The following is a 144,179-nucleotide window of genomic DNA, read 5'->3' on the forward strand; positions in this document are numbered from 1 at the left end:
ACATGGTCTGATTCACACAATTCTATTTGTGCAACTTTCACTCAAAATTCTTTATCTAAAGTTAAAAACGTATTTTATAATGTTTTTGCCAAATATGGTATTCAATTAAATAATGTTAATAATGAAAGTAAAATGATTACATCATATACCATTTTAAAGGTTGTCTTCCAGTGGATGATTTGCCATTTAAATGTAACTCTTTTGTGGCTCCCTATGTGTCTTCTTTACCAACTGTGGCTTAACATCTTGCTTTGAAGGAACTTTAAGGAACAAGGTAATTGAGGAGTCCAAAGTCATATCCATTAACTATTATTTGGGTTTGCTTGGCTGAGCAATCCAGAAGAAGTGAGGAAGCCATGTGGGAGCTCAACAGTATGCTCAACAGATGATCTCCCCAACTAGTCCATGATCATCACTGTAAAAGCGTGACATTGGGGCAGTGCCCCAAAATCTGGTCTGTCCTATGAAAACCAAGACTGTTGGGATGTATGTTTTCATTTAGTAAAACAGTAACAAGCTCCCAAGCGTATAAACATTTGAAGTTCATGGTTATATTTGTTTAGCTTTATAATATCACATTTTAAAGGGTCTGCATCAATGACAGAAACATAACTTCTAACATGAATCGTGTCTTGTATGTCATACTGTTTTAGTGCGCTATATCACTTACTAAAACTGGTTAAGTGTTGTTTGATGCACTTTGGTCGCTCACATAACCTCCCCCCCCTTTTATCTCCTGTTTGAAGACACTAGCAATAAAACCATAAGAAACATAGAATTTGACACAGATAAGAACCATTTGGCCCATCTAGTCTGCCCATATTTCCCTGCTGTTCTGTCCCATGCATATAAATTCTGTTACTGTATTACCTCTACCCCTTCTGCTTGGAGACCGTTCCACTTACCTACCACCTTCTCAATAAAGTGAAATTTAATTGCATTACATCTAAGAATCTCTCTAGTTTTAAAATATAACCTCTTATTTATGATCATGTCATCTTCTTAGGACAACCGATCAGTGTCCTCACTAATTTCAGTAGGTACGCAACTTGTATCTACACATTTTCTTGGGGTAAGCATATATCTAAAACACCTTGATGACATATATATATATATATATATATATATACACATATATTAGCATGTACAATTTAAGTGCATTCTGTGCATTGGACTATCCCTTTAAGGCAATTTGACTTGAATTCTACATAAGGTTGTGGTAGAACATCGAGCAAACCCTTTTTTCCGAAACCTGTAAATCCCCTAAATATTAATATAATTAAATATTGACTCAGACCAGCTGAACTGAATGCCAAAGGCAACGTTGGCTTTATGGGTCTTTTTATTTTTACGTTGTGGATAACAGTAGTCTTATTCATGTATTGTCTAGACAACTTCAAACAAAAAGGGCATTTCTATAGGCAAACAGCTGCAAATCCTTGACAGTGCTTTGTGGCTTTGTCTGTTTTATATTGATGCGCTGTGCTACTCACTGCATGAACACATACTAACAGTCATGTAAACTCTTCAGATGGAGTCTTTCATTAAAGGTAATACCTTTTATTGGGCCAACCCAGATATTGCTGTAAAGTAACATAGGCTTTTGAGACCTCAGAAGTCCCTTCTTCAGATCAGATGAAAAATATAGAAAATTTAGAATTTGAAGACAGATAAAACCATTCAGCCCATTACTCCTGTTGTGAAGACTCAATCCTCAATCAGTCCTTGGTCTCGTCCTAGATTAGGAATAGCCATATCCTTATCCCATGCAAGTTTAAATTCCCTCACTGTATTAGCCTCGACCACTACCGCTGGGAGGTTGTTCCATTAACCTACCACTAACCTATCACACTGTCATAATAGGAAAACTTTCTTCAATTACATCTAAGCTTCTGACCTACTACTTTAAGATTATGACCTCTTGTTCTCACACATACAAGACACATGCATTCCATCAGAAGAAGAGACATCTGAGATCTTAAAAGCTTATGTAGCTGTACATATTTGTCTATGGTTATGCAGTTGTACTGCTCCATATCCACATTTTTTTTTTCATATTAAAGCCTACAGAATATGTTTGTGGGATAACCCTAAAGGAAATTGTACTAAATACTGTAAATAGTCCATTGAGTGGAATCTCTTAATTCCTGCTGGTACATCAAACTTAAGCTTTTCATAATAATATTTACTTTAAAACATAGCCAGATGTAAAATAATAGAGCCTTTTGCTTTAAAAAGCTGCCAATTCGTACAAACGAACAGCTCCCAACTGTTGTCCCCTTACAATAAAGTAATCCATGTGTCTGGCTTTTGGCTGCTTATCTCTGCATACATCCTCTATAGGTCTTTATCTATAATCACTTTGCTGTGATTGGAGACAATGGAGAAGCCAGTGATCTCATTCCAGTGTTATGAACGCTTTCATCTACTGATCATCCGTGATCAGATAATGACCCTTCGGCTGAAATTAGCTAGGTATGCAGTGTCAAAGGATTTATGTGTGCAGCTCACATGAAGAAGCGGTAACCTGATTTTTAATAATAAGACTCTACATGCATCTACCGAGCAGTTAACCTGTCTAGTGCCAGAGCAGGTGTGCAATACATTCAAAGGGTTAACAGGTACACCTTTTGAGTCTGTAAACATATATCCGTATGTAAAATATAAAATAAAGCTGCAGTTCCATTTCATACCGTAATATAATCTCATCGTAATTTAGTTTAGAATGACTATTGGCTACCATCCGAAAAAAAAATAGCTTCTTTGCGATACGCTACAGAATTTGATGTCGCTATATAAGTTAATAATAATAATAATAATACAATCAGAGTTATGCACCAAACTATCACTGTAACACCGTCACCAATGGCAATAGTGCAGGCATAGAAGCGTGATCCTTTACATACTATCTCAGTATTGGGTTTTTTCATCGTGAGGCTTTCCTAAAAGACAATGACGATGAGGTTTTCCATTAGACTAAAGACGCAGTGCATTGTTGCCTGTCTGATGGTATCACAGTATGGCGGCAGGAATGCCAAAAAGAAAAGCAGCTGTTTAGCCCTGGTAAACAAAAAAACCCTAAACCAGAGCCTGAACAAAGATGTGCTCCACACGGGAAAACCAAACACAAGCAGAACGTTTCTCCGGTTATCTCATTCACTCGCTAGCATTCGTGTTGAATAAGGCGCTTTATAGTTTGCCAACGGATGTGAAGACATGACGCAAACATAGTAAATACGAAAAGAAAGAACCAGAGGATGTTGTTGCTGGAGAAATGATATAGTTAGCATATTCTTATTCTTGTCATGTTAGATCTGGGCTAGCTAGCTGGATTTGGCAATATAAGAAAAATCTTTTGTACGGAAAGTCGCAGGGACCAAAATTCTTTACAAACAGAAATGTTTTAGCTGACTTGTACCCCTCTGCTTTCGATAAGCTAGGCCCAGCCAAGAGCTCAAGCACAGCTTAAGCCAATACCAACTTGACGTCATATGATGGCACAGCATGGAGTAGGTATACTGTCAAGGCTCAGCTTGCTCTGTGAGTAGTTTAATATTAATTCTTTAAAAAAAACCTGACCTAGAAGTTGTACCTATGTTGCTGTAGGCGCCCTCTTCATCTGTCGTCCAACATTATTTTTTGGAACTGATTGGCTGCTTAAAGCAACTTATGAGTGGCAAGAAAGTGTTGCAACTGAAATTAATGGGAATTACATGCGCATGGGGGTCTGAACGTACCACCATGGGGGTGGTTGAAGCATTCACTAAACCACCACTGGAGCTGAATGGAGGTACGTATATCACATGCATGGAAATGTTTAAAGCCAGACACAGCTCTTCCCTGGGGGAAAGGTGCAAATGCATATAGAGGGTGTCTATTTTTGCAAACGCAACACAAGGAAAATGTAAAGGGACCACGCAGCTAACATATGCATTAATGTGCGTATGATGTCCATAGTTCTCTTTCGTTTCACCACATAAAGTGTATACGTTCTGCTCCATTGACTAAAACCTGTTGGGATGATATAAAAAGAGCATTTCATTTTTAAAGAGATACACATTATTTTCTAGAGCTGGCCAGCTGATGAGCTACAGATGCTCACTGAGGATGCAAGCTGAGAGTGATGCCAACAGAGCAATATTGTATGACTGCTCCTGCAATCAGGAATGCTTATTTTGGCTCCCGTAAGGTAGAGGGGATCTAGATAAGATCTCCTTTACTGATCTTGGTAAAAATGGCATTTCTCATTGCAGAAGCATTGAGTAGCTGCTGGTCACCCAGAGAAAGCAGTGTTACGAAGCTCAAAATAAAACATATTGTTAAGCACTACATGTTATGTCTTATCTGCCTGTTATACAAGCAGGGCCGGCCCGACAATGGAGCCGAGTGGGGCAACCGCTCCAGGCGGCACTTTTGAAGGGGCGGCACTTTGCCGCCCCAAGCCCTTTTTTTAAATCGAAAGAGAGAGAGAGGGGCGCCGAGTGGTTTTCGCTTACCAAGCTGTCAGTACCCGCTCGGCGCCCCTCTCTCTCTCTCCTCTGCGGCGAGTCTCCCTGTTCGGTCTCGGTGCCGGCTTGTAATGCTGAGTGCCGGAAGATTTCCGGCGCCCAGCATTACAAGCCGGCACCGAGACCGAACAGGGAGACTCGCCGCAGGACTGCTGAAAGGTAAGTACAAGGGGGGGGGGGGCGGGGGAGAGGAAGGGTAGATAATGGGGGGGGGGCGGCAGGGACGGAGGGAGAGGAAGGGTAGATAAGGGGGGGGGGCGGCATTTTAAAATTCGCCCCAGGCGGCATTTTGCCTTGGGCCGGCCCTGTATACAAGGCTGGTGAATATGATGGCGCTATAAAAGTCACTAAGTATTAATAATAGCATGGTATTTTGAACTCGACTAGATGTTAATACAGTGAAGGCGTTTAAGCAAGCATGGGATAGGCATAAGGCTAAGCTAGATATAGGATAAGGAAAGTATTCTGAGGTTGTGCAGACTGGATGGGCCGAATGGTTCTTATCTGCCGTCACTTTGTATGTTACTCCCAGGTACATCAGAGTACGTCTGAGCTTCTCTGTAAAATTAGATGCATATAACTCCCCATCTTCCACACACTTGAAGTGGCAGAAGCAGTGTTTTTGTCTAGTAAAGATACAGTTTAAAATAAGAGTTTACATTGTTTATATGTCCTATGTGATATATTGTTTATAGTAAACAATATATTGTGAATAGTAAACTGTTTAACCTTATGTAGTTTATATGATATCAAGGTGATCTTTAGAAGTGCATGCCATAGGGGGTAATGTTCAACATTCTTCTATTCTAAAACCAAGAAAAAAGTTTATAAGTTACACGCAGCCAGGGACTTTATGGAAAAGTCTAAAAAGCAACACAACATTATCAACGGATGAGTGCTTTTATTACACCACCAGTCTTACAAGGTTTTTCCAAGTGTGACTGAGGTTGTTACAGTATATTGCTAGGGAACATGGAAATTAGGAACCAACAGGTTTGAAGAGTCATTCATTAAAGGCAAACACCTCCCCCGGCCCCGAATGCTGTTTGAGGTATTTCTTACAAGGGTCATCTCCAATGGAGAACAAAGACCTAATCCACAGCTGGCTTCCGTTAGTATTAACAAAAAACACAGTATAGCTTTTTGATTTAGAACCCTCCTTTCATCTCTAAAATAAATAACTGATGAATAACAAGTCTTCATGCTGAACTAGTTAGAAACAGTTTGCACCAAATGGAGAAATACAAATCCCCAAGTTATTTCAAACAAAATATTGTTTCTTTTTCTGGATCAGCTGCTCAGATATATAATAAAAACCATATGTCTATAAACCAGATACATAGTTACATAGTACATAAGGTTGAAAAAAGACCTAAGTCCATCAAGTTCAACCCTTCTACCTCACCTTCCTACTCTTGATCCAAAAAAGGCAAAAAAACCCTAATTAAGCTACTTCGAATTCTGTCATTAGGGGAAAACATTTCTTCTTGACTCCAAAAGGCCATCAGATTTCTTCTTGGATCAAGAAGCTCTAAAATATTAATTCTATTTATAGCCCTATGAGGAAGTTTGTAAGCCAGGTAAATTAATGTCACCTGTACGGTTGACATTGTAAAGCAGCCACATAGTCAATGGTAATATGCAGTGGAAGAAGTTGGGTTTTCAAAATAGTCTGCAGGTAATGATCTTTGTCTGAGGTTCAGTCATGCAGCTTTTCCAGGGTCACTCAACTCTCTTTAAATTCACATTGAAACTGTGACAAAGGCATGTTTTACACAGTGTATAATATTAAGTCTGTTTCTTCATCTGATCTAAGCCCCTCACCCCTATACCTAATTTGGGTTCTTCATCTGAAGCACCTACCAAGCCCCTCACCCCTATGCCCCTAAGACTGTTTCTTCATCCAAGGCACTCATCAAACTCCTCGCCCATAAGTCTGCTTCTTCATTTGAGGCAACCCCCAAGCCCCTCACCCCTATACCCCAAAGACTGTTTCTTTATCCAAGGCACCCACCAAACCCTTCACCCATAAGTTTGCTTCATCATCTGAGGTAACCACTAAGCCCCTCACCCCTATACCCATAAGTCTGCTTCTTCATCTGAAGCAACCACTAAGCCTCTCAAACCCTAAATAGTTTTGTTTAAGTTCTAGTCCCTCTTTTGACAACATAACTGGAGTTTGAGCAGAATATCATTCATGTTGAAGGCTGAAAGTTTCGTTATAAAGCTACGTACTTTCTGTCCATACACCATAAAGTGGATGCTGTTTTAAAAAGTAGTAAATATCTTAAAGTCACATATCTCACTAACTAAATTTTCATGTTTCCTTGTGCAATAACTCAAGAAGGAAACCACTAGCTGCCTATCTAGATGTATCAGTCCATAGCAAAAGTGACCTGAAGACTTCATTCTATGTTCACACTATGTTCACATGAGCTCGCTTACCCATAATGCATTCAACACAATTGCATCATTACCATTAAAACTGGAATTTTCCACATGCCTGCTTAAACTCATGGTGATAAGATCTATTCTAGAGCTTTCATTAATTGTTGAAATGTCCAGCTGCTTTTTCTGTATGGTATATCGCGTATCTCCTGGATATTTTCTACAGTAGATTCTTAAACCATTGGTCCACCCATCTTTGAAAGAAATTGTGTTATACAAAGCTTTCAGGAAATGATAGTATTATCTAAACCGTCCTTGGAGCACTATGAAAATTGTTACGATTTACAAGAGGCTTTAAAGCCAACAATATAAAATGGCTAAGAAAGCATGGAATGTGCTGTCTATGGCAGGGTCACTATTCTTCTGTTATATATTAACAGAAACAACTACACAACTGTCACAAACTACTAGAACTTTAAGGTAAAATGCTGTCAATATTTAATGTATATGTAGTCATTACAAATTAAGGACTTGATGTATTCTAGGTGTAGTGTGCTTCATGCAACCACAATATACAATACTTTTGGCCACACGACATACCTAATTCTGTTTGGAATGTTAACCTATAATTATGCATTAGATGAGTGACTAGTGAGTATTATTTGATTAGAAAATCTTAAAAGTTTCTAATTATGGCCTTCGGGATAAGGTGTATAACATAAATCATGATCATAAAGAGAATGGATTCCCGGACAGGTAAAAGACATTTAGCAGTAGTAGCTACACAATGTATGATGAAGATATCAGTTGTGACACAACACTCCTTTTGTTTGGGTTATGCTCTCTCACTTCCCACACACGCAGGACTTGGAAATCACTATCCTGTTCAGCTCATAGAGATAAAGAGGAACATGCTCTGGCGAGAAGGACCCTCCTTTCTCTCTCTTTGTCTGTTAAATATGTTCCTGTGGAGATCTACTACCAGATATCCTTGTGGGCTATAATGAATGTTAGTGATAATGAAACCCATCCATGATGAAGCCATACTAATTTCGATGCAAGAGCTGGTCCATCCATTAAAAGTTCAGAGAAAATTCACATTTAAGGAGTCTTATGACAAAATGGTGAAAAATGTACATTTAACTTTAAAGTTTTACTCTTTCTAACTCTTCATTTCTCCTTTTGATGTGTTAACTGGTCTGTACAACCTCTGGGTTTACTGAGTTTATTTGACATTCTCACCCCATCATAGCATACTATCAGTGGTGTATTTAACACATTTGCTTTCACAATTTAGCCATGTCAAAGACCTATTTCAGCAAATAAGGTAGCTTTGCACAGTTGTTCCCACTAGCCCAGGTGGCCAAATACTTAAAGGCTTAGAATGGCATCTGCAAGGAAGAGCCTCATTACCATATTTAAAATTAAACTTCCTACACACGATAAAGTAAACTGTACTCCGTCATAGCGTGGGATGGCGCCTGATGGTAGTTTGGAAGCATTCACAAGTTACTTACATAAAATATTTACATATTATACATATTACACATATTTTAAGAACCACATATCGCTGATTTAAGTGTTGTGCTAGAGACAAAAATATTTGGCTGAAAAACACACAAACATATAACATCATATAATATAAAACAATGGACAGAGTCCAGCATTATTATTATTATTTATTGTTTTATATAGCGCCATCAAACTCCGTAGCGCTGTATGTGACCGACCACCTTTTTTTTGGTAATTTATAATAGGCTATATTTTCATAAAAACTGTACTTTAAATTTGATTGGTTCCAAAAAAATTCAGAAACAAATTTTATCGCACAGAACCCCCTAAAGCTACTATTATTATTTTTTTTTAAAGTTTGAGAACATTATAAGTTATATTATAAATCATTAACGTTGCCATAATTTGCCATTCAGTACGCGAGGATAAGTCTTATAGTAAGGGAAATAGTAACGTTTATTATTCTCAGTTATTTTTTTAGTTAAGAATACCTCCAATAATGGGAGATTTGGGGAGAAATGCTAAAAAAAATTTTTTTACACTTTCTGCATGATACCATGTTTTGAATAAATAATAATTAAAAAACAATGCTTTTCTTTTAAAGACAAAATTTAAAAAAAAAACAAAACAATTCAGAACTGACCAAATATATAGATTTCGTGAATCCAAAGTTAAAATGCAGTTTTAGAAGTAATAAGTGTGGGTAGTGAAGTGTGATCTGTTGCAGAACGCCCATTGTAGTGCAGAATATGTAAAGGGAATGTGTTCAGCTGATTGAAGAGTTAATGAAGATAAACTTTTCATTTAAGAGTAATCATCAACCATGCTAACAAGAGTCTTATAGGAAAAAAGAGCTATTCTAAAATGATTTCCCCCAGTAAGTTGACTAAAGAAGCCTAAAGTATGTCAGTGGCAAAACACTTGGTGTGATGTGTGTTGGAATGCTTTGTGTGGCATCCCATCACACAATAAATGGCATTCCTACACAATGCATCTCTGTCTAGACAGTCGAATTACATGATACTGTATGCGTCCCTCAACTCATAGCATCCTGATCTTGGACAGCCCGCTGGCTGAGGCTGATGAGCGGTGCAGTCCTGCCACAAACTGGACACGCCGGCTGCCCAGCCCTTGCATTATTACAGGGTCCGGTAAGATCTCACCTCTGAGCTGGCACCGTACGGCAGCGCACAGCAGCAAAAGCAACAGCACCCTGAGGGATGGCATCTTTCATTCACAATACACTCCGAATGGGATCTGGCAGCTTGCGGGGCGAATCGCCGCGGACAGGATGCCTGGGAACCACCGAAACGGATTTATTTGTTCATCAGCGTTAGGGATCTCCGTATCCTCCCTGCCAGCAGTCGCTCTCTCCCAGCAGATCCTTTCTGATCCTCATCCACTATCTTCACCCATTCAAAGTCCTTTGGGGAGAGGGACTGGTGCCGGGGAGTGTGGGGGGGGTGAGGCGGGGGAAGAAACCATTGATTTAAAAGGGGTGGAAGCTTACTAATGCGCGGTCAAATTACAATATATTTGCACGGACGTCCGTTTTACCGGATGGTCTCCGGTGTGGGGAATGAAGTGATTTATATGGGGAATTGTAGTGGTGCGAACTGAAACTTTTAATGGCTGAAAACATGTTGTGTTCTGAGAGGTTTAACCCACAAAGTGTGTGTGGGATAGAGGCAGTGAACTTTTATGTGAGAGCTGGTCCTGGGGGGATCAGGGAGGACAGCGGAGAGGGATTAAGTGTTGTTGGGGGGCTAAGTGGGTCAGAAGGGTCTTAGCTGACGACGTATGAGCAATTCACAAGTTACAAGAGATGCAGAAATGGGGAGGTGACTGGGACTCATAACACATAATAGGGATTATGTAAGTAAAGTGATTGAGGGGCAGAATTTCAAAGTGGTCTTATCACCATAGCAACCAATAAAATGGGGCTGTTGGGTAGGCCATTGTTTGGTGCTAGTACCTAAACAATTTGCTCCACTTCTTAGTTGGGTCAGAACTGTTGGGTAAGTATTCTTTCCAAGAGGTTCTGAAGCGGCTGATGCCGCCATTGGCAGTGCTACGCCATGTTTGCCTCTTTTAAAAGGTATAATATGCCTGAATGAGAGACCTAAAGCCTCAAAAGCTTGCAATCTATTATACTTTCTGTTAGCCAATAATGGTGTCATCTTTACCAAACTTGCTCTTTTTCTACGGCTACAACTCTATGCTTTTATTTAGCACTTTTCTTCTTTAGCTGATCCTTAAAGTTCATCTGGCCGATGGAGATTTGTGAAGTCTTTATCAGCACAGATATTCCCTTTTGAATTAATATATAGCGCTTCTTAATGTGTGTTCATATCATTTTTTGCATTTTCTGTTTTACTGTTATTGGTCATTTCTTATTCTCCTCTTTTGCAGGAGCTTGACGGAGTCTGCTGACACTAGATGGAGAAAAAGTAATTTAGAGTGGGTTGTATATAAGTGGAACAGAAGTGGTGGAATCAAATACATTGAGGGGATTTAAACCTGTATGGGATTGTCATAAAGCTATCCTGAATCTCAGCCAAAGCTGATGGTTTAAGTCTTTACATCAGGAAAAATGGGCTGTCTAGATGAGCCAAATTGTACTTATCTGCCATCAAATTCTATGTTTCTCTTTATCTTTTAAGTCTGAGACTTGTTGCAGCAGATAAAACGTCAGAACATGAAGGCCGCAGATGTTATTTCCTACAAACACCCAATGCAATTACCTATAACATGCTCATCACAGAGGTATTTAGTGCATGAACTGCCTTAGTAACTATCAACTGAACATGCAGTGCATATAAAGCAGAAATCACTCTGGTCAATCATCCCCACTGAGAGCTTAATTGATGTGCGACGGGTTATCTGCTGAACAAGTTCACATTGGGGTCTAATAAGTCCAGAGAATGGGGTGAATATGTAGATTTGTCAGAACAATGACACAGAGCAAGAAATTCACTTTTCACAGTAGTTTTTTTATTATTTATTGATTTATATAGCGCCATCAAATTCCGTAGCGCTGTACAATAGATAGACAGGACATATCAAGTAGTATATAACATAAAAATTTGACTTACAGAAACAACAGTTTTATATTAATTACTAATTAATTAGTGCCTTTCACCCCATATTCTACTTTATTTTTGTGTGTCAGGAAGCATATAGATTGAAATTCATGGAAATTTCGTAATTGACTAATGTGATGTTACTGGCCCTTTTGTTGTCCCTTTGTTCCTGAATTCAGACACTCGACAAATGACCCATAATGACCTCAAACAATTTGCCACCCCTCTTTTTCATTGGAACCACACGGATTTTATTCTTTACACCAATCACTTACGTTGCTTCCACATCCTTGCGTCTTAGCTATGCTGGGAGATTTTAAATATATAATTTAAAAGAAAATGTTTTAATTATATAAGTACTGCGTGAAGAGATCACTTCTCATGAAGCAGACACTTCTTCCTTTCAGCCTTATCTCTGAAACAGATAAGTAGATCCTCCTTTTCTGGCGCAAAGTGATCTTTTTGAAGGTCAGCCTCCTCCCAGTTGCATTCTCATTGATTCCATCTGTGAATATTTCACAATTTTCTCAAAGTATGTAGTTAAAAAGATGTACATTATTGAAATATTTTTTTCCCTTTTTTAAATGAATTGACTTAAATGTTCAAAGAAAAAAAGATAACAAAAGACAGCGCTAAGGCATATATATGCTGTAAGTCGCAACAAAAATAAATACAAATAAACACCACATATTGTTCCAGATGTCCATTCCCTATAAGGTTTCCTTTATTTCAACCAATCACGTCTTATAATTAAACTTATTCTTGTCAACTTAATTCATATAAGACCATCCGTCCAATATCTTTAATTTGCCCTCTAGGTTCATGGGCAAAATTCTTGGCGTGGGTGTCCCTTCTTGCCCTTGTTAGTATAACGTATAAGCGATAATGTAGCTCTTCCACTTATTTCTTTCTAGATTTATAATCCGCCATCATATTCCGTACCACTATACAATGGCCAAACAGGACCTAACAAATAGTGCATAACATAACAATTCTATAGTACTAGATCTTCTCCAATACCAAGATGACAAGATATGTGTTCTTTGTTATGATAACCAGGACATAGGCATATATACATATTGCCATGCGGCCAAGTTTCTGGGAACTAAGCAGGATCCGTGCCAAATATATGTCCACATCACAGCCTTTCCAAACATCTGAGTTTTTTAAGACTTATCATGAGTAGTTAGTAGTAGCCTCCTATAGATTTAGCAAATCCCCCTATACGTTCTAGTATGCACAGCCATTGCAAAGGGTCACATGTTGGCCGTAGCCATGTGTTGTGAATAGACTGTTAAAACACTTCCTGATGAAAGATCTTTGTTATCCCAACTTTCTGGCAGTGTGATTACTGTGCGGAGTCAGAACTAGTACTGGAGACGAATTACCTTAAACCAGATGTTTAAAAGCTCACTGTAATCTGTTATATTGTTGCTGTGTTCACAGCGAGATACAATAAAACCATTGCTAATCATTCATTTGCAAACATTTAAGGAGTGGGTGTTTATTATACCTATGTTAAAAATTACACTATGAGTACTGCGATTGTTTCAGCCACTTTGGGACTATATATATGTATATATCTTACAGTAGGATAAATTAGCTAAAAACAAGTTTTTGCAAACAAGTCAGATCATTCATTGAACTATGCATTATATGGGGCCAGCTAAGCCTTTCTTGCAGAAAAATGTTGAAATGATGGTCCTTTATAATGCCCAGTGAATACACATCCTGCATTAATGGAAAAAAAACCAATGCTTTGGGGGTATTGACTTTTGTTGCCCATTTTATATGTTAAATACTAGAAATAGAGCTATTTAATCATTGTTGATTTTCCGCAGAATTAGCTTTGCTTTGTGATGTAGACAGGGAAAATTACTAGACAAAATTTTAGAAAAGGAAGCAAACATTCTGGCTGTTTACATTCTAAGATCCAGACATGTAAGGAGACATAAACTAAAGTCTCTGGATTTAAAATCAACAATGCTTGTTTTATTCAAATTTAACCCAGTCTGCTAAAGATACTCCATTATTTGCACTGTGCCTAACCGGCACAGCCTCCATAGTGTCCTATGTGCAGTGCGCCAAGATATGATGCCATATCCCAGCGGTAGATGGTAGATGGCAGCAGGGGCAGATATGTCTCTGTCTAAAGTCAAGATCATAGTATAAGGTCTATTCACAAAGGTATGTACTATACAACTGTCAAAGCTACACAAAGTTACTAGTAACATTGACAGTTGAGTCAAGTTGCTCATGTAAACTTACTTGAGTTGGCCAAAATTGGACATCTTGTATACTCACTAGTCGACTGAACTGCACTAGTTCTATTAACAGCAAATCAACTTGTCTATTCGCATGAATTCAGCTTGATTGTGTAAAACTTCTCAGGGGGAGGCAATTTGATCTATAACCATAACCATTAACAAACTTAAATTCAATTTAAATGCAATCCCGTATATCCTGTTAATATCGTGTTAACTGCCAACATAGATGGTTTTTTTGATACCTGTCATATCAAACAGGATAAATTCACTACAAATGTCTGTAATAATTTATTATTAATTATTATTATATTATTATTATAAAGTGTTCTTAAATTGCACACTTTAATATTTACAGGATAAGGTACTCCACGATAAAATACACAAACCGGACACCACGTTTTAATTACTGCTTTAGAAATAGGATAGACATTCTTTTGGATAAAAGAGTTGCCCTAGGGCCGAATTTACTTTGGGATGCCTGTCCATTCATGCAGGCAGATGACAGCCGGAGAGTTTAGCTTTGCACATTTAATCAGTACATCTGGAATGTGACCGTAATTAAATTCGGAGTAGATTTGGGATAATAATTTTAGTAAATGTTACCAATGTTTTTGTAATTGTACCCTTATAAATAAAAGTATACAATTGTAAACTATGTGCAATAAAGATAATAAGTAAAAATAAGCAAAACAGAATGGGAATGAGACCCCACAATTATGGGACAGGAAGTTCTTGCTTCTATGCTCCTAATCCAAAATCAGTAGCCAGAGGGAAAACTGAATGTTTAACAGCTGTGCCGCAGTGGTCACTTTAAAAGAAGAAGGAGTTGGACAGGGGTCCAAAGATGTGCAGTTGACCCTTTAGCCCTTTGCTTTTGAAAGAGAGAGGAATTTAATTTCAATCCATGGAAAATGTACGAGAAACTATTGAGAAATGGAAATACAATCCAACTGGGGTTTAATCATTAAAACCAGATTTTTTAGATGAGTTTGCATACGAGTTGCAATTTCAACTCAACTTATCAAGAGGCAAAAGTGGCGGGTTCTTCACGCGAGAATGATGTGCTGGTCCTGCATAATGGATGGTCTAATGGGGGGACATGACATTTCTTGTCATTTTAAGTTGCATTTCCATTTGAATTTGAGGAAACCGCTTGAAGCATTCGTTGGCTTGAGATTTTTTTCCAATATTTGTGTTTGATTTGTTCATTGCAAACAGTGGAAAGTCTGTACATTTTGTCAATAAACCCGATTTGCAATGGGGGATGAATAATTTTGACTGCAACGGTACTAACTGTGAAAGTAATAACCAAAACTTTAAAAAAGCAATATATGCCATTATAAGACACTTGCATACTCAAGACACTTCAAATAATTTATTTTGGGGTATTGGGTAACTCATCGACTTTAGTGACAATTATAGAGAAATCATATATATATAACGGGCCACTTTTTATTTTTTGATATATTATTCATGCTAAATGTTGGACTATACATCTAAAAGTGGCATCAAAGGAAAGCCCTAGCTGCCCTTGAAAAAATAATGTATAATATGTATGAGTACAGTAAAAATGAAAAGGGGAAATCATAGATAAACAAGCATTTCGTAAAAACACAAAAAATCTGTAAGTGTTTGGGTACAAAGTACCTTAAGTAAAGAAGGAGTTAAAAAAAAAATGTTTACTTTTTTTGTGGTTAATGCACCTACACACATCTGGCAGGCCACTGGCCAAAAGAGGGCCTTACTTACCCGATCTTCCGCTCTGCAGTGTGCGACCACTGGCTGGATATGCCCAGCTGCACGCTACAGAACCATAAAAACATAATTGCCTGTTCTGTCAGATGCAGCTGTTGTTGGCCACCAGGGCCGGCCCTACCATGGAGCAGAGTGGGGGAATTGCTCCAGGCGGCACTTTTGAAGGGCCGGAACTTTGCCGCCCCACGCCCTTTTTTGGGGGCCGTCATTTCCGGCGCTCAGCATTACAAGCCGGCATCGAGACCGAGCAGGGAGACTCGCCGCAGGACTGCTGAAAGGTAAGTACAAAGGGGGGGGGGGGATAGGGTAGATAATTGGGAGGGAGAGGAAGGGTAGATAATGGGGGGGGCAGAGGAAGGGTAGATAATGGGGGGGGGCAGCATTTTAAACTTCGCCCCAGGCTGCATTATGTCTTGGGCCGGCCCTGTCGGCCACACGTTATTTGATTTTTGTATGTATAGTCCATCACTTAGTACAATAATAATATATTAAAAATAGTGATTTTTTTAAAACAAATCGCTTTTATATTTGATTTTATTTATAGGTTAAGTGCCACTACTGAAAAAAAAACCCTTCATTTTTCTTTCAGTAACATCCCCCAAGTAAACTCATACCCGCCATATCTATTTTTTTTTGTAGGGTGAATCGTTCATAGTTGTTTATTTTTGATTTTTACATTTTCTAACTCCAAATGATGCGTCAGGATGCAACAAAAATACATTACAGTCAATTCAAATTGGACGACAACATGCATTATTAAATAAAAATAAAATTTGGGGGACTATACTGCTCCTTTACGTAGCTATGCATGCCCATTTTGCTAGATACGAGCCTATTTTTATAAGGCAAACATCAAGTGTAAAAAAAAGCTGTACAACAGGGACAGTTGGAATCATATGGCAAACTGTCACGAACCGAGGACACAGGTTGATAAGGAGCCCAGGTGCAGGGGATACGAGGGGCTCTGTCTGTACCCCACGATGATGTATGGTCTGGGGTTGTTACAGACAGGCGCAGGAATAAACCACAGACAACAGAAGATCAGGATTTAGAGTTGTATTGAATGAGGTGATACAACAATATATATAAAGAGTCACGCGACTTGGCAGGAAGCCCACTTGCGGGGCACACGGCAGATAAGCCCACTTGCGGGGCACACGGCAGATAAGCCCACTTGCGGGGCACACGGCAGATAAGCCCACTTGCGGGGCACACGGCAGATAAGCCCACTTGCGGGGCACACGGCAGATAAGCCCACGGCAGATAAGCCCACTTGCGGGGCACACGGCAGATAAGCCCACTTGCGGGGCACACGGCAGATAAGCCCACTTGCGGGGCACACGGCAGATAAGCCCACTTGCGGGGCACACGGCAGATAAGCCCACTTGCGGGGCACACGGCAGATAAGCCCACTTGCGGGGCACACGGCAGATAAGCCCACGGCAGATAAGCCCACTTGCGGGGCACACGGCAGATAAGCCCACTTGCGGGGCACTCAACCAGGGTAGTCCGCTAGTGGGCAGTCATCCTGGGAGTCGCGATGCAGGGCACTCCTCTTGGGAGTCCACTTAGTGGGGCGCAGGCCGCAACTCAGGAACACGGCAGGTAATGGAACAAGGCAGGTACTGGAACAAGGCACATGGCAGAGAAGCCCACTTGCGGGGCACACGGCTTGTAGCCCTCTTCCAGGGCACACGGCAGGTTGCCCACTTGCAGGGCACACGGCAGGTTGCCCACTTGCAGGGCACTCAACCAGGGTAGTCCGCTAGTGGGCAGTCATCCTGGGAGTCGCGATGCAGGGCACTCCTATTGGGAGTCCACTTAGTGGGGCGCAGGCCGCAACTCAGGAACACGGCAGGTACTGGAACACGGCAGGTACTGGAACACGGCAGGTACTGGAACACGGCAGGTACTGGAACACGGCAGGTACTGGAACAAGGCAGGTACTGGAACAAGGCAGGTACTGGAACAAGGCAGGTACTGGAACAAGGCAGGTACTGGAACAAGGCAGGAACCAAACAGGTAGTCCTCAAACATTAGGTACAGGAACAAATCAGGAACCAAACAGGTAGTCCTCCAACTTCAATGTCAAGGCCCAGACTGCAGGGCTGGGCAGGTTTATCAAGGCTAACTTGATCAGGTAAGCCACTGCAGCTGGACCTGATAATTAGTCTGAGATGTCCTGATTGGCTAGGGCGGCCACTAGTGGCAGGAAACATGAAATGAATAAGGTAAAGTATAAACAAGTCCAGCTAGCGCATGGTGAAACGTGACACAAACTAAATGTTCCACATATAACAACCATTTGATCTGTAAAACATGTTTCCTGGGAAGCAAGAAATCTGTATATCAAACTTCAGAATGGGGTAAAAAGTTCAAGAACATTTCCTCTAAATCCCATTTAGAGGAAAAAACGATTCAGGTTGGCTAGATACTCCTACACCCTTAGCATATGCCAGAAACACTTCTGAATATCTTAAACAAAATAGAACATTTAATTAAATATTAACAATAGCTCTTTAGTTCTATGTATAGTCCATTAGAAAATATACAGGATATACTTTACATATGGTGGAAATTAGCTAGCAACAGGAGGTTGCATACATTAAAGAGACATTGAACATGGAGAATAACTGGCTCTGGGGGACAGCAAATGTATTTTTAAGTTAGAAATAGATATTTTTTAAAATGTGGTTTATCTATTGAGATGCACTGTTTTCGCTACAGACTCTTATGAGATAGGCCAATATCATATTTAAAGCTTAGTGAAACTTCAGTATCACTGGTATTATTTTACCCAATGATATAAAACCCATGAATGTGATGCTTACTCAAATGAAACACATGCAAACAATATTGAAGAAATGATTAACAATATAATAAGTCTAGGAAAGTCTGGAGATTGCTTACTAGTATGATAAAACTAGTATGGTAAAGGTGTGGTGCTTAATGGCACCGTTGTTGGTCTGCAAACACCCCATGCAAGAAAAAGAGAATCGATAATAAATTATGCTCAAAACACTCTATATGTTCCTTAACATATTTAATACATTTATCCTTTAGCATTCGACAGGCTCACTCTTTCTGGAGTGCTACCTGCTAGCTGTGCAACAGTTATTTTGAGAATAAAACAGGTTTGCCAAAAAGTGTTGTGTGGTTTGGTAAAGCATTTAGTACAACGTGTGTGTGTTTGAATGAAGTACATGCGACACTGCAAATGGTTTTCGTTGGTCTGACATATCAGCGATGAAGGTTTTTAATGCTGGCAGTCTACAATGTATTCCCTACACTTCCAATTGAAAGTAAACTAATTCTGGCATCAGTCCGTACTGAGATTGTTCCTACGTCTGCCTCTATCACACATTCTGGAATTCTATTTAAATGCCTTATGTGATGTCTATCTCAACAGTAAATGTTGTCTGGTATGTAGCTTTTCTATTATGTTGGCTGGCGTGTTGCTGTCTGTTAGTACATCAGATATTGCCCCTATGATCTTAAGAATTGTGCATATTCCTCTGCAATTTGATTTGCGCACAAAACAGCTCTGTCGTCACATTAAAGGCGTAGTATCGTTACACAGGAAAATATATTTATTGATATCAATTTAGTGTCATTCATATTTTGTCAGGAATGCCTAATTGTCATGTGGCACATAATTAGATTGTTGCCAAAGAAATTGAAAACTGAAAAAATATATATTTTTAAAGTTTGTGTTGTGATTGAAGGGTCCAAGAAAAGCATACAGAGAGGGGTCTGCTAAGGGTTACTTGATAAACAACTAATGTTTTGTGTAAGTTACTCTGTAACAGCGCTACACAATGTTAATTTGAAAGCTAATTTTTATTGATTGGAATAACAAATGCGTCACACAAATGAAAAATAAGAAAACCTTTCGAAATCAGGTTACTTGAATGCTAGGACATGTTGAATAGGGACATCTGCACCCAGGTTATTTAAGGTCACATCGTCTTTTGTCTGCCTTGAGGAACTGTAATCATTTCAGAATGTTTTGGCATTTTGTTCTTATTTTCTTACTTTCTGAACTCTATGATTTGTTTTCTCTCTGTGTCTGTGTATGTGGTTTTCACATTATATCAAGTATTGTATGGTGAACCAAAGCTCTATTGGTTAATAAACTAAACAGCTACAGACTTGTAATGGTCTAGCATCGCAGTAGGATATATTAAGCTGTAGTCCAGAATACTAAACTAAAATCTGTAAATCTAAAGGGCAATGCTGACCACCAGGTCTGGACCAGACATTTGGCAAATGGCCACTGGGCCAGTGGCTGAATGAAATGCACAATTACTACCCCTCCAGTGGCAGTCCTTCAGTGTGTGTCCACTCACTGGATACAATCCGCCACAGCTTGTGAAGGTGTAATGTACAGTGATGTATCCTGGCGGCAGGTCCAGGGAGGGCAGCTACAAAACAGGGGGGGTATATTCAGGGCCGGACTGGGACTGAAAAGCAGCCCTGGAAAAATTTGGAGACCAGCCCCATATAGTTTATCTCACGGTGAAGCTCTTATACCCACACGCACCCCTTATACACACCTGAGTCACACTATGTGCAATTCTTTTTATCTCATTATTTGTATTAAAATGCCAGAAAGCAAAAGTGTTAAAAGGCCCTAATAAATTAAACACATTACACATAATGGGATCAAAACATTTACTACTGCGAACATTGTTAGATGAAAGAGTTCCATTTTATTTAGTGGAACAAAACACTGATCACATTATTCTTCACGATATTCTGGTAAGAAACTTTTATTTCTTTATTAATTCATGTAGACTATTTTTTTCCATATTTAATAAAAGCTATGATTGAGACATGTTTGGTTTTTATTTCCTTTCATTTGACAACCTACCCCCGAGTTATGCACCTCTGCCCCCAGGCTTGCCACTCTGCCCCCCTGATATGCCTTCTAACCCCCTATATGCCACTCTGTCCCATGATATGCCTTCTAACCCCCTATATGCCACTCTGCCATATAGGGGGTTAAAAGGCATATCATGGGACAGAGTGGCATATAGGGGGGGTATAAGGCATTTCTGGAGGCAGAGTGGCATAAAGGGGGTTAAAAGGCATATCATGGGGCACTCTGCCTACAGAAAAGCCTTATGCCCCCTATATGCCACTCTGCCTCCCCAATATGCTTTATACCCTCCTATATGCCCCTCTGCCCCATGACATCCCTTTTAACTCCCTTTATGCCACTCTGCCTCCAGATATGCCGTTGACCCCCTATATGTCACTCTGCATCCAAAAATGCCTTATACCCCTATATGCCACTCTGGCATATAGTGGGTTAAAAGGCATATCATGGGACAGAGTGGCATATAGGGGGGTATAAGGCATTTCTGGAGGCAGAGTTGCATAAAGGGGGTTAAAAGGCATATCATGGGGCACTCTGCCTCCAGAAAAGCCTTATACCCCCTATATGCCACTCTGCCTCCCTGATATGCCTCAACCCTCCTATATGCCACTCTGTCCCATGATATGCCTTCTAACCCCCTATATGCCACTCTGCCATATAGGAGGTTAAAAGGCATATCATGGGACATTTTTGTTTACTTTATATGGCAAGCCGATCCAGCTTGCCATATTAAATAAAAAATAATATATGCCACTCTGTCCCATGATATGCCTTCTAACCCCCTATATGCCACTCTGCCATATAGGGGGTTAAAAGGCATATCATGGGACAGAGTGGCATATAGGGGGTATAAGGCATTTCTGGAGGCAGAGTGGCATGAAGGGGGTTAAAAGGCATATCATGGGGCACTCTGCCTCCAGAAAAGCCTTATGCCCCCTATATGCCACTCTGCCTCCCCGATATGCTTTATACCCTCCTATATGCTCCTCTGCCCCATGATATACCTTTTAACCCCCTTTATGCCACTCTGCCTCCAGATATGCCTTTTGACCCCCTATATGACACTCTGCATCCAGAAATGCCTTATACCCCTATATGCAACTCTGGCATATAGGGGGTTAAAAGGCATATCATGGGACAGAGTGGCATATAGGGGGGTATAAGGCATTTCTGGAGGCAGAGTGGCATATAGGGGGACACACTTACATACACACACATGCCGATTTTTTTTGTTTTTAACAAATACAAAAAACATTATACAGTACAAAAAATACATTATTTTACTCACCTTCTACTTCTCCTGACTTCCTGGTAGCTGCACACTGTTCTCCTCTATGCTGACAGGATGCCACTGACCTGACATCCGGTGCTGCAGCAGTCTGAGTGCGAGGGGCGGAGCTTCCACCTCACGCTGCTCCCATCACCATGCAGCCATCAGACTGCTGGGAATGTAATCTAAACGGCCGGTGCGTGCTGATGCCGCCGGCCGGAGCTACTTTAACACTTTTTTTTTAATTTATATGGTAAGCTGGATCGGCTTGCCATATAAAGTAAAAAATAAGTATTAAAGCAGAGGCGGCCGGCGGCATCAGCACGCACCGGCCGTTCAGATTACTTTCCCAGCAATCTGATGGCCGCATAGTGATGGGAGCAGCGTGAGGGGTGAAAGGTCAGTGCGAGGGGGCGGAGCTTTCACCCCTCACACTGCTCCCATCACTAGACGGCCATCGCACACGGTTGCTGGGTGCTGATGCCGCCCGGCCGCATCAGCACCCAGCGGCCGCTTTGATTAGATTTCGGGAAGCCTGGGGGGCAATTGCCCCCCTGCCACCGAGGGAGGCGTTCATTGCCATTTGCAGCCGCTCAGCGGCTGTCTTCATGGTAAGTCTGCCGGCCGCCCAGCCCACGGACCTTCCGGCCCACCGGGAAATTTCCCGGTATCCCGGTGGGCCAGTCCGGCCCTGGGTATATTGCCTAAGGTGATGAAGCACACAGGTGTCTCGCTGCACAGTGGAGAACTTTGACCTAGGGCAGCCCCAAAGATAAATACATCACAGGTAATGTATATTATTTACCAGCCACTGGCCTTAAATTGCCAGAGTTGTTTTTCTTCCTAAAATCTTTTGGACTCACCCTGCATCACCCTGTTCTACAACAATTTCTTGATACAATAGCATGCGTGACTCTCGTCGCTCTATGTTGCATCTCTTTCATATGTTTCTTAAGATTTTAGTGGAAACAATGTGGCAACGGGCCATTGCCATCTGTGTTGCCCAAGCCTTCTCTGTATTAAACATTGTAAGCAAATAATAGATTTTTTTTATCTGCTAATCATGCCTAGGACTTTTACAACATAACTGGATCCATATAATTCCTATGCAGCTTTTATTTGTGAATGTGTGATGAGTGAGTTTTGGGTCGCTATATTCTTTTAGCCATTTGTCTGAGGCCTTCCCTGGGTCAGCTCAGTACAACCTGTATGCTCACAATAAAATATACTTCTGTTTTTGTAACTTTGAACCAACTTTAATACAAGATTGCATCCATTTATTACTCTTTTAGGGTCATCCAGGACTTAGTCCTGAGGCACCCAAGTTGACCTCAATTGTGTTTGTGTCCTACTTGCGTGGTTCCTGATACCTACGATCCTGCTTCTGTGTTGTGTCCATGTTGTTCCTGATTTACTGGAATCCTGACTATTGCCAGGGATTTAAATCAGCTAAGACTAGCAGACTAGCATTAAGTATATGCTGCTCATTTAGCCTAGAGTGAGTTTATATACTTACCTTAGTGCATGAAATTTTAGGTTAAATAAGGGTATATTTTCTTCATCCATTTTTAATACAGATAAACAAACAAAAAGGCCATGCATGAATATGAAGCTATCTCTGGCAATGAATACCCCATGCTAATGACAAACGCAAGAATTATTTTATTGAGTCTCCTGAAATACTATATAGAAAAAATATATATAGGGTTTACCGAAATGTCTGTATTGAAAGATTTGCCTAACAAATTATACCTGCATTAATAATACATGGGTTTTTTTGGGCAATTAAAATATACCAGACTGGGGTTAAAATTTGCCCTTTAAGGTCAGTGGCTGACTTTAACATTCCCATGCTACTCTCTTACAGCGTACAGCCATGTGTATCCAGAAGACAACCAAATGCTAAAGGCCTACACCGGCTGCCACAGCAAGTTTACCAAAGGGTGCATGACGCTATGAGGCACTGACCCGTTATGTCCAATGCCTAAGACGTCCTTTGAAGGACCTTCAGAAATAATATTTGCTAGAAAATCTTCATGTAGTAGTTTTCCAGATGTGTTCTTTTTATAGGAAAGCAGGACAAATGCAGCAGTATGTATTGAACAGAAGATGGCACTGTGACATTTCATTTATAAACATGTTTGTTGCTAATGTTATCTATACCATGTTGAGGATTATGTGGCCTTTAACAATACAAGGTAGAAAATGTCATATATTTAATGTAAAATGCCATAAAAGAAACAGTGCATTTAACTATGTATATGACATTCTGTGTGATTATAAAAAACTTAGTTCATGAGCTCATAACTGTGGCACCATAAAATAAAACCTTTTGTTTTGTGATCATTTGTAAAAAGACCCATAGTGCTAGAATATGTTTTATTCCATATTTGTATGTATTTTTAAACTACAGGAAGAGAGACATTATTCTGTATACGTACAAGTCTGTACATTATAGATTTTAGAGTGTACACTCGTTTGAGCAGGACCCTCTTTTCTCTAATAGTTATGTTATGCATTACTTGTTCTGTTTACCTATTGTACAACACTGCAGAATATGATGGCACTATATAAAAACAATAAATAATAATATTATTTAAATAATTAGATTTATTTTTACAAATCAAAGTTGTCACTAGTCTTAATACAAAAATTTGTCAGGCAACAAATTTCCCACAGGTAATAGAATCCTGTCCTAAATGTGGCTAACGGATGCTTAGTAGGTAATTGAGACACAATGTGACAGCAAATGAAGAGCCTGTCCGATCAACACTTTCATGGGTTTCTGCAGCTAGTTCAGAGAAACAACTTATATCTATCTTAAAATGACTCTGGAAAAACATGGAAACAACTGAAGAACTAAAACTGACTCCTGATTAGTTTGTATGATTCTACAGTTCAGTGGATCAGCCAAGTTTGGAAATCCAAAACCACACAACCATGAAGATTGTATGACGGAGCAAGCATTTCTTTGGCTTAGCAATGGGAGTGACGTTTTCAAGTCAATCTGACAAGACCAAAAGGACAAAAGGTCAGAAAATCTCCGAAAAAAAGATTGCTCTCAAACCATTATACAATAATGAAGCGCCAGAGACAAATCAATCTACCTGTGTCAATTTCAACTTTGTTCTGAAGGAGATAGCAGAAATACCAAGCTTCATTTGGCACATGACAGAGGTTCAAAAACTCAATCTATCACAGAACAAGCTAGTCAGACTTCCTCCAGCGCTGGGAAAGCTTGAACAAATAGTGGTGTTAAACTTATGTGGCAATAACATTGTTTACTTACCTAGAGAAATTGGACTCTTGAAGAATCTCAAGGTCTTATTTGTTAATTCAAATTACTTGTGTGATCTCCCAGAGGAGCTGAGTTCATGCAGAAAGCTGGAAGTTCTTAGTTTGTCACATAATTGCATTTCAGGACTTCCCTGGTCCTACTGTGACTTAACGAACCTTAGAAAATTAAATCTGAGTAATAACTGGATAGTGAACATCCCTGCATGTATATTTCAAATTAATAATCTGGATTTTCTGCATTTGGGATCCAACAAGATTGAAAATATTGCGGAGAGCATAAAACATTTGGAAGGTTTGAAGATATTCATTGTTGAGAATAACAATATACGCGTGTTACCTAAATCCATTTGCTCATTGACTTCTCTTGAGCTACTGAATGCTGACTTTAATTCCATACAGACGCTTCCGGACGATCTGTTTAAATTAAGAAAGTTGACAAGAATTGCATGGAATCCAATGGACAAAGGTTTTCATATTATCAATAATCCCTTAAGTAACCCACTATCTGAGATTGCAGAAAGTGGGCTAGGTATGCTATTTAACTACCTAAAAGATAACAAATAGGATGGCATGATTAATAGATTTTCTGAGATCTATGGTTTATTTCCAAATTACTAAAATTGGTTATGTTACATGGATTTGCATGATACAAGCCTTTAAGACTATTTTAATTTTATCTTCTGTTTCCTGGATATAGTTTCAAGAATGTACTTTCTATATGTACTGTATTTGGAAATGCTCTGAAAAATACCCTCAAACAAAGGTCTGACGATAAGACTAAGATCCACATCCTTAGTCTGGGGATGCATTGGTAATTCTGGGGGGCAGAGTGGCATATAGGGGGTATAAGGCATATCTGGGGGCAAAGTAACAAGCCGGGGGGCAGATGTGCAAATAAAAGGAAATAAAAAACAAGAAATGCATTTTTCTCGATCATAGTTTTAATTAAATATGAAAAAATAGTTTACATGTGAATTAATATTTACTAGTAAAACATTTTTTCTTATAGGGTAGTCTTATATTCAGCCTTTTTTCCCCCTAAATTAATATTCAAAGTTAGGGGAGTTGTCTTCTAATCAAGGATATGTCTTATAATCAAGCAAATACGGTATTTTCTATTTCCCATGATGTTTCTTTAGTTGATGGACGTTCATTTATTGCCAGTGTTTAAAATAAAGCTATTTAATATTTATTTATATGCATTCTGACTGATATGTTCATAAATCAACTGTGCACTCTGCTCATAAGGAGCCACATGTGTTTAATATAATAAACACTGATTAGCATTTGTATATTTTTTGAGTAGAAAGTACCAAGGTCAGGGGTGGCTAAAACTTAATGCGACCTACAGGGAAAATATTGTGGCCCATCGTTAACAGTATTTAAGAGAATAATTAGGAAAACTTTATATAATCACAAATTTGAAGAGAATTAAAGTGATATGACCTTATGAGGATTTGATATCATGTGTATCTGTCTCTAACCTTCATCTTCTAAGGGTTCCATTAAGACCCCTCTGACTAAGGCATGTTTGGGGCTTAACTGTTTTACTTAGTAAGATGTCACACATTGAAATGAAAATTAAGGGCTATTTATAGATTGTAAGCTTTTGAGCACAGTCTTCCTCACCTGTTGTTTCCATAAATCTAAAAATTATGAGATCTCCGCACCACTGACTTCTCCACATCACCTTAGCTACAATTAGAGCAATCCATTTCCTTCTCATTCCTCCTCAATCTCCCAATAGACTGGAAGCTCCCAAGAGGATGGCGCTCTTTTCCTTTTCGAATCTTATTCTCAAATTGTATTTTCTTCATTTTTATTGCCTCTCTATATAAAAATGTTATGTAAAGTATATGTACCATAATATAAAATTGGAACTAGAGAGGTTTCTTTCAGTGGAGTGGAAGTTATGTTACGTATTAAATTCAGGACATTCTGAAGTCTCTGCAACTAAATGAAAAATCACCCCATGCTGAAAGAACTTGGAGGCCCCCTTGACCACTCGCTCTTCCACTCCTTCTATGAGGCTGGGGGCAGTGTTAGTCACACATAGGGGTGAGGCTTGCCCCAAATTACCTTAAAAACCCTAGCAGGGTGTTAACATGACCAATGGTAGATCTTGGCTGGGTGATGCCTCTCCTCACTATTTACCTCCACGGTTGCCTTCTGTATGATGAGTGCTGGGATATTTTTGTCCGGTGGGCACAGTGTTACATAGTGCTTATGGGACTCTTGCAGACGAGATCGCTAATCTCCCCAACCAGCCTATGGAGCAGTGGTATGCCCAATAGGGCAATCTGCCCCCTGATTATGCTATCCGTGGAACTGCCTTCCTATGGCAGAATATGTTAATGGGCATGGCCAAACATCAATCCCTTGTACAGGAAGTTTGGTCTGATTTCTAGCTCCTCTTGGTAAACTTCAGAAAGTCCCCGGGTATGCACACAACATATTCTGTATTGTATACAAATAATTTCATGAATTTTCTCTTCCATTGAGATCTTTAAAAATGAATTTTACACTAGGTCAAAAATCTACAAATCACAAGTATTTTCAGTACATTTTTTGTTTCCCTTTTCTTTTCCTTTTCTTTTTGCTGAATATGATTTTGACAGTTGTCAAGCTAATGCTGTACCATGTTGAATGAAATACATATCAATAAATTACAATCTGGGGTCTCAGCAGCTTAAATATGTCTCCTTGCTAATGTTAGAGATGAGAAGTGCAAATAGGCTGGGGGAGTTTATGTAAATAATAAAGGTCTTCGCCCCTAAAAATAAGTAAAGAAAAAATTCATAAATCAGGTAAAGTTAAAAATAAAAAGCACAGAGAGGAAATATAATAATAGCAGAATATATTGTCAAATTAAAATATCTCAGTGCGGATACTGAATGAATTATCTCTCTTGGAGAGGAAACAATGAGTTTTCAAAATATTGTACTGTTTTCTTTTTTTATAACAGTTCTAGTTTTTACATAATATATGGGTCATACGTGTTCTAGTTCTGTTGTCTTTACCCAGTCCACTAGACCAGAGGTTCCCAACCTAGTTCTCAAGGTAATTACTAAATCCTGCTATAGTGTGCTTTGAAAAGAAAAAATGTCGGTGCGCTAAGCTAGTCACAGGCTCAAATAATACAAATATGTAATACAAGGCCTACCAAACAGGTGTAAGCATGCAGCAAGAAACAGTGTATTGGCTGTACAATGTATACAAAAAACAAAAACTGTCTGCGCTTCTTACCCTAATAAAGTTGGCAACAAATATATAAACATAATATAAATGAGAGGTTTTGGTTATATGAATTGGCCAAAGCATAATTAAGCTCACCCGCCACGTCAAGGCACACTCTCAATAGGGTGAGAACCTACTCTCACTTCCTACATAGTGGACACACAAAGCAGTTTATACTGCTACCAAAACCAGAATAATGTGTTGGGGGAGGTGCAATTAAACCTCCTCCCCATTGAGAGTGTGCCTTGACGTGGCGGGTGAGCTTAATTTTGCTTTGGCCAATTCATATAACCAAAACCTCTCATTTATATTATGTTTATATATTTGTTGCCAACTTTATTAGGGTAAGAAGCGCAGACAGTTTTTGTTTTTTGTATACATTGTACAGCCAATACACTGTTTCTTGCTGCATGCTTACACCTGTTTGGTAGGCCTTGTATTACATATTTGTATTATTAGAGCCTGTGACTAGCTTAGCGCACCGACATTTTTTCTTTTCCCTGTTTGCACATATTTGAGGTTGTTGGCTCCTCATCAGTCTGGTTGCAGCTTGCTGTCCAGGGGTTAATGGGGAGGAGGTTTAATTGCACCTCCCCCAACACATTATTCTGGTTTTGGTAGCAGTATAAACTGCTTTGTGTGTCCACTATGTAGGAAGTGAGAGTAGGTTCTCACCCTATTGAGAGTGTGCCTTGATGTGGCGGGTGAGCTTAATTATGCTTTGGCCAATTCATATAACCAAAACCTCTCATTTATATTATGTTTATATATTTGTTGCCAACTTTATTAGGGTAAGAAGCGCAGACAGTTTTTGTTTTTTGTATATAGTGTGCTTTGAAGTTAGCAAACCTCAAACAAGCTTTCAATACAGAAGGCTTTGTGTTCTTAAACCATCTATTTCTTGTTTAGGGGTCTCACACGGATTATTTTTAAGGACACATAAAACTTTCTTCCAAACTATGTATATAGTTTATATATCGTATTTGCCCAATTATAAGACGAGGTTTTTTCCAGAGCAAATGCTCTGAAAAATACCCCTCGTCTTATAATCGGGGTCATTTTATAATCAGACCTCAAATAGGTCTGACTGAGACTAGGATCCAGATAACCCGCAGCGATGCAGGGGAACTGGATCTTCCTCCTGTGTTATGCCCCCCACACACACACTTACCGTTGCTTCTGAGTCCCCAGTGCTTAGTCCGGGCAGCGTGTAGAGTTCTACACGCTGCCCGGACTAAGCACCGGGGACTCAGATGCAGGGGACCTGGTGTCATGATTAACTCATATAACGTAGTGGATGCATGGAAGGGTAACCCAGCAGAGGTGGTTAGTTTCTTTGTCTAAGCATTCAATGAGTTAATCTGAGGTTGATTTAATGTGTTTCTTTGTGAATGCCCTCTGTATCTGTTCTGGCTAGAGGTGTCATCTTCCCAAAGGACCCCTGTGGTGATTCATGGCCTAACAGATAAGGACCCTGAGTTATAGGAATTCCCTTCCTATCTTAAGTGGGGGGTTTCCATCACCTTTACCCCACCATAACTTATTGGCACATCAAAGATGGGACCCGATTCTTGGGGATGGTGTCATATAATCAGTCATGTGGTCAGAGGGGCGTTTGCTTGCAAAAGTCTGATTTAGGGACAAAGCAGCGACCACAAAGGAGAACTCCATGATATACTCTGATCGGAACAACATCACAAGAAACCATCTGGACTTAAGGAGTTCCCACAGGCCTACTTATTGGAGAAACTCGTGAGTGAGGGTCCTGTGTTTAAGTCCTATTGTTTTTAAGAACTGTTTGCTGTTTTACTTTTATTTTGTATGTCTTGTTTTTTGTAATTCTGGCACTGTGTAATCTTTGTCTTTTTGTTATTAAAATATTCATAATCCAAGTCTGTCTTTGGGCTCTAGTACTGATATCCACAAACCCTAAGAGAGGATAACACGTTACCATATTGTTATTAAGTTTTACAGGATATATATATATTTTTTTTTTCCACTTAATAGACAAGGCACTAATAGTGACACTATCCACACAAACACAGAATTTTCCCATGAACAGGCTTTTTTAGACAGGGAGCCATCCCGAAAGGGTGGCACAAAAAGAAAGGAAACCCCCCCGAGGAGGGAAGCCATAGAACTAAGAAACAGATATATACCCCTGGAACAGAGTCCATGGAAAAAAATAAAGTATACAAAAGAACAAGAGGTCAGAGGGGGGGAGGAAAGAAGTCACCTGACGAACAGGTACTAATCCCAGAGAAAGAGGGCATTGTTAACATATCTTCCATTTCCCTTACACAAAATGAAATAAGTTTACTCAGGAAAGGTTTAAAATTTGCACCGGCCAGAGGCCCGAATCAGTTCCAATTGTTTGTAGACACCCAGAAGTACCTGAGGAAACTCACAGTAAAAAGGTTCTTTTGTAAATCAGAAAGAATGGACACCAATGGAGACACAACAGTGGAATCATTTTCACACACAAACTTAAAACCCAAATCCAAATTCTTTCCACAAAACGAAAAAAGCCAACACATTGAAGTCTTCACAGACCTTATACAAAAGGATTTAGAAAAACTGGGAAATAAAACTAGGACATACAACTTAAACAAAAATGAACAAACGGCACTAAAAATATTAAAAGAGAAACACGATATAGTTGTCAAGCAGGCGGATAAAGGAGGAGCTACGGTTGTGATGGACCGCCTCTACTATATAAAAGAATCTAAAAGGATTTTAGGAGACACTATCATATATAGGAGACTGAATAAAGATCCTACAAAAGAATTCAGTATAGTGCTATATAGTATCTTAGAGGAAGGTTTAGAACAAGGAATCCTCAATAAGAAGGAGTTTAACTATTTGAAAAGGGAACATCCAAAATTACCGGTGTTTTATTTTCTTCCGAAAATTCACAAACATCTCAAGGAGCCACCTGGTAGACCTATAATTAGCGGTATTGATTCACTCACATGCAATACATCTGAGTATGTGGACTTCTTCCTCCAAAAATACGTTCCAAAAATCCCAGCATATCTTAAGGATACGACTCACCTTCTTAACACACTGAAAGATATAACATGGTCCCCTGGTTGGTTGTGGGCCACAATGGACGTCTCCTCGTTATACACTATTATTGATCATAAACAAGGATTGGAAGCCATAGATAGGACATTATCAAGAGATATTGACATAAAACCATTACAAAAATCATTTATCATAAAATGCATCAATTATATATTGACACATAATTATTTTTGGTTTGAGGAAGAATTCTTCCTCCAGCTTTGCGGTACAGCTATGGGCACCAGGTTTGCACCGAGCTACGCTAATCTATTCGTAGCTGAGTGGGAAAATCAATATATATGGAACAACAACCCATTCGGTGCAAACCTGGTGCTCTGGAAGAGATACATAGACGATATCCTCATAATTTGGAATGGATCAGAGGACAGTCTAAATGAATTTATAAAATATACAAATAATAATAAATGTAACCTGAAGTTCACCTCAAATATCCAAAATCAACAAATTGAATTTTTAGATGTGGAGTTATTCCATGAAAACAATCAGATATGCTCAAGAAATTATAGCAAGCCTACTGACAAAAACGGATACATAAATTACAATAGTTGTCATCATCCTCAATGGCTGGACAATATTCCCAAGGGTCAATTCCTGAGGGTAAAAAGGAACTGTACGAGGAGAGAGGATTTTGAAACCAAAACAAATGAAATGAAACAGAAATTTATAGAGAAAAACTATCCGGAAGAAATATTGAATAAGAGTCTTCTAGAAGTAGGAGCAGTGGACAGACAACTACTTCTGGATAACAAGAATAGGCCAACAAAACATTTTCAAGAAAGGGATTTCAGTTTTTCATTTTTCACACAGTATAATACCCAAGCAAATAAAATTAAACAAATTATAAACAAGCATTGGCACATCTTAAAAAATGATGAGGTCCTAGGCACACAATTACCTGATAGACCGCAGATAATCTTCAAAAAAACAGGGTCATTAAAAACAATATTAGCCCCGAGTGTCCTACCAAAACATATAGCAATGAAAAAACCTGGAATACTTATAGGTAGCAAACCGAATGGGTTCTATAAATGTGGCCATTGCAAGATGTGCGCTTTTTTACCCAAAAAAAACAATCAATTTATAGGCACAGTAACAGGCCAAACATATACCATAAAGCATTTTATAAACTGTCTAACAAAAAACATAGTCTACCTATTAGAATGTGGATGCGGCCTTCAGTATGTGGGTAGGACAATAAGACCTATGAAGGAAAGGGTGTTAGAACACCTTGGGAATATAAGAAAAAAAGATATCAAACATAGTGTCCCCAGACACTGTAACACATGTCCGAAATACACAATAGAGTCCTTAAAAATTATGGGGATAGACTGGGTACCCCCGAATTGGAGAGGAGGCAGTACTGTAGAGAATTTGTCCAAACGGGAGACCGAGTGGATTTTTAAACTGAAAACCTTCAAAAAAGGTGGTCTCAATATGGAATTGGACATATTCACATATATGTGAGAACACAAAATGGGTTACATATGGTTTTTATGGAAATATCCAAGTGAGAGCATACAACGCTCCACACATTACTATTTTTTATTATCTGTTATATATATCCCTTTATACACAGTGCCAAAAGTAAGGTACTTGTTTAGGTTTGTTAGTATAGACAAACTTACTTACTAGGTTGCATTTCCATAAAAATACAGGACACATTTTTTTCATATATATATTTTTTATTATTCATTTTTTATTTATTTTTTATTCTTTATTATTTATTTATTTTTTATTAGTATTCTTTATTTTTCAACCATACATACATGTCATCAATGAAGATACACATACTATTTGTTTATACTTACACACTTGCAATTAATATCCTTTGCAACATCGGGGCATCATTGATTAATAATCATAAACAATATAAGGATTTATTGAACCGTTCTTCATGGATGAATAGCACTCTGTATATTGTCCCCGGTCTTCGATATCTCGGGTTTATTGCCCCTAAAAACGAATAGACTCTAATAGCAACACAGACCACGTTTCATTGAATATATAGTCGGACTATACATTTTCCCTTAGTTTATCCATATGAAGTTTCCTTCATTCATTTGTTTATATCGTACCCTAGGGGGCGGTTCTCATTTAAATATAATGAATGGCACTGTATACTAAACATTACCAGTCACCTCCCCCTTCCTCTTTTTTTTTTTCCCTTTCTCAACATAATGTCCGTTTTGAATCACTAAATGAACAGTATGGGCGGCATCTATAGGCACCCACTACACACATTAGATGATCATCAAACTGAGACATTGATCGGTAGACCCGATCGTTTCCAAACGAAACAACTAACAAACAATTTTCACTTACCGATTGCTTCTGAATTCCACGGAACGTCTGAAGAGGAGAAGACAGATGGGAGGGCAGCGTAACGGACGGGATGATGACGAGGAACGCACTGACGTCAGACGCCGGCAAAAAAGATGGCGCCGTACACAGTTCAAAAGGACTCCGCATCAACAACAAAGAATACTCCTGATGAAGCCACGGAATTGGCGAAACGCGTCGAGGATTTTAAAGAGCTCTTCTTATTCTTTTACTTTGACTTTTATAGCATCCCTTGGTGGATGTATATGAACATTTTATTGTTTTGGCATGTTAGCCCTGAATAAATAGGATTTTATACTATACTATAGAGTGAATTTAGCTTGATTCCATCTTGGGACATAGTCCCACACATACAGATCATCGGAAGGCGTTACAAGAGGAGCAGAGGAAAGACATTTGACGTGTAAGGGTTTTAAAAACCCCCTCAAAAGTGTAAGTGCATTTTGGTATTTGCGTGCTACAAATATTGCATGATAACACACCATTGGGGTCCCTACCTGTCTCTCTGCTTCTTTACATATATTCACTATACATCCATCCGGAAGACAGGATTGTCTATTGAAGCCTGAACACATGTGAACACTGTAAGTGCATTATATAGACTTACAGCGACAGCACCTGTGTTGAATATTACACAATTATATTTTTTTCTTTTTATTTCATTTCTTTAAAACCGGTATACACGAGCGCCCCCTAGCGTTCTTTGTTCTCAATTTGAAACACCTGGAGAGTGTTTGTACGGGCTGCAGCTGAGTATCCGGAAAAATTATACAACATAAAGGGAAGTATTTTTTATTGTTTTTTTTCTCTATACACCCACTCCACACTGGTTTTCATCACTCCTTTTTTTCATATATATATATATATATATATATGTTAGTTGCCTGGGGTGGGTTGATATATATATATAGAGATAAAGGTTCTAATTCGGATTTCTCACGAATCCGGTATCAAAATCTTGAGTGGTGGCAGACTACCTGGGGGGATACAGGCAGGATTTGGGGGTTAATTTGGTATAGCTTATGCCTTGTTAAGGGGTCAAGTTAGTAAATCCAGAGGCCTGGTGCTATTAACCCCTTCATGCCCACGCCCTCCACACAGTCACGGCTTGGCAAGTAGTCTTGACCGTGACAAACTTGGCGGCAGCTAGGTGGGATATCTAGAGTTTTTTAGTGCTATTTATATTGCCCGGTTTGGTGATTTTAGTACTAGAAGAAATTACATGGGTTTTGTGTAATTTCCCAAAGACATTACTCAGTGCCTAATTACAGACATACAGTGCAAAACAGTTCGTTCCTCTTCCTTTTGTTTTTCTCTACCATACTGCATTATGGAGGCATATCGACGACAGCCAAAAGAATCTCTGGAGCTGGTTTGTCAAGAAAGGAATATACAAATTTTTGGCAAAAGCAAAGAGCAGCTGATTTTGGATCTCCTGGAATATGATAAACTCTGTGCAGAGCAGGCCATTGGAGCAGATGTGATTTTGGAAGAGCCTGTGGATCAAGGATGTTTTCCTGATAAAGTTAACGCCTTGAGTGCAATGGACTCTGAGTTACAAGTGGTACTAAAACATCTGGGGAGTGTGGATCCTCAGCTAAAGTTCAACCTGATTATGCAGTACAAGGAGAGAGAGAGGGAGGCTGCTGAGAGAGCTGCAGAGCGGGCTGAACGAGAAGCTGAGCGGAGATATCAGCTGGAACTTCTACGGTTAAAGCAATATAGTCCGTCTCCCCAAAGCATTGTTAACGGGGATGGATATGCTAACCGACCTCGCCTGGAACACTTTCCAATGCTGGAAAAGGACACTGACTTGGATGTGTTTTTGAGAGGATTTGAGAAAGTGTGCCGGCAGTACCAGCTGCCCAAGGAAGAGAGGGGAAAGTATTTAACCCCACGTCTGAAGGGGAAAGCCCTGGATGTGTTTGCTTCCTTACCAATGGAAGTTGATCAGGACTATGAGGCCATAAAATCTGCCTTGTTAAAAAGTTTTAACCTCACCCCTGAATTCTACAGAAAAAAGTTTCGAGAGATGCAGCAAGCTACATCGGACAGTTGCACCGAATATGCGGGACAGCTTCGGACTATTTTCCGGCAATGGACTGGAGGCCTACAAGTTACTACATATGAGGCCCTGGAGGATCTGATGATTTTAGAGCAGTTACTGAGGACACGAAGTCCAGAGGCCCGAGAGTGGATTCTGGACAGAAAACCTAAGACCACGGCAGAGGCGGCAGATCTGGCTAACGATTATGCCAACAACCGTACTCCAACAACCAAGCGGGTACAAGCATCACAAGGACCATCTACCTGGAAAGGAGCAGCCTACCAGCCACCAACTCCTAAGCCAGCAGGGAGACCATCACCAACATCTTTCCTAGCCAACAGAGCAGGGGCCACATCGGGCCAGGGGGATACCCGCCGGTGTTATCGGTGTAACCAGATTGGGCACTTGAGTGCCACCTGCCCTTCTAAGAGACCATCTCCATGGACAAATGGAAATGGAGGTACAGCTGGGGGAGCTGCACCTGTTTTATTTGTGGCTAGACCAAAGGAGGCACAAGGAGACAATTTGCAGTGTGTAACAGTTGGGGAACACCCAGCTGTCTTGTTTGTTTCCAGGTTTCAGGGGAATGAAGATGAGAACCTACAAAGAGTGACTGTAGGTGACTGTGTGACTATGGGACTCAGGGATACGGGGGCTGCTTGCACTCTGGTGCGGCCTGAGATGGTAAAATTGGAGGATCATATCCCTGGGAAGACCATGTCCATCCATGGAATTGGCGGGGTGCGCCCTGCAGTGCCAGTGGCACGTGTGTACCTTGATTGGGGTGTGGGCAAGGGTTTGCGGGAGGTGGGGATATCCGAGGATATTCCTGTTAATGTTTTGCTGGGCAAGGATCTGGGTCGACTTGTTTGCCAGTATGCACCAGTTGAGGAAACCTGCAAACCTGGAGGGCTGGTAGAGAGCCCTGTCCAACCTAAGGTACTGTCTGAAACTTTGGGAGTAGTGGGTAGCTGGGAGGGAGCCCAGAAGGTAGAGGTATGCCTGTCTGAACCAGCACCCAGGATCCTGTCTCCTGAAGGGATGAAGGGGGATGTGCACCAAGGGACCACACCTAGCGAGCAAGCTCTAGGGGAAAAGTGTGGTTTGACCTTTGGAGGGGCAGAGTTTCAGGAACAGGGAGTCTGTAGTGGCTCTTCTGGTTCAACGCCCCCTGATACGGAAAAGCATAGTGTTACTATGGGTGATCAGGTAGCCAAGGGATTCGGGCATGCTGGGGATACTTCGGCCAAAGTGTCTTCAGAAGTTGTATGCTCAGAAGGTATTATCCCTGAAAAACTAAAGGGGACTGGGGATGTGTGGCCAACCGTGCCTACAGCACCTGAGTATTTAGGTTTGGGTGCATGAGAAAGTATACATGATATAGGGGTGTCTGCGGATATTCGTGTTACTGACTTTCCTCAAAGGGAAAACAAGAGCTATATGGAATGTGATGTATCTGTGTGTCAACAGCCAAAACCCTGCTTTCATGCTCCAGAGGAAATGCTTCATTTAACTCTTAAAGTGCTGGAGGTTAAGAAGCAGGAAGGGGGTAGTTTCTCCACCGTGCCTAAGACCCCTAAAGCTGTAAAGTCTGGGGATAAGGAGGAGGGGGAGGAAAATTCACACCCTGTTATCCCTTTTGTGTGTTTACCGAGTGGGCAGTGTGAGGGGCAGAATATTTCCCCTGTAGCTGTAGTGGCATACCAGCAAGATGCTGGGGCAACAGCTATAGAGGATAATATAGTATGGGTTGATGAAAAGACAGCTGCATTGACCAGTCAGCAAGAAACCCCTCGCCCTGTGAGTGTAGGTGAAGCCAAGAACCTGGGATCCACACCGGATGCCCAGGACAATGGACACCCGTTTGCTGTCTTGCTTGGGAATGGGCAGCGTTTAGCTATCCTAAGCAGGGCAGAGAAACAAATGGATGAGGCCTTAAAACATCGGAGTAACTTATCGCCAAAGGAAGAGGCTTATTCAAGGGTTGGCAGAGAGTGCTTAGCTATGGTGTGTGCTTTGCAGGAGTTACCGCCATGCTTGTATGGTTGTGACTTCACTGTTATAATCTATCACAACCCTTCTCTTCAGGCAGATAGAGTAGATGGGAAGTTTAGCAAATTGCTCAGATGGAGTCCCGTGCTGACAGTTTGTCTTGTCAGGGGGAGACTAGGATTTAGGCAGACATAGTAGATCAGCGTGTGCTGACCTCCTCTGTCCACCATCTTAAAGGGGGAGGTGTCATGATTAACTCATATAACGTAGTGGATGCATGGAAGGGTAACCCAGCAGAGGTCGTTAGTTTCTTTGTTTAAGCATTCAATGAGTTAATCTGAGGTTGATTTAATGTGTTTCTTTGTGAATGCCCTCTGTATCTGTTCTGGCTAGAGGTGTCATCTTCCCAAAGGACCCCTGTGGTGATTCATGGCCTAACAGATAAGGATCCTTAGTTATAGGAATTCCATTCCTATCTTAAGTGGGGGGTTTCCATCACCTTTACCCCACCATAACTTATTGGCACATCAAAGATGGGACCCGATTCTTGGGGATGGTGTCATATAATCAGTCATGTGGTCAGAGGGGCGTTTGCTTGCAAAAGTCTGATTTAGGGACAATGCAGCAACCTCAAAGCAGAACTCCATGATATACTCTGATCGGAACAACATCACAAGAAACCATCTGGACTTAAGGAGTTCCCACAGGCCTACTTATTGGAGAAACTCGTGAGTGAGGGTCCTGTGTTTAAGTCCTATTGTTTTTAAGAACTGTTTGCTGTTTTACTTTTATTTTGTATGTCTTGTTTTTTGTAATTCTGGCCCTGTGTAATCTTTGTCTTTTTGTTATTAAAATATTCATAATCCAAGTCTGTTTTTGGGCTCTAGTATCGATATCCACGAACCCTAAGAGAGGATAACACGTTACCATATTGTTATTAAGTTTTACAGGATATATATATATATATATATATATATATATATATATATATATATATGTTAGTTGCCCGGGGTGGGTTGATATATATATAGAGATAAAGGTTCTAATTCGGATTTCTCACGAATCCGGTATCAAAATCGTGAGTGGTGGCAGACTACCTGGGGGGATACAGGCAGGATTTGGGGGTTAATTTGGTATAGCTTATGCCTTGTTAAGGGGTCAAGTTAGTAAATCCAGAGGCCTGGTGCTATTAACCCCTTCATGCCCACGCCCTCCACACAGTCACGGCTTGGCAAGTAGTCCTGACCGTGACACTATATATTTTGCAATTACCTCTTGTTCCGGATAACAATAATAGAGTGTTCTTGTCCATCACTAAAGGTTCCAGTAGGTGATTTGATGATGATCTTTCTTGTGCTGGCACCATCCACAGGGTTGATATGGAATTCAATATGTCCATTCACCAGCATTATAGCAAAGAATGGCTAAATGAAAATATATGGTTTAAAAATCTATATGTTAGTTCTGAGGGCTGAGATTCCCATCAAAGCGATACACGAACATGGACAGTACCGATTTATATACATTCAAGGACCACGTGAGGCCCTTGTCAGGGAAGAATGTTCCCCATGGGCAACAGATAAGACAAGGACAGTTTTTAACCCCTTAAAACATCCTTTAAATGGTCTAGATGACCAAAGATGTAATAGTCTTCTGTTTTTTTTAAATTAGACAGGCTGGGGTCTCCACTGACAGCACCCATCCAGTGTAACAGTGCTCGACACGAGTGCCGATTTCCTCAGAATAATGGAGAATGCCCGAGCGATAACATGTAAAAGGTTTCCAGAGCCTCTGATGAGAAAACAGCGTTTCCCCTCTTAAAAAAATATTTGAAAAATTAAATTACTTTTTAAATAATAAAAAAAAAAATGAAAATAATAAAATAAATTGAATAATAATAATTAAATGTCTTGTCATGTAATGTCACAATGACATTACAATACCATCCAGTTCTAAGACCTTTAAGAACCTCAAAGGGATCTTCAGTCTAAAAAGGTGTAAAAAAAAATATTTTTTTTAAAAAAAATTAAAAAATATTTGCATTTTGCCAAAAATAAGGAAAAATAGTGTAGTATGTAAGGGGTATAAGTCTACTCAGGGGATGTTTTTGAACATAAATCGGAGAGGGGGGTTATCACTGGGACCTAATTTGTGAAAGAAAGCAAAATTGCAAAAAAATTTGGGGGGGGTTTTACGGTTTTGTTAAAATATTATTCATAATAAATTACAATACACACAAGTTGTATAAGGAAGATGCCCTTTCTGTTCTTGTAAAAACAATACATAACTTGTGTGGGTAAAGTATATATATATATATATATATATATATATGTATTACATTATATACAGTCTAGTGCTCGTTACCTTTAGACACACATGATATAAAAAGTACATTTACATTTATAGGACTCATCTTGCTTTTCAAGCAAACTACAGGTTTACTGTTATAATAAAATATCTGCCCTACTTTGGAGCTCTCATTGTCCTGCAACAGGGACCAATCACCAATCTCTGCAATTTTATAAAACTGTCATAAATCTGAATTATTTGTGTAAATATGTTTCATAAAATTATAATAATAATAATAATAATCATTTGATTACTCACCAAGAGAGCTTGCCTGCGACTGCGTTTTTCCGCTCCCTTGCCAAATCCAGCCACGATAATTCCAGATTCATTGAGTGTGGAGAACGATACCATTAGCTCTGATTCTGCTGCCAATGATACTGGCTGCATTTCCACGTAGCCATCTTTTAAAACGGTAATGCTACGAGTTGGCTACGGCAGGAGAAAGACACAAAAATACTTTAGTGGTTGGATTCATTCACTCAGATTACAGTGGATTAAAAATTGTGGAGTCTCACAGATGCCATCAAATGAATAATAACAAATAAAAATATGCGTATTGGTTGATAGATATGCAACTGGTAATCAGATTAAATGTACCCGATTGTAGGTGCTGTAAGGTAAATGTATAAACTTTAGTTAATGCATCTATGATAACCTAAACTGTATTGAATTTAGTAAGTGAAGAAAAGTAGGAGTTTGGAGGAGAGCTGCGATATATAATATATGAGGTGACTTCTGAGACATTTCACTGATTATACTTGGCATTGCCTCATATCATTTGGATAGGATAGGAAGCCTTTTCTTACACCATAGGCATTTCTTAGCAAGTCAAAATTTGAGCGGGAAATCTCCAAGTTCTTTATACAGCCCACATAAGACCTGCTGCTAAGCTGTTTTCTAAAATCAAGAAAGATTTGCAATTGATGTGATAGAAACATAATGAACATGTTTGAAAATGTTTTAGATAAATGATACTTTCTTTATACTAAATTTAAATAATCTCTGTTGGCTTGAAGTAACTTTTTCCCCCAAAATTCACAATTTTTTCATAAAAATTGTCCGGTTGAGTTCCATTTAAACACACATCTCTTCTAAGGGGAGCCATCATTAAAACATTTATTTAGTTTTTTTGCAAGAGTCACCCATTAGAGCAGGGGTGTCAAACCTGCGGCCCTCCAGCTACTGCAGGACTACATCTCCCATAATGCTCTTTCAGCTAAGGGGCTGGCTGAGGAGGATGGGAGATGTAGTCCTGCAGCAGCTGGAGGGTCGCAGGTTGGTCACCCCTGCTTTAGAAGATCAGTCTGGGATCAAATAAGGTCTTCTTGTTTTCAAACAGAGGTTTAATTTACTAATGCAGTTCATGTTAGTCCAAAAATCTACAAAGAAAATTATAACTAGACACAATACCTAACACTCCTGGATCTGGGAAGTCCACCAATATAAATAGGATCCTTATCTGACCGGTTAAGGTCCGAGGCAACGCCTGGAGCTTCTCCTTGCTTGGTTTCTCTCTGGGTTGAGTTGTAGGAATCCATCACAGCCAGTATACCTTTGTCACAAGAGAACACATCGGTCTTAAAATGAAACGTCAATACTTCACTAGTTGAAATGATCTACAACAAGTCCTTAGAGGCCCAAAAACTTCACAAAGAGTGTCAAGAATGGCCACGACAGACACTTGACTGGTTTGTGTGTGTGAGCTTCAGCCGTACCTTGCTTCCTGTTGCGCTGGAAGGCTACTTTATGCCATGCTCCATCATTATAGCGTCCATCTGTCATCAGTATCAGAGGTCCTGATCCCAATTCGACAGATAATCTCAGTTTACCGTCCACCATTTCCATAGATAAATAATCTCGCTGATAAAACAAGAAGAAAGTTTGATCAACTTTGTTGAACCATACTGAGCAGCTAAACACTAGGATGTTAAACTTATTTCACCAATGTGTCTACCAGTTAAATAAATTAGCTTAAAAAAGCAAACCTTGACTTATTCTAAACATCATCTGGGTATTGCTTTAAGGCTTGGGTTCATCAACAAGTAAACAGCTGGACAAAAAACCAAGCACCAAAAAGCAAGGGATTAGCAAAAAAACCTGTGTTTTCATTTTTAAATTATTAACTTTTAGAACTTTAAGTAGAAAACAATAGCTGGAAGAAATGAAAATAACTGAAGGGCAAGGTCTTACTGTTCCATTGGAAGCAAGATACAAAAGAAGGCCATTTGGAGCGAATGTTCGGAAATGGATAACTATCTGAGATGAAGTGGAACGAAGCGTCTTCTCTACAATAGAATATCCGCTGCCGTCAAAATGGAAAGCAGTTTCTTCTTCTCGTGGGCTACAAATACAAAAGGGAAAATTTCAGTCAAGCCATATCGTGGTGGACAAATGTTGGCACTATAAGTGCCATTGAGATAACTAGTATATGATTAAGAATAGTATTGCAGGTGGATATATCACAATGAGGCAAGTTTAATACCTGTATGTGATTTAACAAGGGGTAACAACATTTACTCATCTCCATGATAAAAATCAAGTGTAATTAATAGCAGGGCTCTACCGGGGAGTTGAATTGGGCCAGGCACAGGCACTTTAAGGCCAGCGGCCCATAAGTGACGTATGTATGCAGATGCATGCTACACTCTTACACTCTCTCATGGTGCAGCTGCACATTAAAAGGCCAGATCTGGCATGCAAGCGGCAGTTAAGGTAAGTGACTGGCGACAGCTGGCACCGGCCCACCTGGCATTTGCCCCGGGTCGCTCGATGGCCAGTTCGCACCTGTTTAACACAACATTTTAAAAATGTTCCCATTTCAATTGTATACCTGTTGACTTACTATAGCTACACTCATTGCAAACGACTATGACAAACATGGAGCGTGTCCACTGTTAATGCTTTTATAGGAGTAACTATGAAACTATCTGGAATTATGTAGAAATTATTAATGCAAACAACTACATAACTAACATTTGGAATACACTAAGAACTTAGACGCCTGCAGAAGTTTTACGCCTTATAACGCTCTTGCTGGTAAATATAAGTTGTAATATTGCCACCTGCTGGTATGAACGTGTCATAACTACTCACTCACAAACAGTGGTGTTACGAAGGGATGAATCCTACATTCATATAATTTACATTTGTAATATTTAGGGGTGTCCCATCACCCATTAATTTGAAGGACATATGTACATTTTACTTGTTGCTGAGTACTGCTACCTTGCAGTATGTACTCACAGAACAGTTCAATAACCGATTTCAAGTATCTGATTTTCAATTGTGGGTAGCATGTGAAAATGCTACATAATTATAGGAAGATTATCCGTTATATACATATTATATGTCATGGCTAATGGCAGATGTGTCATTCTACATTGGAATTAATTATTGCTTCTCCAAAAGCTGCACAAGGGGAAAAGGCAGCGCATGTTAAAATTATTTGAAAATAAATAAAAAGTGGTTACTAAGAGTTATTTAGGACTTAGCATTAAAATATATAGCTAGGAAAAAAATATTCCTTGTGAACAAAAATGAAACTTTACACATTTGCATATTTTAACACATTCCTAAAGCCTACCCACTTTGTATGGGAAATTAATAAAATATGTTTTAGCCATGCTCTGTAGACACAAATAAAAATAGGATCAATGTGTCCATTTTTAGTGATTAAAGCTGCTATCTGTGTTAGAGGCGAGTACAATTTTCCATAAAAAGATAAAACCAAAAAAAAAAAAAAAATCTATAAAATCACGCTCTCTGCTTCCTGCAGGAATTCCAGCATCATTTAAATTCCCAGACCTGTAAAAACAAGTAGAAAACACTTTTCTTATAATTTTCCATATGTTTAAATGTTTTTTTTTTATGTTTTCTATTTTGGTGTGAAACTGTGCCTCTAACAGTAATGATGGGCTGAACATGAAAAGGAACAGAATATCCTCCTGCAGCCACTTTAGGTTTTGTAGATCAATAATAGTATGTCAGGCTTCTAGCTGAATACCCATTATAGGTTTAGGATGTAAATGTTTGCATTTTACATATTTATTTTGTTGACAAAATATTAAATAAACCAAATATATTTTATTTTATTAATTAGGGGGGGGGGCAGAAGAGCTTCTCTAAAGATGATAAGTGAGCTTACAAAACATACATTAGTAAAAGGTAGCATGACAATAATATAGAAATAGCATTAATACTTTTAGGAAGCTAAATAATACCTTCCATAGCATCCACCACATTTGCCCTCTCTCTCAACATAGTTCCATAAACCAATGGAGTGCCCATTAAGGAACGCCTCGCCCATGCAACCTTTAAAATCTGTGGTCTTGACTGCTGCTGATTTCTAGGAAAGAAAAATACACGGATAATTAGCCATGGGATTTGTTTATACACATTTTAATGTTATTTTAAAAATATATTTTCCTAACTATATGGGAAAGCAGAACCTCTAAGCGTGATAACATCAGGCAAGCCCTACATACTACATGTGGAATAATGCATACATATTTTAGGTAGAGGACATCAAAGGTCTGTCACATGCCTGTTGAACAAACATGTTTTTGGACTATGTTCTAGCACACTTCTCTTTGACTCTGCTCAGACATCTTGAATGCATCCTAGGTTACAATGTGGTGAAGATACTGATTTTGGCTTATGCCAGTGTCTACATGCCAAGCTATATCTACTGATATAGTGATTTTTATATAAAGCAGGTTGAAGTCTGGTGGGATTTTAGTAAATATACCCCTATGGGAGGCAGAATCCATACATCTAAAGCTAGGTGGGGCGGTTTGGGCTTAATATCCATGAGTAAGGAAGAAGGAGTGTGAACCAGAGGAGGGTTTGGGCTGCTCCAGGTTTCTGTACACCTATAAGATGGCTTTCCCAAGTATACACACACATATATATATATATATATATATACACACACACACACACACACACACACTTCTGTTTCACAATGATACAGCAACACAAAGGTGCAAGTAGACCAAATTATGGAGCTTGAGTCTATAATATGATTAATCATTTCTTTTTTCTATATTGTAGGTTTAACCATGTCTAAAATGATTATAGGTAACATAAATCAGTTCACGTTCAAAAAATGCATTTCATCTGGGAAATATACCTGTAATTGTCCTCCTATTCCCCCGACAAACATCAATGTTGAGTTATCGATGTGGAGTATGGATGATGTACCAGGTGAAGATGACATTTTGGCTGTGGGCTTCTGAGAAGTGCCGATTTCTTCCACAGTCAATGAACCTGATTTACCAAACCTGTGAAGACGAGCCATGGATGTTATAACTAATGATACTACAATTTCATATTTGTATAACCAACTCTCTCAACTAATTAGTTTTGTGTTTTTGTTGTCTTTGTGTCTATCTAACTAAACGCATACATACACTGATCCTGTATAAAATGTTATAAAGTGTTTTTTTCAACCTGGAAGGAACGTCTCAGTAATTGGTACTGAATTTATTTATCAGAGAAGGTCAACTATATTAAATTACGTCTCAGCAAAATTACTTTTTGATAAAAGATAAAGTACCAGAACACAAAGGAATTACATCAAAGTATAGAGTGGAAAATGTGGGGTTCAAGTTTGAAGATATTTTTTGGTGGTAAGTAAGTACAGTAAATGAACTCTTGTAGAAATGGTCACACTAAAGAACAAATAATTAAAATCCTGTACAATTGCCATATGTTTTACTGGTCACATCTAAATAAGCTTTACCTTGTTGCGTGTATTTTATGCCACTTGTTATTGTTTATCTGGATATCAGGTTCTTCGAGCCTTACAGATCCTGTGCCCAGGTCCCAAAGGAAGGAAACCTTGCCTTTCAGCATTTCTACCGCCATGAAGTCAGCCTGCAAGAAAACAGACACAAACAAAATAAACGATCAATGTGCTAATAAAGCCCCATTTTTCAAATGCTGTAATTTCATTAACATTACGACTAGAAGTTTCATTAATAATATAATCCTTTTCACCGTGTAATAGTTCCCTGGAATATCTGTTTTACGTATGTTCATATATACTTTAGTTGCATGCTGTAGATCAAAAAGACTTCAAAACTTTTGTAGCCGCTTTCATGTTCAGTGGCCAGGTGAACGCCAGGTGAATGCGCAACTCATACAGACACTCTAGTTTTTGATCGGTTCTCCCAAGCAGAACTGGGAGAACATGAAGACTCAATACAATGGGAGAACAACTCGTAGGAAACTTTTAGCCCCCAAGTTATTGATCGTCGAACATTTCTTGGAAACTCTGATTTGAGTATCTATGGAACATAATGGAGTCTGAAGCTAAGAAGTATCCCAATGCAAGAAGGGCCAGACTGGCGAGTTTCTCCACGAGATGGGCAAATTTGCACTCTAAACCTCTAAGCGAATGACTGTAGAGGGACACGATCTTTTCTTAGTAAATGTTCTTTAAATTTCTCTTTACTGCATGATACATCTGGCATTGAAATGGCTTTTTGTCAACAAATGCATGAAACATTAAAGTCACTCACTTTCGTGCTGCTGCCCAGGTAGAAAAGCAGGTTGTCCGGCTCGCCGGTCTTAACATTAAGAGTTAGAGTGCTGAAATGTGTAGAATAGAGCTCTGGATGGTAAGAGCGTACACAATCTCTGTCGGCTGAAACAGCCACTTTAATCTGCAAAAATAGAAAACAATTTATTATTAATATCATTATTAACAGGCCATGCCAACACCACAGCTACTTCTCAAACTTATGTTATGTCAGGGTCTCTCTCTTTAAAGTGGTACTGCTGTCTCTCTTAGATAAACTAAAAGGCAGTTATCTGTAGTGAGCTGTCTATGGTACGCAAGGGAACATTATCCTCAATCAGCGAAATGGTAAGTGGACCAGAACCAAATATTGAAATAATTCATCTATAAATCCAATTTTCGTTGCAAAGAAATGTTTGGGTTTAAAAAATATGATAATATGTTTTTAGATATGTGTTTTTCTTGGAAATCTGCTTCCACTTGTATGGTAACTGATAAAAATAGTGCTAACCATCGGAGGGGTTGTTTTTATGGTACTGAGACCTTTATTCTAAATATGCCTTATACTATCTATGGCTGACTAATAAGTCATCAGTAAAAGGTAATAGTTGAAACTCTTTTTTCTGTAACACTTTTATCACACTTACCGATGCGGCCTGTTTACGGGCCTGACTAATAAGCTCTTTAATTTCAGATAGATTTCTGCTTAGGTTTTCCTCAAGCAATTTCAAAGGTTTCAGTCTATCCAATAAAATGTTGGCCTGCGTTTCCACTTCTTTAATTCTGCTTTCCGCTGTTACCGCTGGTGAAACCAAACATATTTAGAAGCTTGCACATACAGTATATATAAAAACATTAACATAGGTGAACCTTATATTCGGGTGCGTTGTGTGTTCTTAGCATGGCCTTTGTCACGAAGAAAAGTCCTACTACCGGCAACCAAGCGGCAGCCAGCCAGTTCTGCCAGTTCCTACCCGACAGCCGTCTGCAGCGCAGTCCCATCGGGCTGCAGGCAAATTTGTGATGCGCACTAGAGGGCCAACCTGTGCCGCCCAACAAGAGGCATCCCTCCGATGGATTTAAAAACCCAGAACTGCTATTAAGAAGCACCCTATTGTGTTCCTGTTATACGTATCAGGAGAATCTGTTCCAGAACCCAGCTACCAAACCCAGCTATCCCGACTACCTGCGCTGTGTACCAACCTTGCCTTTTTCTGACTACTTGTTTAGTATAACAAACCCAGCGCTGGCTACTGTCTGACCTGGCATTCTGTGGTACCTGTATATGTGTATAGATCTCCACACTATTTGGATCACCAAAGTCCCTGTCTTCTTATTTTGGGGCTCAACCTCTTGAGGCTGAAGGCTCTATCAGGCCGAAGAACTGTCATGGTGTGTACGCTTCTGGTTCACTGCAGTTATGACAGCTCTTCGGGGGGGGGGGGGGGGAGACCATGAGCTGCTAGTCAAGCTGGAAATGGGGTCCCTTATTACATGAAATTTAGAATTTGACAGTAGATAAGAGATATTTGGTCAGTTTTGTCTGCTTGTCTCCAGAGTTTGAGATGACTCAATAAGCCTGGCCAAGCTCTGCTTTGGCTCTTGCTCGGGCTTTACAGAGCAGCATATTAAACCTCTTCCACAACGATTGTACATTCTATGCCAAAGTATTCCGTGCCCCCTATATTTTTGCAGCAAAGTATCAGCGAGTGCATTAATGCAGGAAACATACCTGTGTTGGATGAGTCCGCTAGAAGCTCGTTGGTTTTCCGCAGCGTGTCGTTGACTTTGGACAGCGCAGAGGACGCAGTTAACACCTTTTGGTTGAAGTTCGTGATATGGTTTAAAGTGCCAGCTGCACGGACATTGGCAGACAAGGCAAGCTCTTTAGCAGCTTGTAGTTTCTCACTGGTATCTGTTCCAGGGTAGATAAAGCAAATTATGAATTTTTTCACTTTGAAAAGTGAAGTTGGAAAATTGAGAAAAGGGAAAACATTTCTAAGAAAAAGTACATATAAAGAGGCTGTTATTGAAACCCGAATTAAGGAGTGGTTCTCAATTTAGGACACAAAATCCTGATGAGGATTATTCTTATGCGAATGAATGCGATTTTAATACTAACCCCACACTAAATTACTCACAGACATTAATGTGGCTCCTGCCCTGTTGGGGATGTGGATACGCAGTGATTGTTTTGCAAGAAATAAAAGCATGGGCTTGGAAGCTCAGAGGTTATTTCAGAAATTATGCTTCTCAACATTTCAAAAGGCAAAAGAAGGACACCTTTTTGTTAGGAGCACGGTTACAGCCTTTTAGTGTGTATCGAAACATATTCACAGCATTTAATGACTTATTTTGTCAGAAAATCTCACTGAACAGCCATTAACAGGTAAGCAGGCCTCACTCTCAGAAGGAAGTCTAGGCATTGTATGTCTGAACTGAATCAATAATTAAAGCTTCTGTTCCAGCAATACGTTTAGCAAATAAATCTTAGGAGACCTTTCTTTTTTTTGGCAGTCTCATCACATTTTCAGTTTCTGAAGCATAGCAATGTCTCATTAATGACATAAGCGTGATGTCATTACTGTATTCATTACGTTGTCATCGCAAAACCATACATTTCTTCTTTTAGAGTCTTTTCAAATATATTTAATGTCTGACAACTTGCGGAACCTCCCTTTTAAACGCAGTGTTCCACCTACTCTAATGAATATGCCCAAGAAATAATTATTTAATACTGTAAATGTTTTTTCCAGGAACATAGGCAACAAAAAAGCAGACACTAATAGGTTCTTGCTATAAAAACTGAAAAAAGTTTCTTTGTTTTATAGGTAAAGAAGATACCTTTTACACTAGGATAAAATTCAGCTTTGTTTTGTTGCTGCCCATTTGGAATGAACAGAGGATTATGCTGAGATGGTCAAGAATTAAACCGAAGCAAATCATTTATGTGTTTCTATTGTGCACCTGTACAAAGACTCTTTTGTCTGCATTTCCATCAGAGTTGCACATTTTTAATACTGAAAGTACAATTTGTAGGTACAGCTAGAAGTAAATGAATACTCCTTAATGCTACTTACCATTTGGTAAATTTCTCAGAGCAAGCAGCTGTTCACTTATTTGACGTGTAAATGCATGAGTGCGTTTTTGTATTGTATCTGCTTTTGTTTTCAGATCGTTCAAATCAGACACAAGACCTATGGGAACGAACAAAAGAGTTTGAGAAGATTACCAATTTAAATATGTGAAAGGAAGAACTGTCAAGGACAAACAAGTGTTGGGCATAAGAAATTGGATTTTTATTTTTGTCAGTAGGTGTTTCTGCCCTGTCTGATGATGATGGTAACCGCACATTGTCATACTGAAGTGTCATTTGATTACAGTGCGGAAGCCACATAACCTTTCAGCTTCCATTTTTTGTTTAAAAGATCCAAAATGACACAGAATCACTGAAATAAACAGTGATCTATTTGTATGCAGGCCCGGACTGGCCAACTGGCAAACCGGGTAAATGCCTTGTGGGCCAGTGCCAGATGGAGCCGGTCACTTACCTTTACGTAAGTCGTAGATTTGTGGCATGCGTCCTCATATAACCATTCTTTTATTGGATCAAATAAGAACGTCTATCATTGGGGTCTATTAAAGTAACTAATACTCCTAAAGTTATGTAAAGCTATGGTATTGACAAAAATATAGTATAATATGGTACAAAAATATCATTCAAAAGTTCCCAAACCCTTACCTTCCGTGCTAAGACTTAAATTTTTGGCCTCATTTAGAAGTTGTGTGCTGAACTTCATAGAATTTTTTGGTGCAACTTGTAAAGATCCATTTGCCCCTGAAACCTTTTAAAAGAAAACATATAGTTATCAGATTTTTTTAAATGATGTAAAAAGTCAAAATTATTTGTGTTTGTTTGTGTTCTTAGAGTGAAAGTTGTATATTCTATTGAGGGCGATTTTTCAATGCTATACCTGCAGTGATAAAATGTTAACGATGGTCAGCAAGGTAGGTTGGGAAATTAAGCTCAAGTCAGGTGGTATATGTTGTCTGTCATTTACACATTTATCAAGTGCATTATATCTTAATATTTGGTTTAAATTGGTCAAGGGTGCCATTTGTTGGCACCATATATATTTTAATATGAACGCTATAAGAACAAATCAAATGGACAATTAAAAAAAAAAAATGTTATAGGCAACACTATGATGTAGGCATTGGATAACTACTAAAAACTAAGCACAGCAGAAACAATATAATAATATAATATATAATAATAATAATAATAATAATAATAATATAATATAAAATGTTAGAACAAAATGAGTTCTAGGAGATGGTCCTTTTCCAAAAAGTTATCTACATAATGTTTGGGGGTCCATAACCCTGAGATCCAATAAGCTTTTTGCATTGTTGTGATGTGAAGGACAAAATATATTCTAACACTAAGCAAACAGAGGTCTGGAAAGTGATTGGATGTTGATGCTTTCACATAACACTGGACATCTAAATTATTTTTTTACTTTAAGGAGAATTTTGTTTGTGACCAGATCCATTCTATAGTTCTTCTATGGGTTTCGTGTATGATTTCTGTCATTGTAAGACACATGTTTTCTGGGTTACTTTATTACAGGGGTACCAGGCCAGGGAAGCCACAACTTATTAGTTGGGTTTTTTTGCCAGTTAACTAAACTATACATCAGTGCTTACTTTTTAGGGCTAAAACCTTAGGCGACATATCATATAGTTCATAGGGTTAACTGATGACAATGATTCGTCTGATCTTAAGTAACAGTAACTAGTGACATTATTTCTAATAAACATTAATCAATCTAGTTAAAAAAATAATCTGAAAAATAAAAACCCACGTTCTAATAAAATGTGCTTAATCTTTGATACTGTACTGGAGATTTTTGGCTATAGAAGGTGTACCTTAACCTAAATTTTGTATATGTTTTAGCATATGGATGTCATTAGGATACAAGTCTATTAAGAGTGTTAATACAATTGTCTATTAAAATGTAATTGTGGATTGATAACACTAACAGTAATCTTTTTTCCATTCCATGTTCTTTAGACGCTCTTTGAAGACCTTACCATTGCCAGGACTCCTGTAACTGTGTGGTTACACTCTTCTGCAAGAACCTCTGATTGCGCAATCATATTTTTGATATCTGTGTGAGAGTGGATCGCACTGGTGGCATTCAAAGAGGCATTCCTTACATCTAAAAGAGAACTGGAAACACACACAAAAAAGATATATTATTATATTGTCCCTTTAAAATATGTTTTTGCTGAAAAGAGTTTGTAGCAAAATGAGTAAAAAAAACATTTAAAACACATCAAACTCTACAACTAAGGTTCACAGCTTTGAATAGCAGATGTGTTGTTCTGCTTATGCATTTGTTTTAATAAAATAATCACATCTTCTACTACCCAGCTTGTAGCAATTTAGATTTGACTTCCATTTAACTTAATACCGTGACAAAACCAAGGTAGATGGCAATGCTGACTTATATGAAACAGGAAGTTCTACTTACCGAGAGCTTCTTTTCCCTGCCAATCCCTGGTGACACTCAGGATAGACTCCTCCTCCGTACCTGATAGGGCAGGACTCAAAAACTTAAAAGCCCCCTCCCCTCCTACTAGCTCCAGTGAATACCAAAGACCACACAGGAAAAGCAATCTGATGCAACAAAATTTATTGAAAAGGAAGGGAGGGAACAAAAACGTGTCACCAGGGATTGGCAGGGAAAAGAAGCTCTCGGTAAGTAGAACTTCCTGTTTCCCTGCCATCCCAGGTGACACTCAGGATAGATGTACCAAAGCAGAAGGGTGGGAAGACCTAAGGAGACAAAACAGCTTCAAGGACCTTCCGACCAAAAAGAGTGTCCTCCTGAGCCATCTGGTCGAGACGGTAATGCCGTACAAAAGCGTGGAGAGTCCGCCAAGTCGCCGCCTTGCAGATCTGGTCAGGCGAAATACAGCATCTTTCGGCCCAGGAAGTGGAGACCGCCCTGGTAGAGTGGGCACGGATCCCCACGGGAGCAGTTTGGCCAGCCGCAGAATATGCCAAGTTGATGGACGCAACAATCCATTTAGCGATGGAAGTCTTGGAGATGCTGACACCTCTGTTGGGTCCCGAAGTGGCCACAAACAAACGCGAGGACTTACGCAGGGGCAGAGTCCGTTCCAAATAGACGGCGAGGCACCTCTTTAGATCGAGGGAGTGAAGAGCTTCTTCTGCAGCCGAGGCAGGAGCAGGAAAAAAGGTAGGCAGCACGATCTCCTGACTCTTGTGGAAAGCCGACTGAACCTTGGGTGCAAATTCCGGCGGTAGAGAAAGAACCACCTTATCCGGGAAAAAACGGAGAAACGGTTCCTTCATAGACAGAGCCTGTAGTTCACAAATCCGACGAGCAGAAGTAATGGCTACTAAAAAGGCAGTCTTCAGCGACAGAAAGTACAGAGAAACCGACTGAAGAGGCTCAAAAGGAGGTAACGTTAGTCTACGAAGGACGAGATTCAAGTCCCAAGGAACCATTCTGGTGACAGAACGAGGACGCATCCGGACAATGGCCTTGGCAAAACGTCTAACCGCAGGCAGAGATATAAGCTCGAATCCCAGGAGAGAACTGATGGCAGATATATGAACCCGGATAGTGGAAGGTTGAAGCCCACTGTCGAATCCCTCCTGTAGGAAGTCCAAAATGGAGGCCAAAGAACAGGAAGATGGCAAAACTCCTCTGGAACAACACCAACCGTGAAATCTCTTCCAGATCTTAATGTACCGCAGAGAGGTAATTTTCTTTCTGCTGTGCAGAAGAGTTTCAGCCACACGAAAAGAAAAACCTTGCGCTCTCAGCAGTTCGCGTTCAACCTCCAGGCCGTCAGGTGGAACACGGCAGGGTTTGGGTGAAGGAATGAACCCTGATGCAGAAGGTCTCTCCAAGCCAGGAGCTTTAGAGGGGGAGAGAGACCTAGAGTGATCAAGTCCGAATACCAGACACGCTTGGGCCAGTCTGGTGCTATTAGGATCACGGAGGCGCGATCCTTCTTGATCTTTTGAAGGACCCTGGAGATCAGAGCAAACGGAGGAAAAACGTAGGCGAGACGGAAATTCCACTCCTGGGCGAAGGCATCTATTGCCAAAGGATGATCTTGAGGCTTGAGGGAAAAGAAAACAGGAACTTGAGCATTGTCTCTGGATGCCATCAGGTCGATCTCAGGTAAGCCCCACTGTTGGACGATGAGGTCGAAGGCTGCCGGATGTAGAGCCCATTCGCCGCTCAGTACCGGAGTTCTGCTCAGGAAATCCGCTCGAAAGTTCAGAGTGCCTCTGAGGTGGATAGCGGACAGAGTCATGAGACGGGACTCTGCCCAAAAGGAAATCCTGAGAGATATACGGAGAAGTCGAGGACTTCTTGTGCCTCCTTGCCTGTTGACATAGGCCACTACAGCCTGATTGTCGGAGCGAAGCAAAATGTCTTTGCCGGTGAGCAGATGTTCCCAGTGATGCAGAGCCCTTTCTACTGCAAGCAATTCCAGACAGTTGGAAGGAAGAAGCTTCGCGGCTGGAGACCAGAGACCCTGCACGAACAGGTCCCGATCAAGCCCCACCCCTTGATGCTGGCGTCGGTGGTGAGAAGAACCTTGGAGACAAGAGACCATCTTCTCCCTGCAGCAAGGGTGCTTCGTTGGAGCCACCAGGCGAGAGAGGCTCTGACATGCGGTGGAAGACAGACAAGCCTGTCCAGAGCCAAAGGGTTGTCTTCTAGATTGTCGAGGATAAATCTCTGAAGAAGTCTCGTGTGGGCCAGAGCCCAGGGCACCGCATACCTTACGGAGACCATCTTGCCCAACAGGGACATGCATAACCTCAAAGAAGTGCGGTGCGCAGAGCGAACCCTGCGCACTAGGAGCCGAATCCCCTTGATCCTGGCAGGAGGAAGGAAAGCTTTCCCGGAGCAGGAATCCAGGCGAAGACCTAGAAACGTCAGTTGTTGAGAGGGAATGGTGCAGGATTTGTCCCAGTTCAGAATCCAGCCGAGATCCTGTAACGTGTCGATCACTATGGCAAGGTGAACCCGAAGAATCTGCTCTGTCCGGGCATGTATAAGCCAATCGTCCAGATAAGGAATGACTGAAATTCCCTGAACCCGGAAATGCGCTGCCACGACTGCCAAAAGCTTTGTGAAGACTCTTGGGGCTGCCGACAAACCGAATGGAAGGGCTTGAAACTGGAAATGCTGGACAGTCGAACCCCGAGGAATCGCCACTCTCAGGAAACGTTGATGCGATGGATGGATGGGAACGTGGAAATATGCATCCTTTAGATCCAATGAAGCCATGAAATCGTTGAGGCATAAGGTGTCGAGGGTGGATCTCACGGTTTCCATCTTGAACCGGACAAACTGAAGGTAACTGTTCAAAAAACGCAAGTCTATGATGAGACGAAGACCCCTCGGCTTCTTGGGGACCAGGAAAACCGGAGAATAAACCCCCTGGCCTTGTTCTGGCCAAGGAACAGGAACCAGGACTCTGAGGTCTGCCAACTGTTGAATGGTAGACAACAGGACCGACCGCTTCACCTGGTCTGGAGGAAGGTGGGAGATCAAAAACCGGTCTGAAGGCCTGGTCCTGAATTGAAGACGATAGCCGTGTGATACAATGGCTCTCACCCAAGGGTCTCGGGTGAGTGAGAACCAATTGACCTTGAAAAATCGGAGCCTTCCTCCCACCGGAATGGAAGAGGCGTCATGCAGAGTTCTTGGGATCTTGAAACGCTTTGGGAAATGCGAGTCTGTCAAATCTCCCCCTTCCACGAGGGAATCTGCCTCGGAAGCTCTGTTCTCTGGACGAGGGGTTGAATCTGGAACCATGGCCCCTAGATTGTCCCGGGAAGAATGGCCGAAAGGACTGTCGTCTTTTAGAAGGAGGCTTTCGCTGGGGCATCCAGTGCTTGTCCCCTGTGGTTCTCTCCAAAAGGGACTCCAGCTCTTCCCCGAACAAAGTCTTACCTCTAAAAGGGATATTAAGAAGCCTGTTTTTAGAGGCATTATCCGCTGACCAGGCCTTAAGCCACAGGGCTCTTCTGGCTGCAACTGAGAGCGCCGAAGCTCTGGCTGTCATCCTGATGTTCTCAATGGAGGCATCACAGAGAAAATCCACAGCCAATCTTACCGCCGCAACATTCTTGAGAATGGTCTCTCTGGGGGTCTTGGCAGCAATATCCTCCTCGATCTGGGAGAGCCAAATCTTGATTGTTCTGGAAACCGAGGCAGAAGCAATACCTGGTTTAAGGATGGCAGCAGAAGCTTCAAACGATTTTTTAACTGCAGCCTCTGCCTTCTTTTCCATCTGGTCAGAGAAATGAGAGCCATCCTCCAGCGGTAAAGCAGTCTTTCTGGAGACCCTCATAACCGCAGTGTCTACCAGAGGGGTAGCACAGAAGTGAGTAAAGTCTTCATCAAAGGGAAACATACGCTTAACCCTTCTGGACAGGTTAACCCTTCTTTCCGGGTGGTTCCATTCCTGCTTGATAATGTCAGATAGCGCAGGATGAACAGGAAAAGAGGCGGACCGTTTGGAGAAGCTGGTACCAAAGAACGGGTCACTCTTCTGAGTGGAAGACTCCTCCAAACGCATGGCTGACCTGACAGCAGAAATCAAAGTCTCAATCTCTTCCACCGGGAACAAAAAAGAACTCTCCTCCCGGATCTCTCCTTCCTCCGAGGAACCTTCCTCAACCTCTGGATAGTCAAATTCAGAGTCAGAAAACGACGGCTGAAGTCCCAGAAGAGCGGGGTCTTGAGCAGCCGGAAGGTGATAGGCAGGAACAGGAACGGTCTGACGGAAGGCAGAGAAGGTAGACTGCATCTCCTCTTTAAGCCAGGTCAAAAACTCTCTACCCCCAGACGGCTCAGAATCCGCTACGGACCTCAGGCAAGCGGAGCAAAGCTTCTTCCGTGAATCCTGCAAAGCCTTGTGACACCCAGAACATTGGGCATGCTTGGACTTAGCAACAGCTTTCTTAGGCTTGTCCTCAACAGAGGGCGGCTCAGGGATATCCGGGGCTGACATATCTAAAACTGTAACAGCACTCAGCCAAACAGCAGGAACACATAAATAAATAAAATCACCTACCTTTATATATATATACTCAAAACAGAATGCTGGAATCAGGCAGAAATCCGCAACAGCGGGGAAATGGCGCCAAAATTTCAAATTTGAACGAAAACGAGGCTTGGAACGCACTACAGGAAGAGCAGGAGGCTGGACCGGAAGTCGGCCGCCGCCATTATGGCCGCCACAACAAGCCCCAGATTCGGGGACCGGGAAGCCTCCCCGGACGCGGGCAGAAGAGCCGGAGCCGCCGCCGGAACGAGGGCGGCACAGCCGGAGCCGCCGCCGGGACGAGGGCGGCACAGCCGGAGCCGCCGCCGGAGCGAGGGCGGCACAGCCGGAGCCGCCGCCGGAGCGAGGGCGGCACAGCCGGAGCCGCCGCCGGGACGAGGGCGGCACAGCCGGAGCCGCCGCCGGGACGAGGGCGGCACAGCCGGAGCCGCCGCCGGGACGAGGGCGGCACAGCCGGAGCCGTCGAGGCACAGCCGCGGACATCGCAGCATACGGGACCACCAAGGTACAAATATAGCCAAGCGCCGGGCAGCGCAGCACCAGCCGTCCGGCTTAAGGTGCAGGGTATCCCCCAGCAAGGGGGCTTAGCCCAGGGAACACGGCTCCACCTGGAGCCGGAAAAAACAATAAAAGGGATGACGAGTCCTCCCTACCTGATGTAGGGCAGGAAAAAACACTGGAGCTAGTAGGAGGGGAGGGGGCTTTTAAGTTTTTGAGTCCTGCCCTATCTCAGGTACGGAGGAGGAGTCTATCCTGAGTGTCACCTGGGATGGCAGGGAAATATTACTGAACTGGATGAATTAATAACTACATTTTGGTATTAACACTGCTATGTTTACCTATTTAGAGAAGCAGAAAGTTTGTGTAGTTCAGCTGCATAATCTTCTGCCTTATAGACCATGTCAAGTGCGTCTCTTTTGGCCATCTGCATTACCAGACGATCTACATGGTGTCTCAGTTTAGAATTCCAAAGAAGAAGCTCCTCTTGGTGGGTCTCCAAAACCTATGGACAACATTACAGCATTAAATCCACATTAAATGACTCTCTATGGTTCAATTAATTCAGTGACACCTGGATACATACAGATGTAGCATTAATGGTGTCCTCTGCAAGCAAAACTGCATCATCCACCAGCCCAAGACCTTCCTCAATCAACAACACAGAACTGTTCTTATTTTGCTGAAGGTCGTGTTTTTTTGTCTGTAAGGGAAAATAAATAAAAATACATTCCACTGAAATTATTTTACCGCACCACACTGATTGTTCCTTAGGTTTTTTTTTTTTTTTTTTTTTGTTGTCCATGGGTCAACTTTCATACTTGCAGACCCTAAGACTAATGCAGAGTTCCCCCGGTACGCAAAGATGTTTCAAATGGGAAAAAAGTAGGGCAAAAGGTATTTTTTTTAACCTTGATCAATTGTTTTACCACATTAATAGGTAATTATAAACATAAATTCTGAAACTCACCCTCAAATCAGCCAGATTTCTTTGTATAATGACCAGCAGATTGTTGGTGTTGTTGGTGTTTGCAGAGGCCACATACAACAAATCCTCCGCTGCCAGTAGTTTGTTGTTACGTTGTGCAAGGGCATTTTCAAGACTATTTTTTAACTTTGTTAAATCTTGGCGTGGCTTCTCATATTCTTTCTTAACTCTGTGTAGATAGCCTTCTGATACTCTGATAAATCATAAAAGGAAAAAAAACTACTCAGATAAAAGTAAATACCGCTATTGGTTCAATTTCTAAAGCTGTCTGGTACTCTCTACAGAATTCCTCTAACTTCTTGTGTTCTTGTGACAGGCGGTATAAAAAAAAAAAAATGAAAAGGGCAACTCATTTTAAAAGTGTGTTTTAATTTATATAGATATATTTGATTTAGCAATTCCTTTTTTCCCCTGTGAACAGACATCCAATAAACAAAACAAATATATGTACGTATTATAATATAATAAAATAAAATAGTATTCGTATGCTTCGATATTTTTCATGGATTTAATATTGTATTTTACTTTTTCTTTCTGGACCTATATAAAAATATTTTTTTCTTAAAATCTCAATAAAAACTTATTCCATTAATAATATAAAATGTATACGTACTAACATGTATACTAATATTATTATATATATATACATACACACACACACATATATATATATATATATATATATATATATATATATATATATATATATATATATATATATATATACACATATATATACAGTTACACACATATACACCAGAATCCCTTGTGGTTGTGGAAGCACCATGAGATTTCTGAGGGAAAAACAAGCCTTCTGGCTTGTCTGGTGTCTGTAGATGAGTATTTAATAATACTTCTACTACATATATATCGCAAAAACAAGAAAGTAAAAGAGCTTACTTGAGGGTTTTGGTAGCATCTTGACTTTGATCATCAAAATATTTCGATCTCATAGAACTGAGCATTAAGGAGACATCATCCTCATAATTTAATTGCAAATTGTCAGAGAGCTGTGTATCAATGCTCGTCTCATTTAGGCTTTCAACCACTTCCACCAATACTGCAAGAAAGATAAGTTAAGAGCTCATTTACAAAGCTTCCAAACACTAGAAAGACAGATCTGGCCACATAGTCAAATTAGGCAGCTGTCTAGTATGCCGAGTTGGTAGGGGTGCCACTATATATTTTTTTTTTTTTTACAAAGAAAGTATACATGTAGCATATAATTTACCATGGGTGCTAGAAGTCCTATAGTTGTCCATGTATGCTATCAACCTCAGTACCAGAAGAAAGTCTGCGTTGATTTAAATAACTATTTAAAGTTAATAAAAGTACACGCAAAAAGGAAGAACTGCCCTTATATCGCCAAACAACTTCTATCTCTGACAACCAGATAATTGCTGGATAGGCGTCTGTAGCTCAACAACTGTTTGGGATAAACCCATTTAAATGGCAATAAATGTACCTTGAATAGTTGTTTGCATTTTGTCAATAAAGCCGATTAACTCTTGAGTCTTATTCAGAGTTCTGATGGTGGCATTGTTCAGTGCTCCTCCATCACCAATCACCTGCTCCATCTTAGGGAAAAGTAAACATGTATGACTTAGATTTTTAAAAATGCAAAACAAATTACATTTAAGTTGTATAACAATGAGCAATGTATAGATCATTTTGAACAATTTAATAATATCACTGAATCTTAAAAGCTCCAAAGCACCTGTATGTAATAAAATATTTTACATAATTAACCTAATTTCAATTGATGTCGCAGGATAGATATAAGAATTTCATAAAGCGAAAAAAAAAAAGATACTACAGTGCTCTGAAAAGGTATTTATTGTAATTATGTCTGTGTGTGTCTAGTGAAATTAAACCCAATTATCTATTATATTTGGTTAATTGATTTAGTAACTAAGGGGGCAAGGGTCAGATTTTTTTTCCTTCTACAAATGAAAAGATCATTTAAGAACTGAACTTTATGTTTACTCGGGTTATCTTTGCCTAATATTAAAATTATTTGGAGGATCAAAAAAAAAAAATAAAAAAAATAAGGGGCGACAAATATGCAAAAATAGAAATTGGGGGCAATTGCATTTTTGTAGCACTATATGTATTGACCTTACTGGACACATATGAGGTCTACTTTTTAATATTTGCTTTACTAGATTTTACATTAAGAAATAGACTTAAATAGAATTCAAACTGTCCAAGGTATAACAAAGCAAACTTCATATTATGGCGATCTTACTAAAAGAGGCACTGTAGGAAAATCAATCTGCAGATTATGGTGTGTACTCACGTGCTGCTCAAGTTGGAGGGTGTCTTTAGACAAAGAACTGAGCTGCTCCATTGTCTTGTCCAGTGATATTATTGGACCGACTCTTATTGGCATAGACTCCTGAAAAACAATCCAAATGTGTCTAGTTATTGAGAATATTGAGAAACATGACTTAAATCTACACATTTGACTTGCATAAACCTCGATAAAAATAATGGAAACTTTACTTGGGAATATACCTAACAGATGGAATATACCGTATGTACCGTATATGAAATAAATGTAATGATGACATTAACCTGACTGAGAAATATAAGAGATTCCAGAGATGCCATAAAAATGCTCATGGACCTTGGACAGGAATACAAATCAAATCTGTACTTCTCCAGCCTGAACATACATGGAGACACTATTATTATTATTATTGTTTTATATGGCGCCATCAAATTCCGTAGCGCTGTACAATGGGTAGACAGGACATAACAAGTAGTATGCAATATAACAAATTGACTAAAAGAGACAACAGGTGAGGAGGGCCCTGCTCAAACAAATTTACAATCTAGAGATACAAGCCTAAAACATGCAGAAATGTATAAATGGCCAAAGAACAGGGTATGTTATAGATAGCTATAGATAATATAAAATAGATAGATAGATGCCATTTACTTTCATTTTTTTTAATGTGTGACTTTCAACACTTTGTATTATTTGTTTTTTTCTGGCAGACCTCAAAATAAAGTGATTGCTGTTGATTTAGACTTTAAGAGCTGTTGCGTTTCAGCTATGTGCTCATAAGCTTTCAATAAATCCTGATCTTAGATCGTAATCTCCTATCAACCATCATTTTTGGCTTTTAAGGCATATTTAAATATGTATTAAAAATATATTTGCATATAATTGCCTCTGGTAATTAGCGAACATCATGCTCTAAGCCGGGACCTGATTAAATTATGGAGAGAGCAGCAACTTCATCTACAGATCCAATTTGAACAGTTTCAAGATCATAAATATCCTTTATTAGATTTTATCCAGTTTCCCCGATCTGGACAGTTTCAGCCACGACGTGTCTACAGAGAGCAACTACATTATTTGTACGGAGGGATGGAGGGAAACTTAAAGTAACATAATATTTATTAAAACACATTCTTATTCACAAAGCTGCCTATGTTATAATATTTCATTTGCAATCTAATGTTGTTGATTAAAATGAAACTAGACCCACATTCTACATATATCTACCATTTCTTCTCGGAGGCTGTTCCACTTATCTACCACTCTTACAGTAAAGTATAACTTTCTTACAAGTCTTTATTACAGATGGATGGATGAAACAGGATGAAAGCAAGCAACAGATAGATAAATACCTAATCAAATACCACTGGTTGAAATATGTATTATACTTTTTGAGTAAGATACCTTAAAGTGCTTTGTCACATTTTCCAAGTTGAATAGAGTTTGATGAGGTGGTCTACCAATACCGGTCATATTAAAAGAAAAGATGGCCTGGTGCATACTATCCAAATCATCAAGTAAGGTTCCTGTGCAATCATCATCACAAGCTGGAAATAAAAGAATAAATAAATGGTCAAAGCCATGGACAGGCAGGTAACCGCTTAAGTACTTTATACCCCAGTAGTATTAGATCATTTTATTAAGGTGCACTGAAGAAGTGGTGTTAAGATATATCTATTAAGAAGTGTTGCATGGATCCTACAATAATAGACTCAACAGGTTCTGAAAAACCCTTTACTTTACCGTTTCAGGCTCGGGTAAGTTTCCCTGAACGTCTCACATTAATAACGTTATCCCACACAATGAGCATGAAGCCTCTAGTAAGAGTTGGCGAAGGAATCGTTAAACAGCATTAAATAACGTGGACACTCTTTACCTGTATCCAACTATAATATGAAATAAAACATATTCAATGGTGTCATATCTTATTATGTTTGGGTCACATGAAGTGCGATTTATTAGGTGCACCACTAGTGGCAAGGGTGACCGCCTAATTTTTGGCTTAGATTGGCCATTGTACCGAAATGTACCTGTTCGTGCCTCTGATCCATCACTTTCCTTGCATTATTAAACTTTTTCGACTGTGTGTGTGTGATCTGGCTCTTTTGACTTATAAGTTGCTCTTATCACAGCGTCATTCCCCGTGCACCCAACTCTATATACCTATGTCAAAGGTCCCTTTCTTCCACTAACAAAATAGCTAGGTTATATGCACAGTACAGAGTGTACTGATGTGTGTTACTTACATATACATTCTTCTTCCAAAAGAATGTGCCTTAATTCACAAGTATCACAAAGACGGCCAGTTACTCCTTTTTTGCAAATGCACTGGCCGGTTAGCCGATCACATTCATTATTCAATGAACCGCTTGGGTTGCAGTCACATTTCTGGCAGAAGCCATCAGGCTCATTTGGATTTCCGTAGTAGCCAAGAGAACACCTACATGTTACAAAACATATACAGAATACATATTACAAATACTTTATGTTTGTACCATAACGCCTTTGCATCATAAGTAGCTATTGTTAAAGAAAATGTCAAGTTCTTATTTCAGAGTCTTTTAAATAACTGAACTGGTCCAACTTTTCCAGTGTTTCTGTGAAGCCCAACAGCTTGGCTAACACTGACAACCTGGCTTGTTTCATAGGCCTCGGTGATAATAGCATTTACAGGAGCCATTGAGTTTAGTGCTCGCCCCCCCCCAAACAGATATCACTTTTAACTATGAGTAAAAACTGACTGTAATACTCTCTTTTAAAACTCACTTTGTTTACGCTGGATTCCTTCCAATAATTCATTAGCACATATCGTCCTTACCTTTCACAGTATCGCCCTTCATATCCAGGTAGATAGGCATCACAACGGAAATCATTAATGCCTTCTAGGACGCACGTGGGGCTAAAACTAGGATCATAAACAGGAAAAGGGAGTTTAAAATGTTTAACAATTCTTGTCACAATTTATAGCGCAGAACTGTCATAATAGAGCAGATTTTATTTCTCTACATTTACATTTTTATACTTAATTTCTCTAATTTGCAAATACAGCATGTAATCAGAGCTATATTACCCTAGTCAGCTTCCAAGGACAGGAGACCTCAGAAGAATGCCAGCCTATTGAGCCCCAGCTAGGAGGTTTAAGAGATCAATCTACTCAACACAGCACACTATTTTGGGAGAAGGAAGAGGTCTGAACTTCTCCGTCATGCTTCCGTGTGCAACTGAATATTTAGTGCCAGAATATGGTGTCATACGCAGACATCATCTTTCTATATGCAGAGGTGGAGTGGTCAGACAGATCTATATCACCGGAAAGGTAGTCATTCAGACACTTGAACTAGTATACTGGAGTGTTCATTTTACATAAAAATACTGACATACTAGAGATTTCGTTTGAGAGAAAATACCTTCATTACATATTAAAAGCATTCCACTGTACAACTTAGTACCCCATTTTCACGAAAGCATCTAAGTAGGACATTGATGTTAACCATATACCGTATTTGCTCGATTATAAGACGACCCTGAATATAAGACGACCCCCCAAAATCTGAATATTAACTTAGGAAAAAAAGAAAAAGCCTGAATATAAGACGACCCCAAAGGAAAAAAGTTTTACCAGTAAATGTTAATTCATGTAAACTATTTTTTTTAATAAAAGCTATGATTAAGAAAAATATTTTTTTTGTTTTTATTTCTTGTATTTTCCAACCTGCCCCCAGTTACGCACATCTGCCCCCAGGCTTGCCACTCCAATATGGCACTGTGGCCCATGATATGCCTTTTAACCCTCTATATGCCACTGTGCCCCATGATATGCCTTTTGACCCCCTATGTGCCACTCTGCCTCCAGAAATGCCTTATACCCCTGTATCCCATTCTGGCATTTAGGGGGTTAAAATGCATATTATGGGGCAGAGTGGCATATAGGGAGGTATAAGACATTTCAGGAGGCAGAGTGGCATTAAGGGAGTTAAAAGGCATTGTATAGAGCACTCTGCCTCCAGAAATGCCTTATACCCCTATATGCCACTATGGCATTTAGGGGGTTAAAAGGCATATTATGGGGCAGAGTGGCATATAGGGAGGTATAAGGCATTTCAGGAGGCAGAGTGCTCTATTAAATGCCCCTTAACGCCACTCCAGAAATGCCCTATACCCCCATTTAACACACACACACACACACCCTATACCCCCATTTAACTAACACACACACACACACACTCCCCCCACCCTCTCACCCCTCTCACCCCTCTCTGCCCTCTCTCCCCTCTCTCCCTTCTCAGCCCTCTCAGCCTTCTCAGCCCTTTCTTACCGGTGCTTCCAGCCGGGGCAGCGGGTTGACGTCGCCTTCCGCTGCAGCCGGAAGGAGGTGGAGTTGGCAGCGGGGGTTTGTATGCGTCCGTCACGTATACTTTCCCCGGCTGTCAGAGATCAGAGTTCCCCGCACCGGTGCCCCGACTCTGATCTCTGACAGTCGGGGAAGGTCTACGCGACGGACGCAGACAACCCCCGCTGCTAGCCACACCTCCTTCCGGCTGCAGCGGACGTTGTCTATGCGAATCGCGTAGACGTCAACCCGCTGCCCCGGCAATACAGCAGGAAGCACCGGTAAGTGTGTGGGGGGGGGGGGGGCAGGAGGATCCAGGTCCCCTGCAGCGGTGCGGGGGATCTGGATCTTAGTCTCCTAATCAGACCTCTATTTGAGGTCTGATTAGAAGACGACCCCGATTAGAAGACGAGGGGTATTTTTCAGAGCATTTGCTCTGAAAAAAACCTCGTCTTATAATCGAGCAAATACGGTATTTTTGGCTCATTTGCAGATGCTTCAAGATGCCTTCTTATGGTTTTTTCTCAACAATATAATTGCGGTTTATGATGCCAAATCATGTTGATTCCAGCATTAATGCTAAGAGGACTAGAAACTGACCCCATCAGAAAAGATTCTAAAAAAGCAATATTAAAACATAAATATCTGATTTGTGGAGTAATGGCAGACAAGGAAGACGACTGTACACGCATTTCAACATAAAATAGGTGTTTAGATGTAAAATTACCTCTGGCTGTTGCCCTTGGGACAAGCACACAATGAGCAATCTGCAACTGACCCAGTTACTTTCCCATAGTAGCCAGGAGCACATAGATGGCAGTGGTCACCAGCTGTATTATCTTGGCAGTCCTGCAACATGACAGCAAACCAACAATCAGCATTGCCTATAACTGGTAATACACTAATCCTTCACTTAATACTGCAGCAAGGAGGTTCTTTAACAATGTACCCACTTTCAGGTAATGATCAGGGAAATTGGTGAAATCTGACAGTATGGTTTTTAGACTGGTCGATGCATGTTATCTATTGCTATAAGGCATATGTTTTTATGAAAGACACTTTTTTTGCACTTGGAGATTGAATTTTTGTTCTTTTTTATTTTGTTCACTATGCTGTGTTAGACATGCGAGCATAGCTAAATATTAGCTGTTCCCGAAGGAAAGAGAGTTAAATCTAAAGTTTGTGTTGTCTTTTAGTATCCAAAAGAAGAAAGGACCTCCAAAGAAGGGTCCTATGGGATTTTGAAAAGTTATGGTATTTTATTAACATGTTGGCCCACTAATGGCTGTATCTATTTTTATTGAATGGGAAATTGGGATTATACAGTAAATTATTGCAAATTATTAAAATATTAACCAACTCTCTGGTGGGGGAGTCGTAGAATAAAAGTGTACAACGTCAGTGGGTATTACATGCAATAACATTCACCTTTCAACATTCATCTGGCGTGTTCTACTATCATATAAACTAATATCTAAATGCTCAAACAGACATAACCACACATGGAGAAATATTATCTAGATGGTCTAGAGTTACAGTTTTGCACATACATTTAAAATCATACAAAATACCCCCATTTTACTTACATATAACATAGGTAAGACTTGAATAAATGAAAATATTTACTTAAGATTGTTTCAGTTGTAAATGTTGACTGACCCCTTCAATGTGAGGCAATATTAAGATATGAAATAATATATAAATACGATGTAAATACTGAAAATATATTATCTCTCAAGGACCCTAAAATTGACAAGTTTTCACCCTAATTTTATTCTAACATTATTTTAATGTTAGTTATTAATGTAATTACAATGTAGAATGCATTATCATAAATGAGACTGAAATGTAATATATCTGGCTGCTTTGAGATCCTGTATAATGTTACATACCATGCATCTGCCAGTATCCGGATCACAGATCTCGCTGTGATTGCTGCACTGACAGGGGACACAGGGAGGGTTTTGGAAACGTAACCCTAAGATACTGATTTCTGAGAGCTTCTCTCTATAGTATCCAGGTGCACACTCCTAAAGAAAGAAAAATATGGCGTGAAAAAGGGTAAATCCATTGTTTTTGAAACGGCAGAATAAAATTCTACTTTTTGGAAATGCAATTTACCTGACATGAAAGTCCTCTATAACCAAGGGGGCACTCGCAGACCTCAATGAGATGAGCAGCTTCTCGGCCAGAATGCATGTCTGATGCCTCCACCGCAATCTCCATTGATATATTAGAGATCCTAGGAATGTTCAAAAAAAGAGGAAAATAATAGGAATTTAACACAGAATGAACACATTAACTGATGACCTGATGTTTTACAAGCACATAAGTATAACGAGACTGTGATTTATGTACATAATTTACTAAATCTTTACCTGCTTTGTTGTAATCCATATCCATACGATGCTTTGATTAGAATGTAATCAATGTTGTTTAAAACATACATGAAATCTGATCTTGTTACAGTCTGCTCAGAATCAAAATACCTCCAGTTATTCTGCAAATGACAAACAAATAAAGGAAACATTCAGTAACGTTAAATGGTAACCATTACATTGGATTAAATAACAACACAGTTCCAGATAAGTTTTGTGATCACAGCATAGACCATTGGATTGCTCACATTTTGCAAGTCCTACTCTTTAGAATAATAATGTCTAAAGTATCAGAGACAATGTTCCAAAAGTCTGTACCTGGGCACTGAACATCCAACTAAGATCCTTAATCCTTAGCAGCATTATGAGTTGGTTACTAAGCAATACATATGTTGGTTTGAGGTGGCTCAGTTCTACTTTGCCCAGTTGGTTTTAACTGTGGAGAACCTGAGCAGCTGCTGAGAAGCCAGGCTATTACTTATATACAGTACTTACCTCTGTCATGCTGGCTTGAATCTCCGTTCTCACTGCGTTTCCAGGAGCAGGGGTGTACATAGATATAATCAGTTTGCTGGCGCTCCCACCTTTCATTAAAATCTGGGGCTCAAAATCAGAGGAACCAGAATCTCCCAGAGCATAATAAGTAATGACATATGACAGCATTCCACCGTAGGCCAAAATCTGTGGCCAGATAAATAGAAGATAAAAGTGTAAAACATGGTTTACATTGCCAGACAAAATAAAAAGAATGACTGTTAATGCAACCGCAAACATTAGACCTTTACGGCTCAACAATAAATTTTTATGTTATATTCATATCTTGGAATTCTCTGGGTTGACCAGGATTCTCCGGGTAAAGCCCCGCTTCCTCGGGTCTTCCAGTCTTTATTTTTGCTTGGCAGGGGGCGGGACTTGGCTATATCCAATCTCCACCCACTTCCTGTTTTCTCCTACCCACTTTGCTTTGACTTCCCTTCTAGCAGGCCCCTATACAAGACCAACCCCGCCTCTATATGTGACTAGCCCCACCCGCCATCAAGGCAAGGCCACAGATATCACATTAATATGACCATTTTACACGTATCAAGTTAAATATTAACTACTGTTCTTACCTTATTATCAAAAAACTGTTGTGGTAATCGCCAGTAGAATTTTTCCGAATTCAGACGTTGCTGCACCACTGTTGCGTCCAATAAAATGTCAACCGCCTCTGAGAATACCCCGTCTGTAGTTCCCTGGAGGTTACTTGGAGAAACCACGCTGAGCAGAGAATTATCCGGGACCAAGGAAATCTAAATACAAATATTTAAAAACATTACATATAGCACTGCATCAAAAAAAACAAGAACTGATCTTTTTTGTTTTGTATTTTGCCTGTAAAAGATTACATTTGTATTGGATCATATGCAGAGAACTCCTTTACCTTTGACAGCAATGCTAATTTTAAAACTTTAAATTAGAATATAATGTATACTTGGTAATGGGATACAGGACAATAAATACAAATATCAGTGACTTACAGGTATGCGGACATAGCCTTCCATTTCGGCACAAAGCTGGGATACTCCAGAACAGAAACAGAGGGAACAGCCCAGTGGATTCTCAGCATGAAGAGCAAAAGTGCCAGCCTTACACTCGTTGCAATAACTTCCAACCACATTGTCCTGTAACAAAGCAGGTGAATAAAATCATGTTTTTAAAAGGACAAAAGTACACATCATTTTACACATTTTGCAGATTAGCCATTTGTATAATGTGTTCTAGCTCTGTTACTTAAGCCCAAAATACTAGACAATCACCTCGATTCCTTATCATACTGTCAGTGGAGTTGCATTCATGAATAGCATAATAGATAATTAATCATAAATCATCTGTGCACCTTTGCACTGTGGATTCTACGGTATCTATGTCAAAATAAAAGTTTGCTAATGCAACCAGAGAGTTATTTGACAAAAATGGCCCATTGTACCTTAAAATACACATTCCCAATGTGATTGATTGAATTTGGTTGAATCACAATCTATTCCAAAAAACAGTGGCTAAATCTTGTGGAGGCCAAAAAAACATTCAAAAGCCTACTTTAAGGGCTAACATTTTCTCTAATGTTTAATACAAAAATTCAATGGATTCTAGGCTGAATTGGCTTCAATGGGAGCAGTGCAGGCTGCAGGACATGTGCTCTCGGTACAGACAGGGGAGAAGGAGTCTGGGTTTGTTACTAAAAACTGCAAAATAATGTACAGTATGCGACAAACTGCACGCAGAAAAAATGCATTGGTTTTACACAGAACATTGTTTTCCCAAGGATGTTTGAAGCTATACAATGTATTATACCATGTTATATTTTTTTTATCAAGTTACGTTATAAAACACGTGTTGGAGTAATACAGAGAACAGGGTTTATTTACCTTACAAGCACATTGGCCGGTCTCTTCCACGCTGCTGCACACCTTCCGTTCATCATCACACCATGCAGACTGCGTGCCTTCGGGATCACAGTCACAAGAAACGCACTCGGGATATTTCCTATATCCAAACAGGCAGGCGCTGCAGGTCTGTCCACCAAATTCCTTTCTGCAATGGCACTGGCCAGTTGAAAGGTCACACTGGAGGCTGTTGGACCCATCTTTGCTACAGTTACATTCCTGAAATCACACAAATACATGACATCTTGACATTTGCAGCATTAATATGATCCTGTTGGCAGATATCCCCGCCAGACCAACTAGGTTGTTGGTCACATGGTTATCCGGCACAGGCTTTGATAATTCTAGAGGTCTCTTACCAGACATCCAAGTTCTGGATCATGACCCCAGTAGTTGGTGTCACAGAATTCACACTTGGGTCCATGCGTATGAGGAGGGCAGATGCACTCTCCAGACTCAGGATCACAGTTATTCTGGGTGTGTGCACAGTCACAAGCTGGGAAGGAAAACGTAACACAACAATGTTGGAAAATTGCAAAATGTGAAAGGGGGACACTTTTTTTTAAAAAAAAAACTCTCCGATACAAGCAATTGCATCACCACTTAAAACACACTTTATTTTTGTCAGCACAGTCATGCATATTAAAAATAACCAACACATTGAATTGAATTCCCATAAGGCTCAGCCAGACATACTACTTCCATGATGCTGGCTGAGCGTCATGGGAAGTGCAGCAACAGTAAAGCTGCAGATGCTAGCTGTGAACTACAATTCCTATGATTCTCAGCCATCCAGCCAGGTGTCCACCATAATGCTGGCTGAGCATCATTGGAAGAGTAGTGCACAGCAGCAGAATTTTTTTTTTAAATTAAAAAAGGCTAATGTTATCCTCCCTCCATTGATTTTTGGAATCAAAACATTTGATACTGCAAAAATTGATGACATTATTCTTCACGATATTCTTGTAAGAAACTTTTATTTCTTTGTTAATAACGTAAACAATTGTTTCATATTTATTAAGAAATTTCCTTTTATTTGCCAACCCCCCCAGTTATGCACAGCTGCCCCCAGAAATGCATTATACCCCCTATATGACACTCTGCCTTCCTGATATGCCTTATACCCTCCTATATGCCGCTCTGCCCCATGATATGCCTTTTAACCCCCTATATGCCTTATACCCCCCTATATGGCACTCTGCCTCCAGAAATGCCTTATACCCCCTATATGGCACTCTGCCTCCAGAAATGCCTTATACCCCCTATATGCCACACTGCCTCCAGAAATGCCTTATACCCCTATAAGCCACTCTGGAGGCAGAGTGGCATATAGGGGGTTAAAAGGCATTTCTGGAGGCAGAGTGGCATATAGGGGGTTAAAGGTATTTCTGCAGGCAGAGTGGCATAAAGGGGGTTAACAGACATTTTTATGGGGCACTCTGGCTCCAGAAAAGCCTTATGCTCCCCTAATAACACTAAGCCCCCCCGACTTACCACTGCTTCCCGGTGTCTGGTGGGGGCAGCGTTCATTACATTAAATGGGCTGGCGTGCACGCACCGAGCTACCCAATGGCCGTGCCTCAGCACTTCGTCCCACGTTTTAAAAGGTGGGGTGGGTGCACGTCAGCCCCTTTATTTTCATTAGACGCCGGCGGCCGGAAAAGGCTTTCAATCCCGTTTGCAGCCGCTCAGCGGCTGTTTTCAATGTTGATCTGCCGGCCAACATTGAAAACAGCCGCTGAGCGGCTGCGAACAGGATTGAAAGCCCCCTCCGGCCGCTGGCTTCCCGGGACAGAGACCCCAAATCGGGACTGTCCCGCCTGAATCGGGACAGCTGGGGGGCATGCAATCATAGAATTGAATATAGCTATGCATCAGCTCCAAAACATAACTAATCAACACTGTGCAAAACCTACGAGTGCAGCCGCCATCCTGGTTTGCATAAAATCCATGGGCACAAACATCACACTTGAGTCCAGCTACTCCAGGTACGCAGGTGCACTGCCCGGCATCATTACACGCATCTGAAACGGAGCCTGACTCGTTACAATCACAGGGGAGACATCCAATGCCAGACGTCAAACCGTAGAATCCATGCTGTGGGAATAAACCATAAAGTCACTCACTTTCCATGAAAATGTATTTAATTCCTAGAGTGCGTGTTAATGGCCCTATAGAAGTGCCGTTTGCTTAACCGGATCCGTGTTGGTGAGTCCACAGGAGAATACTGTTATGTTATCTATCTTTGTATCTGTTATAAAATCAACTATATTTAATTGCCCTGATCTTATTCTTTTTACATTATACATGCACTTTAAGAATAACCGGTTTTATTGTTTCTTACCACGCACTGATCACATCTTTTTCCAAACACATTTGGTTTACATTCACATATGCCAGTCTCGTGGTGACAAATGCCTGAAACAGAGCTTTCAGGATGGCATTGGCAAGCTTAAAAAAAGAAAAGGAAAAAAATAGACGTAAATAATGGTCAACTTTTTTAAATTAGCAAATATACACATTTAAAAAAATAAATATGATACATAGTGAATAATGCATTTGTTTGCATTCAAAAGCTTAGTCTGCCAGAAAAAAAAAAACAGCAGATGTTTAAGGGAAAAAAGAAGGGAAATTCCACAATAAACTAGATGCCTTCATTCAACTATCCGAAGACATAACGTGCATACAGCTATAGGGATTAATCAACGGGAAATGTGCCAGCTTAGAGGCCCATGTCTAAGAAATAAAAGGCACAAAAAAGAAAAATCTAGTCAAGTAAACGCCACATTTGTGACACCAACGGAGACTGCCCGTTTTCTTAACCGGATCTGTGTTGGTGGGCCCACGGGAGAATACTGCCTCCTTACTACAAAGAAGGTGACTCCGTCCTGAATCAGGGGCTCATACCCACCAACACAATATGTACAGTAAACCGCAGCGGTATTTATGACACGTGAAATGCTGCCGTACTTAAGTTATGGCGAGTGCTTAAACTTTTTTTGTTTTGTCATATTAAAATCTCCTATGGGTACTTAATTTATTAGTATGATTACTTTGCATTTTTATGTTTATCTTAGCTATACTTCTAAAGTATTTGCTCGGCTGCACAGTCAAGTCAAACGGGAGTTAATATATGCATGGAATCAGCCATTCACAATCGAGTGGGCGGGGCTATCTGGCTAACGCAATAACAAAGGCACAAACGAAAAGCTAGAAGCTGATACAGCAGCTGAAAACCTATTTTGACAGAATAAATTGATTTGGAGAGAAAAAAGTGAAGCGCAAATGCCACAGGTATCCCCCTCGAACATTGTTATATGTTGGTGCAGTATTTATATTTAAAAAAAAAAAAAAACATTTAATAGATTTATAAATATTTATTTGGGGTTTGTGTGACGTTTTTAACCCATTCAGGAACAAGAGATTTTCACACTCCAAAATCATATTTGCTAAAGCATTACTTTTATATTTTTGATGTACCCATAAAATAAATTAGATACTGGTTTGCTCAGGACGGGACATACTAAAACAATCAGTACTGTATGCGTGGGATCATTTTTTACTATTTAAAAAAAGAAATAAAAGGCCCGAAGTAATATCTCATGGTATTACATTTACATGAAATACACGAAGTACAATAGCCGTTTTTAACAATCCGGGCAACACAGCTGGTGAGCACATACATTTTGCCTAACAGCTATTAGGGAGGTTATTGAGAATGACCGATTCTGGTGCAAAATAAAAAAAAAAAAACAGATGGTTATTACACACAAGCCTCTCAGCGTCAGGTTGTTTAGAAAGTTTTACCGGCGTATCACTGATCTATCAGAGAAGACATTTAATCAGAGGCGTATCTACTGAAAATAGCGCCTATGGCAAGCACTGAAATTGCGCCCCTGTCCAAATAAAAACCCATTTACTAGCCCCTGCTGCCTATATATATATAGATATATATATATATATATATATATATATATATATATATATTAGTCCCTGCTGCCGATAGCGGGTATAGATCAACACGCAAACCCAGATCAATTGAAATTCACTTGTGATCTCAGCACTGAAGGTATATATCAAATATATATATATATATATATCAAATAAACAGAATCAGACATACAAGTCCTGTATTTGCAGGTATACAATAATAATATATGAAACGTAGCATCGCAGGTATAGATCAACTGAATAAGACATATTAACCCTGTATTTGCAGGTACACATAAATAATGTATGGAAACATAGCATAGCAGATATGGATCTACAGAATAACACAAAAACCCAGCTTTGCAGGTAAAAATTACAGGCATAGATCACAGGTTGCACACCGCAAAGCCAGCCCTGGCGTCCACACTGCCGACATAGAACCTGGCCAGCACCCAGATTACACACATAAGATTTGCCATCTTTGTCCCCAAATAGCCCACCACAAGTCAACTTTGTCCCCAAAAAGTCCGGCCAGTGCCATCTTTGTCCCATATACACCCTGCCTGTGCCATCTCGGTCCCCAAGGCTCAAACCTCCTGCTAGTGCCATCTTTGCCCTTCCACAATTATACATCTATGATACACAAACACTTTTACAGTCACTCACTAATTCACACTTTAATTCAGAGAACTCATCCACACATTAACTCATGCTCTCCCTCATTCACTCAATGCATCCACACATTAACTCATGCTCGCCCTCATTCAGACAACTCATCCACACATTAACTCATGCTCTCTCTCATTCACTCAATGCATCCACACATTAATGCACACTCTTTACTTATATCTACCCCCCTCCCTTATCACTTTTTAACCCCCTCCCTCCCTCATCACTTTTTAACCCACCCCCTCCCTTCCTTCCCTATCACTTTTTAACCCACCCCCTCCCTTCCTTCCTTATCACTTTTTAACTCCCTCCCTCCCTTCCTTATCACTTTTTAACTCCCTCCCTTCCTTATCACTTTTTAACTCCCTCCCTCCCTTATCACTTTTTAACCCCCTCCCTGCCCCCCTCCCTCCCTTATCACTTTTTAACCCCCTCCCTTCCTTATCACTTTTTAACCCCCTCCCTTCCTTATCACTTTTTAACTCCCTCCCTCCCTCCCTTATCACTTTTTAACCCCCTCCCTTCCTTATCACTTTTTAACTCCCTCCCTCCCTCCCTTTTCACTTTTTAACCCCCTCCCTTATCACTTTTTAACCCCCTCCCTGCCTCCCTCCCTCACTTCCTTATCACTTTTTAACCCCCTCCCTTCCTTATCACTTTTTAACTCCCTCCCTCCCTTATCACTTTTTAACCCCCTCCCTGCCTCCCTCCCTCCCTCATCACTTTTTAACCCCCTCCCTTCCTTATCACTTTGTAACCTCTCCCCTCTCCCCTCGCCCCTCTCCCCTCTCTCCTCTATCCTCTCTCCTCTCTCTCACCTTGAAGTCCAGCGACGGGAGCACGATGTTGCTGTCTTCCTGCACCGCTCGCTGGTGCCCGCTGCTTCACTGCTGAGCGCCGTAATATGATGTCATATTTCGGCGCCCAGCAGTGAAGCAGCGGGCACCAGCGAGCGGCTTTTAAACACTGATGCGGAGGAGATAGAGGGGCGCCTAGCAACCGCTCGGCGCCCCTCTATCTCCTCCGCATCAGTGTTTAAAAGCCGCTCGCTGGTGCCGGCATTTCATGCAGAGCGCCGCAATATGCCGGCATATTGCGGCGCTCTGCATGAAATGCCGGCACCGGGATGGGGGTAGAGGGCTCGTGTAGGAGAATGAGGGGCGCCGAGCGGTTGCTAGGCGCCCCTCTCTCTCCTCCGCATCAAAAAATAAATAAAAAATGCCGGTGAGCGGCATTTAAAAGCCGCTCACCGGCGCCCCCCTTGAGATGGCGCCCATGGCACGTGCCATGGCTGCCATACCCTATATACGCCTCTGCATTTAATCCACTAAAAAATACATCTATTCCTCAATTAGGAAAGAATGGTAATGTTATGGCAACGAAGGTTAGAGCGCTGTATTATTTAAAAGAATAAGATCCAAGTAGCATGTAAATGTTTTTTACCAGTGCAGTTTTTCGCTAAGATTGCATCCCCATAGAAGCCATCGGCACATCGTTCACAGTGCCGTCCCGCTGTGTTGTCTGTGCATTTGAGGCATTCTCCTGTCACTGCATTACAATGGCCAACCTCAAAAGGGTCTATGTTCCCATTGCAATCACAAGGGACGCACGATCCTCCGGGAACAGAGGGACTGCCATAGTAACCATTTGCACATCTAGAACATAGGAAGTATTTAGTATTAACAAAACGTACTCTTTCAAACACAGTTAATAACAGAGTAAAAAAGAAATCAACCAAGTCACTGCTATTATCATACATTTAAATTCACTAAAACCATCATATTCCACAATTTAAAGTAAATTCTGCAATGCTGTAAGTCCATAAAGAAGTTGAAAGAATGGTTCCGCTTATATAAAATGTAGTTCAAATATGCATGTTTAAGTTATGAAACACAGCCATTCTGGATTGTATTGCTCAGGAAATTCTCAATTTCCAAATAATCCAATCAGAGTACAGCTGTGCAATCCATGCGATGTATTTACTATGTGTTTGTCTGTACATAACCGTTTGAACTTGACATTTGTATAAAGTCCTAAGTGCCCCTTTACACAATACTTATATATTATTCATTGTGTATTAAAGACGATAAATAACGACTTACTTTTCACACCGTGTTCCGGTGTATCCAGGGGCACACTGGTCACAGACTGCCTCACCGTCAATGGATAAGTGACATGTTGGACTGAAACTGAATAAGAAGAAATATAACATACAACGTAAAACAGAACTCATTTTGTTTGCTTTACATTGGTATCTCAAGTCACAAGATAATCAAATAAAAAAAACTATACAACAAAATATTACATCCAAAAATGTAAATAAACAGTTCAGACTTGGCTTGGTAAAGAGAGTACATTGGCATGAATCATTTAAATGAAGGCTCACTTGTTAGTGGAGATCAGCAGAGGACAGGCGCATGGTTGGCAGTCATTAGGTGTTCCATGGTAAGGGTTTCCATAATAGCCTGGCATGCACTGATCACAATGATGTCCTGTGGTATTGTGCTGACAGTCCTAAGGGCCATAAATAACTACGTCAGTAAAGAAAAAAATTCTCTCTCTCTCTCTCTCTTTCGTACATGTAGATGTAGACGGTTAAATTACTTACATAACATGCACCATGGATGTCACACTCAGTCGCGTGGCCGTTGCATTCACAGGGTTCACAGATGCCACCAAACAGGGTTCCACCCACACGATAATGACCAGGGAGACAAGACTAGAAAATAGTCATTTCTGGTTATAATATATACACCTTTACTACCTGCATGCTGTAAATGTATTTAACCTCTTGAAAATACTTTATTACTAAATGGCAAAAATGGAAAGAAATAAAATGGAGGCTTGGCTGCAACTCCCACTGGGTCGATGGAACTGACCATGCACTCGCCTGTGTCGATGTGTTTTAGGAGTGGTGTGGAAAGCAAGGACTTGTTTCACCCACCTCTGCCTATTTTAACCAATCTCCACTTACTCTCTCGCATTTACAGCCATGCATTCTCCCTCCTACAAAGCCTTTTTATTTTTTTTTATGTATAAGGCTGCTTAGGGATGGAGACATGCAAAAAAAATAAAAAAAAAACAGAACAAAATAAAGAAGCAATGCATCTCGACATTAGTATTGCCTAGAAATCATGTTTGTAAGAGCTGCTATGTTACCTCGCAAGATGTACCAGAGTAACCCGGAGGGCATTCACAGTTTTCCACTTGAACAGCTGGCAAGAGGTCTATAACATTTGGTTGTGCAATATCCAAGGTGACTGAGCTTAATCTGTGAAATAATAAGAGAGGCTAAATAAATCCGTCAGTAATAAGATTGACACATTTACTACAACAAAATAACACCATGGAGAGATTAAAATATGTAGTTGTTCAGTTATGGAAAACTTAAGCACTTTAATATGTATTCTTCAAAAACAAAAATAAATAAAGCACTTACATGAGGCAGAAGATGCAACCCTGCAGCTGCCTTCCTCCTCCTCTATGGTGCAATGGTCATGCCACTGATTGGCTGGCTAAAGCAGCCAGTGGCAGGAAAGCACTCCCATTAAAATCAATGAACAGACAACCCCCCCCCCCCCCCCCCCGCCACAATGTAGCAAATGCATATGGGGGCATTCTACTATCATATGAATTAAGCTGGAAAGAGGTAATAAGAAGGAAGTCGTTGAAGGTTCATGGGCATTTTGAGGAACACAGGATGTTTGTGATCTACATAAAAGTATTTAAAGACTATTTTTTACCTGGAGATTGTATTCTTGGCAAGGTTGTAGCTAGCCCTAATTTGAAGGTGGTTTACATTTGCGAGGACAGTCATGAGCCTATCCCTGTCCACTGGTCTCCTTGAATAGAAGTCTATGAAGTTCTCAGGAACGAGCTTTATCTCAGCTGTATGCTCCTCATAAGGCTGCAGCAGGACACCGTCGGCCTTTAATCCCAAAGTCTGCCCATTACCCTGCAAGAACATGAAAGTTATTGTAGATGAACTACTAAAACATAAAGGTAACCCATTTTAATAAATGTGTTACGTGCTTTAAAAAGTGGCTACATTGTGGAGAGAAGAATGATTCGGAAAGCGCTGCTTTTTAACTTTTGGATGCAGAATTTCAACTGCTGTCTCTTCATATATAGATGGCGTTGTTGCTATTTAGTTGTGGACAGAGGATACACTGACATCTCTATCATGCAGCAAATCTATGTGTTTTAATAAGTAAGAGTATAAGCGGCCAGATCATTCGTGAGGAAAAATGTTGGACATTAGTGGAATATATGAAACATTGTATTACCTGTAAAATGACATCCACGCCAGATATCACTTCACTGTCTGCACTGTCCGCAGGAATATCATAAGACGCTGTGTACCTTAAGTATCCGCCAACGGATGTTAGCTGGGATTTTAAAAAAGATATATTGGTTTTAATAAAAACAGACACAGTAAATGCAGATAATATCCATTGAAACCAAAAACTATACATGTTGTTCCAAATGTGACTGTAAATTTGAGTATGGAGCCATTAGGATGTCTGTAAAACATTGTTCAACCAAAATAATTGTGCAATGATAGATTCCCTTTCTATAAAGCAGAATGTTCTCACATTACTCCTGTCTACCACCCTCTTCTATTAAATCAATCCCTTAATATTGCACATGAAGGGGGGGGGCTACTAAGTGGTAAAAATTAATTTTCTATTATTACACTGGTGACAGACTGCCTCACCGTCAATGGCTAAGTGACATTAAAACCATGCATCAGCATTCAAAGATTTCTGTGATGAGCAAATTTTCTAATTCTATTTTAAAAACATAAAGCATGTCGCCATTGAAACCTTTTTGTGTTGCTCTGCTGTCCAGTTGGTGGCTGCCAGTTACTTAAGTATGGCTAATGGCTAAGATGAGAGTAAGTTCAAAAATGTAGATCCAATGGTTTTTAATCTAAAACAGAACTCTGTATACCTGCCTGGGTAATGGGGTGAAGATTCCACAAACACCCTAACATTTTTATTAAAAATATTTAAAATGGAGAGAGTCCTAATTCCTTTAACCAGTCCGACATGAATACATAAAAAACCACCTGTGTAGTATTTTAATGAGAACTTACACTGCTCTATTTCCATGTATATGCACGTAAAACACATGTCCTGCGTTAGCTACAACCTTACAGTACCGAGATTAATGGTCTTTTATAAAACCATAAAAACCTCACCATCCTAACTTGCAACTGAGATTGTTTGAAAGCGTTATGGTTATGTATTAAACTATGCTCCTTCTTGATGTATGAATGATTCCAAATGGCTTTATTGACCCAATATCGGCAGATGGCATAAAAATACATAGTTATGGTATTTTACTAGAATTTCCTTATACACAGACACAGAAATACAAGTGAAAATAACTTACTTTATTTCCAAGATATGCTGAAGGAGCTTCCCAATAATAAGCAGATATGAAAGAATTTCTTGCTACAGTATGATTAATACTTATTTGATGGGGGCCATCAAACTGGTCTTGATTGGGTTGAATACGTGTTCCTTGTAAATCACTTATGTACCAGCCATTAATATTGGAAACCTTTAACATGAAAAAAGATACATACGGTTATATAAATATGAATCCTGGATAAGCATGACACGTGGATTCTGTAGACACAAACAGGATTTAATTGCAAAGCTAAGTTAGATATTATTTAAAGACACATCACGATACTAGCGCTAGCTAATATAAGGTTTGATTCTCTTTAAATAACGTTTTATTTATCTCACCAGTTGTATAATATCACTCACCAGTTTAGCTCTTGCCATCCAAAACAAATATTACTTCTTTAACACATGGGTTAACGGAAATGACTTTGAGGGGCCCCTAGGCACGCACATGGACACGCACTCTCTACCAAGATTCCAATGCAGGGTCGCGTTATGTGTAGAGTGCAACTCTTACTTGCCCACATCTTGGGGCCCCTAGTCACATGCTAAGTGTGGCTAATGGATAATCTGCCATTGTTTAAAGGTGCTGTTCCAACTACTCTACTGAATCTAAAACAGTTGTAGTTAAGTGCACCATTAAAAATTCTTAGTATTGTTGAATGATCTTAGAAATGGTTGTGTGACACAACAACATGCACTGATAGGTTGCTGGAAAAAACAACACATCTGCTATTGTCCATTTGCTTAACAGTCTTGAAAACGCTATTACTGTTTTGTAGTACAGTTTTAAGAAAGGAAGTTCTCATCAAACCACGACATGTTTTTGGAAGCTGCCGTTCCCTTGGTTCACTATGCACTACGACGCCCCCAAACACCAAATGAATTATGCATCAAACAACACCAGCACAGGAGAAGCTCGTGGGTATGGTTGTCCATTCCTACTACACAGTGACTTGACGGGAATGTTGTATTGCAGTAGCAGTAGAATCAAGTCACTTTTTGATGGTAACAATAACATTCAGAACATACTTTATGTTGTAAACGATAGAGTGCGAGGTCCTCTGCGACCTTGTTATTATTTGTCATTATTATGTATTATTCTGCATAGTGCTTATCATAATTTGGTGCAAAATTAACAGAAATCTGTAATCACCTGAGTAGTATGCCAAAAGAGTCCATCGCAGACACCAGAAACACCAAAGCAAAAGCATTCTGTGCATCCTTCTGGGTTTTGTGCCTGCAGGTTGTAGAACCCAGGCTTACAGCGGTCACAGTTCTCTCCTTCGACATGTTCCTGAAAGGTACAAATAATGACCGTGACACGCATGCTAACAGACAGTGGCGGTCCTAACACCGATGCTGATTAAGGACACTATAGGCCTACATGGCCTCCAACCATAAAATACACTGTATGTGTAGACTGAGGTCAAGCTAGGCACTATCAATGTGTAATGTACTCATGTGTGCTATGTACATCCCAGTAGTCAAATATTCTACAGACATCTCTGATTAAATCTACCTCCTAGAACAGGACTAGGGCAAGTTATATCTCTCCATTTGCTGTGTTTTTCTATGACTAGGAAATTAAATTCTCAGTTGCTACGGTGACTGCAGCACATTTATTACCTTGCTCTATGTTACTTCTTTATACACAACCTCCTTACACTAACCAGTCTATGCGCTGTTCTTCTTTTAGTGATGTTATAATTAAATAACAAAACATAATCCATAACTTATCAGCCACATACATGGCATTACTCACCTTACATATACATTGTTCAGCACAAGGGTCATCATGTATGCTGCCTACCAGACTGCAATTACACTTCACACAGTTTGGGTACTCCTTGTATCCAAACGCGCATTGGTCACATTTTGTCCCTGTGAAGCCTTCTTTGCATTGACACTGACCCGGGAAGACACCTTTAACATACATTTAATATATAAACTTAACCCAAGCAAATAAGGAAATGAGATTACAGATAATTTATTGCCAATTTTACATGCAGCTCAAGATAGGTGGCATCTTTGACCCGCCTGTTTAATACCTATGCCCTTGGGTACCGGGGGTCTTTTTGTTTGGGGGGAGCATGGGTTGATCATGGTACATATACAGACTTTCTGATTTGTAGGGTTTACCAATTACCGGTTTAGCACACTTAAACAGTATTTTTGTATGTCTTTCCCTTAAACGTTTACCAGTCTGAAACTCTGTAATATATGGAGCCGTTAATTAGGCCTGGTAGTTTAACATAACAATTAACAAAGGCTTTGGGAGCAGGGGACAGCACTCAAAAAGTAGGGGAAATAATAATGTTTTATAGGAAATTCACACACCTTGGTTTATGTTGGCATGATTATCATCCACAATACAAACAGGACTGATAGATCCAAAGGTGTCACATTCACAAGGATAACAAGGGGCATCTGAGTAGGGAGACACCTGTTAAGGACAAAAACTTATATTTAGTAGATATTCTGAATATTCTAAACCTGTATTTTCAATAACATAGATAAGTAGATAGATACATAGATAGATACATAGTATAGTTTAATAGATAAACATATATGAGGACCTTATTTATTTTAAGATTACATTGGGTTTCTTGACAAATACTGTCCTAGATATTAAGTATGGGTCAGCATGGCTTTCTTTAACTAGTTGAGGATTACTTTACATCTTCATACCTTGTGTGGCCGGTAGTAGCCATCAATACAGGTCTCACAATTAAGCCCGGCTGTGAATTGAGTACAGTTGATGCACACTCCTCCTCCAATGTACTGATCGTGAATGTTCAAACTCATGTTCCGATCTGCCACATCTTGGTCAAAGTAACAATCTTCTGCTTTGTTATGGCAATTGCATTCTAAAAACAGAACAGTATTAGTTTGTGATCATACCTTTATTCTCCTCTGACAACTTCAAACAAATACTGACTTTTTTTGCATAGACCTTAAAAAAATATATTTTGACTTTTACTTGGAAAGTGTGGCGTAACCCTCCAGAATTGGAGAAGAGAAGGGGAGGGCAAAATTTTCATCTTTATTAATTCAAAGGTAAGCTGTAACTAAGCAGACAAATTACAAAATAACTCATACTATTATGTGGCACAAAATCACCTTAAAATAAAGTACCGTATTTGCTCGATTATAAGACGAGGCCTTTTTCAGAGCAAATGCTCTGAAAAATACCCCTCGTCTTATAATCGGGGTCGTTTTATAATCAGACCTCAAATAGGTCTGATTATGAGACGACTAAGATCCAGATCCCCCGCAGCTGCAGGGGACCGGGATCCTCCTGCCCCCCCCCCACTTACCAGTACATCTGAGTCCCCGGTGTGTAGCTGGGGCAGCGTGTAGAGCTCTACGCGATTCGCGTAGACAACTTTCGCTGCATCAAAAGCACCGGTGCAGGGAACTCTGATCTCGGACAGTCGGGGAAGGTCTGCGTGATGGACGCAGACAACCCCCGCTGCTAGCCACGCCTCCTTCCGGCTGCAGCGTAAGTGTGTGGGATCTACACGCTGCCCCGGCTACATGAGTGCTCTGTGAAATGCCTTTTAACCCCCTTAATGCCACTCTGCCTCCAGAAATGCCTTTTTAACCCTCTATACGCCACTCTGCCTCCTGAATGCCTTAAACCTCCCTATATGCCACTCTTCCCCATAATATGCCTTTTAACCCTCTAAATGCCAGAGTGGCATATAGGGGTATAAGGCATTTCTGGAGGCAGAGTGGCACATAGGGGGTCAAAAGGCATATCATGGGGCACAGTGGCATATAGGGTTAAAATGCATATCATGGGGCACAGTGGCATATAGGGGGTATAAGGCATTTCTGGGGCAGATGTGCATAACTGGGGGGTAGGTTGGAAAATAGAAGGAAATAAAACCAAAATATTTTTCTCAATCATAGCTTTTATTAAAAAAAAATAGTTTAGATGAATTAACATTTACTGGTAAAACTTTTTTCCTATAGGGTCGTCTTATATTCAGGCTTTTTCTTTTTTTCCTAAATTAATATTCAGATTTGGGGGGTCGTCTTATAATCATTTAATATGTATTTGACATTAACACAACTATCAAATTAAATATTAACGCTCTTATTGTGTTAAAAGATAACATTTCTCTTCCTCAGGCTTTCTCAGTGCCTGGAAAAGCGATGAAAGGCCAAACTTACTCTCGCACTGGCTGCCAACCGAAATAGTGCCCGGTCGCCATGGATTCTGGTGGTATCCAGGGCAACACTCATTACAGCTTTCTCCACAAGTGTTGCGTTCACATTGACACTGAAGTCTCTGAGTAGCAGAAAATATGAGAAAGTTGTCACACAGTGATCTGTAATATATATTATTCTAAATAAACAGAACTGCCTAAATTAAACTTAACTAGAAGCTGGAACTAGATAGAAGATGTAAAAAGTCTGTGAAATACAGCTTGATCCTGTGAAATACATTTTTATGGACACAAAATATTTTAAAATTAACAACAAAACTTACCAAAGTAACTGGATCGTAGGGGCAGCTGCGAGCATGTCCATAGCAAATACACATCCCTCCAACTGAAATATCTTTTAAAGAGTAGAAATACTGAAAGAGAAACAGCGGCAAAAGAGGGATATAATTATTAAATATGCTATAATCAATCAATGAAACACTCAAGTCTAAATCTAAATCTCAAACTGGGAAATCAACAGATTTGCCACGACAAACATAAGTTTTAATATTTAACACTTAAAAGTCCTGGGGATTTAAAGCTCTAACAGACTGCCATCACATGTTTATAAGACAGAAACCTCTGGGTAAAGATTTTCTCATATTCTGAAAGAAGTAAAAAAAATAAAAAAAAATAGAATTTTTATTAAGTAGTAACAGAGCTGGACCATAATTTAACAACAACAAAAATATTCTTTCAGCCACAGAGATTCTCTCTCTCTCTTTCATGCGTTTTTCAAACCTTTTGCCTATTCTTAAATCACATGTCCTTTTTGGGATTTACAAACCACAACTATTTTTATGTACAAATACTTACCCTTCTAGTTACTATTAGATCTACATCCCGGAGATCAAGATGGTTAAGCGTCATGAGGTCGGCATTCAGAGTTCTAATGCGTTGCAAACGAAGACGGATGTATCTCGCAGAAGTAAACTCCAACAAAGTTGGGGATGGATCATCTGCACTGGGTCTTCCATTAATCAGTGAAACGTGAATCTAGGTTTGTTAATTAAACACATAACACAATATTATAACTAACTACTCAGCCAAATCGCCACCCGAGGATGCCACTTAGCCCCAGTCAGCATAACAGGTGAGGATCCCCTGCATAGGGCCGCAATCACAATGCTCTGTGTTGTATTTTTCATATTTGGTAGTTTGTGCTTTTGCCCATTGTTTTTTTCCCATTGGTTTCTTGGATGGATTTGTACCTTTCTACCTTTTTGTATCTTTTTTTTATTATTGGATAAATGTATGTAGTTATTTCTGCTCATAAATTGCCACTATAGTTTACATTGTTTATTTTATGGGATTTTAGAGTAATAAACTAACATTTATCGAAAAGCCTTTGTCTTCTTCCTTCTTCAAATTTTACTAAACCTCCAAACACCGCGCAAACTCTCTTCACTATCAGACAGTAGGTGATGTATGGCTGCTTGATACAGAATACGTTTGAAGACTTTGTAACAAAATATGAAACAGCTATATGTTTCTTTAAATTCTGTCTATGGAAACACTATCTTTCCTCCCTGGAGACAATGACCGCAAGGCTGGAGAGATCATCAAAGACAACAATTTCCAACAAATTTTCCTTGCTGGTCATGTCATTGGTCTGTAGATTAGATGAGGAAACACAACAGCATTCTCATTTACTAATACAAGCAGAGGGCAAAAGGTTGTACATGGTCTATCTGTGTGACAATGGAAGCACAGATTTCTGCTCCAGGATTCTGGAGAAGGCATCTAAAAAAACAGGCTGTTGTTTACGTACATTGGGATGTAACCAAAAAAGCAAGGTTTCATGAATAATGGTGATGGGTATGAATACATACTACACCAGTCTGCAACTATTTAATCAGTGGAAAAGTAAAATTTGAAATAATTATACCTCTCCATGTTCCAGCGGTACAAGTCTTGAATAAAATGACGTGCAAATCACTTCATCATCCCTTCTGTACGTTGGTGGCCCAAGTCTTGGTGTCACATTGTATCGACTCAAGCACTCGTAGTCACTGATTGCATAATACTGCCAAGGCATGAACTCAACACCATCCTGAGAACGTTCTAATATCCAGTTACCTGGCCGTGGTGAATTTGCTGCTTTAATTATTATGTATGCAACTTGGAAGATCTGCGCACAAAAAGAATGTTTCATTAAATACATATTTCACACAAAAACATTTTTTTCCATTCCTATTGCTACACAATTGCTATAAGACACTGCACCTCAATTTGTCATTTCTTAACTGTATTTCCAGGGTTATAAGTTACCTCCTAATTGTACCAGGCAAAACACTTCTAAAGATATATTTTCCTAACAATTTGCACCAAAAGGATTATAATATGGCAGTATTATTTTTTTTTCTTTCCATAGTACACATACTGCACAAATATGTATATTTGCAAAAAGAGAATACATATTATAGCTCTTAACTTATTATTATTTATCCATTTCTCATATTTTGCAGAACTGTACTTTAGGTAAGCAGTACAAAATAATTTGGATTTACAAGAAGAAAAGATAAGGAGAGCCCTGCAAACTGAGCTTACAATCTAGATATGTGTGTTTCCCATTCTTAAGTGAAAACCTTAATATATATTTTTCAGGGCTTTGTAATGTGCATTACTATTTATCCATGAAACTGCGCTTATATTACCATCACAGTATTTTCTCCCCCACACTGTGTATTCTGCTAACTTGCCTCCCTGTTTGTTATATGGTTGAGTGAACAAGAAATGAGCCGGTTCATATTGTACTGAGATTTTTTTTTAATGGCTCCAGAGTCATGAGTCTTAACAAAGCTACAGCTGATGTAGCTCATTGTAAGCCCACATTGGACAAGTATTTGCAACAATATATGCTTCTCCTGTAGCCTGTTTCATTCTTCAATTTAGAGAACATACAGAAGCACCAATTTAAAGCTATACCGCTTACTAGCCAATATGAATTATACATTTTAATTTGCCATCCAAACAACATCCCACTATAGCTCTCTGTAACATATGGGCAAGAAAATGAGTGTCCAGTGTGATTACAGGAGCCACTTAAGGCTGATGGACCGATTTCCTCCAGTTGTCCGTGGGCCAACATTCCATCTGCACTATGATGGGACCTTCGTTTTAAGCCCAGTGCTGCGTGACCAACAGTTCCCGACCTGGAAAGGATTTTAGATGTTCTAGATGTGGCAACATGTTGTTATCTAAATGGTATAATTGGTCAAACATGACCGTGGTCTGAAAGTTGTCTGTCTACACCTGAAATCCATACAATTGTGCATACCATAACAACACAATGGAACTGCAATGAATTAATTGGCAAGCTATCAATGTAATTATATTCACGCAAGTTCTCCAACCAATCCTGGGTTGCATTTTAATACCCTCCGTTGCTGCTAATAACATGTACCTTATGTACTTACATGATAAGAGATATCTTAGGTGATTATTTTTAAACCTCCTTAATAAGTTATGTTATTTAAAATATTCTGTGTACATTACTTTATCATAAAAGATTGACTTTTTGTCTTTCATAGCTTGATGTGTGCTAACTGATATTAATTTGGTGTGAACATTGCGAGACAGGGTGGGACAGTGTGCGACGGGAAGAAGTAAGTGGAGTGAAATTCTGTAAGCACAAAGATCAGATTTATATGTCTTCAGACTGAGGCATACATATTTTGGGTTGCAGACTTAATTGTTGCCTTAGTTTAACAGTTGGTACCCTTAGAGATGTATTTAGAGGTTGCACAGAGACTGTTAAATTCTATTATAGTGTTTTGCTTCTTATATATTTATATTGTATGTAATGTGTCCCCAGAAAATACAGTGGAAGTGTTTGAGTATTTAAAGAAAAAAAAAAGTTCACCCAGTGTGCTGCAAAATATATAATATCAAATGTTCTTAGAAAAAAAAATGTTCCATAATTTCTAACTGTGGTTTCACAGTTTGCTAAGAATACAAGGCATGAAAAGTAACCCTTGACACCGAATAAATGGTTGTATGACAGTGGCCTGGGAAAAAACCCATGGAACATAATAGGCAGTCAAGCAACATGCTGTAAAACTGTCTCCTTACAACATAATGGATGAGCAACGTGACTGCTGATTCTCTCAGGATAAACTTACCAGATCAGTGAAGTCTCTTCTTGCTGCACAATATTTGACACAAAGAGCAAATAAGTAGATTTATGCATGAATATCTTAAAGCTTGTAGGGATAACATGCAAACACATATGCAATGTCTATACTTGCGCAGATTTAGGATGCATTATTTTAAATTGGACATTGCGATGATATAAAGTATTGTTTATCTAATGAAATAATCTCCTCATTAATTAGACTAGACATTCTACTTTTAACAGCAAGGTAACATGATGAGGACCTAGTTTGTCGTCTAGATGATTGCGCTGAGATAACAGAGATAAAACATATATCTAATATGGATATATGCAACTTTTCAAAAGTTTGGGGTCACTTACCAACGTGTTTGTTTTTTTAAAGAAAATATATTTTTGTCTATTAGAATAACATGGAATGGATGAGAAGACGTTGTGTAGACGTCGTTGATGTTGTTAAATGACTATTGCAGCTGGAAAGAACAGATTTTGTATGGAATATCTTCATTGGCGTACAGAGGCCCTTTATCACTCCCATCACTCCTGTGTTCCAATGGCATGTTATGTTCGCTAATCCAAGTTTACATTTAAAAGGCTAATTGATCATTAGAAACCCCGTTTTGCAACTATGTTCGCACAGCTACGAATTTCCATGACCCCAAACTTCTGAACTGTATTGTATCTAATGTCAAAACATTGTATTATATGAAAACCACAACTGTTTTGAAACAAATAACATGTCATTTTTTCTGCATAAATGTAGCAAATATATTGGCACATTAGCCTTTCTGAGTAGGGACTGAGTTCAGGGTTGGAAACAAAAAATCTGATTTGGAAAAGGGGCAAACGCATATGGGGTGGGGGATTCTACAGAACCCTAAACCCTAGCCTCATGTATTCACAAAGCAGACAACAGGAACATTTAAAGGAACCACATGAATTGAAGTGCATATGATGGCTGGAGTGTCCCTTAAATAAGGAAAATGGATATAGCCATGTTTGTTCAAGAGGTCCTACATTAAAGTTGATATATTTAATTGGGCTAAAGCCGTAGAATAACATAAATCTTTGGAATCTCAGAGGTGTCAAAAACGTACATAATTTGAAAATAACAATACATTTTCATATAGCTTAATTTTATCTATTTTTTTATATAATGAGATATGGTAGAGATGTGACCCTAGCTTTCTCATTAAGATGGTTAAGCATGGTTAATAAGCAGACAAATGGATCCCCCGGTTAAAGTAAACTGAATTAAAATGTAAACCCCTTATCATGCATTAACCAACACTGAAAATGAGAAGCACTAATACAGGGTTTGATTAATTATTTCTAGTCGCAAATGCTAACGCTGTCCTTATGTCCTAAATAAAGTTAATTTTTTACACACAAGAGGATTTGGGGCACTTATGATACAGTGGTGGGGAAAGAATTGGCGAGAATTGATTCTAGTATTGATCCTAGTGAAATCTTTGACCTGCTATGTCCTTTCATGCACGTAACAGAACAATTTAGTATTATTAATACAATAATAATAATAATAATAATAATAATACTTATTATTTTGAATATCATTTACTTTGTAACCTTTAGAATTCTTGGATTGTGATCAACCACACTATTAAAAGGGAATTGTGACTATTTATTTTACTTAGTACCAGGTTACAAATATGGTTTCCTTATTTAATAGTTGTAGTTTTAGCAAAATATAATATTTTCAGGCAGACGTTCATATCTGTGATGTAGCTCTGTTATCTGAGCCCAACCTACTAGGCAAACACCCTTACTCCTTTCAAATAATTGAATGGCTCAGTCTTAATCACCCAGCAGGACACTCTGATTAATGAAATGCATAAATCATTATATTTAATCCTCAAAGAGAAAAATATTTTTTCCCCCATGAGATTTCGACTTTATCAACTAAATGTAAAGCGTTGTGTGCCCCTATTTACATGCACTAGTTAGAAAGTTCACAGATAAAAGACATAAACACAACAGATAAGTAGTCCATATATTTTGCAGTTTACAGGTTATTTATGGAGAAACAGAGGACCGTATAATGAGTACTTCCAAGTGGAACAAAGACTGTACATGTGAGATTTATAAGGATCCAGACGTTATTTGGTTAGCTTGTAATTTAGATTGTTCAAAGGAACTGGAAATGTGATATCTTACACATTTGGTATATGTGTGGTATTTCCAATTCAGGATGCTTGTAATTAAAGAGTAATGAAGGTCTTTCTAATACAGTAGGGGTTGTGCAGTACTTGATCCATACATTTTGAAATGTGAAGGTGTAGGCAATCTGGTTCTAACTGTGCTAACTAAAAGATAAAATAACTCTGGTGTCACACCATACCCTTAGTTGACTATTCTCCCACAAATACTACATAGATGCCATAAAGAACTGCAAACGTGCAAGACTATGCAGAAAGGTGCTATTTTAAATCAGGAAAAAAAGATTTTAGCTAGAAAAAAATAAAACAAGAAAGTGTCATAATTACTTGTCTTAAATCCAGTGTTATGGTGACCCAGTGATATATTCTGCCATTCTGAATACTGGGACTTTGCCACCAATCATTAGTGCCATCGATTGCATTGGTTATCGGGTGCCGTTCTGTAAATAAACAAATAAAAAAACATATACCAGTTTGCAAGTGAAAGAGAATAGAAAATTGAGTAAGAAAGTATTTTATTTATATATATTTTGGTGAGAAGATTATTGGGTTCCGGTCAGTAAACAAAATACTACAGAAATAACGATGCCTGTTTGCAGTTAACCAGCAAGATGTACAACACATAATGAGGTCTTTTAACTACAATGTGAGTGCATGAGAGTTGGCAAACAAAATCTTAATTTGTAGCAGCTCATTCATATATTCACTATTACTAACTCACATACTCAAACACACACAACTTATTCTGCACATTGATTGCTTGAAAAAAGCAAGCAATGTGCAGAATAATTCAACCCCCAGATTGCTTGTGATTTGTAAATACAAGCTGAAGCTTGCAAATTTCTCTTTGTAGCCTCAGGGGGTGACATGTAACGTCCCACACACACAGACACCAAAAAAAAAAGATTCATTACAAAAATAATAATAGAAATGAAACAGGGATCCCCACATTAAGCAAGGGGGTCAACAACCCATCCACCTTTATCCCCTACCCTGTATGTGGTGGGGTAGGGGGTAATAATAGACTATATTGGGGTATAAAGCCCACCATGCTCTACATAATTTAGTGTTTACTGGGATGAGGTTTAAAATATACTGGGGGCAAAGGTTATTGAGTACAAAAAAATAAACCTTATATTCAACACCCTATTTACCCCCCTCCCCCAAAAGAATCCAAGTCGGTGAACTAGGAGTGAATGTCATTCATTGTCCACCCCTTTGCACCTACAGGGTTCAGTCTTTTTAACTTTTACATTTTTTATTTGAGTGACTATATGAATTGCTTGCATGTAATGACATGTGACTAAACCATTTAACTATTTGTTGGTGAATAGACCCAAAAGTATATCAGAAGATGGGTTACTTACCTTTGGGATTGGAACTGTTCTCATCACAGATACTACATTGAGGGTTGCGTATTGGCCTTCCTGGCACATGTTCTACAAGTTTACAAAACATCTCTGGTCCCATTTCACCACATGTGGCATTAGTGGTAATAACGGCATTACTGGCAAGATTCAGTATAGCGGGAAACAAACCTAAACAGAACACAACAAGATTTACCATGTAGAATAACATTCAGAACACAAATTCATTTATGTGTTAGGGGAATAATGTGTTTTCATTTTTAAAGTATTACCGTTGATGATTTAAAACACAATATGTATGTGTATTTAATCAAGCATTAATTCTTTTTCTCCCGTTACTTTGCTGTCATCACTATATATTAGAACAATGTTAGTGATTTTTGGTATCGTCCGTGAACAGTTCTTGCTTTAGAACAATATTATGAAGCAATGTATTATAGTACGTTTATTAGAGAAGAATTGTCCTAAAAACCTCCCAAGAAATGTTGTTAAAATGTCATTTTTTAAAGTTATATATATATCCAAACAAGAAAATATGCCATGCCTGATGGGCCAATCTTAAAAAGAACATGTTAATAATATAACTTAAATGTCTTGTTGTCCATACACTGCTAAATGTCACACTTTTGTAATTTAATGAAACATGGAAACATCATTTCTAGCGCTGTCAAAAGTGCAAACTCTTCTCAGAAATAATTATATATTCATGCAAGTTGCCTAATTTTCATTTTTGGGGGAAACACTTGTCAAGTGACACAAAAAAAAACATGAACTGATAAGACATTCCTTTTTACGCAATTAAACCTTCAAATGAAATAATAAAATGACAGATCTGTAAAAGGTTAATTTACTTAACATGCAAGAGATTGTAATTAACATTTTGTCTAAGTGACACAGTGCCTTTGAATACAATTATGTTTAAAATTCAATGTTGATGCTCTAGATAAAGATATAATACATTAAGGCAAACAAAGGGCTCGCTCAGGCATTCTTCCTGACCTGGGATCACAGTGTTTTCCTGTTTACTTTCTTGCTACCCTCATACTTGTCTGTCTGGTTAGTGCTGTACTTTATGAAGCAATCATGCAGTTCAATTGCCAAAAAAAAACTGTAGGGTTTTGTTATCTGTGTTCATGTTCCTAGAGCCATGAAACTGCAAATCTGCAAATTCCTTCCATTATTTTGACTGGCTTTAGCTTATGTATGCGTCTGACCTTTTAAGTTCTGATAACTTATCTTCATACCACATTCCTTTTATTGGGAGCTTTGCTCAGTGATCAATACATATTTTCTTTTAATATATGTCAAATTTTAACCTTTTATCATTTGAAAGAAAGAAAGCAAAGGATCTTCATGGACAATTACCTAAGCATTTTTCTGTATGTCCTACTTGTTATGCGCTACACTACTTGTCGCCCATTGTAAAGCTTTACAGAATATAATGATACGACATAAATCAATAAATAACAGCTACATTTTAGTTATCCCTATTTTTAACAAAGTTAGGACCTATATCGAATATTCAAAGATACTTTTCAGTTTGTGTCCTTCTTCTAAGCAATTAAAACCATAGGTAGTAAGAAAAGCAAAAGAAAAAATGAAGATAACCCACTGTGTGGATGTTACTGCTTGCTTCCCCCCCCCACAGCCTTTTGTTCTTTAATTGTTGAGTACAATAAACATCCTTTAAAGAGAACAAAGGTGATGTGTAGTTTGAGGTGAGGTAAGTAACAGTAATATGCGGGTTCAGAACAGAAGTCACATCATATTACTCGGCACCCCTTTTGTTCTTTATGGGGCTTGGCTGTATCAGCTCCTTCCACTCTCACCCTTTCGATAGTCCACTGTACGCTAGCCCAAACCCATGTATGCAGCTAACCCTACCTACCTGACTTGACCCCACTCACATGCAGCCATTGAGCGTTGAGACCCAGCTATAATAAAAATAGAAACCTGTAGAACTTTGTAGGTCATAGAGAATCACCTCCTTCCAATACACCAAGGGCCTTGAGAATTAGTACATTTTAAACATTTAGAATGTTTGATACTTTAAGCAAGAGTTAACAACTATTATTCTCAGACATGATTTTCTTAACATGGAATGAATGGCCTCACCAGTTGTTAGAAACACTGTAGTATTGTGTGTTTTTTTTTTTTTTTTTTGGAGTCTTACTCCTGTGGTTTATTATCTTGATATCGCTATGTATATATTTTAATTTATTTTAATATTTATATAGCTTTAGATGTAGAATTCCAAGCATGTCTTCAGGCGTCTGGCTTTAGTTCCTCTTCAGGGCTCTTTTCCCATTCATACCAAATTTCATTTCCTGCGTTGCTTTGTTGAACTTCTGTTTGCAAAAACCTGCTTTTCTGAGAGCAGGTATATATGTAAAATGCCTTGGAGGTAATCTCTCATAGAGGGTAATGACAACAAGGCAAAATTAAAAATGATATTACCTTATGAATGTTCTAATATATCCTGATATATGGGATAGATTGTTACCCTCAATACAAAGAAAAGAAATAACCAGCCTATCAAATGATCAATAAGCAAATAATCTTTGAACTTTTAGGTGTTGATTATTACCCCCCCTTGGTTTTTATGGTGATCTTTTTTCCCCACAAAGGACCACTTACTATGATGCCCAAACGCATCACACTGCTACAACCACACTTGGTTGAATATGGGTAAATTCGCCAGTTTAAAACCATCACCCAAACATACATTAAGCTATTGAACTGGGGAATAATTAATAATTGTACGTGAAATCTTGCTTCTAAGAATAAAGTATATGTGTCTTCCGATGTACAAATTAGTACTAAAGATAATATTTTTCCAAGCATTAATAATTTCCTACAAGTCAAGTTCATCTTTATCTTGAATGAAACTAGCCACAAATTTAGCCCTTGAAAGGGTTGCAAAAAAATTCACGTTGTAAAATACTATGGTGGCCTCCTCAACTGGAGGTTTTGCCTTCTTCCTGAAGTGTCTGAAGGCTTTTACAGTAAAAAGGAGTGCTGCATCCACAGTTTTTCAGGTTTATTGTGTATATTGTTGATAATAACCCCTGGAGTTGGGTGGAATGGTTGATAAGCTATATGGCTGCTGTATACTATACAGAATTAATTATTTTGAGGTTGCTATTCCTTTTATACGGGTTGTCTCAGATGCCTAATTTTAAGTACCGGTATTTTCACAGCTGAACTCCAACCACCAGTCTAGAAAACATCAAACAGCCTTGGTATGCAAACTACCTGTGTACTTTTCCTACTTCACTACAACTGCACTGAGAAAGAACAACGGAACATATGTCATGATTGTATGTTTGCAGATCACACTACAAAGGAGCTGACGTTTAAAATGCTTTAATGACTGTGTTGACATATTGTAAAAAAAAAAAAGAAGTTAAATGAGATGGGGGGCAGTGTGAAAACCCTTGCCCCAGAAATGTAGCACCTGGCCTGGAACATGATGCTCCTAGCAGTGATCAGGAAATTAGGAATATTAACTTGCAGATGCAAGACAGCTGGAAGCTCCTGTGGAAGCCTGGCTTTCACGGCTAGGTTACTTAAGAAAATAGCAGAGGATGTTTACTTTCTAGCTCCTGTATTTATGTTTTGTGTCGGTTGTTTTAGTGTTCTTTACAAATCAAATCATTCTTGGTAGCACACTTTCTGAAGAATGTTTGGACTGGGGTTAATACGAACAATCAATAAACATAATTTTGTTCAGCAGATGGTTGTAGCCCTGCAGATGTAGAGCTAAACATCCTGCCAGCCTGCAAACCGTTAGGTGGTAGCCCTCAGATTTACATTAGGAGTGTTACAGAATAACACAATTTCTATTTATCTACACCATATCACTGGTTGCTGTGGTGACTGCACCATTATAACGCAATGCACAAATATACTTAAAACAACTGGGTCTAGAATGCCACATTTATATTGCCTTCCGTGTTATCTCTTGTTGGTTGAGCCAACAGGCCACAAAATATCAGCCCCTGGCTAGAATTGTTCAGTCTTAATTACAGGGTAATTGACTAGACCTGCATGACTAACTCCCAAACAAAAAGAAATAAAGAATTCTAGTGTCTGTGCTGAATCTTAAATAATTCCCTCTGGCCAAGAGAAAATGGTTAATTACTATGAGTGTAAGTAGGTATACTTTGTTGAATGTTTTTTTTTTTAATCAGAAAATTATCTTTTCTTTTTTTTCAATGGCCCGGTCAGGACTGGAAAGATTCCAGGAGCCAAGATTCTATGGCTTCCAAAATTCTACTAGCTTTTATCTATGGAAGCATCAATCCTTGGCTTCAAAATCATTTCCAAGCTGGCGCCATAAATATTCTGTCTGGTTCCCAAAGCTGATTTTCAGCAGGGTTATGTCAGGTTGACTACCCAGTTCCTGGACCATCCTAGCAAAGTTTGCATTTGAGTGACAACAGTTTATAGCTCGGTGTGCATGAGAACTCCACAAGCAAGTGGGACCTGGGCCTACACAAGGACCCAAAATTGTATGCCCTGTTAACCTTTTTTTTAAGAAATCAGGCCTGCTGACCTGTGATTTTTCAATGGCAGCTATAACATTTTGGGTGTTTCCAATGCAGAACACAATAATGATGTCATAAAGTCGGCAGACATGTCATCTGCTATGGACATTCCATGCAGAAACATAAATACAAGTTCTTGCTTTGCACCAAGCAGCTTCCTATTATCATCAGTGACCCAGAAGCATGTATGAAATTTGGGTGCCAATGTCAGAAAATGGTACAACTTGGTACCTCAATTGATCAATCAAAGCTTCAGCCTCCATGGCATAAGCTTGCTGACGTCTATGTGGCGGTAGCGTAATTGACTTTAATTTTGTGAATTAGGTTTAGTGGGTTATACTTATTTTAAGGGCTGATATTGTTGTGGCGGTGTGTGTAAGACATATGGGCTTACTGCCACATGTTTGGGCCTTTACAAATGTAAGGCTTGGAACTATAAACACAAAATGTTATAATGTGCAAAAACCTATGGATACTAAAGAATCCTTTTTTTCATTAATCTAAATGATATATTTTTCAAAGCACTTATACAATGAGACCCTGTAATGTCAAACAGACTTATTTAGATAAATCAAGAATATAATATAACAAACTAAACTGAATGTGACTATGTGAGTGGAATGATCAATTGAGGCTACATCACTGAATACTTCCTACGCTCTAACTCCTCGTTTTTAGAGCTAATTTTTCCCATCTGTCTGCAGACCAGTTCAAAGCACCTCAACTTGTTTGGGAAAATACTTGAAACCCGAGGACCTTTCAAAGGACATAATTATTTTGGTGAAAGAATAGTTTTCAGTGTTAAGGTCTCTGACACGATCTAAACCTTCATCAGGACAAGGCATTGTCCATGCCAAAACATTACAAAGAGTTAAAATACAGACTAAGCATTCTAGGCTGATTAGATAAGTGATGTACCATAAATAAAGGAAATGTAAAGCAACTTTTAGCCTATCAGACATAGCTTAAAAGCCCTTGTGCTGCATTTTTTCCTCTTGGCTAACATCACAAGTTGCAGAAACGTAGTCTTCTTCCCACAGTCGTTCAGGCAGTTACTGACTAATGAACCATAGAGCAGCTAAATCTGTTCGTGACAAAGATTGAGATTCATAATCAATGTATGTCATTTTTATGGTGGTACCATATATAACGCAAGTTGAAGAATTTACAAAATTTCAGGGGGGGGGGTATATGATCACAAAGCCAGACGTGTGTGAAGGTTTATTTACTAAAGCAAAAGTAAATAATTCTGAAGAGGAAATCCTGTAGGGAGAACATTTGAGACTCAGAAGAAAAACAGTGCAAAGTATATTAACCTTATGCATATGAAGTTAATGAACAATCAACAATAAAACGTTGGTCTTGCTAGAATGTACAGAATGCCATAGAGATTAACCGTTTGTATGTCAGATAATTTACTGTGAATGCAGACCCAATGTGGTAGACTTATTTGGGATTCCAGGGGTTAATCATTAGTATGCAGTAGGCAAGACTCTAATAGTCCATGTGGGTTCCTCCAGCAATCTTGCTTGGAATACAATGAGCAATAGAGAAACTAAGATCTAAGGTTATGTAAGTGCAAGTTATTCAGAAACAAAACATCTATTATGGGCAGAATAAGACGCCAAGATATCTCAGATACTTACTGCAGTTGTCCATATAGAATTGCATATGCTAATTTGGTTGTTCATACACTTTTATTATGTTTAGCTCTTCGTGACTCCTTGAATATTAACGGCCATTTGACATTTTAAGTTCGAGATGAATAGACAATCATGCTTCAGATTAAGTTTACATTGAGTAAGAAGTATTTAAGCATAAAGAAAACCAATTGGATGGCATAAAGGCGTATTTATATAAAAAGTGATTCTGGTGTAAAGTTCAAAAAGTGGTCTTATCAATGATCATGACCATTCCATTACTTGTTTAGGTGACAAGGCCATATTTCAACAGCAATTATTATTTTAACACATAACCCAAGGTATATTTTACTGTTGGTTTCATGGCTGGGGGTGATCCCCTTATTTTTGGTCTATGAGTAGAGTGTTCCTCCTTCAAAGTGCAACAGTGAGTTAGCATTGTACTAAAAGGCCTTTGTCACTTCTGTAGGTTAAATGTTTCTAATTCCTTACATTCATTATGGGAATATTGCTTATTACCACAAGGAAAAAAGGCTTTTTTGAGGTTTTGCTTAATTCGGATTAATGGGTTTCATGTAGAGGATTATTTGGGAGGCATTCTAATATCCAGCGCTTAAAAAGACCCAAAAACTATGCTGTTAGGAAGGATCCTCTTTGTGTCATTCAGTAAATAGCTTGTCGTCATCTAACAATTAAGAACTAATCACAAGTTAGTCCTAAAACAAGCTTCCACGTCTCCTTATCTTAATCCAACTTGCGCTTGGCACCTTTATGTCTGGGGTCCTTCACAGACTGACTCCTGCTTGAAATGAGTTTAAAAACCAAGTTTCTGTCCCCATCTTAAAATTGTAAGAAAAATGCTTATCTAAATCTACAAAATCTTTATTTTAATCTTAAATCTCACGTTAACATTAACTAATTTAATTTTACGATGATTCATTAACCCTTTCAGTTCCATTTCTGTAACACTTTTTTTTAAGGAAAACAATTGGACTACTTCTTATAAAATGCAATTATGGTGTAAATGTTGTGTGCACTACTGATTAAACAAAATGTATCCAAATGTACAAATAAAGACTTTAACATAAGTGATACATGACAAGGGTGGCCAAGCAGTTTTTGTAATGTAATTGTGGATGACCTCAAATTCCAAGATTTTTTTTTTTTACTCAAAGGACTTTTATCATACAGCAGTATGATCCTTCTGTACACGAAATGTAATTGCAAAAAGGGAAATTAATTTAGAAAATGTCCTCATTAGTTAACCTTTCGTGAATATATAAAATTGTGATCATGATATATAATTATTTCATATTCTTAATTGAAATGCATTCCCTATTTAAAGAGGTCACTAATTACGTTAGACTCTTTGTATCTTTGCTGTAGTTGTTTTTTGGAGATATTCTTTTTAACAAAAAAATGCAACACATTAAAGCTGAGATCTGTGTCTCAAAAGTGGCAAAGCCAACATTATCTTATCAAATTCCTGCCCTGAAATATTCTCCTTCTTACTCGCCAACCCTTATAAAGACTGCTTGAACCAATCAACACCATAAGCCAGAGATAACAGGAAGAATAACCATATAGAACATGGAAAAAAGAAAGACACCTTTATACATAGTGTTTTTTACATAGACTTTGCTCATTTTAATCTGTAAAGTCACTAAAATTGCAAAATGTAGGATTTGGGAAAAGTGACAAATCTGCGTTGAGCAACATATTAATAGGGAGAATCATTTCTGTAGATTATAAAAACATGAGGTTAAGGAGTTTTATTACAAAGTTTGCTTAATCTGTAAACACTATTACATGAGTTTACTTGAGGAATTTAAGATGTTTAGACATTTCTACTAGAACCCATATTTTAAGCGCAGGGAGAAAAACTAAAGTTTCAAGATGTTCCAAATGGCTCATTTTGACCATAAGGTCTAATTTTGCCCCTACCTACTATATCAGGGGCGTCCAACATGCGGACCTCGAAGTGCGGCCCGCGTGAGATCGGCAGCCAGGATCACAAGAGCCCTGCTGCTTACTTGTGGGGAGAACGAGGGAGGCCGCGCCCAGTGGCGTCGGCAGGGGGGGCCAGAGGGGGCCATGGCCCCCCCTAAATCATGCTGTGCCCCCCGGTGTGCCCCCCCAATTGAAACGCCGTCTTTTTTTTTTTTTTTTTAATAGATCCGGAGGAGAGAGAGAGAGGCGCCGAGCGGTCGCTGAGGAATAAGTTCTCAGCGACCGTTCGGCGCCTCTCACTCTTTTCCGTGACCGCGAGGCCTCTGCCTTGGTCGCAGTGCCGGCATTTCAAGCCGAGCGCCGGTATATGATGTCATATCCGGCGCTCAGCAATGAAGCCGCGCACACTGCGGCAGAACCAGGAAGACAGAGACCTCGCGATCCCGCCGCTGGACTTCTACAAGCCCAAGGTAAGTGAACTTCAAAGGGGGGGGAGGAGGGTAGAAAGTTAGGAGGGGGTTAGAGAGTGAAAAGAGGTAGATAGGAAGTGAGAAGAGGTAGATAGGGATACATTGGGAGGGAGAGAGGGGGTAGATAGGATAGATTGGGAGGGAGAGGGGGTAGTTAGGATAGATTGGGAGGGAGAGGGGGTAGTTAGGATAGATTGGGAGGGAGAGGGGGTAGTTAGGATAGATTGGGAGGGAGAGGGGGTAGTTAGGATAGTTTGGGAGGGAGAGGGAGATATTAACATATATTGGCAGCAGGGGCTAATATTAATATTAATTGGCAGCAGGGTCTAGTATTTATATTCATATTGGCAGCAGGGTCTAGTATTTATATATATATCGGCAGCAGGGGCTAATATTAATATATATTGGCTGCAGGGGCTAAGTTTATATATATATTGGCTGCAGGGACTAATAATATATATTGGCAGTAGGGGCTAATATTAATATATACTGGTAGCAGGGTCAAATATTAATATATATCGGCAGCAGGGTATAATTTTTATGTATATCGGCAGCAGGGTATAATATAAGTATATATCCGCAGCAGGGGCTAATATCAATATATATCCGCAGCAGGGGTTAATATTAATATATATCAGAAGCAGGGTGTAATATTTCTATATATTGTCATCAGCAGGGGCTAATATTAAAGAATGAGAAATAACTGCCTAACGTGTGTGTGTATATGTGTGTATATATATATATATATATATATATATATATATATATATATAGTGTATATGTACCGTTTTATAATTGGCCCCCATACTTTGGTTCCTGGCCCCCCATGTGCCCCCCCTAAATATGAAAGCTGGAGACGCCACTGGCCGCGCCCCCTGCTGAAGTCTGTGAGCGGCATTGAGAGCTGTAGAGCAGGTAAGGGGGTGGGGTAGGTTGTGTGAATGAGTATGTCTGATTGAGGGAATGAATCTGTGAATGAATTAATTTGTGTGTGTGTGATAGCATGGATGTGTAAGTGCTGGAACCTAGGCATGATGGGACTGTGATTGCTGTTAGCAATCACACTCCTATCATGCCAAGTCAGCCAGTACATGCTGAAACCTGGCTAGCTGCCCCCCTTGTGTATTGATGCTGCCAGCAGTATGGGGTCTGCACTTACAGCCACCCTGTACCAGCACGTATTGGCTGACTTGGGATAATAGGAGTGTGATTGCTAACAGCTAACAGCAATCTGCTAACAGCAATCACAGTCCCATCATGCCTAGGTTCCAGCATTTACTGGTTGCCTGGGTATGAAAAAAACTCCTATCATGCCAAGTCATATTGTTGATTTTTTTGTCCAATTGTGGTGTGTTACTTTTAATAAAAGTGTGGTTACACACTAAAATTGGACGAAAAATACAATGCCCAGCCAACCAGTACATGCTGGAATCTGGGTATGCCTGAGATTGCTGTTAACAATCATAATATATCATTTTTTTGTACAATTTTGGTGTGTAACTTACTTTTATTAAAAGTGTGTTTGGGGGGGTCAGTTTCGGCTAAGTGAACCCTGAATTTTCGGTTTTGGTCCAGAATTTTCATTTTAGTGCATCGCTTAAATAAATAGAACTATTTTATTTTTACTTATCCAGAATCCTGAATTTGTAGGCCCAGAAATCCCAGAAATCAGTGAGAGGAAAAGTAAAGGTTTTGTGTCATTTACTTTATTTTAATCTGCATATTTTATTAAAGGCCATATTTTCTCTAAGTGAAAAATGAGTGCGGCCCGCGCACGTATACAATTCTGATGAAGTGGCCCACTGCAGAAAAAACTTGGACACCCCTGTACTATATGATATGATTTGCACACAAGGTCAGTGAAATATAAAATAAATGGGGTGTGAGTCTATATACAAAAACCCTTGATGTGAACCACGAAGGTCTGATCAGTATATCAATATGATGCTGTCCAGAGAGGTCCCCGGAGCCACTTAGGCGCTTTGGGATAAGTGGTTGTAATTGTATATCACATGAGAAAATCCCCTTTAATCCAGTGTTGGTTTATATTGCTGAATTATACAGCTGAGCCTCACTTTTAAACACTTTGATAGACCTGAACAATGGCACGACGCGGGATTAAGTGGGATTTAGAAACATGAAGTAAAGTACACAGTTTCATAAATCTACATGGTCTGATTTACACAATTCTATTTGTGCAACTTTCACTCAAAAGTCTTTATCTAAAGTTAAAAACGTATTTTATAATGTTTTTGCCAAATATGGTATTCAATTAAATAATGTTAATAATGAAAGTAAAATGATTACATCATATACCATTTTAAAGGTTGTCTTCCAGTGGATGATTTGCCATTTAAATGTACCTCTTTCGTGGCTCCCTATGTGTCTTCTTTACCAACAGTGGCTTAACATCTTGCTTTGAAGGAACTTTAAGGAACAAGGTAATTAAGGAGTCCAAAGTCATATCCATTAATTATTATTTGGGTTTGCTTGGCTGAGCAATCCAGAAGAAGTGAGGAAGCCATGTGGGAGCTCAACAGTATGCTCAACAGAGGATCTCCCCAACTAGTCCATGATCATCACTGTAAAAGCGTGACATTGGGGCAGTGACCCAAAATCTGGTCTGTCCTATGAAAACCAAGACTGTTGGGATGTATGCTATCATTTAGTAAAACAGTAACAAGCTTCCAAGCGTATAAACATTTAAAGTTCATGGTTATTTTTGTTTAGCTTTATAATATCACATTTTAAAGGGTCTGCATCAATGACAGAAACATAACTTCTAACATGAATCGTGTCTTGTATGTCATACTGTTTTAGTGAGCTATATCACTTACTAAAACTGGTTAAGTGTTGTTTGATGCACTTTGGTCGCTCACATAACCTTCCCCCCCCTTTTATCTCCTGTTTGAAGACACTAGCAATAAAACCATAAGAAACATAGAATTTGACACAGATAAGAACCATTTGGCCCATCTAGTCTGCCCATATTTTCCTGCTGTTCTGTCCCACACATGAAATTCTGTTACTGTATTAACCTCTACCCCTTCTGGTTGGAGACCGTTCCACTTACCTACCACCTTCTCAGTAAAGTGAAATTTAATTGCATTACATCTAGGAATCTCTCTAGTTTTAGAATATAACCTCTTATTTATGATCATGTCATCTTCTTAGGACAACCGATCAGTGTCCTCACTAATTTCAGTAGGTACGCAACTTGTATCTACACATTTTCTTGGGGTAAGCATATATCTAAAACACCTTGATGACACATATATATATATATATATATATATACACATATATTAGCATGTACAATTTAAGTGCATTCTGTGCATTGGACTATCCCTTTAAGGCAATTTGACTTGAATTCTACATAAGGTTGTGGTAGAACATCGAGCAAACCCTTTTTTCCGAAACCTGTAAATCCCCTAAATATTAATATAATTAAATATTGACTCAGACCAGCTGAACTGAATGCCAAAGGCAACGTTGGCTTTATGGGTCTTTTTATTTTTACGTTGTGGATAACAGTAGTCTTATTCATGTATTGTCTAGACAACTTCAAACAAAAAGGGCATTTCTAGAGGCAAACAGCTGCAAATCCTTGACAGTGCTTTGTGGCTTTGTCTGTTTTATATCGATGTGCTGTGCTACTCACTGCATGAACACATACTAACAGGCATGTAAACTCTTCGGATGGAGTCTTTCATTAAAGGTAATACCTTTTATTGGGCCAACCCAGATATTGCTGTAAAGTAACATAGGCTTTTGAGACCTCAGAAGTCCCTTCTTCAGATCAGATGAAAAATATAGAAAACGTAGAATTTGAAGACAGATAAAACCATTCAGCCCATTACTCCTGTTGTGAAGACTCAATCCTCAATCAGTCCTTGGTCTCGTCCTAGATTAGGAATAGCCATATCCTTATCCCATGCAAGTTTAAATTCCCTCACTGTATTAGCCTCGACCACTACCGCTGGGAGGTTGTTCCATTAACCTACCACTAACCTATCACACTGTCAGAATAGGAAAACTTTCTTCCATTACATCTAAGCTTCTGACCTACTACTTTAAGATTATGACCTCTTGTTCTCACACATACAAGACACATGCATTCCATCAGAAGAAGAGACATCTGAGGTTTTAAAAGCTTATGTAGCTCTACATATTTGTCTATGGTTATCCAGTTGTACTGCTCCATATCCACATTTTTTTTTTCATATTAAAGCCTACAGGATATGTATGTGGGATAACCCTAAAGGAAATTGTACTAAATACTGTAAATAGTCCATTGAGTGGAATCTCTTAATTCCTGTTGGTACATCAAACTTAAGCTTTTCATAATAATATTTACTTTTAAACATAGCCAGATGTGAAATAATAGAGCCTTTTGCTTTAAAAAGCTGCCAATTCGTACAAACGAACAGCTCCCAACTGTTCTCCCCTTACAATAAAGTAATCCATGTGTCTGGGTTTTGGCTGCTTATCTCTGCATACATCCTCTATACGTCTTTATCTATAATCACTTTGCTGTGATTGGAGACAATGGAGAAGCCAGTGATCTCATTCCAGTGTTATGAATGCTTTCATCTACTGATCATCCGTGATCAGATAATGACCCTTCGGCTGAAATAAGCTAGGTATGCAGTGTCAAAGGATTTATGTGTGCAGCTCACATGAAGAAGAGGTAACCTGATTTTTAATAATAAGACTCTACATCAGACCTGGGCAAAGCACGGCCCGCGGGCCACATCCGGCCCGCTGAATAGCTCGGACCGGCCCGCAAAGAGTGTCCTGGTGACTCACCAATGAGTCCGGTGTCCCCCCCCGCCCCGGTCACTTACCTTAAACTCCTGTGTTGGAAGCGTTTGTCTCGGGTGCCGGCGCTTTACGCTGGGCGCCGGCATATGACGTCAGACGCCGGCGATCAGCAGTGAAGCGCCGGCACCCGAGACAAACGCCTCACGCTTCCAACACAGGAGTTTAAGGTAAGTGACCGGGGCGGGGGGGGAGATCCTGAGAAGGGGGGGTTAGGGAGTTAGAGGGGAGATACTGAGAAGGGGGGGTTAGGGAGTTAGAGGGGAGATACTGAGAAGGGGGGTTAGGGAGGGAGGTCTTACTGTGTGTGTGTGTCTTACTGTGTTTGTGTGTGTGTATCTTACTGTGTCTGTGTGTGTCTCACTGTGTCTGTGTGTGTCTTACTGTGTCTGTGTGTGTCTTACTGTGTCTGTGTGTGTCTCACTGTGTCTGTGTGTGTCTTACTGTGTCTGTGTGTGTCTTACTGTGTCTGTGTGTGTCTCACTGTGTCTGTGTGTGTCTTACTGTGTCTGTGTGTGTCTTACTGTGTCTGTGTGTGTCTCACTGTGTCTGTGTGTGTCTTACTGTGTCTGTGTGTGTCTTACTGTGTCTGTGTGTGTCTCACTGTGTCTGTGTGTGTCTTACTGTGTCTGTGTGTGTCTTACTGTGTCTGTGTGTGTCTCACTGTGTCTGTGTGTATCTTACTGTGTCTGTGTGTGTCTCACTGTGTCTGTGTGTGTCTTACTGTGTCTGTGTGTGTCTTACTGTGTCTGTGTGTGTCTCACTGTGTCTGTGTGTGTCTTACTGTGTCTGTGTGTGTCTTACTGTGTTCATAGCTTATTCAGTTATTGTAATAAATATTTTAGCCCATTTTTTAGCTCAAAATATTTTTTCCTTTTTTTTCTCCTCTAAAATCTAGGTGCGTCTTATCAGCAGGTGCGTCTTATAGAGCGAAAAATACGGTATGCACTCCGAAGCCTTGTTCATTTTGTTCACTTCTGTGCTGTGCTAATAGTTATTCAGGCCTTACTTATTCAAGCACCTCTACCAATGACGTAGGCTTGAATAACTTTATTAAACAGCACATAAGTTAACAAAATGGACAAGGCTTCGGAGTTTGTAGTTTGTAGAGGTCTGGCCCTCTAAAACCATTCCAATTTCTCATGTGGCCCCATGGGAAAATTAATTGCCCACCCCTGCTCTACATGCATCTACCGAGCAGTTAACCTGTCTAGTGCCAGAGCAGGTGTGCAATACATTCAAAGGGTTAACAGGTACACCTTTTGAGTCTGTGAACATATATCCGTATGTTAAATATAAAATAAAGCTGCAGTTCCATTTCATACCGTAATATAATCGTATCGTAATTTAGTTTAGAATGACTATTGGCTACCATCCGAAAAAAAATAGCTTCTTTGCGATACGCTACAGAATTTGATGTCGCTATATAAGTAAATAATAATAATAATAATAATACAATCAGAGTTATGCACCAAACTATCACTGTAACACCGTCACCAATGGCAATAGTGCAGGCATAGAAGCGTGATCCTTTACATACTATCTCAGTATTGGGTTTTTTCATCGTGAGGCTTTCCTAAAAGACAATGACGATGAGGTTTTCCATTAGACCAAAGACGCAGTGCATTGTTGCCTGTCTGATGGTATCACAGTATGGCGGCAGGAATGCCAAAAAGAAAAGCAGCTGTTTAGCCCTGGTAAACAAAAAAACCCTAAACCAGAGCCTGAACAAAGATGTGCTCCACACGGGAAAACCAAACACAAGCAGAACGTTTCTCCGGTTATCTCATTCACTCGCTAGCATTCGTGTTGAATAAGGCGCTTTATAGTTTGCCAACGGATGTGAAGACATGACGCAAACATAGTAAATACGAAAAGAAAGAACCAGAGGATGTTGTTGCTGGAGAAATGATATAGTTAGCATATTCTTATTCTTGTCATGTTAGATCTGGGCTAGCTAGCTGGATTTGGCAATATAAGAAAAATCTTTTGTACGGAAAGTCGCAGGGACCAAAATTCTTTACAAACAGAAATGTTTTAGCTGACTTGTACCCCTCTTCTTTCGATAAGCTAGGCCCAGCCAAGAGCTCAAGCACAGCTTAAGCCAATACCAACTTGATGTCATATGATGGCACAGCATGGAGTAGGTATACTGTCAAGGCTCAGCTGGCTCTGTGAGTAGTTTAATATTAATTCTTTAAAAAAAACCTGACCTAGAAGTTGTACCTATGTTGCTGTAGGCGCCCTCTTCATCTGTCGTCCAACATTATTTTTTGGAACTGATTGGCTGCTTAAAGCAACTTATGAGTGGCAAGAAAGTGTTGCAACTGAAATTAATGGGAATTACATGCGCATGGAGGTCTGAACCTACCACCATGGGGGTGGTTGAAGCATTCACTAAACCACCACTGGAGCTGAATGGAGGTACGTATATCACATGCATGGAAATGTTTAAAGCCAGACACATCTCTTCCCTGGGGGAAAGGTGCAAATGCATATAGAGGGTGTCTATTTTTGCAAACGCAACACAAGGAAAATGTAAAGGGACCACGCAGCTAACATATGCATTAATGTGCGTGTGATGTCCATAGTGTTCCTTTCATACACACAGTTCTCTTTCGTTTCACCACATAAAGTGTATACGTTCTGCTCCATTGACTGTTGGGATCATATAAAAAGAGCATTTCATTTTTAAAGAGATACACATTATTTTCTAGAGCTGGCCAGCTGATGAGCTACAGATGCTCACTGAGGATGCAAGCTGAGAGTGATGCCAACAGAGCAATATTGTATGACTGCTCCTGCAATCCGGAATGCTTATTTTGGCTCCCGTAAGGTAGAGGGGATCTAGATAAGATCTCCTTTACTGATCTTGGTAAAAATGGCATTGCTCATTGCAGAAGCATTGAGTAGCTGCTGGTCACCCAGAGAAAGCAGTGTTACGAAGCTCAAAATAAAACATATTGTTAAGCACTACATGTTATGTCTTATCTGCCTGTCATACAAGCAGGGCCGGCCCGACAATGGAGCCGAGTGGGGCAACCGCTCCAGGCAGCACTCTTGAAGGCAGCAAGCCCTTTTTTTTTTTTTTAAAGCGAAAGAGAGAGAGAGGGGCGCCGGGTGGTTTTCGCTTACCAAGCTGTCAGTACCCGCTCGGTGCCCCTCTCTCTCCTCTGCGGCGAGTCTCCCTGTTCGGTCTCGGTGCCGGCTTGTAATGCTGAGTGCCGGAAGATTTCCGGCGCTCAACATTACAAGCCGGCACTGAGACCGAACAGGGAGACTCGCCGCAGGACTGCTGAAAGGTAAGTACAAGGGGGGGGGGGGCGGCAGGGACGGAGGGAGAGGAAGGGGAGATAAGGGGGGGGGGGCGGCATTTTAAAATTCGCCCCAGGCGGCATTTTGCCTTGGGTCGGCCCTGTATACAAGGCTGCTGAATATGATGGCGCTATAAAAGTCACTAAGTATTAATAATAGCATTGGTATTTTGAACTCGACTAGATGTTAATACAGTGAAGGCGTTTAAGCAAGCATGGGATAGGCATAAGGCTAAGCTAGATATAGGATAAGGAAAGTATTCTGAGGTTGTGCAGACTGGATGGGCCGAATGGTTCTTATCTGCCGTCACTTTGTATGTTACTCCCAGGTACATCAGAGTACGTCTGAGCTTCTCTGTAAAATAAGATGCATATAACTCCCCATCTTCCACACACTTGAAGTGGCAGAAGCAGTGTTTTGTCTAGTAAAGATACAGTTTAAAATAAGAGTTTACATTGTTTATATGTCCTATGTGATATATTGTTTATAGTAAACAATATATTGTGAATAGTAAACTGTTTAACCTTATGTAGTTTATATGATATCAAGGTGATCTTTAGAAGTGCATGCCATAGGGGGTAATGTTCAACATTCTTCTATTCTAAAACCAAGAAAAAAAGTTTATACGTTACACGCAGTCAGGGACTTTATGGAAAAGTCTAAAAAGCAACACAACATTATCAACGGATGAGTGCTTTTATTACACCACCAAGGTTTTTCAAGTGTGACTGAGGTTGTTACAGTATATTGCTAGGGAACATGGAAATTAGGAACCAACAGGTTTGAAGAGTCATTCATTAAAGGCAAACACCTCCCCCGGCCCCGAATGCTGTTTGAGGTATTTCTTACAGGGGTCATCTCCAATGGAGAACAAAGACCTAATCCACAGCTGGCTTCCGTTAGTATTAACAAAAAACACAGTATAGCTTTTTGATTTAGAACCCTCCTTTCATCTCTAAAATAAATAACTGATGAATAACAAGTCTTCATGCTGAACTAGTTAGGAACGGTTTGCACCAAATGGAGAAATACAAATCCCCAAGTTATTTCAAACAAAATATTGTTTCTTTTTCTGGATCAGCTGCTCAGATATATAATAAAAACCATATGTCTATAAACCAGATACATAGTTACATAGTACATAAGGTTGAAAAAAGACCTAAGTCCATCAAGTTCAACCCTCCTACCTCACCTTCCTACTCTTGATCCAAAAAAGGCCAAACAACCCTAATTAAGCTACTTCGAATTCTGTCATTAGGGGAAAACATTTCTTCTTGACTCCAAAAGGCCATCAGATTTCTTCTTGGATCAAGAAGCTCTAAAATATTAATTCTATTTATAGCCCTATGAGGAAGTTTGTAAGCCGGGTAAATTAATGTCACCTGTACGGTTGACATTGTAAAGCAGCCACATAGTCAATGGTAATATGCAGTGGAACATATTCTATAAGTCACATATCTCACTGCCTATCTAGATGTATCAGTCCATAGCAAAAGTGACCTGAAGACTTCATTCTATGTTCACACTATGTTCACATGAGCTCGCTTACCCAAAATGCATTCAACACAATTGCATCATTACCATTAAAACTGGAATTTTCCACATGCCTGCTTAAACTCATGGTGATAAGATCTATTCTAGAGCTTTCATTAATTGTTGAAATGTCCAGCTGCTTTTTCTGTATGGTATATCGCGTATCTCCTGGATATTTTCTACAGTAGATTCTTAAACCATTGGTCCAACCATCTTTGAAAGAAATTGTGTTATACAAAGCTTTCAGGAAATGATAGTATTATCTAAACCGTCCCTGGAGCACTATGAAAATTGTTAAGATTTACAAGAGGCTTTAAAGCCAACAATATAAAATGGCTAAGAAAGCATGGAATGTGCTGTCTATGGCAGGGTCACTATTCTTCTGTTATATATTAACAGAAACAACTACACAACTGTCACAAACTACTAGAACTTTAAGGTAAAATGCCGTCAATATTTAATGTATATGTAGTCATTACAAATTAAGGACTTGATGTATTCTAGGTGTAGTGTGCTTCATGCAACCACAATATACAATACTTTTGGCCACACGACATACCTAATTCTGTTTGGAATGTTAACCTATAATTATGCATTAGATGAGTGACTAGTGAGTATTATTTGATTAGAAAATCTTAAAAGTTTCTAATTATGGCCTTCGGGATAAGGTGTATAACATAAATCATGATCATAAAGAGAATGGATTCCCGGACAGGTAAAAGACATTTAGCAGTAGTAGCTACACAATGTATGATGAAGATATCAGTTGTGACACAACACTCCTTTTGTTTGGGTTATGCTCTCTCACTTCCCACACACGCAGGGCTTGGAAATCACAATACTGTTCAGCTCATAGAGATAAAGAGGAACATGCTCTGGCGAGAAGGACCCTCCTTTCTCTCTCTTTGTCTGTTAAATATGTTCCTGTGGCGATCTACTACCAGATATCCTTGTGGGCTATAATGAATGTTAGTGATAATGAAACCCATCCATGATGAAGCCATACTAATTTCGATGCAAGAGCTGGTCCATCCATTAAAAGTTCAGAGAAAATTCACATTTAAGGAGTCTTATGACAAAATGGTGAAAAATGTACATTTAACTTTAAAGTTTTACTCTTTCTAACTTTTCATTTCTCCTTTTGATGTGTTAACTGGTCTGTACAACCTCTGGGTTTACTGAGTTTATTTGACATTCTCACCCCATCATTGCATACTATCAGTGGTGTATTTAACACATTTGCTTTCACAATTTAGCCATGTCAAAGACCTATTTCAGCAAATAAGGTAGCTTTGCACAGTTGTTCACACTAGCCCAGGTGGCCAAATACTTAAAGGCTTAGAATGGCATCTGCAAGGAAGAGCCTCATTACCATATTTAAAATTAAACTTCCTACACACGATAAAGTAAACTGTACTCCGTCATAGCGTGGGATGGCGCCTGATGGTAGTTTGGAAGCATTCACAAGTTACTTACATAAAATATTTACATATTATACATACTACACATATTTTAAGAACCACATATCGCTGATTTAAGTGTTGTGCTAGAGACAAAAATATTTGGCTGAAAAACATAAACATATAACATCATATAATATAAAACAATGGAGAGAGCCCAGCATCATTAATATTATTTATTGTTTTATATAGCGCCATCAAATTCCGTAGCGCTGTATGTGACCGATCACCTTTTTTTTTGGTAATTTATAATAGGCTATATTTTCATAAAAACTGTACTTTAAATTTGATTGGTTCCAAAAAAATTCAGAAACAAATTTTATCGCACAGAACCACCTAAAGCTACTATTATTATTTTTTTTTAAAGTTTGAGAACATTATTAGTTATATTATAAATCATTAACGTTAACATAATTTGCCATTCAGTACATGAGGATAAGTCTTATAGTAGGGGAAATAGTAACGTTTATTATTCTCAGTTATTTTTTTAGTTAAGAATACCTCCAATAATGGGAGATTTGGGGAGAAATGCTAATTTCTGCATGATACCTAATGTTTTGAATAAATAATAATTAAAAAACAATGCTTTTCTTTTAAAGACAAAATTAAAAAAAAAAAAAAAAAAACAATGCAGAACTGACCAAATATATAGATTTCGTGAATCCAAAGTTAAAATGCAGTTTTAGAAGTAATAAGTGTGGGTAGTGAAGTGTGATCTGTTGCAGAACGCCCATTGTAGTGCAGAATATGTAAAGGGAATGTGTTCAGCTGATTGAAGAGTTAATGAAGATAAACTTTTCATTTAAGAGTAATCATCAACCATGCTAACAAGAGTCTTATAGGAAAAAAGAGCTATTCTAAAATTATTTCCCCCAGTAAGTTGACTAAAGAAGCCTAAAGTATGTCAGTGGCAATACACTTGGAGTGATGTGTGTTGGAATGCTTTGTGTGGCATCCCATCACACAATAAATGGCATTCCTACACAATGCATCTCTGTCTAGACAGTCGAATTACATGATACTGTATGTGTCCCTCAACTCAGCATCCTGATCTTGGACAGCCCGCTGGCTGAGGCTGATGAGCGGTGCAGTCCTGCCACAAACTGGACACGCCGGCTGCCCAGCCCTTGCATTATTACAGGGTCCGGTAAGATCTCACCTCTGAGCTGGCACCGTACGGCAGCGCACAGCAGCAAAAGCAACAGCACCCTGAGGGATGGCATCTTTCATTCACAATACACTCCGAATGGGATCTGGCAGCTTGCGGGGCGAATCGCCGCGGACAGGATGCCTGGGAACCACCGAAACGGATTTATTTGTTCATCAGCGTTAGGGATCTCCGTATCCTCCCTGCCAGCAGTCGCTCTCTCCCAGCAGATCCTTTCTGATCCTCATCCACTATCTTCACCCATTCAAAGTCCTTTGGGGAGAGGGACTGGGGCCGGGGAGGAGGCGGGTGAGGCGGGGGAAGAAACCATTGATTTAAAAGGGGTGGAAGCTTACTAATGCGCGGTCAAATTACAATATATTTGCACGGACGTCCGTTTTACCGGATGGTCTCCGGTGTGGGGAATGAAGTGATTTATATGGGGAATTGTAGTGGTGCGAACTGAAACTTTTTGTTGTGTTCTGAGAGGTTTAACCCACAAAGTGTGTGTGTGGGATAGAGGCAGTGAACTTTTATGTGAGAGCTCGTCCTGGGGGGATCAGGGAGGACAGCGGAGAGGGAATAAGTGTTGTTGGGGGGCTAAGTGGGTCAGAAGGGTCTTAGCTGACGACGTATGAGCAATTCACAAGTTACAAGAGATGCAGAAATGGGGAGGTGACTGGGACTCATAACACATAATAGGGATTATGTAAGTAAAGTGATTGAGGGGCAGAATTTCAAAGTGGTCTTATCACCATAGCAACCAATAAAATGGGGCTGTTGGGTAGGCCATTGTTTGGTGCTACTACCTAAACAATTTGCTCCACTTCTTAGTTGAGTCAGAACTGTTGGGTAAGTATTCTTTCCAAGAGGTTCTGAAGCGGCTGATGCCGCCATTGGCAGTGCTACGCCATGTTTGCCTCTTTTAAAAGGTATAATATGCCTGAATGAGAGACCTAAAGCCTCAAAAGCTTGCAATCTATTATACTTTCTGTTAGCCAATAATGGTGTCATCTTTACCAAACTTGCTCTTTTTCTACGGCTACAACTCTATGCTTTTATTTAGCACTTTTCTTCTTCAGCTGATCCTTAAAGTTCATCTGGCCGATGTAGATTTGTGAAGTCTTTATCAGCACAGATATTCCCTTTTCAATTAATATATAGCGCTTCTTAATGTGTGTTCATATCATTTTTTGCATTTTCTGTTTTACTGTTATTGGTCATTTCTTATTCTCCTCTTTTTGCAGGAGCTTGACGGAGTCTGCTGACACTAGATGGATAAAAAGTAATTTAGAGTGGGTTGTATATAAGTGGAACAGAAGTGGTGGAATCAAATACATTGAGGGGATTTAAACCTGTATGGGATTGTCATAAAGCTATCCTGAATCTCAGCCAAAGCTGATGGTTTAAGTCTTTACATCAGTAAAAATGGGCTGTCTAGATGAGCCAAATTGTACTTATCTGCCATCAAATTCTATGTTTCTCTTTATCTTTTAAGTCTGAGACTTGTTGCAGCAGATAAAACGTCAGAACATGAAGGCCGCAGATGTTATTTCCTACAAACACCCAATGCAATTACCTATAACATGCTCATCACAGAAGTATTTACTGCATGAACTGCCTTAGTAACTATCAACTGAACATGTAGTGCATATAAAGCAGAAATCACTCTGGTCAATCATCCCCACTGAGAGCTTAATTGATGTGCGAAGGGTTATCTGCTGAACAAGTTCACATTGGGGTCTAATAAGTCCAGAGAATGGGGTGAATATGTAGATTTGTCAGAACAATGACACAGAGCAAGAAATTCACTTTTCACAGTAGTTTTTTTATTATTTATTGATTTATATAGCGCCATCAAATTCCGTAGTGCTGTACAATAGATAGACAGGACATATCAAGTAGTATATAACATAAAAATTTGACTTACAGAAACAACAGTTTTATATTAATTACTAATTAATTAGTGCCTTTCACCCCATATTCTACTTTATTTTTGTGTGTCGGGAAGCATATAGATTGAAATTCATGGAAATTTCGTAATTGACTAATGTGATGTTACTGGCCCTTTTGTTGTCCCTTTGTTCCTGAATTCAGACACTCGACAAATGACCCATAATGACCTCAAACAATTTGCCACCCCTCTTTTTCATTGGAACCACACGGATTTTATTCTTTACACCAATCACTTACTTTGCTTCCACATCCTTGCGTCTTAGCTATGCTCGGAGATTTTAAATATATAATTTAAAAGAAAATGTTTTAATTATATAAGTACTGCGTGAAGAGATCACTTCTCATGAAGCAGACACCGTGTTTCTTCCTTTCAGCCTTATCTCTGAAACAGATAAGTAGATCCTCCTTTTCTGGAGCAAAGTGATCTTTTTGAAGGTCAGCCTCCTCCCAGTTGCATTCTCATTGATTCCATCTGTGAATATTTCACAATTTTCTCAAACTATGTAGTTAAAAAGATGTAGATTATTGAAATATTTTTTTCCCTTTTTTAAATGAATTGACTTAAATGTTCAAAGAAAAAAAGATAACAAAAGACAGCGCTAAGGCATATATATGCTGTAAATCGCAACAAAAATAAATGCAAATAAACACCACATATTGTTCCAGATGTCCATTCCCTATCAGGTTTCCTTTATTTCAACCAATCACCTCTTATAATTAAACTTATTCTTGTCAACTTAATTCATATAAGACCATCCGTCCAATATCTTTAATTTGCCCTCTAGGTTCATGGGCAAAATTCTTGGCGTGGGTGTCCCTTCTTGCCCTTGTTAGTATAAGGTATAAGCGATAATGTAGCTCTTCCACTTATTTCTTTCTAGATTTATAATCCGCCATCATATTCCGTAGCACTATACAATGGCCAAACAGGACCTAACAAATAGTGCATAACATAACAATTCTATAGTACTAGATCTTCTCCAATACCAAGATGACAAGATATGTGTTCTTTGTTATGATAACCAGGACATAGGCATATATACATATTGCCATGCGGCCAAGTTTCTGGGAACTAAGCAGGATCCGTGCCAAATATATGTCCACATCACAGCCTTTCCAAACATCTGAGTTTTTTAAGTCTTATCATGAGTAGTTAGTAGTAGCCTCCTATAGATTTAGCAAATCCCCCTATACGTTCTAGTATGCACAGCCATTGCAAAGGTTCACATGTTGGCCGTAGCCATGTGTTGTGAATAGACTGTTAAAACACTTCCTGATGAAAGATCTTTGTTATCCCAACTTTCTGGCAGTGTGATTACTGTGCGGAGTCAGAACTAGTACTGGAGACGAATTACCTTAAACCAGATGTTTAAAAGCTCACTGTAATCTGTTATATTGTTGCTGTGTTCACAGCGAGATACAATAAAACCATTGCTAATCATTCATTTGCAAACATTTAAGGAGTGGGTGTTTATTATACCTATGTTAAAAATTACACTATGAGTACTGCAATTGTTTCAGCCACTTTGGGACTATATATATGTATATATCTTACAGTAGGATAAATTAGCTAAAAACAAGTTTTTTCAAACAAGTCAGATCATTCATTGAACTATGCATTATATGGGGCCAGCTAAGCCTTTCTTGCAGAAAAATGTTGAAATGATGGTCCTTTATAATGCCCAGTGAATACACATCCTGCATTAATGGGAAAAAAACAAATGCTTTGGGGTATTGACTTTTGTTGCCCATTTTATATGTTAAATACTAGAAATAGAGCTATTTAATCATTGTTGATTTTCCGCAAAATTAGAGCATTGCTTTGTGATGTAGACAGGGAAAATTACTAGACAAAAATTTAGAAGAGGAAGCAAACATTCTGGCTGTTTACATTCTAAGATCCAGACATGTAAGGAGACATAAACTAAAGTCTCTGGATTTAAAATCAACAATGCTTGTTTTATTCAAATTTAACCCAGTCTGCTAAAGATACTCCATTATTTGCACTGTGCCTAACCGGCACAGCCTCCATAGTGTCCTATGTGCAGTGCGCCAAGATATGATGCCATATCCCAGCAGTAGATGGTAGATGGCACCAGGGGCAGATATGTCTCTGTCTACAGTCAAGATCATAGTATAAGGTCTATTCACAAAGGTATGTACTATACAACTGTCAAAGCTACACAAAGTTACTAGTAACATTGACAGTTGAGTCAAGTTGCTCATGTAAACTTACTTGAGTTGGCCAAAATTGGACATCTTGTATACTCACTAGTCGACTGAACTGCACTAGTTCTATTAACAGCAAATCAACTTGTCTATTCGCATGAATTCAGCTTGATTGGAAATGGACTGTGTAAAATTTATCAGGGGGAGGCAATTTGATCTATAACCATAATCCCGTATATCCTGTTAATATCGTGTTAACTGCCAACATAGGTTGTTTTTTGATACCTGTCATATCAAACAGGATAAATTCACTACAAATGTCTGTAATAATTTATTATTAATTATTATTATATTATTATTATAAAGTGTTCTTAAATTGCACACTTTAATATTTACAGGATAAGGTACACCACGATAAAATACACAAACTGGACACCACGTTTTAATTACTGCCTTAGAAATAGGATAGACATTCTTTTGGATAAAAGAGTTGCCCTAGGGCCGAATTTACTTTGGGATGCCTGTCCATTCATGCAGGCAGATGACAGCCGGAGAGTTTAGCTTTGCACATTTAATCAGTACATCTGGAATGTGACCGTAATTAAATTCGGAGTAGATTTGGGATAATAATTTTAGTAAATGTTACCAATGTTTTTGTAATTGTACCCTTATAAATAAAAGTATACAATTGTAAACTATGCGCAATAAAGATAATAAGTAAAAATAAGCAAAACAGAATGGGAATGAGACCCCACAATTATGGGGCAGGAAGTTCTTGCTTCTATGCTCCTAATCCAAAATCAGTAGCCAGAGGGAAAACTGAATGTTTAACAGCTGTGCCGCAGTGGTCACTTTAAAAGAAGAAGGAGTTGGACAGGGGTCCAAAGATGTGCAGTTGACCCTTTAGCCCTTTGCTTTTGAAAGAGAGAGGAATTTAATTTCAATCCATGGAAAATGTACGAGAAACTATTGAGAAATGGAAATACAATCCAACTGGGGTTTAATCATTAAAACCAGATTTTTTAGATGAGTTTGCATACGAGTTGCAATTTCAACTCAACTTATCAAGAGGCAAAAGTGGCGGGTTCTTCACGCGAGAATGATGTGCTGGTCCTGCATAATGCATGGTCTAATGGGGGGACATGACATTTCTTGTCATTTTAAGTTGCATTTCCATTTGAATTTGAGGAAACCGCTTGAAGCATTCGTTGGCTTGAGTTTTTTTTCCAATATTTGTGTTTGATTTGTTCATTGCAAACAGTGGAAAGTCTGTACATTTTGTCAATTAACCCGATTTGCAATGGGGGATGAATAATTTTGACTGCAACGGTACTAACTGTGAAAGTAATAACCAAAACTTTAAAAAAGCAATGTATGCCATTATAAGACACTTGCATACTCAAGACACTTAAAATAATTTATTTTGGGGTATTGGGTAACTCATCGACTTTAGTGACAATTATAGAGAAATCATATATATAACGGGCCACTTTTTATTTTTTAATATATTATTCATGCTAAATGTTGGACTATACATCTAAAAGTGGCATCAAAGGAAAGCCCTAGCTGCCCTTGAAAAAATAATGTATACCGTATTTGCTCGATTATAAGACGACCCTGATTATAAGACGACCCCCCAAAATCTGAATATTAACTTAGGAAAAAAGAAAAAGCCTGAATATAAGACGACCCTAAAGGAAAAAAGTTTTACCAGTAAATGTTAATTCATGTAAACTATTTTTTTTAATAAAAGCTATGATTGAGAAAAATATTTTTTTTGTTTTTATTTCTTGTATTTTCCAGCCTGTCCCCCAGTTACGCACATCTGCCCCCAGGCTTGCCACACCAATATGGCACTGTGGCCCATGATATGCCTTTTAACCCTCTATATGCCACTGTGCCCCATGGTATGCCTTTTGACCCCCTATATGCCACTCTGCCTCCAGAAATGCCTTATACCCCTATATCCCATTCTGGCATTTAGGGGGTTAAAATGCATATTATGGGGCAGAGTGGCATATAGGGAGGTATAAGGCATTTCAGGAGGCAGAGTGGCATTAAGGGAGTTAAAAGGCATTGTATAGAGCACTCTGCCTCCAGAAATGCCTTATACCCCTATATGCCACTCTGGCATTTAGGGGGTTAAAAGGCATATTATGGGGCAGAGTGGCATATAGGGAGGTATAAGGCATTTCAGGAGGCAGAGTGCTCTATTAAATGCCCCCTTAACGCCCTATGCGTTATGCCCCCATTTAACTAACACACACACACACACTCTCTCCCCCCCCCCTCCCCTCCCCTCTCCTCTCCTCTCTCCTCTCTCCCCTCTCAGCCCTCTCTTACCGGTGCTTCCAGCCGGGGCAGCGGGTTGACGTCGCCTTCTGCTGCAGCCGGAAGGAGGTGGAGTTGGCAGCGGGGGTTTGTATGCGTCCGTCGCGTATACTTTCCCCGGCTGTCAGAGATCAGAGATCTCTGACAGTCGGGGAAGGTCTACGCGACGGACGCAGACAACCCCCGCTGCTAGCCACACCTCCTTCCGGCTGCAGCGGACGTTGTCTACGCGGATCGCGTAGACGTCAACCCGCTGCCCCGGCAATACAGCAGGAAGCACCGGTAAGTGTGTGTATGATGGGGGGGGGTGAGACAGGAGGATCCAGGTCCCCTGCAGCGGTGCGGGGGATCTGGATCTTAGTCTCCTAATCAGACTCTATTTGAGGTCTGATTAGAAGACGACCCCGATTAGAAGACGAGGGGTATTTTTCAGAGCATTTGCTCTGAAAAAAACCTCGTCTTATAATCGAGCAAATACGGTAATTTGTATGAGTACAGTAAAAATGAAAAGGGGAAATCATAGATAAACAAGTATTTCGTAAAAACACAAAAAATCTATAAGTGTTTGGGTACAAAGTACCTTCAGTAAAGAAGGAGTTAAAAAAAAATAATTTACTTTTTTTGTGGTTAATGCACCTACACACATCTGGCAGGCCACTGGCCAAAAGAGGGCCTTACTTACCCGATCTTCCGCTCTGCAGTGTGCGACCACTGGCTGGATATGCCCAGCTGCACGCTACAGAACCATAAAAACATAATTGCCTGTTCTGACAGATGCAGCTGTTGTTGGCCACCAGGGCCGGCCCTACCATGGAGCAGAGTGGGGCAATTGCTCCAGGCGGCACTTTTGAAGGGCCGGAACTTTGCCGCCCCACGCCCTTTTTTTTTTTTAAAGCGGAAGAGAGTGAGGGCGGCGAGTGGTTTTCGCTTACCAAGTTGTCAGTACCCGCTCGGCGCCCCTCTCTCTCCTCTGCGAGCCCTCTAGCTCGGTCTCGGTGCCGGCTTGTAATGCTGAGCACCGGAAGTGACGTAATTTCCGGCGCTCAGCATTACAAGCCGGCATCGAGACCGAGCAGGGAGACTCGCCGCAGGACTGCTGAAAGGTAAGTACAAAGGGGGGGGGATAGGGTAGATAATTGGGAGGGAGGGAGGGAGAGGAAGGGTAGATAATGGGGGGGGCAGAGGAAGGGTAGATAATGGGGGGGGCGGCATTTTAAACTTCGCCCCAGGCTGCATTATGTCTTGGGCCGGCCCTGTTGGCCACACGTTATTTGATTTTTGTATGTATAGTCCATCACTTAGTACAATAATAATATATTAAAAATAGTGATTTTTTTAAAACAAATCGCTTTTATATTTGATTTTATTTATAGGTTAAGTGCCACTACTGAAAAAAAAAACCTTCATTTTTCTTTCAGTAACATCCCCCAAGTTAACTCATACCCGCCATATCTATTTTTTTTTGTAGGGTGAATTGTTCATAGTTGTTTATTTTTGATTTTTACATTTTCTAACTCCAAATGATGCGTCAGGATGCAACAAAAATACATTACAGTCGATTCAAATCGGACGACAACATGCATTATTAAATAAAAATAAAATTTGGGGGACTATACTGCTCCTTTACGTAGCTATGCATGCCCATTTTGCTAGATACGAGCCTATTTTTATAAGGCAAACATCAAGTGTAAAAAAAGTTGGAATCATATGGCAAACTAAATGTTCCACAAATAACAACCATTTGATCTGTAAAACATGTTTCCTGGGAAGCAAGAAATCTGTATATCAAACTTCAGAATGGGGTAAAAAGTTCAAGAACATTTCCTCTAAATCCCATTTAGAGGAAAAAAACGATTCAGGTTGGCTAGATACTCCTACACCCTTAGCATATGCCAGAAACACTTCTGAATATCTTAAACAAAATAGAACATTTCATTAAATATTAACAATAGCTCTTTAGTTCTATGTATAGTCCATTAGAAAATATACAGGATATACCGTATTTGCTCGATTATAAGACGACCCTGATTATAAGACGACCCCCCAAAATCTGAATATTAACTTAGGAAAAAAGAAAAAGCCTGAATATAAGACGACCCTAAAGGAAAAAAGTTTTACCAGTAAATGTTAATTCATGTAAACTATTTTTTTTAATAAAAGCTATGATTGAGAAAAATATTTTTTTTGTTTTTATTTCTTGTATTTTCCAGCCTGTCCCCCAGTTACGCACATCTGCCCCCAGGCTTGCCACACCAATATGGCACTGTGGCCCATGATATGCCTTTTAACCCTCTATATGCCACTGTGCCCCATGGTATGCCTTTTGACCCCCTATATGCCACTCTGCCTCCAGAAATGCCTTATACCCCTATATCCCATTCTGGCATTTAGGGGGTTAAAATGCATATTATGGGGCAGAGTGGCATATAGGGAGGTATAAGGCATTTCAGGAGGCAGAGTGGCATTAAGGGAGTTAAAAGGCATTGTATAGAGCACTCTGCCTCCAGAAATGCCTTATACCCCTATATGCCACTCTGGCATTTAGGGGGTTAAAAGGCATATTATGGGGCAGAGTGGCATATAGGGAGGTATAAGGCATTTCAGGAGGCAGAGTGCTCTATTAAATGCCCCCTTAACGCCCTATGCGTTATGCCCCCATTTAACTAACACACACACACACACTCTCTCCCCCCCCTCCCCTCCCCTCTCCTCTCCTCTCTCCTCTCTCCCCTCTCTCCCCTCTCAGCCCTCTCTTACCGGTGCTTCCAGCCGGGGCAGCGGGTTGACGTCGCCTTCTGCTGCAGCCGGAAGGAGGTGGAGTTGGCAGCGGGGGTTTGTATGCGTCCGTCGCGTATACTTTCCCCGGCTGTCAGAGATCAGAGATCTCTGACAGTCGGGGAAGGTCTACGCGACGGACGCAGACAACCCCCGCTGCTAGCCACACCTCCTTCCGGCTGCAGCGGACGTTGTCTACGCGGATCGCGTAGACGTCAACCCGCTGCCCCGGCAATACAGCAGGAAGCACCGGTAAGTGTGTGTATGATGGGGGGGGGGGGTGAGACAGGAGGATCCAGGTCCCCTGCAGCGGTGCGGGGGATCTGGATCTTAGTCTCCTAATCAGACTCTATTTGAGGTCTGATTAGAAGACGACCCCGATTAGAAGACGAGGGGTATTTTTCAGAGCATTTGCTCTGAAAAAAACCTCGTCTTATAATCGAGCAAATACGGTACTTTACATATGGTGGAAATTAGCTAGCAACAGGAGGTTGCATACATTAAAGAGACATTGAACATGGAGAATAACTGGCTCTGGGGGACAGCAAATGTATTTTTAAGTTAGAAATAGATATTTTTTAAAATGTGGTTTATCTATTGAGATGCACTGTTTTCGCTACAGACTCTTATGAGATAGGCCAATATCATATTTAAAGCTTAGTGAAACTTCAGTATCACTGGTATTATTTTACCCAGTGATATAAAACCCATGAATGTGATGCTTACTCAAATGAAACACATGCAAACAATATTGAAGAAATGATTAACAATATAATAAGTCTAGGAAAGTCTGGAGATTGCTTACTAGTATGATAAAACTAGTATGGTAAAGGTGTGGTGCTTAATGGCACCATTGTTGGTCTGCAAACACCCCATGCAAGAAAAAGAGAATAGATAATAAATTATGCTCAAAACACTCTATATGTTCCTTAACATATTTAATACATTTATCCTTTAGCATTCGACAGGCTCACTCTTTCTGGATTTCAGGTTCCTTGTGAATCACTAACGGCTACCTGCTAGCTGTGCAACAGTTATTTTGAGAATAAAACAGGTTTGCCAAAAAGTGTTGTGTGGTTTGGTAAAGCATTTAGTACAACGTGTGTGTGTTTGAATGAAGTACATGCGACACTGCAAATGGTTTTCGTTGGTCTGACATATCAGCGATGAAGGTTTTTAATGCTGGCAGTCTACAATGTATTCCCTACACTTCCAATTGAAAGTAAACTAATTCTGGCATCAGTCTGTACGTCTGCCTCTATCACACATTCTGGAATTCTATTTAAATGCCTTATGTGATGTCTATCTCAACAGTAAATGTTGTCTGGTATGTAGCTTTTCTATTATGTTGGCTGGCGTGTTGCTGTCTGTTAGTACATCAGATATTGCCCCTATGATCTTAAGAATTGTGCATATTCCTCTGCAATTTGATTTGCGCACAAAACAGCTCTGTCGTCACATTAAAGGTGCAGTATCGTTACACAGGAAAATATATTTATTGATATCGATTTAGTGTCATTCATATTTTGTCAGGAATGCCTAATTGTCATGTGGCACATAATTAGATTGTTTCCAAAGAAATTGAAAACTGAAAAAATATATATTTTTAAAGTTTGTGTTGTGATTGAAGGGTCCAAGAAAAGCATACAGAGAGGGGTCTGCTAAGGGTTACTTGATAAACAACTAATGTTTTGTGTAAGTTACTCTGTAACAGCGCTACACAATGTTAATTTGAAAGCTAATTTTTATTGATTGGAATAACAAATGCGTCACACAAATGAAAAATAAGAAAACCTTTCGAAATCAGGTTACTTGAATGCTAGGACATGTTGAATAGGGACATCTGCACCCAGGTTATTTAAGGTCACATCGTCTTTTGTCTGCCTTGAGGAACTGTAATCATTTCAGAATGTTTTGGCATTTTGTTCTTATTTTCTTACTTTCTGAACTCTATGATTTGTTTTCTCTCTGTGTCTGTGTATGTGGTTTTCACATTATATCAAGTATTGTATGGTGAACCAAAGCTCTATTGGTTAATAAACTAAACAGCTACAGACTTGTAATGGTCTAGCATCGCAGTAGGATATATTAAGCTGTAGTCCAGAATACTAAACTAAAATCTGTAAATCTAAAGGGCAATGCTGACCACCAGGTCTGGACCAGACATTTGGCAAATGGGCCAGTGGCTGAATGAAATGCACAATTACTACCCCTCCAGTGGCAGTCCTTCAGTGTGTGTCCACTCACTGGATACTATCCGCCACAGCTTGTGAAGGTGTAATGTACAGTGATGTATCCTGGCGGCAGGTCCAGGGAGGGCAGCTACAAAACAGGGGGGTATATTGCCTAAGGTGATGAAGCACACAGGTGTCTCGCTGCACAGTGGAGAACTTTGAGCTAGGGCAGCCCCAAAGATAAATATATCACAGGTAATGTATATTATTTACCAGCCACTGGCTTTAAATTGCCAGAGTTGTTTTTCTTCCTAAAATCTTTTGGACTCACCCTGCATCACCCTGTTCTACAACAATTTCTTGATACAATAGCATGCGTGACTCTCGTCGCTCTATGTTGCATCTCTTTCATATGTTTCTTAAGATTTTATTGGAAACAATGTGGCAACGGGCCATTGCCATCTGTGTTGCCCAAGCCTTCTCTGTATTAAACATTGTAAGCAAATAATAGTTTTTTTTTATCTGCTAATCATGCCTAGGACTTTTACAACATAACTGGATCCATGTAATTCCTATGCAGCTTTTATTTGTGAATGTGTGATGAGTGTAACTGGATAGAGTTTTGGGTCGCTATATTCTTTTAGCCATTTGTCTGAGGCCTTCCCTGGGTCAGCTCAGTACAACCTGTATGCTCACAATAAAATATACTTCTGTTTTTGTAACTTTGAACCAACTTTAATACAAGATTGCATCCATTTATTACTCTTTTAGGGTCATCCAGGACTTAGTCCTGAGGCACCCAAGTTGACCTCAATTGTGTTTGTGTCCTACTTGCGTGGTTCCTGATACCTACGATCCTGCTTCTGTGTTGTGTCCATGTTGTTCCTGATTTACTGGAATCCTGACTATTGCCAGGGATTTAAATCAGCTAAGACTAGCAGACTAGCATTAAGTATATTCTGCTCATTTAGCCTAGAGTGAGTTTATATACTTACCTTAGTGCATGAAATTTTAGGTTAAATAAGGATATATTTTTTTCATCCATTTTTAATACAGATAAACAAACAAAAAGGCCATGCATGAATATGAAGCTATCTCTGGCAATGAATACCCCATGCTAATGACACACGCAATAATTATTTTAGTGAGTCTCATGAAATACTATATAGAAAAAATATATATAGGGTTTACCGAAATGTCTGTATTGAAAGATTTGCCTAACAACTTATACCTGCATTAATAATACACGGGTTTTTTGGGGCAATTAAAACATTTTTTGTAAAATGAATACCAGACTGGGGTTAAAATTTGCCCTTTAAGGTCAGTGGCTGACTTTAACATTCCCATGCTACTCTCTTACAGCGTACAGCCATGTGTATCCAGAAGACAACCAAATGCTAAAGGCCTACACCGGCTGCCACAGCAAGTTTACCAAAGGGTGCATGACGCTATGAGGCACTGACCCGTTATGTCCAATGCCTAAGACGTCCTTTGAAGGACCTTCAGAAATAATATTTGCTAGAAAATCTTCATGTAGTAGTTTTCCAGATGTGTTCTTTTTATAGGAAAGCAGGACAAATGCAGCAGTATGTATTGAACAGAAGATGGCACTGTGACATTTCATTTATAAACATGTTTGTTGCTAATGTTATCTATACCATGTTGAGGATTATGTGGCCTTTAACAATACAAGGTAGAAAATGTCATATATTTAATGTAAAATGCCATAAAAGAAACAGTGCATTTAACTATGTATATGACATTCTGTGTGATTATAAAATACTTAGTTCATGAGCTCATAACTGTGGCACCATAAAATAAAACCTTTTGTTTTGTGATCATTTGTAAAAAGACCCATAGTGCTAGAATATGTTTTATTCCATATTTGTATGTATTTTTAAACTACAGGAAGAGAGACATTATTCTGTATACGTACAAGTCTGTACATTATAGATTTTAGAGTGTACACTCGTTTGAGCAGGACCCTCTTTTCTCTAATAGTTATGTTATGCATTACTTGTTCTGTTTACCTATTGTACAACACTGCAAAATATGATGGCACTATATAAAAACAATAAATAATAATATTATTTAAATAATTAGATTTATTTTTACAAATCAAAGTTGTCACTAGTCTTAATACAAAAATTTGTCAGGCAACAAATTTCCCACAGGTAATAGAATCCTGTCCTAAATGTGGCTAACGGATGCTTAGTAGGTAATTGAGACACAATGTGACAGCAAATGGCAGTGACAGCTGGTCCATCATGTTGGAAAAGAAGAGCCTGTCCGATCAACACTTTCATGGGTTTCTGCAGCTAGTTCAGAGAAACAACTTATGTCTATCTTAAAATGACTCTGGAAAAACATGAAAACAACTGAAGAACTAAAACTGACTCCTGATTAGTTTGTATGATTCTACAGTTCAGTGGATCAGCCAAGTTTGGAAATCCAAAACCACACAACCACGAAGATTGCATGACGGAGCAAACATTTCTTTGGCTTAGCAATGGGAGTGGCGTTTTCAAGTCAATCTGACAAGACCAAAAGGACAAAAGGTCAGAAAATCTCCGAAAAAAAGATTGCTCTCAAACCATTATACAATAATGAAGCGCCAGAGACAAATCAATCTACCTGTGTCAATTTCAACTTTGTTCTGAAGGACATAGCAGAAATACCAAGCTTCATTTGGCACATGACAGAGGTTCAAAAACTCAATCTATCACAGAACAAGCTAGTCAGACTTCCTCCAGCGCTGGGAAAGCTTGAACAAATAGTGGTGTTAAACTTATGTGGCAATAACATTGTTTACTTACCTAGAGAAATTGGACTCTTGAAGAATCTCAAGGTCTTATTTGTTAATTCAAATTACTTGTGTGATGTCCCAGAGGAGCTGAGTTCATGCAGAAAGCTGGAAGTTCTTAGTTTGTCACATAATTGCATTTCAGGACTTCCCTGGTCCTACTGTGACTTAACTAAGCTTAGAAAATTAAATCTGAGTAATAACTGGATAGTGAACATCCCTGCATGTATATTTCAAATGAATAATCTGGATTTTCTGCATTTGGGATCCAACAAGATTGAAAATATTGCGGAGAGCATAAAACATTTGGAAGGTTTGAAGATATTCATTGTTGAGAATAACAATATACGCGTGTTACCTAAATCCATTTGCTCATTGACTTCTCTTGAGCTACTGAATGCTGACTTTAATTCCATACAGACGCTTCCGGACGATCTGTTTAAATTAAGAAAGTTGACAAGAATTGCATGGAATCCAATGGACAAAGGTTTTCATATTATCAATAATCCCTTAAGTAACCCACTATCTGAGATTGCAGAAAGTGGGCTAGGTATGCTATTTAACTACCTAAAAGATAACAAATAGGATGGCATGATTAATAGATTTTCTGAGATCTATGGTTTATTTCCAAATTACTAAAATTGGTTATGTTACATGGATTTGCATGATACAAGCCTTTAAGACTATTTTAATTTTATCTTCTGTTTCCTGGATATAGTTTCAAGAATGTACTTTCTATATGTACTGTATTTGGAAATGCTCTGAAAAATACCCTCAAACAAAGGTCTGACGATAAGACTAAGATCCACATCCTTAGTCTGGGGATGCATTGGTAATTCTGGGGGGCAGAGTGGCATATAGGGGGTATAAGGCATATCTGGGGGCAAAGTAACAAGCCGGCGGGCAGAGATGCAAATAAAAGGAAATAAAAAACAAGAAATGCATTTTTCTCGATCATAGTTTTAATTAAATATAAAAAAATAGTTTACATGTGAATTAATATTTACTAGTAAAACATTTTTTCTTATAGGGTAGTCTTATATTCAGCCTTTTTTCCCCCTAAATTAATATTCAAAGTTAGGGGAGTTGTCTTCTAATCAAGGATGTCTTATAATCAAGCAAATACGGTATTTTCTATTTCCCATGATGTTTCTTTAGTTGATGGACGTTCATTTATTGCCAGTGTTTAAAATAAAGCTATTTAATATTTATTTATATGCATTCTGACTGATATGTTCATAAATCAACTGTGCACTCTGCTCATAAGGAGCCACATGTGTTTAATATAATAAACACTGATTAGCATTTGTATATTTTTTGAGTAGAAAGTACCAAGGTCAGGGGTGGCTAAAACTTAATGGGACCTACAGGGAAAATATTGTGGCCCATCGTTAACAGTATTTAAGAGAATAATTAGGAAACTTTATATAATCACAAATTTGACGAGAATTAAAGTGATATGAGGATTCAATATCATATGTGTATTTGTCTCTAACCTTCATCTTCTAAGGGTTCCATTTAGACCCCCCTGACTAAGGCATGTTTGGGGCTTAACTGTTTTACTTAGTAAGATGTCACACATTGAAATGAAAATGAAGGGCTATTTATAGATTGTAAGCTTTTGAGCACAGTCTTCCTCACCTGTTGTTTCCATAAATCTAAAAATTATGAGATCTCCGCATCACTGACTTCTCAACATCACCTTAGCTACAATTAGAGCAATCCATTTCCTTCTCATTCCTCCTCAATCTCCCAATAGACTGGAAGCTCCCAAGAGGATGGCGCTCTTTTCCTTTTCGAATCTTATTCTCAAATTGTATTTTCTTCATTTTTATTGCCTCTCTATATAAAAATTTTATGTAAAGTATATGTACCATAATTTAAAATTGCAACTAGAGAGGTTTCTTTCAGTGGAGTGGAAGTTATGTTACGTATTAAATTCAGGACATTCTGAAGTCTCTACAACTAAATGAAAAATCACCCCATGCTGAAAGAACTTGGAGGCCCCCTTGACCACTCACTCTTCCACTCCTTCTATGAGGCTGGGGGCAGTGTTAGTCACACATAGGGGTGAGGCTTGCCCCAAATTACCTTAAAAACCCTAGCAGGGTGTTAACATGACCAATGGTAGATCTTGGCTGGGTGATGCCTCTCCTCACTATTTACCTCCACGGCTGCCTTCTGTATGATGAGTGCTGGGATATTTTTGTCCGGTGGGCACAGTGTTACATAGTGCTTATGGGACTCTTGCAGACGAGATCGCTAATCTCCCCAGCCTATGGAGCAGTGGTATGCCCAATAGGGCAATCTGCCCCCTGATTATGCTATCCGTGGAACTGCCTTCCTATGGCAGAATATGTCAATGGGCATGGCCAAACATCAATCCCTTGTACAGGAAGTTTGGTCTGATTTCTAGCTCCTCTTGGTAAACTTCAGAAAGTCCCCGGGTATGCACACAACATATTCTGTATTGTATACAAATAATTTCATGAATTTTCTCTTCCATTGAGATCTTTAAAAATGAATTTTACACTAGGTCAAAAATCTACAAATCACAAGTATTTTCAGTACATTTTTTGTTTCCCTTTTCTTTTCCTTTTCTTTTTGCTGAATATGATTTTGACAGTTGTCAAGCTAATGCTGTACCATGTTGAATGAAATACATATCAATAAATTACAATCTGGGGTCTCAGCAGCTTAAATATGTCTCCTTGCTAATGTTAGAGATGAGAAGTGCAAATAGGCTGGGGGAGTTTATGTAAATAATAAAGGTCTTCGCCCCTAAAAATAAGTAAAGAAAAAATTCATAAATCAGGTAAAGTTAAAAATAAAAAGCACAGAGAGGAAATACAATAATAGCAGAATATATTGTCAAATTAAAATATCTCAGTGTGGATACTGAATGAATTATCTCTCTTGGAGAGGAAACAATGAGTTTTCAAAATATTGTACTGTTTTCTTTTTTTATAACAGTTCTAGTTTTTACATAATATATGGGTCATACGTGTTCTAGTTCTGTTGTCTTTACCCAGTCCACTAGACCAGAGGTTCCCAACCTAGTTCTCAAGGTAATTACTAAATCCTGCTATAGTGTGCCTTGAAGTTAGCAAACCTCAAACAAGCTTTCAATACAGAAGGCTTTGTGTTCTTAAACCATCTATTTCTTGTTTAGGGGTCTCACACGGATTATTTTTAAGGACACATAAAACTTTCTTCCAAACTATGTATATAGTATATATATACCGTATTTGCCCGATTATAAGACGAGATTTTTTCCAGAGCAAATGCTCTGAAAAATACCCCTCGTCTTATAATCGGGGTCATTTTATAATCAGACCTCAAATAGGTCTGACTATGAGACTAAGATCCAGATAACCCGCAGCGATGCAGGGGACCTGGATCTTCCTCCTGTGTTATGCCCCCCACACACACACACACTTACCGTTGCTTCTGAGTCCCCAGTGCTTAGTCCGGGCAGCGTGTAGAGTTCTACACGCTGCCCGGACTAAGCACCGGGGACTCAGATGCAGGGGACCTGGATCCTCCTGTGTTATGCCCTCCCCCCCCCAACTTACCTGTGCTTCTGAGTCCCCGGTGCTTAGTCCGGGCAGCGTGTAGAGCTCTACGCGATTCACGTAGACAACTTCCGCTCAAGCGCGTAGAGCTCTACACGCTGCCCGGACTAAGCACCGGGTACTCAGATGCACCGGTAAGTTTGGAGGAGGGAGGGTGGGGAGTGTTAAATGGGGGGCATAAGGCATTTCTGGAGGCAGAGTACTCTATGAAATGCCTTTTAACCCCCTTAATGCCACTCTGCCTCCTGAAATGCCTTTTAACCCCCTATATGCCACTCTGCCCCATAATATGCCTTTTAACCCCCTAAATGCCAGAGTGGCATATAGGGGTATAAGGCAATTCTGGAGGCAGAGTGGCACATAGGGGGTCAAAAGGCATATCATGGGGCACAGTGGCATTTAGAGGGTATAAGGCATTTCTGGGGCAGAGTGGCAAGCCTGGGGGCAGATGTGCATAACTGGGGGGGTAGGTTGAAAAAAAGGAAATAAAAACAAAAACAAAATATTTTTCTCAATCATAGCTTTTATTAACAAACAATTGTTCACATAGTTTACATGAATTAACATTTACTGGTAAAACTTTTTCCTATAGGGTCGTCTTATATTCAGGCTTTTTCTTTTTTTCATAAATTAATATTCAGATTTTGGGGGGTCGTCTTATAATCGAGCAAATACAGTATCTCTATCTCTCTCTCTCTCTCTCTGTATATATATATATATATATATATATATATACATATATAATGCAAATAAACAGAACTCAAAATATATTGTTGTACTTGAGGTTGGACACGATTTTCAGAATTGTGGCTTTGTACACCACCACAACGGATTTGAAATCAAACAATCAAGATGCAATTAAAGTGCAGACTTTCAGCTATAATACAAGGGATTGAACAAAAATATCATATTGAATGTTTAGGAATTGCGACCATTTTCATATACAATCCCCATATTTTAGGGGCTCAAATGTAATTGGACCATTTAACACAATCAAAAATAAATATGTTAATTTTGAATACTTTGTCGAGGATCCTTTGCAGGCAATGACTACTTGATGTCTGGAACACATGGACATGACCAAACAGTTGGTTTCCTCCTTTGTGATGCTTTGTCATCTTCAGTTGTTTGTTTGTGGGTCTTTCTGCCTTAAGTTTTGCCTTCAGTATGTGAAATGCATGCTCGGTCGGGTTGAGATCAGGTGATTGATTTGGCCAGTGCAGAATATTCCACTTCTTTGCCTTAAAAGACTTCTGGGTTACTTTTGCAGTATGTTTTTGATCATCGTCTTTAAAGTAAAGTGCCATCCAATCAACTTTGCCGAATTAGACGGAATCTGAGCAGACAATATATCCCTATACACTTCAGAATTCATCCGGCTGCTTCTGTCACATCATCAATAAACACTAGGGACTAAGTGCCATTGGAAGCCATGCATACCCATGCCATCGCACTGCCTCCACTGGCAAAATCTGGCCTTTCAATGAGCCTTGGGGCTTATGAATGGTTTTGTGTTGCAGAGCTCACCAGTGGGTTTTTTTCTCAGAAGGTACCACAATGTTGTTTTGGCCACTCCTAATGTTCCTGCTATTTCTTTGATGGATTATTTATTTTTTTGCAGCCTAAGGTTGGCCTGCCTCGCTTGCATTGAGAGCTCGTTTGACTGCATGTTGTGGGTTCATAGCAACAGCTTCCAAATGCGAATGCCACACCTCACATCATCCCCAGATTTTTACCAGCTTAATTGATGAAGAAATAACAAAGAAATAGGCCACACCCGTCAATGAAACAGCTTTTGAGTCAATTGTCCAATTAGTTTTGGTCCCTTGAAAAAGAGGGGGCTACATATTAAAGCGCTATTAAAATGCTGAGACTGTATATATTTGTATATTTTATGTAATTTGGGTAGTTCAAAATTTTTAACTCCTTAATTTTTTAAAAGGTTTTTCATTATTTTACTTTTTGTAGTATTTTTTTCCACCTTAAATTTTTTAAAACGTGACCCTCTTTAATTAAAAAGAGATCCCCTTGCGTTCTTGGGTACTAAAGGGTACTCATGATGATGTCATGATAGGGTTAAATTTTTACTTTAGTTTTTTCGCAATTTTGTAAAAATAAATAATATTATTACTGCAGGAATGGAGATAAAACTGCCAATCTATTATTTCCATTCTTCAGCAATTTCTGCATTGTTTCAAGAAACGTATCTCATCTAAACGCTTGGTAACCAATGTGTTTTTAAGGCACTCTTTAGAAATACTTGTCTCTTTTAAAAGTGTAACCATAAACGGCAAGATAGGAATAAAAATATAAGATTTGCTTTATAACTATAAAACTTCTATATTATGAATTTAAGTGATTTCATTTATAAGCATTAATTTTTTCAGGGTTTTATGGAACCAATTTTCTTTTATTGCAACCTTTAAGGAATATTTATACCTATGGTTCTGGGTAAAATGCCCTTAGAATATATATTTTTATGTCAGCTTCTAAGGTTAAATTCAATTGACTATATGACATTGTACTAGGAGAAGGGATTGATGCAGGCATAGCAAGCCTCTTATTTTTTTTATTCACATATTTTATTCCTCGTTCTTCCTCTTTTGGTTAAGTCTCAATTTCCCTTCTCATACAGGCGAGTGTATTCAAGCTGAGATTGATTTTTTTGTATAAATGTGAGTTGATGTTAGTAAATTTGTCAGTTGAACTTTAGACCAACCAATAACGCAAACTTAAACATTTTGTATTTGTAATTTTGTAAAATCACTACACTAATTAGTAAGAAGATCTATCCAGTGAATATACCTCCTCTTAGTCTCATCTAACCTCAATATAATCAACTTGCTAAGAGTCTGGTAGTAATCATATTCCCAAAATAACACTAAGCAGTAATTAAAAAAATATCATGGATGGTTAAACCACAACTTTCTATGGTGATTAAGGTGTATAAACCTTGGTGCAACCGTTACAATTAATAGGAGATTTGTGAACTCATTTGTGTTGAGTTTTATAATATGTGAATTCTAGCTTTAGTAGTGTCCCCAAATATTTAAATCAGGCCAATTGCCTCCGTTCTATCAGTCTCCCTAGAAAATAGCTATTTAAGCAAATCTAAGTAATAGGCAAAACATTGTAATTTTTTTACAAGTTCCCTTATGAGATGAATAGATTTTTATTCATGTTATGTTGAAGGTTTTGAATGGTATATCCTCTGAACACAATTAAGAGTATTTACAGATGACAAACGCTGAATACAAATTATCTCACATTTTTTAAATCTTCAGATATTTATGACAATTATTTTAATGAGATACTTTCATGACAGACAGTGTCATATGTGCTCACAATATTTTGTGGCTAGATGAAATGATTTTGTGCTTTTACCTTCCACTTAACATCTGAGCAGTCATTGAATATTTATCACAAAGAGCGTAGGGATGAATAAATATTACTATAAGCAAGATACATTTTTTAATGACTGCAGTTCTATGACAAATGCTCCACTTAGAAAATAAGAAAGAATTTTTCAAAAGGGCAAAAGAGCACATTTTTGTTCCTCATGGAAGCACCGCATAAGCTAGAACTATGACTAGAGAACAACTCATCAATGGTATCAACTCATAAATATTCATTGTTTGTCTTGCAGAGGGTTTAATCCATTTTATATTTACTATGATAGCATAAAACAAGGAGATACTATCCTGAAGTTATCAGGTCAAGGATTGTATGTTTGCAGGAGAAGAAACTTAACTAAGGATAATGGTTCCCATATGAATTTATTTAATAGAAGAGAAAACATTTGAAAATGTATTTATTCTACCGGGTACATTTCCCTAGTTAGAGAAGGTAAATGGCAATTCTCTAACCTGTTTGGTAGTCATTCCACTTAGACATCCAACATTCAAGTTTTCTTTCAGGAAGACACACTGCTTTAAATTGCGTCCATTCTCTTTGCCAGGTAGAACAGAATTATTCCAGTGTGAGTTATCATTACACAGTTTATATTCTTTGATAAAATGCTTGGAAAATATATGGAGATTGCCTTAGCTGCTCATCCTGAGACATTTAGAAATATGGCTTTGATACTCTTAACTCTTTATATAAATCAGTTACAGAGGGCTCATTGTCTTATATTTTAAATGGTAACTGACTCTTATTGGAATAATCCTATAAGGAGTCATGTAGTTTGTGCCTCCAACTAACAAATGCCACTCTCTGCTACAGTGCCTTTGCTGCTTGACCAGAACATGTCTAACTCCACAATTAAAATAGGGAATTACAGAAAAATAAATCTAGAGCACAAATATGAGCCTCCTTGCCCTAGCCACCAAGCGCACCAGCAGTAGAAGTAAATGGATGTAGTAAAATTATTTACACCTTTAAATTTCATAATATCAGAAAAGGGGGAAACCCAGAAAAAAGCCATACATGCTTTACATCCATAGATGCCTTATCATAGGCTCAGAAGATAGCTTCTTTTTGGTTTTCCTTCTCTTATTTAACTCACGTCTTAGAATTCAGTATTACCCATCCAAGGATGTAGTCCTGAGTGTTATTGTTTGTTTCTTTATTACCATTGCCGTCCCCAAGTATCATGGACAGATCCAGGGGAACAGTCCCCAACTGGACTGTCCTGGAATAAAGAGGTAAGCCCAGAGTCCTGGACTTAACTCTTTATGTTGGGGCGCCAGGTGGGTGTTTTTTTTTTTTCTTTTTCATTTAGCCCGGGCAAGCAGCAGGGTTAGGATCCAGATCCCCCACAGCGCTGTCTGCGCAATGCGCGTAAGATTAAACCCTTAACGACGGTGCAATGCAACAACGACAAAGCCCGTACATGTACGGGCTGCTGTTAAACAGCTGAATCGCCCCGATCGGCGGCTTTGTAGCATCTACAGATGCGGGGAGGAAAGCCCTCCCCACAAAAAAATGGCCTCTGCTGCACTAAAAATGGCCGTGGCTGGCTAAAACGGCTTAGGAAGCAATCGCTTCCTAAGCATAATCGGTGTTGCCGACATGCCTCCATAACGAGACATGTAGAACCACAACCCCTCTACCTCTATCGTCTTGTGATTGCTCCGAAGAGCAACGACAAGCGCCATTAAGTGAATGGCGTTGCCGCCACTCACAAGATGGCGTCGCCAACATTACAATGAATGAGTTCACAGGCGGTCTATCCAGACCCGCTTGAGAACCCCTCCTGCAGGTTGAATGCAGGTTACAAAGGTGGCCTTTTACCTCCCAAATAACCCAACATGGGAGGTATCTCTGTACTCAGGAGATTATGCTGAACACATATTGGGGTGTTTGGCAGTGACATATACGAGGAGTGGTAAATTCATACCTGAAGTACAACATGAAAAAAATACAAAACATTTTTAGTACCATAAAGTTTGACAAAAGCTGGTGGTAGAATTAGTGCATGGAAAGGGTTAAAATACACGCATTTCAAATACCTTGGGGTGTCTAGTTCTCAAAAATATATGGTTTGATGGGGTAAATTGCATTGGCCGGCTTCAAAGATACCTGAAAAACACATGGGGAAGAATGACCAGATTTGGGAAATAAACGGTTCTGAAATTAACACAAAATCATTTTATCATTTTTCTTAAATAGCAAATTAGATGATATGATAAAAATAATTGTATCTAAAGAAAGCCCTGAAAAAACCAATATATAATGTGTGTGGGTGCACAAAATGAGAAAGAAGAAAATTACAGCTAAACAGCAACACTGAAAAATGGTAAAAGAGCCTTTGTCCCAAAATGTACTTTGATTAAGAAACAGTCTTGTCATTAAGGGGTTAAGGGAGGGACCTTAAAATGGCTATTGGTTTTCTAAATTTCAGTTTTTATATATATATAACATATGATGACTAACTGGATAATAGATACCAAAAATGTTAAAATACATGTATTCCTGTGTATAAGGTAAAATACTGTTTTACCATTCCACTAATGTGTATTTCTTATTTGAAAGTAAAGTTTTCTTTAAAATAGCAACAAACCTTTAGGGTGCGTCCTATAATAATTGTACCCAATATATGTATAATTTCAGTATCATTTTTTTATCCGTTCAGTATCATATTACAGTAATGAAAACGCAACACATAGGTAGAAGCCCATAGTCAGATGCTGGTATAGAAACTCTATTTGTTTGTAGTCTCAACAGCTATCCTATTGAGATATTTTCACTTCACATCCAGGCCCTTGTTTTCTAGTCAGCACCACTAATAATAAAAAATATATATTTAGATGAAATCTGTAAGAAAGTAAGTTTAAGTTTCTGTAGCAAACTATGTATAAAAGTTTTCTGAAATGCTATATACAGAAATTAATTAGGCGAAACGGAAACTTTTACATTCCATATTCTGCAACCTTTATTTAGAAACAGTGACACAGAGATATGATATTGCTGCCACTGTAACATTACTGTCTTTCTTCATGGAAAAATGAAACATTAAAAATAAAGTCTCTCTTAATTATTTATTCTTGTTCACTGAAAATTTCAATTCTGCTTGTTTGTATATGTATGTATATATATATATATATATATATATATATATATATATATATATATATGTATATAAAGTCCAAAAATAGTTACCGGCACTCCAGGGACTTTCCAAATAACCACACAAACAACTTCGGTTTTCAAGTCAACGTTTCAGTCTTGTTTATTTCAGACTTTCATTATATATATTAAATAAGTTAAATTATTTTTGATATTATGTTTGTATATATATATATATATATATATCTTAGCTTACTGAGCATGCAAGATATGATAACATGCAGCTATGGTAAACCAGATAGAACAGCGGGACATGGAAACATCTATTTGTGTTTTATATACATATACATATACACCAGGGGTAATTAATAAAAAACAGGTAGACACTCTACATAAAATAAACCATACAGAGCACATTAAAATTGAAAAACTGAACCAAGCAAGATGATATGTCATGTGTTACCAGAAGCAAATATAAAGTATAGTTACAAATTACTGAGGATATACAAATAATATGTCTGGGAATATAAAAATGTTCACACTGGTTAATTTACAGTTCTACTGATTAGGCGGTAGACAAGCTCACTGTGCCAGTAGGTCTTGATGTAAATGATTGCACTTTCACGTGAAAGAGATATCTAAAGGAATATCTAAACTAATGAAGGGAATATCTAGTGTGTTCCCAGCTGGTTGGAGGATTCACAGTGTGTTCTAGGCGCTCAGCATGTCTTATCAAAGATACCTTTAAATTAGGAGATGAGATATTTAGTATTTCTTGGAAGGATTATTATAACTTGTGTAATCCTTCACCTGTTCTAGGTCTAATACTCAACACTAATTGCATATGCTTCTTATAATATATAATTGTAAGCCACCTAGATGCATCACTTTGTAGTTTTTGTACCCGAATGTGTGTGGGTGTAAAATTATTGCTAAGATAATAATGAAGATAACATAGAACAGTGTCAGTTAGTTTTGGAAAAGAAACTCTACTGGAGCTTATAAGTGAATAAGATATTGTTGTTTGGAAAATAACGAAATAAGCAAACAGTGAAATGTCAATTATTAGAAAAGATATAGGGATCACCTCGATGGACGTTCACCTGTTCGGATACTACTTGCCTGAAGTAAGCAAGTAAGTAAGTAATGGAGAACTGACTATTAATAAAATAGGCAGGTCACTAGTCATACTAAATTAAATGAATATGACTATATCAGTATCACTTAAGCTAAAACACAGTGTAAAAAATGATTTGCAAAAATTACATAAAATCAGCACTATCTACCAGGTGCATTTATAATCTCTGATATCGCCCCAATCTCCTGCAATGTTGTCAGGGACACCGTCAGGGTGTACGACCGCTATAGTGTACCTGTTTGGCCCCAGAGAAGCCAGCGCTAGTAGAGACATTGATGGAAAGGACGTCCCATTGGGCCACCTAGCACTGGGCTACTCCCTCCTAAAACAACAAAGGTAGGTTGTGTATGTGCAAATTATATATATATATATATATATATATATATATATATATATTGCTCTCGATTTTATGTATTTCAATGATATGATTCTTATTTTACCAGTTTTATACTGGCTGGCAGAATATACGGTATATAATTAGACTTTTATGGCCACAACACCAAAAGTAATTGCACAATTATTAATCTTACAAATTATTGTAATCTGGAGCACTATTATATCAACTGACATAATTATTACAACGTAAAAAATATATGTTTGGATTAAAAGCCATCCCTATGAAAATGACTGTAATAAATAAATCAATGTAACCTCTAATTCTGTGGCATATAATTTACTGTAGGTCTCTTTATTCTGTTACATTCTGAGCATTGGCATAGAAATTTTTAAACTGTCTCTATTTTACTGTGTTTTAACCTCTCTGCATTTTACTCTAAAATCTTTGACCACATCAGGGGCGTACCTAGAGTATTTGGCACCTGGGGCGGATCCTGTATGTGCCCCCCCCCCACAAAACTGCATAGCTTCTACCATTATATACCGGCGCAGACACTGAAGGTGGTACAGCATTACTGTTATCATTATATACTGAGGCAGACATTGACTGTGGTACAGCATAACACTTATCACTATATACTGAGGCAGACATTGACGGTTGTACAGCATAACACCTAACACTGTATACTTAGGCAGACAATGACGGTGGTACATCATAACACCTATCACTATATACTGAGGCACACATTGTAATCCCTATCACTATACATTGAGCCAGACATTGACAATAGTGCAGCATAACTCCTATCTTTATATACTAAGCCAAACATTGATGTGGTGTAGGCCTACCACTTCATTAGTAGTAGGGATGCACCGAAAATTCAGTCTGAATTCTGGAAATGCAGCATTTACCTGGCCGAAACCGAATATGACCCCCCCACACCATAAAAAAAATCTAACACTTTTATTTAAAGTAAGTAACACACCAAAATAGGACAAAACAATTAAACAATGTTAACAGCAATCACATTCCTATCATGCCCAGGCATACCCAGATTCCAGGATGTACTCGCAGACTTGACATGATAGGAGTATGATTGCCCTATCTACTCCTTCTCACTCCCTTCTCCCTATCTACCCCCTATCCCCCGTCTCACTCCCTTTTCCTTATCTACCCCCTCCTAACTATCTACCCTCTCCCTCTTTGAAGTTCACTTACCTTTCAGGAGTCCTGCGGTGGGGGTGCAAGGCCTCTGTCTCCCAGCTCTGCCACTGTATGGAACAGTATAGAGTAATGGGAGTTATGATGTACTTTAGAGCATAATTATATAATGAAAAATACATTGGAAATGGTACAGCATAACACCCATCACTCTCACACACTTACCAATCCACATTTACCAATCCGCATTTACCAATCCACACAAATACCAATCCACACATATACTAATCCACACATACCAATCCACACACATACCAATCCACACATACCAATCCACTCTCACTGTCACTCTCACTGAATGCTTTCCTACCTTTCCTCTTTTCTCCTTACAGCTTCTTTTCCTCCTCTTCGCTCCTCTTCTTCAGTTCTTCTGTCTTCTTGCTGTTCAGAGGGCATGGACAGCGGTGGCCACGGCTTCAGTGTTGTGCGCCGGGACCTGACAACCAGCCTGCTCCTCCAGCAGCGGACATTACTGTCCGTCTCTGGAGGGGTCCCGGGTCCCCGGGAAATTGGCACCCCCCTGATGAGCGGCACCCAGTGCGGACCGCCCCCCCCCGCTAGGTACGCTACTGGACCACATTTTTCGGTTTAGTTGGGGAGTTGAATCTGACAATATACATTTTCTACCACAGTTAGCACCAATTCAATCTTAAACTGATAGTATGATCTTATATATAAGCGCATGGCTTAACTCCAGGAATGACATTTTAACCTGCCTTCATGATTCATACATATACATTTCAATAACTATGGAACCAACTGTAAATATTTTGATGAACATAATATTCCATTGTATTAAATCTAAACATAGCCAATGGTTGCACGCTCTACTATTTGCAGGTGCACCACTAGTTTTATTTACTTATTTTTCTACTTAGCCTATTTAAAATGCCACGTCACAGTTAGTATACAAGACCCGGTCTCCAAAACCCTCATACTATTATTCTGCCATAATGCAAGACATAACCACAGTGTTTAAGTGTCTGAGCCTGGTATGGGCTGAAGCTAGTGCTGTTATGTCAACCATTTTTTCCTGGACATAGCTAATTTTCACGTGTTACTGACCACCACCTATAGTGCTGTCCTACAGTATGTTATATGTATAAACTTATATAGATGATCAATTAATTAAGTTTAGACATTGCATAAAATGCAGGGAAGCACTTTGTAGGTGGTGGTCACAGTAATGGTGTACCAGGCCTGGCCTCCTTGCTCTGTCGGCCGAGGGAGCAGGGAGGCCAGGCCACCCTGCTTGGCTGCAGGGTTGTGCTGAGGCAACTAAAGTGCCCAGTGGGGTAGGGAATGCACAAGCAACCTACACCCTAAACGGTAGTGAATTAGGGGTCACGACAAATGAGAAGGATTTGGGAATTGTTATAGACAACAAACTAGGCAACAATGTGCAATGTCAGTCAGCAGTTGCTAAAGCCAGTAAGGTATTGTCGTGTATAAAAAGGGACATCAATTTGCAGGATAAAAATATAATTTTGCCTCTGTATAAATCAATGGTAAGACCACACCTTGAATATGCTGTGCAATTTTGGGCACCTATTCTAAAGAAGGATATCATAGCACTAGAAAGGGTGCAGAGGCAGGCTACAAAATTAATAAAAGGAATGGAGCACTATAGTTATGAAGAAAGGTTAACTAATTTAAATCTGTTTAGTTTAGAAAAACGGCGCCTCAGAGGGGATATGATAGCATTATATAAATATATTCGGGGCCAATACAAACTATTGTGTGGAAATCTGTTCATAAACAGGACTATGCATAGGACACGTGGTCATCCGTTCAAACTGGGAGAAAGGAGATTAAGTCTAAAGCAGAGGAAAGGGTTTTTTACAGTAAGGACAATAAGGATGTGGAATTCTCTGCCTGCAGAGGTAGTTTTATCGGAGTCTGTACAGATGTTTAAAAAGCAACTGGATGGATACTTGGAAAAACATAATATGCGGGGATATAATCTTTAATTATGGGGAAACAGCTTATTAATCCAAGGAGAAACCTGACTGCCATTTTTGGGTCAAGAAGGAATTTTTTCCCTGGTTAGTGCAAAATTGGAAAGAGCCAAACTGGGTTTTTTTTGCCTTCTTTTAGATCAACAGCAACAAATTAACCAATATAGGAAAGGCTGAACTTGATGGATGTGTGTCTTTTTTCAGCCTACATAACCATGTAACTATGTAACATTAATTATGTCACCCAGCGGTAGTACAAACACTGCCCCCTCCTGGACATTCCGCTAGGCTGGTGCTTTGGGCCATGTTTCCTTTAGCACCACACGCTGAGTCTGAGCTCCAGGATATGATGTAATTTCCTGGTGCTCAGACATAGCATGTGAGGACCTTGAGGGAGAAGAAGAGCTGGCAGCAGACTATTCCCTCCTGAGTCAACAAAGGTAGGTTGTGTGTGTGTGTAAGTAAGGATGTAAGTCTGTGTAAGTATGTTACTGTACGTGTGTGTATATTAGTATATATATATGTAAGTATGTGTAAGTATGTCAGTATGTTACGGTGTGTAAATATGTTAGCGTGTGTGTAATTATGTTAGTTCATTCTTGTTTTACTATGAGTAAATATTTTAATGTGTGTAAGTTTGTTAGTGTGTGTAGCTATGTTAGTGTGTGTGAATATATGTAGCAGAGTGGATGCCCAAACTGGGTTTGCAGGATCCAGTCCAGCACTTTGATAAGGCCTACATCAGGCACAGCGAGTTTAACAAGGGCCAAATTGTGATGGCTAGATGACTGGGTCAGAGCATCTCCAAAACTGCAGCTCTTGTGGGGTGTTCCCAGTGGGCAGTGGTGAACCGTTGACATTGGATATGGACGGCTAAGTCTCATTGATGCATGTGGAGAGGGTGAAGGCTGGCCCATGTGGTCAAATCCAACAGATGAGCTACTGTAGCTCAAATTGCTGAAAAATATAATGCTGGTTCTAATAGAAATGTGATAGAACACACAGTGCATCACAGTTTGTTGCATATGGGGCTGCATAGCTGCAGACCAGTCAGAGTATCCATGCTGACCCCTGTCCACTACTGAAAGTGCCTACAATGGCCATGTGAGCACAAGAACTGGACCACGAAACAATGGCTGAATCACGTTTTCTTTTACATCACATGACTGAGTGCGTCGCTTACCTGGAGAACACATGACATCATAATATTATGGCTGATCAGTTTATATACTTACACATATATAGTAAGGGGCGTAACTAAAAATCATCATACACACATGTACACATCCATGCTCACACACCCAAGTGCACATGCATGCTCAAATCCCCCCCCACACACACACTTACCTCTCCCCACTCCTGCAGCTTTTCCTCTGGCTGTTGGCTGTCTCCCCGTGCCAGTTCAAGATAGTTTAGAAAGGGCCCTTCCAATCTGAATTGGTGCAGTCCAGTTTGGAAGGGCCCTTTCTAAACTATTTTGAACCGATACAAGGAGACAGGAAGAAGGGGCCCCTGTAGTTACACTAGTATATATAGTGTTACAGTCAGTGGGTATGTGCTAGTGTATGTTGGATAGCGTGTGGATGTACATAAGAGTGTGTGAGCATATGGTGCTGTATGTGAGCATATGGTGCTGTGTGTGAGCATATGGTGCTGTGTGTGTTACTGTATTTCATTAGTGTGAGTGTGTATATCCAGATGTAGTGTTATAGTGTGTGTATAGCATATAAGTGCATAAGTGTATGGTGTTAGCATGTGTGTGTGTGTTACTGTAAGGTGTTAGTGTTTGTGAGCATTTGATATTAGAATGTGTGTGTCTGTTACTGTATGATGTTAGTATATGCTTTTAGCCTGAGTGTATCTATATTAGATTTGGTGTTAGGATGTGCATAAGTGGTTGTCAGTGTATGATTTTATCATGAGTTTGTGTGTCGGGGTACAGTGTTGGAGTGTCAGGAGTGAGTCTAGGGTTAGTGGTGTCTGGGAGAGGAAAAAGAGGAGAAGGAAAAACAATGTGCATGTATGTAAGTGTACAGAGTTAGAGGGAGTGTTCACGTTATTATAAATGCCTATTAGTTATAGGGGAATCCTGAAGAAATACTGCCCCCAGGCACCACCTAGGTAAACCAAAGATCTAGCTAAGTGTGTTGGTCAGAGGTCTGGCTATACTTATTCATTGATATGGCTGATTCACCCACATCTATGTATAAGTAAGCTATTTAAATATAAATACAAAGCTAGGGTCAATGTTTGTACAATTAACCAATGGATATTAAAACTGAGAGACACCAAATCAGCCAAGTACATTATTATGAGAGCCATTTCAGATTATATTACTGAATCAAATGAAACAGTAGGTGTCACTCTTGCATTAAAGTTTCAGAAAATATAGTTATTTGCTGTAAAAGTAAATGCATTTTTCTATTTACCTACTCAACATTATAAGTGCTCATTACTGTGGCTATAGCCAGGACTACGTTATACAAATCATTATGGCTTTTCTGTTCATTAACAGTAAAAATGTGCAGTATTCCCTTGCTGGGACAGCCTTTTGTACATTCCTTATAATAATATGCAAGACATAAGGAATGTTGAAAGAAATGGATAAATCATTGTCTTTATTTTGCTTTGCAGTAAGTAATTCATAATTTTTCTCTAAGCAATTTAGCAAATACAGCTGAAAGGTACATGCTGGAAATGTCTGTTTATGCTGGATTGAATGCATATTTATAAATTAAAGGGAAATCATCACTTATTTCAAAGCCAATTTAGTGGGGCATAATAATCTTTGATACTTACCTGTAATGAAAGTCTATTTTGTAAGCTATGTGTACTTGCGTAGAGCATAATAACATAACATACATATGTGTA

The 144,179-nt window shown here is 39.3% G+C and overlaps 3 protein-coding genes across 3 annotated transcripts; 2 read left to right on the plus strand and 1 right to left on the minus strand.

The window, feature by feature from the left end:
* The first annotated feature begins 24,647 nt into the window (after positions 1 to 24,647).
* Positions 24,648 to 25,526, plus strand: LOC149279539 (uncharacterized). The gene has a single exon (XM_089501050.1). The coding sequence runs from the start codon at positions 24,648 to 24,650 to the stop codon at positions 25,524 to 25,526; it is 879 nt and encodes a 292-aa protein (XP_089357176.1).
* A 13,407-nt stretch (positions 25,527 to 38,933) lies between these two features.
* LOC149279540 (laminin subunit alpha-1-like) lies at positions 38,934 to 93,392 on the minus strand. The gene is made up of 54 exons (XM_089501051.1): positions 93,383 to 93,392; positions 91,476 to 91,646; positions 90,436 to 90,548; positions 85,706 to 85,948; positions 84,634 to 84,813; positions 84,102 to 84,191; positions 83,783 to 83,900; positions 82,292 to 82,470; positions 81,941 to 82,046; positions 81,366 to 81,526; positions 80,757 to 80,897; positions 79,581 to 79,751; positions 78,470 to 78,571; positions 77,927 to 78,138; positions 77,343 to 77,454; positions 76,792 to 76,902; positions 76,570 to 76,697; positions 76,286 to 76,372; positions 75,627 to 75,838; positions 71,929 to 72,035; positions 71,501 to 71,681; positions 69,944 to 70,080; positions 69,567 to 69,803; positions 68,679 to 68,822; positions 68,271 to 68,450; positions 67,654 to 67,839; positions 67,159 to 67,280; positions 66,902 to 67,022; positions 66,673 to 66,810; positions 65,508 to 65,629; positions 63,269 to 63,355; positions 62,697 to 62,890; positions 61,855 to 61,997; positions 60,460 to 60,558; positions 59,626 to 59,737; positions 59,061 to 59,220; positions 58,143 to 58,353; positions 57,759 to 57,875; positions 57,514 to 57,677; positions 51,635 to 51,773; positions 50,280 to 50,382; positions 49,618 to 49,734; positions 48,270 to 48,452; positions 47,185 to 47,339; positions 46,539 to 46,682; positions 45,758 to 45,891; positions 45,146 to 45,296; positions 44,235 to 44,359; positions 42,205 to 42,355; positions 41,730 to 41,874; positions 41,425 to 41,566; positions 40,773 to 40,911; positions 40,273 to 40,443; positions 38,934 to 39,089 (listed from the first exon to the last, which is right to left on the minus strand). Exons 1-54 carry the CDS (start codon positions 93,390 to 93,392, stop codon positions 38,934 to 38,936), a joined length of 7,764 nt encoding a protein of 2,587 aa, XP_089357177.1.
* Positions 93,393 to 126,275: 32,883 nt separating this feature from the next.
* Positions 126,276 to 127,154, plus strand: LOC149279541 (uncharacterized). Its single transcript, XM_089501053.1, has one exon. The coding sequence runs from the start codon at positions 126,276 to 126,278 to the stop codon at positions 127,152 to 127,154; it is 879 nt and encodes a 292-aa protein (XP_089357179.1).
* The last annotated feature ends 17,025 nt before the right edge of the window (positions 127,155 to 144,179 follow it).

Source organism: Sceloporus occidentalis, unplaced genomic scaffold (assembly GCF_023333645.1).
Source record: "Sceloporus occidentalis isolate IW3139 unplaced genomic scaffold, rSceOcc1.0.p SCAF_162, whole genome shotgun sequence".
In the NCBI taxonomy this organism is placed as follows: domain Eukaryota; kingdom Metazoa; phylum Chordata; class Lepidosauria; order Squamata; family Phrynosomatidae; genus Sceloporus; species Sceloporus occidentalis.

Excerpts from the sequence above, each read along its gene's own strand:
- LOC149279540 (XM_089501051.1), bottom strand. Across the intron at positions 75,839-76,285 it reads ACCGGAACACGGTGTGAAAA|ATGTGCAAATGGTTACTATG; the intron begins GTAAGTCGTTAT and ends CCTATGTTCTAG. Across the intron at positions 59,738-60,459 it reads CCCTCCAACTTGAGCAGCAC|ATGGAGCAGGTGATTGGTGA; the intron begins GTGAGTACACAC and ends CTTTTCCCTAAG.
- LOC149279539 (XM_089501050.1), top strand. The coding sequence starts at position 24,648 with ATGGGAGTGACGTTTTCAAGTCAATCTGACAAGACCAAAAGGACAAAA.
- LOC149279541 (XM_089501053.1), top strand. The coding sequence starts at position 126,276 with ATGGGAGTGGCGTTTTCAAGTCAATCTGACAAGACCAAAAGGACAAAA.